Source organism: Talpa occidentalis, unplaced genomic scaffold (assembly GCF_014898055.3).
Source record: "Talpa occidentalis isolate TD23 unplaced genomic scaffold, MPIMG_talOcc4v2.1 talOcc4.10, whole genome shotgun sequence".
In the NCBI taxonomy this organism is placed as follows: Eukaryota; Metazoa; Chordata; class Mammalia; order Eulipotyphla; family Talpidae; genus Talpa; species Talpa occidentalis.
The window spans coordinates 64,729,220-64,852,868 of record NW_023600993.1 but is presented as its reverse complement, the minus strand read 5'-3'; the positions used below and the strand labels follow the sequence as shown (position 1 = coordinate 64,852,868).

The window sequence follows — 123,649 nt, the reverse complement described above, 5'->3', positions numbered from 1 at the left end:
GATGTGCTACCACATCACACCCACTACCAAGGCACACTTATTTTTCCACCATAGTCCACTGTGTCCCCTCTATACTTTGAGCTCCACCCTGCTGCTCCCTCTCTGCTAGACTTAATTCTATAGTCAGACTTCTAAGTTTTGTTACAGGTTTGGCTCTGTCTGACCCTTTGTTTTATTTCTGTGTAGTCCATCTGGTATTTGTCTTTCTCCTTCTCAGTTATTTTGATCAGCATAATTCCCTCCACTTCTATCCACATTGTCACAAGAGTTCATAGCTAAATAGTATTCCATTGTATCTATATACCACCACTGCTTAATCCACACATCTGTCCTTGGCCACTAAGATTGTTTTCATAACTTGGAAACTTTGATAGGGTTGCAGTAAGCAAGGAGTGCACATAGCCCTTTGAATTAGTGTTTTGTATTCTTTGGGTAGGGGTGGAATTGCTAGAACATATAGTTTATCTATATGTTCATGGGCGTTGGGCCAGCCTACCAACAGAGTAGGAGGGTTCCTTTTCCTAGATCCTAGTTGAGATTTGTTGTTTCTGATTTTTTTGACTTGGGTCATTTTCCTAGGTGTGAGATGTTATCTCATTGTGGTTTTGATTTGCATTTCTTGATGCTAAGTGATGATGAGCACTTTTACACGTGTCTGTTGGTCATCTGTATATATTCCTGGGATAAGTATCTTTAATTTTTCTGTCCATTTTGCTTTGGGTTATTTGTTTTATTTTTGTTGATCTGCATGAGTTCTTCGTAGACCTTGGATATTTACCCCTAGTCTGATGTATGATGTCTAAATATTTTTTTGCCATTGCCATTCAGTGAGTGTTTTTTCACTTTAAGTTTTAATTTTGGGAGTTATACTTTTGCTTTTCCACATGTGTACATGTTCCACTCACCCTCCACTAAACCACCTAACATCTGTGCTAACACCCCTCTGCCTACCTCCCACATCTCTCCTTCTACCCACCCTGTTTCCTCTGGTAACCATTATCTTCTTTCACTGAATTCAAGATTTATTCCAACTATATTTTTCCTGTGTTTTTTTTTTGTTATTTATATTCCATAGATGAGTGAAACCATCTAATATCTCTCTTTCACTTTTTGACTTATTTCACTTAACAAATTTACTGTCAGATCCATATATTTTGTTGCAAATGGCAATATTTCATCTTTTTCATGGATGTGTAGTATTCCACTGTGTATGCCACACTTTTTTTTATCCATTTGTCTGTTGAAGGGTACTTAGGTTTGTTCCCCGACTTGACAGTTGTGGACAATGCTGCTATGTAGACAGGTGTACATAAATCTTTTCATATTATATTATTCATTTCATTTGGATAAATACCAAATAGAGGTATTGCTGGATCACATGGAATTTCCATTTTTATTTTCTTGAGAAATCCCCATACATTTTTCTACAGCAGCTGGACCAACTTGCATTTCTACCAATAGTGGATGAGAGTTCCTTTTTCACTGTGATCTTGCCAAGATTTACTGATTCCATTTCTTTTTAAATGGGCCATTCTCACAGGGGTGCACTGATATTTCATTATGGTTTTGATTAGCAACCTTATAATAAGTGATGTTGAGCAAATTTTTATATATATCCAAAGGCCATCTGAATATCTTCTTTAAAAAATGTGTCTATTTAGTTCCTTTGCCCATTTTTTGGATTGGATTGTTTCTGTTGGATTGTATAAAAACTTTGTAAATTTTGGAGATTAGCCCCTTGTCAGATGTGTGATGTACAATATTTTTTCCTATTCTGCAGGTTGCCTTTTTGCTTTTTTGTGATGGTTTCTTTTGAGGAACAAAAGCTTTTTAGGGCCTCCCTGGTGGTGCAAGGGGTTGAGACACAACCTATAAGGCTCTCTGCAGCCACTGTAGCACAAGTTTGATCCCCAGCCATGGAGCTGCCCACGTGGCACAGCAGACCTCTCTTGACTAGCCTGCTGCTCCCCTCTGCAGTGTACTTCAGTCAGTCTGCCTGTTCTTTTCCCCACTCTGTCTCTGGTGAATCCTCTCACCCTCCACGCCTCTGGCCTATACCCAGCTCTTATATACATAAATAAATAAATCTTCAAAAAATCTTTTTAGTTTGATGCAGTAACACTTGTTCATTTTTGCTTTTGTTTCCCTTGCCATTAGGGTTAAGTCCCCAAATACAACTTTGTGGTGGATGTATGTATCTACTATGTTTTCTCTCATATAATTTATGTTTTCAGTTGTATATCTAGGTCTTAACTGCATTTTTAAAAAAGATTTATTTATGCATACAAAAACTGGGGTATAGGCCAGAGGTGTGGGGGGGGTGAGAGGATTCACCAGAGACAGAGCAGGGAACAGAACAGGCAGATTGACTGAAATACACTGCTGAGGGGAGCAGCAGGCAAGTCAGGAGAGGTCTGTTGTGCCATGTGGGTAGCTCCCTGGCTGGGGATTGAACTCATGCTGCAGTGGCTGTGGACAGCTTCCAAGTGCTGTGACTTAATCCCTTGCACCACCCGGGATGCCCCTTAACTGCATTTTGGATTAATTTTCATGTATGGAGTTAAATATGAATCTTGTTCCTTCCTTTTTAAAATTTCATGTGGTTATCCATATTTCCCACACCATTTAGTAAAGATGCTATCCTTTCTCCACTGTATGGTCATAGCTCCTTTCTCAAAGATTAACTGTACATATTTGTGTGGGTTTAGCTCTGGGTTTTTATTCTGTTCCATTGATCTGTGTTTGTTTTTGATCTAGCACTATACTGTTTTGATTACTGCTGCTGTGTAATATAGTTTGAAGTGATACCTCCATTTTTCTTTTTTTCCCCTCAGGATTGCTTTAGCTATTCAGGGTCTTTTGTTCGATATAAATTTCATAATTGTTCTATTTCCTTGAAAAAAGTCATTGGTATTTTGAGTTATTGCATTGAATCTATAAATTGCTGTAGGTAATACAGCAAATTTAATGATGTTTAGTCTTCCAATCCATAACCATGGGATATCTTTCCATTTCTTGTGTTTTATTTCCTTTAAGAGTTTTATAGTTTTCAATATATAGGTCCTTAACCTTCTTCATTAAGCTTACTCCTAGGTATTTCATTCTTTATGGTGTGATGATAAATGGGAATGTATTCCTTATTTTCTTTCTTCTGATACATTCTATAACATTTCTTCCGATACACTGTTTGCATATAGAAATAAAACTGATTTTTGTGTATTGATTTTGTATCCTGCCACTTATTTCTATACGGGTTTTTTGCAGAGTCTTTTGCTTTCTCCAAGTATATTAACATGTCATCTGCATATAGTTGACAGATTCACTTCTTACTAATTTGGGTTCTTTTTGACTTTTTCTTCCCAAATTACTTTGGCTAGGACTTCCAATACTATGTTGAATAATAGCGATGATAGTGGCTATTCTTGTCTTGTTTCTGATCTTGGTGGGAATGCTTTCAGCTTTCGCTATTGAGTATAATGTTGGCTGTGAGTCTGTCATCATTGGCTTTTATAATGTTTAGATAAGTTCCACTTACTCTCATTTTATTGAGTGTTTTTATCATAAATGGACGTTAAATCTTGACAAATGCTTTTTTTAAAATATTTAAATAAATCTTTTTTTATAATAAATTTTATTTTTATATTCCCCATACAATTGCAACCCCTCCATTCTGACCCCAATCCCTCCCCTCCCGCCCCCCACCCCCCAAAAAGTGTCTCTGGTTCATAGTTTTTTGTTGATTTTTGATTTTCACTTTCTTATAGTTATTCATTTTCCTGGTCCCTTATTTAAGTTTTCTAGATTCCTGCTATGAGTGAGACCATCCGGTATTTTTCTTTTTCTTTTTGGCTTATTTCACTGAGCATGATCCCTTCCAGCGCCATCCATGTTGCTGCAAATTGCATGTGTTTATCTTTTTTGAATGCTGAGTAATATTCCATGGTATATATGTACCACATCTTCTTGATCCAGTCATCTATTTTTGGGCATTTGGGTTGTTTCCAAAGCTTAGCTATTGTAAACAGTGCTGCTATAAACATAGGTGTGCAGGTGTTCTTTGGAATTGATGTTTCTGTGTCCTTTGGGTAAATACCTAGGAGTGGAATTGCTGGATCATATGGAAACTCTATGTTTAGTAGGTCAAGAAATCTCCACACAGCTCTCCATAGTGGTTGGACCAGTTTGCACTCCCACCAACAGTGCAGGAGAGTTCCTTTTTCTCCACATCCTCGCCAACATTTGTTGTTGCTAGTTTTTTTAATATGTGCCATTCTCACTGGTGTAAGATGGTATCTCATGGTAGTTTTGATTTGCATTTCCCTGATGACAAGTGATGTTGAACATTTTTTCATATGCCTGTTGGCCATTTGCATTTCCTCTTCAGAGAAGTTTCTTTTTAGCTCTTCTGCCCATTTTTTGACTGGGTTATTTTCTTTGTTGTTGTTGAGTCTCATCAGCTCTTTGCAGATTTTTGTGATCAGTCCTTTATCATTAGTGTTGGGTGCAAAAATGTTCTCCCAGTCAGTGGGGTTTCTCTTTGTTTTTGTTATTGTCTCTTTTGCTGTGCAGAAGCTCTTTAATTTGATGTAGTCCCAGCTGTTTATCTTTGCCTTCACTATCACTGCTTTGGGTGATGTGTCTGTAAAGATGTCTTTGATGTGCAAATCACATAGTGTTTCGCCTATATTTCCTTCTATATATTTTATGGTTTCAGGTCTTATGTCTAGTTTTTTCTGGCATCTATTGAGATTTCTCGTGATCTTTATTGATTAGGTGAATGACATAGATTGACTTGTGTATGTTGAACCAGCCTCGTATCTCTGGGATGAAGCCTACTTGGTTATTGTAGGTGATTCTCTTGCTATGTTGCTGTATTGTTTGCTAGGATTTTGTTGATGATTTCTGCATCTATGTTCATTAGAAATATTGATCTATAATTTTGTTTTGCCTGCCTTTTTTGGTTTTGGGCTCAGAGTAACACTGGTCTCAAAGAATGTGTTTGGGGGTTTTCTTCCCTCTTTGATTTTTTTTTAAGAGTTTGAGCAGGATAGGTATTAGATTTTTTTTGAAGGTTTTGTGGAATTCACCTGAACAGCTATCTGGTCCTGGGATTTTGTTCTCAAGGACAATTTTTTCCCACTCTTTCAATTTCAGCACTTGTGACTGGACTGTTTAAGCTATCTATTTCATCCTGATTCAATCTTGGGAGATTGTATGAGTCTAAAAATTTGCATTTCTTTTAGGTTGTTTGCAGGCTTATTTGCATAGAGACATTTATTATAGGTTCTTGTGATCCTATATATTTCTGCAGTATCTATTGTAATTTCACCTTTTTCATTTCTGATTCTATTAATTTGGGTTTTCTCTCTTCTTTTATTCATAAGCCTAAATATAGTAATCTCAATTTTGTTTATTCTTTCAAATAATCAATTCTTTTTTTATTATTTGTTTTTAACTAAGTTAATGTTGGAGTACCCCCATCAGATATTACCACCACAGTGTTCCATCACCATAGACCATTGTGCTTCCATCCCTCTTTATTCTTCCTTCTCCCTCATCCTCTCCCCACTTGGCGTTTCAGTTCTGTAGTCAGCTACCAAGGGTTTTTCAGCTTGTCTTTAGTTTTAGACTCTTAGTCTAAAACAGTCTTTAGACTGTTAGTTACTTTGTATTCCATATATTAGTCACACCATCTGATATTAATCTTTCTCCTTCTGACTTATTTCACTTAGCATTATCCTTCCAAACTCCATCCAAGATGCCACAAATGGCATGAATTTCTCTCTTTTGATCACTGAGTAGTATTCCATTGTATGTGTGTGTGTGTGCGTGTGTGTATGTGTGTGACATCTTCTCTATACACTCATCTGTTCTGGGACATTTATGTTGTTCCCATAATTTAGCTATAGTAAGTAGTGCTTCAAAAAACATGGGAGTGCAAATTTCCTTTCAAATTAATGTTTTGGAAATTTGGGGGTAGATACCTAGGAGTGGAATTACTGGGTTGAATGGCAGATTCATGTTTAATGCTTTGAGACACTTCCATACTGCTTTCCATAAGGGCTGGACCAGTTTGCATTCCCACCAGTTGTGTAGGAGAGTTCCATTTTTTCCCACATCCTCATAGCACTTATTTCTAGTCTTTTCTATATGGGCCATTCTCTGATGTGTTTGATGCTGTATCCTCATGGACTCCAGCATGACTAGTGTTTTTAAGAGAAAAGCATACATGCTGTGCCTGAGCAAGCACACACACACACACACACACACATGCACACACACACTCACACAGGGGTAGACATGAAGACAGAGAGAGCTATGGGAGTGATGCAAGGCACAGAGTGCCAGGAGTGAAGAGATTAGCCAGGAACAGAACTGCACAAAAGCCTTCAGAGGGAGCATGGCTAAGCCAACACCTTGATTTTGGATTTCTGGCCCCCAGAACATTTGTTGTTTCAAGGCACCTAGACCATAGAACTTTGTTATGGAAGTTCTGAGAAATGAGAACAGAAAGGAACTGAAATCTCCAAACACCAGTGGGTTAGATGTGCCACCTTGGAAACTACTCTCAAGCTCCACATGACCTCTTGACTGCAGCCTCATGAAACCCCAAGGCAGAATTGCCCAGTCGAGGCACTCTTGCATTTCTGTCCCATGAGAGAGACATATATATTGTTATTTTAATCCACTAAATCTTGGGGTAATATTTTATGTAGAAATAGACCTTGAATACCGCAAGAATATTGGAAGACCACTCCTTGAATGAACAAATTCATTTATTTTATAATTTGTGTGCTCTGATCTAGACCTTTGATGATGGTTTGTCCTGAGTCTCCAGCCATGCTCAGAGGGCATAGGTTGAATCACTGAATTAGTGATCAGCAAACATTGTGGTTTGGGAAAGTGACATGACCTTGAATGTTTGTTAGACTGTCCTCCATCCCATGTGGGTGTGATCAACAATTATACATTCATAGCTGATCTTGTCTTATCTATCTCTATTCCTTCTGACTCTCCCCTGAGTTATTTAGAAGCACATCCCAAACATTTTATTTATTAGTATTTCAGCATGTAGCATTATCACACTTAATTAAAGTGGAAATAATTATTTAATATCTTTAAAGATACAATCAATATTTGATATTTCTCCTGATGGGCTTGCAGTTTTTAAAAGCTGTTTATTTCTGTCAGTATCCAAAGAAGGCCATACCATGACATTTGTTTCTGTTTCTCTTTGAATCTTTATCTTTTTAAAGATCCTGTTACCGTGTGTGTGTGTGTGTGTGTGTGTGTGTGTATGTGCGAGCACATGTGTGTGTGTGTGCGCGCATGTGTGTGTGTGTGTGTATGTGTGTGTGAAGAAGCCAGGTCGTTTGACTTGCATATTTACTCAGAGTCTGCAATTTATTGATAGCATTTCATGATATTTTTCAGCTTTTTCCTCTGCCTTTGTGCTTCTTATAGACATACAGATGCTTGATCAGATTCAGATTCTTTTTCTGGTTTTGTTTGAAGGTGTCCTTCAGAAGTGATGATGTATGTTTCATCAGAAAGGTCATAAATTAACCAGAAGTTGTACTTGTGTCCAGATAGCCATGCATGATTATTTCCTGGACTCACTAATGTGTGTGTCAGGAGGACACACTCTTTTTTTAAAATTTTGTTTTATATATTTTTATATCATTTTTCATTTTTGCACAATGTAGCATTTTTATCTTGGTTATAGTCCCTATACAATGCCCACCCCACTTGTTTTGATCCTACTTCCTTCTCCCCACCCCGTAGTATGTCTCTGGTTTATAGTTGCTTGTTGATTTTGATTTTTACTTTATTATAATTAGTCTTTTTCCTGATCCCTTATTTAGGTTTTCTAAATTCCTGCTCTGAGTGAGACCATCCAATATTTTTCTTTTTCTTTCTGCCTTATTTCACTGAGCATGATCCCTTCCTGCTCCATCCATGTTGCTGCAAATGGCATGAGTTTATGGTTTTTGATTGCTGAGTAAAATTCCATTAAATATATGTACCACATCTTCTTGATCCAGTCAGCTATATGGGGGGGGGCATTTGGGCTGTTTCCTTAGCTTAGCTATTGTACATAGTGCTGCGATAAACATAAAGGTGCAGGTGCCCTTTTGATTTAATGTTTCTGTGAGCAGGACACACTCTTGGCTCTCTTCCTAGCTCTCTGGTACCTTCAAATGGCCCTCTGGACACAGGGCCCCACACGTGTGGGTGACAGCAACAAGGGCCTATGAGATCATGATCAATAGGGTTCTGTGTGGTTTTCTCCAGCCATGCTCAGAGTGCAAAACAGGAACCCCTGCATTCCTGTCAAATTCATCATAGATTGAAATACTCGAAACCATCGTTGTTTCAAAAGGGTACAAAACCACAATATAAAGCTTGTGATCATGATTTAACACTGAGATTTTAGCACATCTTTTGGCTGCTGCTTTGTTCTTTCTGTCTGCTGAGGTTACATGTTGTGATGTCACTTCGCTGCCCATTGTGATGGCTTACCTTCCTTCACTACCCTTGCCTTTTGGTAAGACTTGGAAATAATTTCTCTTTCCATCCTTGACCTTGAAATATCTATTGCTATCCTTATAGAGTCATGTCTGATTGAATCTGCCCCAACCCTGCTTCAAGCCATTTTGTCTATAGTAAAATGTGACTGCCAAAAAAAAAAAAAAAAAAAAAAAAAAAAAATGTGACTGCCAAGCCTATGTGGCTTTTGTCAGGTCAATGGGACAAGTGAATGTGATGATGCTTGTCAAGTGCTTTGCCCCAGTAGCGGTTCGATAAATGATCAATGGTCTTATTATACATAAGAAATGAAATGCACTCAAGTGAGAGCTTCCCCTTGGTACATAAGTTTAGCCTGAAAAACATTCAGCAATCATTGCCTCTAAAGAGAACAGTCTCCCTGCATGGCAGGGATTTTGCTCTCAGTCATCCAGAGTCCCCAGGCAGACCACAGACTGTGACAAAATGTGTGGAGATTTGTACAGACTGGAATTTTCACAAATTTACAAAGTCAATAATTCTAGATGAAGTGATTCAGTCTTCACCTGTAGATCATGAAAAGTATCGTGGGGGTCCACAACACCCTCCTAAGCGGCATGTTGTTACCAGAACAAAAAGTAGAAGAAGACATCCACAGTGGGGAAAAATGTCTAAAGATGCTTGCATTAGAAAAAGCACCTGACACTAGAAGCTCATAAGAACATCCCTTCAGTGAATGTGAAACTGAAAGCAGTTAATCATTTAATAAGGATCAAGCCTCTGAGGATGCCACAAGGACTCCCAGCAGAGGAGGGCTTGGTGACACGCGCTTCCATGGGAACCAGCAGTGGGGTGGCACCTAGACTCTCTGGGCCACAAGGCAATTAAGTCCTAGGGCCAGAGCAGTTTCAGTTTCAGATTAAAAACTGAAAATCATTTTTATTAAAAAAAAAAAAAAGGAAATGCACTTAAACGTCTAAACCCATCAAGCGTCTGAGAGCCTAGAATAGAGTGTGAGGATTCAAGTTGCTCTCACCCTTGCGGACGCCTTTGGGAACTTTACCGGTGACTCAGAATATACTAATTCTGAATGAAATACCACATCTCTGGAGGCGCTGGCTGTGGGTTCAGTGTGTGTGTGAAGCTGCAGCCAGCTCTGTGGAGCAGCACCCAACTCCCTGCTGGAGGCCTATGATTCTGGAAGAACAGGGAAGTGAGGCTCAAAGCTTCAGGTTGGGGGAGTTATCAGGGATGGATAGACAGCTTGTTTTTGCAGTCATAACCCCTTTCCTTTCTCTTCCCTCCTTCCCCAGACACCTGGCTTCTGATTTGCTGATTTCTTAGGTCTGTTCTTCCAAAGACTGGTAGGACAATTGAGAGATTCTGGTATTTTGCAAACACGAAACATTCTTCATTTATTAATTTTTCCACTTGACAAAATAACCAGGCTTTCCATAAGGGACAAAATCACCTAATAATGGTATTAGGTGACAAAATCACCTAATAATGGTATTAGCAAGGTAATTCAAGGGGAGAAAATAAAAAAGACACCAGAGTAGGCCTGAGGGTGTTTAGAATGGCCAACAGCTCACCATTCACTAGCACCTGAATCCATGGGTGACAGCATGAGGTCACGGTGAGGTCAGGGTGTAAAGGGAGAGTGCCGTTCTGCCCTCCACATGATGGCTGCCATGGTGGGGCAGCCCGGACACATTGGGAAGGGTCTCAGGAAAATGAAAACCCTCTGCTAGTCCCTGACTCTTCTACCTCCTCCCAAGTTCTGTTGGCCCATTCCCATAAAGAGCAAAATCAAGAGGGGGAAACAATCGCACGTTTTGGGAAGTTCAAAGCAGAGGAATGGGTGACCATGGCTGAGTAGAGGGAGGTAGGTGGGAGGGAGAAGGTGCAGAATGAGCATCCAACAGCCAGGAGGGCAAGAGGTCCCTGCACAGACAGGTCCAGAGAAGTAGACTGGCACACCTAGGGCTCTGGGTGGCAGTGTGGAGCCAGTCAAAGGTCAGGCCCCAGCCGGTCTCCAGATGTCCTCCTGTACTTGCCCAGAAGCCTCATGGCCCCACGCCTCCCCTGCACAACACTGGAGGCTTCTTTTCCAGAGAGTTCTGGGCACAAGCTCCAGTTGGGGGTCCAGGCCTGTCTAATGAAGGCTGATTTCCAGCTCACTCTCTTACTCCCTTCTGCCACCTGTGGGTCGTCAGCAGAGACTGACAGTCCCAGACTTTAGCCCAGTGTTTTTGCCATTGAAAGAATCAGAGAGATTACCAACACGGACCAGACCCACCCTAGGCAACAACTTCGGTTCCCCTCACGACTTTGCAGCTTTGTGCAACGCATAACTAGAGGGCCTTCTGATATGAAAAACAGAAACTAAAGTTTAAAAAACAAACAAACAAATCAAAAAACCAAAGCAGGAAGAGCAACTCAAAACGATTAAACTAAAATGCAAGCTGAACATAGAGGAATCCACACAAAACCCCAACTGGTCACACTTCTGTTCACGACCCCTGGAGCCCTGCTGCTGTCACCCACACCTGCAGGGCCCTGTGTCCAGAGGGCCATCTGGAGGTACCAGAGAGCCAGGACGAGAGCCAAGAGTGTGTCCTCCTGAAATGTGGATTTCCTAGACCAGCAGCATCAGTAGCACCCCAGACTTGTTAGAAATAAATTCCCAGGTTCCACCCCAGGCCCGCCAGAATCCACACGCCTCCAGCATCCTGCACTCAACACACCTGCAGAGGGATGCCGAACCCCATCCTCCCTGCAGTACTCACTCTCTCTTCTTTCTTCAGATCCAACACCTCCTCCTCCATCTTCAGTCAGCAGATGCTGCCTCGCTTCCTACTTCACTAAGAAAAAGCAGAAGCCAGAAGAGAAATTCTGCAGCTCCCTACACTACCGCCCGCCTACCAGCATCTGTGCATCCACCACGAAAGTAAGTCTTCCGTCGCCTCTACCTCAGACATCTCTGCCCCATCTCCTCAGCCCCTGTACTCACAGCCCTGTGGCCTCCCCCTTTCCTATCCTTTTTTTTTTTCACTGCCCTTTGAATCATGCCAACCCATTTACAAAAGCATGCTTTTTTCCCTAAACTTAAGATTTCCCTTCATTTTCTTCCTCTTGCTATGGCACCACATCTTTCCTGTCCTTTGCCACAAAACTCCTTTAAAGTGTAGTCCATACTGCTGACAACTCCACCAGTGACCTCCAGGCTGCTGAATCTCATGGTCAATATTCAGGCCTCCTCTTCTCAGAAGCATCTTTAGCTGTGGGTTCCTGCCTTCTCCACACGTTTCAAAGTGACTTCCAGGAAAACGTCCCCCTGCCTCAGTGACTAATCTGACCCTCCTATGTTGATTCTTTCTCTTCTACACTTCCACTGCTGAAAAAGCTCTGTTGTGCCCCTTCCCTGCCCTGTGCCCTCACTCCCTTGATGAGCTCCATCAAATCTCTTGCTTTCAAATAACATCAATATGTAAATGACACAAGTGACAGGCCCCCAGATGTCCCCCCAAACTTCAGATGCTCAGATTTGCCATCTCAAGTCAGTGTGCTTAACATTGAGCCCTGATCTTCCTGCCTCACCCCTCCACCCACAGCACTTTAATATCTCAGCACCTGGCAACCCCCACTTAACACTGTGCATCTATCTCTGTTCAGGAGACCCCTGGACCCAACCACACCCCGTCTGCTGCCCTGCTGCCCACTGTACCAGGCGGTGCCCACCACATTTCTCTCCTGAATGAGGCTGCTGCTTTCTCTGCTTCTACCCATGCGCCCAGGATGACCCTGTAAGTCATAAATCAGATAATATCCTTCCTTTGCTCAATGTTCTTCAATTAATTCTACTTCACGTAGAATACAAGCCAAACTTCTTACAACAGCCCTCATGGCCTGTATGATTCCTGGAAGGCCTGGTCTCTCTCCTCTCCTGATCACTCTCTCCACTCTCTCCATCCCAGCCATGCCCCTGCCTTTGCTTGAACAGAGAAGGTGCTCCCATATGGGCCTTTGCACTGCCATCCTTCTTTCTGATGCTTTTCTACCAATATCCATTTGACCAACTTCACTTTCTTCAATGTTGGCTCAAACTTTACCGTCTAGTCCTACTGTGATCATCCTGTTTAAAACAGAAGCCTATTCTCTCCACCACCACCAGTCTCCTTTTCCCCCTTTTTTTCTGTGTTCCTTGCTGCCTTGTGACGTAAGAGGAAACTGCTTTACCAACATCTGTTGTTCGTCTCTCCCTGGCTATCGCGTACTCCATAGGTTATGGCTGTTTGTTTTGTTCCGTGAAGGTTTCCAAGTGCCTAGAATAGCGTCTGCTGTTAGGTAAGCTCTTAATGTTTATTGAAAAAAATGAATATCCTTAGAGAGAGAATATACTGAAATCAAGAAATGAAAACAAGATACACACATATGTTAACGTATATTGAGAATAAGAAAAACTCCTAGAAATAAACAGATGAAATACTCAGAAGGAATGGAAAGTAAAGATGAAATCTCTTAGAAAGCAAAGCAGGAAGACAAAAAAAGTGTGAGATAGAAGGAAAAAATTAGGGACAATAGGAGGATTAACATCCAAATAATAGGTGTCCAAGAAAAAGACACAAGGACGTCAGAGGGGAAAAACCATTAATAATTCAATAAAATTTCCTAGAATTTCAAGACACAAGTTACCAATCTCTGTGAGGCCAGCCAAGAACCCGGGGTTCAGCCCACTGTCAAGGGTGGGGGAATACCCTGCAGTTTGCAAGTGATCACATACAGGACATGATATTTCTTGCAAAGAACTAATCACAGTGGCTCTGATGTTCTCAGAGGCAACACCAGAAGAAGACAGTACAGTGACACCTTAACATTTTAGTAAGAAAGGGATTTCCAGTCCACATTTCTATAAACAATTTATGAATTAAGTTTCTGGGCAGAACAGAGACATCTGCCATGCATGCAATCTTAGAACATTTAGCTCAGCTGCAATTTAGCTCAGCTGCAAAGAGCGTGTGTGGCTTCCTTCCTGGTCCTGAAGAGCCTCTGGGGACTCCTTGGGACCCATCAGCAGGACTTTCCTTGTTTGTTGTCCCTATTAGTTCTGATCGGCTGAGCATAATGTCTGTGATAGCTTCCCTACAGCCTCCCTAAGGAAATGGCCTGAAAACCTGGTCTCATCAGTTCCTGGAAGGGTTAACAACATTTATATGATGTGGATGGATGCACGGACATGTGAGCAGCACTGAATCTGGTGAATGATCCTATAAAAGCCAGAAAGTCTGCTGGCATAGAACCAGAAAAATCTTTGCTGGATACTAAACCAGGAATAGGTCATAGGAGGAGGAGTGTACCCAACTCCTCCAAACCTTTGTAAGCTTAAAACTGCTGCTTGGTTTGTCCTTGCTCTGTTGTTCTCTTTTCCCCATGAAGGATGCTGGGCGTGGCTAAGCGTGCGTGTTCACACAGACCTGCACATACACAGACACGACTGGCTGAATACCCGGAGCAGTCAGGCTCAAGTGATACCGTATTGTGATGAGGCGTGAGGTTTTGTACCTGGGTCTGTGCTTGTCATTGTCTGAAGACCACACTCCATTCTTCACCCTTGTGGGGTAAATGGTTTTCAGGCTTTTCTGCCCTCCGACCATTGGGATTGCCCTGCCTGATGGGGCACCTACAGTTGTTACATTGTTGCAAGCTGTCTTGTTTACTTTTGTGGGCCAAGGGAGGAGTAAGGAGTCACCAGGAGAAGCAGAAGTAGGAGAAGAGGCAGGAGAGAGAAAGGAAGAAAGAAAGCCAGAAAAGAGAGAGAGAAGCCCAGAGTGAAAACTTACTGGGGGCCAGGAGGCCTACTGGCCTCCTGGCCCCCAGGAACCCCTGCCTGCCATGTACCTGGTTGCTGCACTACATGTAAAAGCTCAATAAAAGCCTGAGAAAGCCACCGAGGGCTCCAGGACCCTCCTTTACCAGTCTGCTCGGATTATAGAAACCTGCTTAGCGGCCTTCCTGCCACTACAACCCTGGAGGCTGCTCATTCCTGGCAGTGTTACTGGAGTTGCGTGACAGGATCCACAACTTTTTATCATTTTATTCTCAGCACTTAGCATAATGCCTGGCACATTGTAGGTGCACAATAAACATTTACTGCATGAAGGAATCAAAGTTCCTGTCTGCAAGTGGGCGAGAGCATGTCAGAGGTATTTGTGCAGAGAAAGGGACTCATTATGTCCCCAGGTGCTTCCAGGATCTAATGCCAGTGGCTGAGTCCTGTTAATACTGGACTCTGACTGGGAGGGGCAGTGATGCAACCCACCTTCCGTGCCCCCCACAATGGCAACTGATGTGAGGAGGAGGCTGAGAGGCAGCTGGAACGGGGACTGGTTCTCCAGAGAGTGTGATGTGGAAGAAGTGAGATCTGCAGTTAGCATCTCCCTAAGGAACGGGTTTCTGCAGCAGCTATCATGCCCTGGTTCCGCAGCACCCCTGCTCCAAGGCCCTGTTTGCTAACATGTAGCCACAGACTATTTTTGGGTCACAAATACTTTTTCTTTTTTACATATTTTTTTTTTACTTTCATTTATATATATATATATATATATATTTATTTATTTACATCATTGTTCATTTTTAAGCAGTACTTGCAATACTTGCTTCCCCCCATCCTCTCAGGTGTAGTTCCTGTAGTTTCCTTCACCAATGCTCCCTTGCACCATCACCTCAGTCCCCTGTGCTCCTCCCTCCCTGCCGCTGATCCCTCTCCGGCCTCCTCCACTGCAGTATGTCTCTGATTTATAATTGCCTTTTTTTTTTTTTTGCTTTGTTGTGTTTTGTACTTTTTTTTTTTTTTTAAACACTGATGTCTTATGTGGTTCCCCTACACTCCTGCTATAAGTGAAACCATCCAATATTTTTCTTTTTCCTTCTGGCTTATTTCACTGAGTATAATTCCTTCTAGCTCTATCCACGTTGCTGCGAATGCCATGAGTTTATCTTTTTTGATTGCTGAATAATATTCCATTGTGTATATATGCCACATCTTCTTGATCCAGTCATCTATTTTTGGGCAATTGGGTTGTTTCCAGATTTTACCTATTGTAAATAGTGCTGCAATAAACATAGGGGTCCAGGCTCTTTTGAATCAATGTTTTTGTGTCCTTTGGGTAGATCCCTAGGAGTGGAATTGCGAGGTCGTATGGTAGCTCCATTTTTGAGGAAACTCCACACAGCTTTCCATAGTGGCTGGACCAGTTTGCACTCCCACCAGCAAAGTAGGAGAGTTCCTTTTTCTCCACATCCTCGCCACCATTTGTTGTTGCTTGTTTTTTTGATATGTGCCATTCTCACTGGTGAAAGGTGGTATCTCAGTGTAGTTTTGATTTGCATTTCCCTGATTATAAGGGATGTTGAACATTTTTTATATGCCTGTTGGCCATTTGCATTTCCTCTTTGGAGAAATATCTTTTAAGTTCTTCTGCCCATTTCTTGACTGGATTGTTTATTTTGTTTTTGTTGAGTTCTTTGTATATCTTTGTGATCAGTCCCTTATCAGTTGACTGGGGTGCGAAGACTTTTTCCCAATCAGTGTGGTGTCTGTTTTGGTTAATGTCTCTTTTGCTGTGCAGAAGCTTTTTGGTTTGATGTAACCCCAGATGTTTATCTTTTCCTTGATTTTCTTTGCTTTGGGTGATGGGTCTTTAAAGATGTTATTGCAGTGTATGTCTTGTAATGTTTTATCTGTATTTTCTTCTATATATTTTATGTTTTCAGGTCTTATGTCCAGTTCTTTTATCCATTTTGAGTTGATTTTTGTGCATGGTGAAAGCTAGTGGTCTAGTTTCACTTTTTTTGCATGTGGTGGTCCTGATTTCCCAGCACCATTTATTGAATAAACTGTTCATGTTCCATTGCATATTCTTTGCTCCTTTGCCAAAGATCAGTTGTCCATAGAAGTGTGGTTTTATTTCTGGACTCTGTTCGGTTCCATTGGTCTGTGGGTCTGTTTTTGTTCCAATACCAAACTGATTTAATTATTATGACTTTGTAGTATAGCTTGAAGTTTGGAAGTGTGATACCTCCTTTCTCCTTTGTTTTCATCAGTAGGGCTTTGGCTATTAGTGGTTTTTTTGGTTCCATATGAATTTCATCAGTATTTGTTCTATTTCTTTGAAGAATGTCATTGAGATTTTTATTGGAATAGTGTTGAATCTGTATATTGCTTTTGGTAGGATGGCCATTTTAATAATGTTTATTCTTCCAATCCATGAGCAGGGGCTGTCTTTCCATTTCTTTGTGTCTTCCTCAATTTCTTATAACAGTGTTTTATAATTTTCTTTGTATAGGTCTTTCACCTCTTTTGTTAGGTTTATTCCCAAGTATTTGATTTTTTTTTTGGTTTCAATTATAAAAGAGATGGTTTTCTTGATTTATTCTTCAGATTGATTGTTTGTGTAAAGGGAGGCTACTGATTTTTGTGTGTTGATTTTGTATCCTGCTACTTTACTGAACTGGTTGATTATTTTGAGTAGTTTTTCTGTGGAGTTTTTAGGATTCTGTATGTATATTATCATATCATCTGCAAATAGTGATAGTTTGACTTCTTCTTTCCCTATTTGGATTCCTTGTATGTCTTTCTCTTGTCTTATTGCTCTGGCTAGGACCTCCAGTATTATATTGAAAAGCAGTGGTGAGAGAGGACATTTTGCTCCTGATCTTAAAGGAAAGCCTTCAGCTTTTCGCCATTGAGAATAATATTGGTTGTGGGTTTGTCATATATGGCGTTTATCACATTAAGGTATGTGCCCCCTATCCCGATAATTTCAAGGGCTTTCATCATAAATGGATATTGGACTTTGTAGAATGCTTTCTCAGCATCTATTGATACTATCATATGGCTTTTATTTTTCTATCTGTTGTTGTGTTGGATTACACTGATCGATTTTTGTATGTTGAGCCATCCTTGTGCCTCTGGTATGAATCCCTCTTGATCGTGGTGTATTATCCCTTTGATGCATTGTTGGATTTTGTTGGCAAGTATTTTGTTGAGGATTTTTTTTAAAGATTTATTTATTTATTTATTTATACAAGCACTGGGTACAGTCAGAAGTGTGGGAGGGTGAGAGAACCCACCAGAGCCAGAGTGGGGAACAGAACAGGCAGACCAACGAAATACACTGCTGAGGGAAGCAGCGGGTGCGGCAGGAGAGGCCTGCACGCCATGTAGGACCCTCGCCGGCGGCCAGGGATCGAATCGGCGATGTAGAGGCTGCGGGCAGCCTCGCAGCCCAGCGCTCAACCGTTGCACCACCAGGGGAGACCCTTGTTGAGGATTTTTGCATCAGTGTCCATTAGGAGATTGGCCTGTAATTTTCTTTTTTTGTGCTGTCTTTGTTTGGTTTTGGTATTAGTGTAATATTGGCTTCGTAGAACATATTTGTTAGTATTCCTTCTTTTTCAATTTTTTTAAAGAGTTTCTGTAAGATAGGCACTAATCCATTGCTGCACGTTTGGTAGGATTCATTTGTGAAGCCATCTGGACCTGGGCTTTTGTTTTTGGGGAGTGCTTTGATTACTGCCTCAATTTTGCTGCTTGTAATTGGTCTGTAGGTGTTCTATTTCTTTTTTGCCCAGCTTTGGGTGATCATATCATTCTAGGAATTTGTCCATCTCTTCTAGGTTGTTGAATTTGTTTGCATGTTAAGTGTTCATAGTAATCTCTGATTATTCTTTTGCTTTCTACTGAGTCTGTTGTGATTTATCCTCTTTCATTTAGAATCCTATTTATATGTGTTTTCTCCCATTTTTCTTTGTGAGCCTGGCTACAGGTTTGTCTATTTTGTTTATTTTTTTGAAGAACCAGCTCTTGGTTTCATTGATCTTTTGGATTGTGTTTTTAATTTCCATTTCATTTATTTCTGCTTTGATTTTTATTATTTCCTTTCTTCTACTGACTTTAGGATTTTTTGTTCTTTTTCTAGCTCTTGAGATGTGAGATTGTTTCTTTGAGTTCTTTCTTGTTTCTTGGTGTAAGCCTGTATTGCTATGTATTTTCCTCTTATTACTGCTTTTGCTGCATCCCATACATTCTGGAAAGTGGTGTCTTCCTTGTCGTTCAACTCAAAGTTTTTTTTTTTTTAAAGATTTATTTATTTATACAAGCACTGGGTACAGTCAGAAGCACGGGAGGGTGAGAGAATTCACCAGAGCCAGAGTGGGGAACAGAGCAGGCAGACTGACGAAATACACTGCTGAGGGGAGCAGCAGGCGAGACAGGAGAGGTCTGTCGTGCCATGTGGGACCCTCGCTGGCGGCAGGGGATTGAACTGGCACTGCAGAGGCTGCGGGCAGCTTTGCAGCCCAGCGCTCAACTGCTGCGCCACCAGGGGAGGCCCTCAAAGTATTTTTTAATTTCTTCTTTGATCTCATTAGTCCAGTGGTTTTCCAGTGGTGTGGATATCAATCTCCATGAAGTGGGAGGGTTCCTTGTTTTCTTTTCTTTTTTCTTTTTAAAGGAAGCTCTTTTTTTTTTTTTTTAAAGATTTATTTATACAAGCAATGGGTACAGACAGAAGTCGGGAGGGTGAGAGAATTCACCAGAGCACAGAGCAGAACAGGCAGACAGATGAAGTACACTGCTGAGGGGAGCAGTGGGCGGCAGGAGAGGTCTGCGCGCCATGTGGGACCCTTGCTGGCGGCCGGGGATCGACCTGGCGCTGCAGAAGCTGTGGGCAGCTTCACAACCTAGCGCTGAACCGCTGCGCCACCGGGGATTCCCGGGTTCCTTGTTTTCTTTTCATGATTTATTTCTAGCTTGATGTCTTTATGATCGGAGAAGATAGTTGGAATGATTTTGTTCTGATCACTACGTGGCACCAGAGCTCTTTCCTAGTATCTTTCCAGAGCTGTGCTTTTTCCCCCCTGGGTTTTTGGGGAACTGAGTGGGGATGGCGTGGAATGGCTCAACGGTGTGGGGTGCTGCCCTGTGTTGCGTGTCATGGGGATCCCACACCCCAAATTTTGTGCCCCGGGTCTCAGTTCCAAAGCCCTCAGATCCAGGATGTGGGTGGTAGCCCAGTTCAGTGTCCGCAAAAATGGGCGCCTTTTGCACCTCGCTCCCATTCCCGAGCACCTGGCTTTTGATTACTCAGTGAGGGTCATTCACCTCAGTGACGGTTCCCAAGTGTATCCCCACTAACCTAGATTGCCGGCATGGGGATTTGGGCAGCCGTGACCTATGTATACTTTTTGTGCGGACGCGCTTTTCAACACAAGCTTACAGGTTGGCCTTGGGCTATTTGCAGGTCTCTGCAGAGTCCTTATCCTCCCCTAATGGTGCCCAGAGATGTTCACTCACCTCTGTGGCGACTCCTGCATGGTTCTCCACAGTTCCCGTTCATGGAGTGCGATGCCTGCAATAGTTCCTTTCCACACACTGTCCCACTTGATCTGTAGTTTGTTCTTGTTGTTGCTTTTTTTTCTTTCTGTTGGTTGGCGTTTACCAGCTTTGTGGAGGGGGGGGAGGGTAGCAAGGTTCTGAGCTTTCCTTTCTTTTCATCCTCTTTTATGGCAACTTTCCACTTCGGGCAGTTTGCCAGAGTTGCCCGTGTATCTTCCATGTCCTGTTTTTCACAGGGACCTGCTACTTTTCCTATTAACTTTTTTTTTAATGGGAGGACTTACTCCCAGGGTTTCCCCACTGCCATGTTGATCTCCTCTCCCCTGGGTCACAAATACTTTTAAGCTCTAAAGATAAGGACCCCTCTCACCACACAATATCATATACATAGTATTCTGCCACATTTTCCTGGGCTTGCAGCTCCTGAAGCCCACCAGGGCCCTTTCATATTAGGTGGCCAGCTTGTGCCAGACTGCAAGGCCAGAAAATAAGGCCCTTAAAGATGTCCCAGCAAAGTGCTTGGGATGGGGAAAGGACAAGTGTGTGATAAACCTGAACTTTAAACTTGGGTCATTGCCATTGTGAATTCAGCATATGAAGTAATAGACATGAAATTGCTTCCCAAAATTAAAATGTCAATCAGTGGTTTTTTAAGGCTTCTCGCAACCAGGAAGGCAGTGAAGCTTGGAGACAACAAGGTAGACACCCTGTGCCAGTCCCTACTCTGCCACCATCTGGTCATGTGCGCAAGTCGCAGGGCCTCTTCCAGCTCTACTCTCTTACCTCTGCATTGGGTTTGTGGGGAAGAGGTGCTGAGAGCAGGTTGGAAGTGTGACCCCAACTGTCCCTCATTCCAGCAGTGACCTTGGGCAAAGTCACTGGCTTTTCTGTTTGTAAAGTAGTGTTAACAGTGTGCCCATCCCCAGTAGTTGTAAATACCAAGGGTGGTTGCAGTGCCAGTTCTACACAGCTAGCTGCTCCAGTCACCATCACCTGGGTTTTGGAAGGGCTGGGAATAAGGAAAGGATGCATGTGTGCAGTCCTTCAGCTTCCATCCTGATGGAATGTCTTGTAACTATCATGTGAAAACTCCAACCTGCTTAGGTGCTAAGTGACATCTTCTGGACAGAGACCAATGACTCTGCCCAACATAACTACTGCAGACAGAGAGCACAGAACAAAGGAAGATGCATAAGTTGTTACCACAAAACTGTCTTTTACTAACAAGACCAAAGCACCCAAACACTTTTTGTGCACACCAACTTTTCTTTCAAATTTTAAAATGTGCATACATTTATTTTTAAACTTTAGACACACTTTGGAGAAAAAACCAACCCAGCTATTCTTATAAAGCATGTGAGATGTGAGATTTACATTACTACATTGACTTCTGCACACTTGCTCTTGGGAGTTCAGGCCATTTCCCCTCTGCCTGCAGGGACTGCACACTGGAGGAAGGTTACACAGCTGTCTGTGTAACAGATGCTGGGAAGTGGGTTAAATCAAAGAACTGCACATCTCTTAACATCTGGTAGATAAACAGGAAAGTGTCAACACATCTGGCTTAAGAAAAAACTGTAAATAAAATCTTCCACATTTACCCCGCCAGTACCTTTCTTTCAGAATTAGTAGGAATGCCTGACAAGGACTGTATCGGGGGACTCAGGGTAATTCCTGGGCAGCTGCTCCGGCTTCCCTGAGAAACTACAGTTTACACAAAAGATTTCTGCCAAGCCAGGAGGGCAGCCTGAAGGAAGCAGGCAGACATGGTTGTAAGCTGCTGTGTGATTGGAGAAGGTGGCACAGGAATGAATGGTGCTTTCAGATGAGCTGTGGTTATCAGTGGATCTCTCAGCTCGGTCATGATGGCAGGTCCTGCCTTCAGGTAACAGGGTGCTGAGCTGCCCAAGAAGTCCATTAGCAGCGCCAGGAAGTTGGTAAAAATATAACTATAAGGATCTGTATCCAGAGACATCATCAACCTAACTTGAAAGAAAATAGTAAATTAGAAACAAGAGTGTCTGCAAAGAAAAGGCATCATTTAGCAACAGAATGTCACATGTTTAGGGTGTTAGCCCCACAAGTAAGGTTCAGTAATTGCCTAAGCGATGTATACATATGAAGGGGATTTGTCTTCTGCATCGATATTCTTCTTTTTCCTTTGTGAAAGGAGTAGAAACTAGGGATAATAAATATTTAGACAAGTCCCCGAGTGACCTATCTTATGGTACATGGCACATGCCTGGGCTCACAGGGTAAGTACATAGATGCCTCAGATCACTAACCCCACAACCACAAAACGCTTCTTAAAACCTAAGTCTACATGACAGACTTGAGGGTATGCTAATCCAAATAAATGCCCATTTTTAAAAAAATAAAACGTATCAGACAAATAGCACATATCCCTTGGTTGGAACATTTATGTTTCTTATGTGTATAAATGTACACTAGCATTTCTATGCTTAGTACATTTAATCAAATGTGAGATTTTCTTCACCCAAATAGTGGACAAAAAATGACTATATTTACCCAAATTTGTATTTTGATAACTCACCAAATTTTGAAATAAGTTTAATTGCAGGGACATGGGTTCAGCTGAGTTTCTGTTTCTCACCCATTTGAATTATATCCACTGAACTTACAATAAATTGAGCGAGGGCAGTCTGTTTTTATTATATACACCTGGCCTATGCTCTAGAATTGCCAACCTTAGCCATTGCTACTTGCTTTAATTTGTGCTCATAAAAAGGGACACTTGATTGTCACCCCTGAAGTCATGCAATCCGCTCCCCAGAGCAGGAGCTGCCTCCGACTGCAGGAGCCTTTGGAACTTTACACAAAGTAGTAAAACCTCTGCTGAGAATGGGGGCCATAGAACAGCAATGCACCTGCTCTAGCTTCCTAAAACCACTCAGTGTGCACAAAATATAGAGCGGGTAAATGCACAAGGTCCAACCACTGGTGGAAATGTTGACTCCCCAGGCATTTCAGCAAAGCCCTTAATATCCTGCTTTTTTTTTCAGTTTTTGGAATGTCTTCCCCCATGTGCATCTGAGAATATGTGGCAAAATCTGTCACTAGGATTATTACCTTAGAATCTTTCTGACTGATGAGAGGCATCCTTGGTTGGAACTGTCTGTCTTTGTGTGTCAACATGGAAGACACCCACTTTCAATATTATGTACAGAAAAGTGGCTGCCACCAGTGCCATGCAGTCAGCTCTGTTTAGAAAACTTAAACCTACAGACAACAAGCACCAAGAAACATGCAAAAACTACAGAGGCTCTGGATGTGAAGAATTCATATTTTACATTAGAGAGAGGAAAACTGCTACAAAATGGTGATGGGATGGATCTGTCACTCATGCTCTAACTGGAGGGTCTTTGCAACAAGGGACTGTGAACTTGTTTATTCTTCTTGTTCCTCTTTCAGGATTCACAGTTGGTTCTGTGTCAGGCATCAAGTAACTTGGTGACTTTTGGTCCAAATGGGTTCTTAGTCTTTTTGCTCCTTTTTGTCTCTCTGTGAAGAGCCAAGTTCAAACGCTGGAAACCGTGATGTCTCTGGGACCAGGATATCAGACAGAAAGTGAATTGCACCAGCCATGCCTGCAATGTAAAAATAAATGCTTCATGAAATGGTGAGGGAGGTGGTGATCCCAAAGCAGTGGCATTCAGTCTTTCTTTATAGGCCTGTGAGGATTTGGGACAGGGTGCTGAGGATTTAAAATTGGCATCATTAGAAAAAAAAAAGAAATTCTTATATTAGCATCCAGCAGGTTTTCCTCACTCTTATTTTGTAATTTTATCTATTATTTATTTATTTATTTATTTATTTATTTATTTATACAAGCACTGGGTACAGTCAGAAGCACAGGTGGGTGAGAGCATTCACCAGAGCCAGAGTGGGGAGCAGAGCAGGCAGAAGGACCTTAGTACACTGCTGAGGGGAGCAGCAGGCAGCAGGAGTGGTCTGTGCGCCATGTGGGACCCTCCTCTGGTGGCCGGGGAGAAGCTGGGGATCAAACCAGCACTGCAGAGGCTGCGGGCAGCTTCGCACCCAGCGCTCAACCGCTGCACCACCAGGGAGGCCCATCACTCTTATTTTTTTAAAGATTGGTTTTCTGGGCTTTAATCTTGTATCTTCAAACTTGAAGATGATCTCACAGATCTGCTACCAAAAAAGTCACCAAACATTTATACCAAAATTAAAACTAATTGTTCCACAAGTTAATACACAATCTTTTCTAGAAAAAAGCAGAGAGGATACTATTTAATATAGTTGATTAGGCTGGTATTACCCTGATAACAAAACCAGACAAAGACAGTACTAAAGGGGAACACTACAGACCAGTATCTCTCATGAATATATACAGATACAAAAAAAACTCAAAAAGGGCAGATCAACATGGCGGCGAGGAAACACTGCGAGTAAGATCTCCCATTAAAAAAAAGTTAATAGGGAGGAAAAGCGGCAGGTCCCAGTGAGAACTGGGACACGGAAGATAAACGGACGACTCCAGCAAACTACCCAAAGAAGAAAGTTGCCATAAAAGAGGACTAGAATGGAGGAAAGCTCAGAACCCTGATACCCTCCCCCACCCACAAAGTCGGCACTCTCCGACCAACAGGAAGGAGGAAAAAACAAAAAAACTAAAACAACCAACAAGAACAAAATACGCATCAAGCAGGACTGAGAGTGGAAAGGAACTATTTCAGCCACCACACGCTGTGAACTGGAGCTGTGGAGAACCCTACAGGATTTGCCAAGGAGGTGAGCAAACGACTCCAGGCACCATTAGAGAAAAACAAAGACTCCCAGAGACCTACACACAGCCCCAGACCATCTGGTAAGCTTGTGCGGAAAAGCAGCGCGCTTGACAAGGATACGAAGATCACGGCTGCCCAGGTCCCTGCACCTGCAAGGCCCCTTCTGGTCTGCAGTCAGAGCCCAGAGGGGGAGCTGGAACCCACCGCCAGGGCAGACCGGGCACGCAGGAAGTACGTCCCGCATCGCCATTTTAGAACAGGGACATTTCTTCAGTAAAGACTGCCTGAAACCAGCAGAAGGCTCCCGGAGGAGCCAGAGTTGAGCTGGGAAGTTCACCCACGCCAGGCCCCTTCTGGCCTGCAGTCCCAGCCCAGAGGGGGAGTGGGAACCCACCGCCGGGGCAAACCGGGCGCGCAGGAAGTGCGTCCTACATCGCCATTTTAGAACAGGGACATTTCTTCAGTAAAGACTGCCTGAAACCAGCAGAAGGTTCCCAGAGGAGCCAGAGGTGAGCTGGGAAGTTCGCCCACACCAGGCCCCTTCTGGCCTGCAGTCCAAGCCCAGAGGGGGAGCGGAAACCCACTGCCGGGGCAGACTGGGCGTTCAGGGGAGCGTGTCCCCACATTGGCATTTTAGAATAGGGACCTTTCTTCAGTAAAGACTGGTTGAAACTGACAGATGGCTCCTGGAGGAGCCAGAGGGGAGCAGAGAAGTTCACCCAAGATGCCTGCCAGTCCCAGCAACACAGTATCCCAATGCATACGGCAAATTAGAAAACAGACAGTAGGGAGTAGAAGAACCACATGCAACCTAGCAACTCCTCAGGAAAAAAACACACCACAAAAAGAAAACCACCCCCCAGATTGCAATGACAGTAACTTGGAAGAACTTCTGAGCCTTCCATGATTACAGAACTGACAGAAGTCATAAAGGAAAACAATGATAAGGGAAAAATAATCAACGTTCAGAAGAATGAAATTTAGTCCCTAAAGAGGGAAGTAAAAGAAATACAGGAGATCAAAGAATTAATGGAGGCGCTAAAGAACTCTGGGAAAAGCAATGAAAGCAGAATAGATGAAATGGAAGAATGGATAAGTACTCTTGAAGACACAGAAATAAAAAGAACCAAAACAGAAAAGGAAAGAGAAGTATGAAGGAAAAAGACCGAAGAAAGACTTCGGGAACTATCTGACTCCATGAGGAAAGGAAATATAAGAGTTATAGGAATCCCAGAAGGAGAGGAGAGAGATGTAGGAACAGAGAAAATATTCAAGGAGATAACTGAAGAGAACTTCTTAAACGTGAAGAAGGAGCTGAAAATTGATAGATAAGAAGCAAGAAGAACACAAAACTTCCACGACGAAAGGAAAAATACAGCAAGACACGTAATAGTAAAGCTCCCAAGAATCCAGGACAAGGAAAAAATAATGAAGCTGACAAGAGGGAAGAAACAGATAACATTCAAAGGAAAACCAATCAGACTGACATCAGACTTCTCCAAAGAAACACTACGGGCAGGGAGAGAGTGGAGGGACATAGTCAACAGACTCCACGAAAACAGATGCTAACCAAGAATACTCTATCCCGCAAAGCTCTCCTTCCTCTATGAAGTAAGAATAAGGACCTTCCCAGACAAACAGAAACTCTGGAATTTCATTATGACTAAACCCCCACTCCAAAAAATACTACAAGGAGTCCTAAAGCCAGAACCTCAGAGGGATGAATAACAATGAAAGAAGGCCAAAAAAAAAAGTTATTAAAAGAATAAATACATAAAATCAAAGGAAAGACAAACACAATGGCAAATACATATGCTAACATATCAATATTAACTCTAAATGTAAATGGACTAAACTCTTCAATAAAAAGACACAGAGTCGCAGGCTGGATCAAGAAACAAAACTCAACGTTTTGCTGTCTCCAGGAAACACGTTAGCTACAAAAGATAAAAATAGACTCAAAGTTAAAGGATGGAAAACAATCCTACAAGCAAATGGACCAAAAAAGAAAGCAGGAACAGCTATGCTTATATCGAATAAAACAGATTTCAAACTCAAAACAATAAAAAGAGACCCCAACGGCCACTACATTATGATCAAGGGGACAATACTTCAAGAAGAAATAACACTCATTAACATATATTCACCAAACGAAGGAGCACCAAAATATATCAGACAACTATTGTCATCTCTGAAACAGACATCAGAGAAAACACATACGTAGTGGGGGACTTCAACACACCACTATCAACAATGGAGAGATCAACAAGACAAAAAATAAGTAAAGACACTAAAGCTCTAAATAAGGATCTAGAGCGCTTGGGCCTAACAGACATCTATAAAACACTAAACCCCCAAAAAACGGAGTACACATTTTTCTCAAGCGCACGCAGATCATTCCCCAGGACTGATCACATTCTGGGACACAAGACAAACATCAACAGGTACACCAAGATCGAAATCATACCAACCATCTTTTCTGACCATGAAGGCATCAAACTAGAAATAAAACATAAAAAGAAGGCAAGGAACTCTCCTACCTCATGGAGATTGAAAACCACCCTACTGGAAGACCACTGGACTAATAAGGAGATCAAAGAAGAAATTAAAAACTTCTTTGATATAAATGACAAGGAGGACACCAATTTCCTAAATGTATGGGATGCAGCAAAAGCAGTAATAAGAGGAAAATATATAGAAATAGAGGCTCACATCAAGAAACAAGAAAGAACTCAAAGAAACAACCTAATCTCGAAGCTCAAAGATCTAGAAAAAGAACAAGAGAAAAACGCTAAAACCAGTAGAAGAAAAGAAATAATAAAAACCAAAGCAGAAATAAATGAAATTGAAACTAAAAAAACAATCCGAAAGATCAGTGAAACCAAGAGCTGGTTCTTGGAAAAAATCAATAAAATAGACAAAGCCCTAGCCAGGCTCACAAAGGAAAAAAAGGGAGAAAGCGCAAATGAACAGGATCATAAATGAAAGAGGAGAAATCACAATGGACACAGCAGAAATCTAAAGAATAATCAGTAACTACTATGAACAGTTATATGGAAACAAGTTCAACAATCTAGAGGAGATGGACAAATTCCTACACTCTACAATCACCCAAAGCTAGATAAAGAAGAAATAGAACACCTAAACAGACCAAGTACAATTAGCGAAATTTAAATGGTAATAAAAAACCTCCCCAAAAAACAAAAGCCCAGGACCTGATGGATTTACAAATGAATTCTACTAAACATTCAGAGACGAATTAGTGGTTATCCTTCACAAACTCTTCCAAAAAATTGAGAAGGAAGGGACAATACCAAACACGTTCTATGAAGCCAACATTACACTAATACCAAAACCGAACAAGGACACACAAAAAAGGAAAACTACAGGCCAATCTCCCTAATGAACACTGATGCAAAAAACCTCAATAAAATTTTAGCTACCAGAGTCCAACAATGTATCCATAAGATAATTCACCACGACCAAGTAGGATTCATGCCAGGGACACAAGGACGGTTCAGCATCCGAAAATCAATCAACGTTATCCAACACATCAACAAAAAGAAATATAAAAACCATATGAAAATATCAATAGATGCCGAGAAAGCTTTCGACAAAGTGCAACACCCATTCATGATAAAAGCCCTTGAAATTCTTGGGAAACAAGGAACATACTTCAACATCATAAAGGCCATATATAACAAGCCAACAGCCAGTATCATTCTCAATGGTGAAAAGCTGAAAGCATTTCCATTAAGATCTGGAACAAGACAAGGATGTCCACTCTCACCACTGCTTTTCAGTATAATACTGGAAGTCGTAGCCAGAGCAATAAGACAAGAGAAAGTCATACAAGGAATCCAAATAGGAAAAGAAGAAGTCAAACTATCACTATTTGCAGATGATATGATAATATACATAGAGAACCCCAAAAACTCCACAGAAAAACTAATTCAACTCATCAATCAGTTCAGTAATGTGTGGCAGGATACAAAATCAACACGCAAAAGTCAGTAGCCTTCCTATACACAAACAATAAATCTGAAGAAGAAGAAATCAAAAAATCCATCCCTTTTATTATCCAAACAAAAAAAATCAAATACTTGGGAATAAATCTAACAAAAGAGGTAAAGGACCTATACAAAGAAAACTATACAAAACTGTTAAAAGAAATAGAAGAAGACACAAAGAAATGGAAAGACATCCCCTGCTCATGGATTGGAAGAATAAACATTATTAAAATGGCCATCCTACCAAAAGCAATCTACAGATTCAATGCTATTCTAATCAAAATCTCAATGTCATTCTTCAAAGAAATAGAACAATTATTGATGAAATTCATATGGAATCACCAAAAACCCCGAAACAAAGCTCTCCTGAAAAAAAAAAGAAGGGAATGGAGGCATCACACTCCCAGACTTGAACTATAGTACAAAGCCATAGTCATCAAAACTGCTGGTATTGGAACAAGAACAGACACACAGACCAATGGAATCGAATAGAAAATCCAGAAATAAACCCACAGATTTATGGTCAACTAATCTTTGACAAAGGAGCAAAGACTATGCATTGGAGCAAAGAAAGTTTGTTCAATAAATGGTGCTGGGAAAACTGGGTTGCTACATGCAAAAGAATGAAGCTTGACCACTACCTCACACCATACACAAAAACCAACTCAAATGGATTTAGAACTAGACATAAGACCTGAAACCATAAAATACATAAAAGGAAATATAGACGAAACACTATGTGGTATGCACATCAAGGACATCTTTACAGACACATCACCCAAAGGAGTGATAGTAAAGGCAAAGATAAGCAGCTGGGAATACATCAAATTAAAGAGCTTCTGCACAGCAAAAGAGACAATAACCAAAACAAAGAGAAACCTCACCGACTGGGAGAACATTTTTGCACACAACACTAATGATAAAGGACTGATCACAAAAATCTGCAAAGAGCTGATGAGACTCAACACAAACAAAGAAAATAATCCAGTCAAAAAATGGGCAGAAGAGCTAAAAAGAAACTTCTCTGAAGAGGAAATGAAATGGCCAACAGGCATATGAAAAAATGTTCAACATCACTTGTAATCAGGGAAATGCAAATCAAAACTACCATGAGATACCATCTTACACCAGTGAGAATGGCACATATTAAAAAAACTAGCAACAACAGATGTTGGCGAGGATGTGGAGAAAAAGGAACCCTCTTGCACTGTGGTGGGAGTGCAAACTGGTCCAACCACTATGGAGAGGTGTGTGGAGATTTCTGGACCTACTAAACATAGAGCTTCCATATGATCCAGCAATTCCACTCCTAGGTATTTACCCAAACGACACAGAAACATCAATTCCAAAGAGCACCTGCATCCCTATGTTTATAGCAGCACTGTTTACAATAGCTAAGCTTTGGAAACAACCCAAATGCCCAAAAATAGATGACTGGATCAAGCAGATGCAGTACATATACACCATGGAATATTACTCAGCATTCAAAAAAGATAAACACATGCAATTTGCAGCAACAGGGATGGAGCTGGAAGGGATCGTGCTCAGCGAAATTAGCCAGAAAGAAAAAGAAAAATACCAGATGGTCTCACTCTTGGCAGGAATCTAGATAACTTAAATAAGGGACCATAAAAAGAATAACTATAAGAAAGAAAAAATCAAAATCAACAAACAACTGTGAACCAGAGACACACAATGGGGGTGGGGGGCAGAGAGGGGAGGGATTGGGGTCAAAATAAGGGGGTTGCAATTGTATGGGGAATATAAAAATAATTTTTTTTAAAAAAATCATTAATAAATTATTTATTAATCTTGAAAACTAAAAAAAAAAAAAACCCTCAAAATATTAGCTAATACAATTCTGCAATGCATAAAAAGAATTTTCTAACATGACCAAACGAGGTTTATTCCAGAGATGCCAGGTTGAATTAACACTGGAAAATCAACCAATATAATCCACAATATTACTAGGCTAAAATAATAAAGGAAAATAATCACGATCTTATTGATGCCGAAAAAATGTAATGAAATTCACCACCTATTTATTTTTCAAAAAAATTCAATCATTATTATTTCTGAAGTTTATTTTGAATAAGATGTAGCTGGAAATTAAATTATTGCCAATTTAGCCTAACACCATTTAGGCTTTGCACTTTGATTTCTGAGACTTATGTTACAAATTATCCAATTCATACACACCCCCTAACACACCCCTACACATACAAAATATGAGTCTCTGTAAGACCCCAATGACCCCATCCCCACCAGCAGAGGCCTTGAAACCTTCGCAAGACACTGCCAATGCCCACCAAGACTGGCAGAGGCTTTGTGACTTTCTGTGAGACTCCACCAGCACCTGTGCAGACTGGTAAGACCCCATAGCCATGTTGGGGAGCGTGCCAGAGCAACCAGAGCCCTCACAAGACACTGTTAGTCCCTGCCAGGACTGGCAGAGGCCTTGTGACCTTCTGAGGGATCCTGCCAGTGCCTGTCTAGACTTAGAGAGACCTTGCTACTTCCCATGAGATTCCTGACAGCCCCTGCACAGAGAGGTGATACCCTAGACCTATGTCAGAGAGAGAACCAGAGTGGCCAGAGGCCTTACAACCTCCTGTGAGACCTTGCTAGCTGCTTGCTCAGATAGGTGAGACCCCTATCTGAGGCAGGGGCAGGGAAGGAGCCGTGTTGGGGCAGGGGAGGAGCCATGTTCAGAGGAAACCCCACATACAGAAACTGGGTAGGGATATGTATTAGACTGTTGTTGTCATTGTTATTGTCACTGTCAGCTGCCAACAAATGGCAACATGACTCCTCAAGGGAATAGTACAACATAGAATAAATAAATCTCCAGAATCCAATTCATACACATGGAAGTTATGGTCTCCCTATTAAATACAGAATTTAGAATTGTAATGATATATTCAAAGAAATGGAAGAAAACACAGAAAAACAAATGAATGTACTTAGACATAAAAATCAAACAATGGAGACAGAAAAGGAAGCCCTAGATAAGATAAAAGTGGAGTTTCAGGATTTCAAAAGAGAAATACAGGAGATTAAAAATTCAGGAGGAAGTCATGGAAGTAGAACAGACCAAGTGGAACAACGAGTCAGTGTAACTGAAGATGAAAATATACAAAGAACCTGGGTGGAGAAGGAAAGACAGTAATTAAGTAAAATAACAACAATAACAACAACAAAAAACCCAAAGAAACACTCTGAAAACAATCTGATTCTATTAGACAAGGCAACAAAAGAATAATGGGAATACCAATGGGGGAAGAGAGAAAGGAATAGAAAATGCACTTAAAGAAATAATGGAGGGAATCTTCCTGAACCTGGAGAAGGGAGTAAATGTATAAATCCAGGAAGCCAAAAGAACCCCTGCCTACCTACATAAAATGAGATCAATACCAAGATATACAGTAGTGAAATTTATAAGAATTCAGGACAAAGAAAGAATATTGAAGCTGGCAAAGGGGAAGAAGCATGTAACCCATAAAGGTACTCCAATCAGGCTAATCTCAGACCTCTCTGACAAAATACTCTAAAAAGAAAAACTGCCAGCTAAGAATATTATCCTACAAAATCCTCCGTCAGATATGAAGGAAGAATAAAGGCCTTTTGAGACACAGAGGTGCTCAAGGAGTTTGCAAACACTAAACCATCACTCCAAGAAATATTTAAAGGTGCTTACATATTGAAACTGAAAAGAGGAACATACAATAGAACTAAATAGGAAAATAGACTGCCCACACAAGTTAAGAATGAAATGACAACAACAGTCTAACACATATCCCTTTAATGTAAATGGACTTAATTCAACAATGAAAAGATACAGAGTACTAGTTGGATCAGGAAGCAGAATCCAGCCTTCTGTTATCTCTGGAAGACACACCTAAATTCCAAAGACAAACATAGGCTCAAAGTAAATGGTTGGAAAACAATCCTACAAGCAAATGGGACTCTAAAGAAGGCAGGGACAACCATACTTACATAAGACAAAATAGATTACAGTTAAAAAAGATAACAAAGAGGCAGGGAGGGACACTATATAATGATTAAGGTAATGATACATCCAGAAGACAGAAACATAACAATTATTAAAGTATCTGCACCAAATGAAGGAACACCAAAATATATTAGGCCTCTATTATCAACTCTGAAAAGAAACAATGAAAAAAACACATTTGTGGTAGGACACTTACCTACTCTTACCAATGGACAGACCAACTAGTCAGAAAATAAACAGGGATACAATAGCTTTAAATATAAAATTAGACCCTATGGACCTCATAGACATATATAGGGCACTGCACCCCAAAAAGCAGAATAGGCATTTTTCTCAAGTGCACATAGGGCATTCTCCAGAATAGACCACATTCTGGGACAAAACGAATATCAACCAATTTACAAAGACTGAAATCACACCCAGCATCTTCTCAGACCATAAAAGTTTCAAACTAGAAACCAACTATCCAAAGAAAGAAAGGAGGGAGCTCTTCTAATATATGGAGATTGAACAACACACTACTGAAAGACCACTGGGTTAAAGAAGAAATCAAAGAAGAAATTAAGAAATACCTCAAGACAAATGAAAATAAGCACACAATCATCCAAAATTTATGGAATGCAGAAAAAGCAATAAGAAAAAGGAAATACACAGCAGTACAGGCCCACATCAAGAAACAAGAAGAACTTACACAAATAACTTTCCCTTTCAACTTGAGGAATTAGAAAAAGAAGAACAAATAAATTCTAAAGTCAGTAAAACCTCTAGCAAAACTCACCAAAAAATAAGAGTGAAATCTCAAATAAATAGAATAACAAATCAAAAAGGAAAAATCACAACAAACGCTGCAGAAATTTAGATGATAAGGAGAGATTACAATGAACATCTACATGGGAACAAATACAATAACCTAGAAGAGATGCACAATCTTAAAATTATACAATCATCTGGACTGAATAGGAAGCAACAGAAACCCTGAACAAACCAATCACAAGTAGGGAAATTGAAACAGTAATCAAAACACTCTCAACAGTTAGAACCTAGGACCAGATGCCTTCACAAGTGAATTCTACCAAACTTTCAAAGATGAATTAACACCTCTCTTGATTAAACTCTTCCAAAAAAAAAATCAAAAAAGGAATACTTCCAAATATGGAAATATCTTTCATGAAGCTAACATTATTCTAATGCCAAAACAAAGACAACACAATAAAAGAAACTTACAGACCAATCTCCCTAATGAACACAGACACAAAAATCCTCAATAAAATTCCAGCAAATTGAACACAACAATGCATTAGAAGGTCATATACTATGACCAACTGGGATTCATACCAGGAGCACAAGAGGGAAGGAAGGACAATGGTGTATGGTGGTGGAATATGGGTTAGTTGGTGTACTATGGTGGTAATATCTGATGGGGTACCACAATATTACCTCAGTTAAAGAAAAGGGAAAAAAATCCTCTTTGTAGGATTTCTATTTTGTTTTCCTGAATTACATTCTATTTACTTGCCTGTAGCAAAGTACTAAGATGTATTTGCTGATTTCTTATCATTGTTCTTGTTTTTCAAGAACTTTTAATATTCTTTTATTTGTTCTAGCTACTAATATTTCTAATTACTGATACTTTTAAGTATTTAGACTACTTTATATAACTTAAATAATTAAATATGTAAATAATCATCCAGATCCTGTATATACATCAATATTATCTACGCAACATTACCGATGAAATGCAGATGAGTAAACATTATTTCTCCCATCACTGAGTGCAAACATTCTATGTTCTGTTGCATATGCATAATTTACAAGAGATGAAAAAAACACTTGAAAGACATTCTTCACAGGAGTATGCAATAAGCAAAGAGACTCAATGTAATTTTCAGCAACAAACTAATTTGTTCAGTTATCTTACAATGGTGGAACTGTTACCAAGTCAGATGAAACAGAAGAGCATTCCATCCATAGAGACAGGAGGACCAGACCCATGAGCCAAAACACTTAATTGAGTTTTTCTCTCACTCTTACCTTCAAAGAGCGAATAGGGCCTGTCGGGGATGCGGCAACCATGTGCTCCGTAGTCTAGGCACCACTCTGCAAACTAAGAAGAAAGAGGTTTTTTTTAAGAGTGGTGGTTTCACTTGGTGAAAAGACAACAAATAAGTCATGGCAAGGATTTCACCAAGAATCCAAGCAAGAAGTTTCTTGCAACAGAGATTAAGTCAGTGGGTTCAGCTGGCTGAGACCTGGCAAGTTGTGTCATGCTTTACTCTGTTTCCTCACCTGTAAGGTACCAACAGTTGTAGGGAATACTTGTAGGATCCTATGAGCTGGCCACTCATGGGTACTGTGACCTATTTGCTATCTGTAAATCACAGCAGAACATTCCTTGACTACCTACGGGCTATCATATCTTGAGGCAGGCCTGGGAATGCCTAGGCCACCGCTGACCTGATTACGTGACTAAATCCATGGCGGTCTTGGGATAACTGCCTGCGATAACATCAGCACACAAACGTCTCCATGTACCCATCTCTGTTCCTTGTAAACCTTAGTCCCCGGTGCCCTGGACATTGTACCTCATACCACTGTACCTTGCATGATCAACTTTTACTAGCTTGTATGCTTTCAATAAATGGCTTAAAAACTGCTCAGGTAGCAGTCTTGCCTTGCAAACCGGCTCCACGATTGTTGTGTTCCTCATCTACTTCTCCCTGCAAAGCTGCAAAAAAGTTCCTGAGGCAACAAATACAGAAGTAGAAAAATAATGATTCAACAGTCATTCTGGGGCCCTGCCTCCTGTTTCTCCATGCTGAAATTCCAGAACAAATTCCAAACACTTGCTTTGTCCACATTCTGCCTTCTGGGCCTCCCTAACTTGCCTCTGGCATCACTTGACTTCAGCAGGGCCCACCCTTCTCAGCTCCACTCCTGGGGAGCTGCACTGTCATTTCATCTCTCCCCAAGCTCCCCCCACCCCTCTGACTCTCCTGCCTGGACACTTCTGCATCTCCTCATCCCTTCACTCTCCTGCTCCTTTCTTTGAGTTTTTTGAATGACCCTGTCCCTTGGACCTCTTCAGTGAGGTTTTTATAACATTTTAATACATCTCCCTTTTTAGCTTAAGCTAACTTTTGTTTTCATTACATATAAAGAATTGTAAGTAATAAACACAAGGAATATCAAATTCGGCACATATAAAATAAAACATTGTGCTTTACTCTCTGAATCTGCTTCCTACATGTCTGATCTACTTGATTTTCTCAGCAGACTATAGGGAGACACTCAGTAATTTACATTTTCTCCACATTAAAAAAAAAAGAAACCCTACTCAATTCTGTAGTCTTAATATTCTAAGTCCTCTTTGTTATCACAGTCAATACCTTGGTCTATAAATAAACATTTCTTGCATTAATTATTGAACAAGAACTTTGGGAAACTCAATCTCATTGTCTTTTCTAAAGAGTCTGAATTGAACTAAGTGGGGTCCTGCATGAATTTAAGGTTCCCCTTGATCCTAAGGTGTAACCAAGGTTGAGGACTATTGATTAAAAGGAAAGGACTGACTTTCCTGGCATTTGTCTACCCGTCTCACTTGGTCTTTACCAGCTGCTCCTCCACTTGTGTTCCCCAATACCTCCTGCTGATTCAAGAAGCCACTGCTGTCTATGACCACTCTCCCCTCAGGAAAGGCTCCACCTCCCTACACCAGCCCTTCCTGGTCTACCTGAAAGGCTTCATCTTTAAAAATTTAGCTTGTGTCTCACTTTCACAAAATCCTCCCCAGCTCCCCACATTTACTTTATCATCTACTATTATAATTATCATCAAAACCAACTGTGCCCAACTCTCCCACTCTCTCCTGCTCTGCCCTGGCCACATGGATATCGCGTGGTTCCACTGAGAGTCTCACACCTCCAGGCCTTAGTAAACAGTTTCTTTGCTTTGGAACATTTCCCCATCCTCCTCTGCCCCGTGTCCATGCCTACATCACTTTCTGGCCTCCCACTGCCCTCTCTGTGCCCCACAGCACCCTCATCTGGGCGTAGGTGTCATATCAGGCGTGTGTATGTCCCAGACATACTGAGATGGAAGGGGTCTATGTGGATTGAGAAGAGGTTTCATAATATTAACACATACTCACTATACAAAAAATATGCAGACCATATCATCCATGATGTCTTTATCTATAAAGTGTCACTGTAAACTTTTTGGTATATTTTCTTCTAGTCTTTTTTCTGTGTCTTTATAACTATGATTAGCGAAATGTGTATCGTAACAAAACACTAGTAAACATTTCCTGAGTCTTGCTTTGTGCTGTTCATTTTCACATATTTGATTTTTATTAGCATGTTTATTGAGTTTCTACTCATGCCAGGTACTGTTCTGGACACTGGTGTAGAGTAGTGACCTGACGAATAGGATCACAGAATTTACATCCTACAGATGCAATGGTCGGCAGAATCAAGAGGAAATAGGAGTGACAGTGATCTTTTACTTGGGAGACCTCAGAGGCCCTTTCTAAGAATATTACAGTTAAGCTGAGATTGGAATGGCAAGGTGTTGCCCTGCGAATTTTAGGAGAAGAGCATTCTTAGTGGAGGAAACAACAAATAAAAGGTTCAAAGGGAAGAGTGTGGCACATTTCTTCAGAGAGAGTGGGCTGCAGAGTGTCGAGTATTGTGGGCTAGAAGATGGGAGGAGATCAGGAGAAGAGGGTGGGGAAACTGGCAAGCTCTGAGGTGAACAGGGCTCTGTAAACTTGGGGAGTATGATGGAACTACTGGAGGCCTTCAAGAGAGCTATTAGAGATGATGTACATTTTATCTCTATTAATCTTTCTGGAACAAATTTAGGAGGAAGGTCCCATTCCCCCCCACCCATTTTCACAGATGAGGACATTAACACTGAAGAAGAAACATACCCAAGTCAAAAAATCAATAAAGGGCACAGGTGGAGTTCTAATCAGGTCTTGTGTCCTTGGGACCTCATTTCTATGTCTTGGCTCCATTTTACAGATGGGGTCCCATGGCTCAGAGAGGCGAGGCACAGGCTGTGCCAGCAGAAACAGCAGAGCCACAGCCAGGAGACACAGGTAACAAAGTGAAGAGCTGCACTCATGGGCTTTGTGCATGTTCTGGAGGGTTAAGGAGTGTTTGGATAGTGATATGCTTACCTTGCAAGCACGATACAGGTACTTTTTATCCTGGGTGAGATGGTAAAGGGACAGGAAAGAGTAGCCATTTCCAGCAGTTCCATGGCAGATCCCGTAGCCCTTCCGGAGCAAACCTCGCTGCCAAATCACATCACTACACTCCATGGCATCTTTCAAGTATTTTTCCTCCTTAAAAACCTGGGCAATAAAAAAACAAAACCGTATTAACAAGATGTTTTCAATGAGGAATAAGCACAATATTTTCCCTTTTGGTCAGAGAATTGCATATTAGAAAACGAGAAATGGTAGTGGGGTAAAAAACAAACACCACTATGTTTTTGTAAAAAAACAAACACCTTCATACAGAACCTTACAATTTAATGCTATCTCTTTGCTTTGTCTTTTTTCCTAGCTCATGGTTTTATGAAAGTAATTCTATTTTTTAATTTTCTTCATGAATTTTTTAATTTTTTACATCACTGTTCATTTTTAAACAATATTTGCTTCCCCCACTCCCTCAGGTGTAGTCCCCATAGAGTTTCCTTTGACAATGCACCCGTGCACCATTACCTCAGTCCCCTGTGCTCCTCCCTCCCTTCCTCTGATCCCTCTCCCTCCTCCTCCCCTATAGGATGTCTCTGGTTTATAACTGTCCATTTTTGCTTTGTTGTGTTTTGTACTGTTATCATTTTTTACACTGATATCTTATTTGGTTCCCCTATATTCCTGCTATAAGTGAAACCATCTGATATTTTTCTAGAAAAGTAATTCTAAATTGTTAAAACAATTAAAATTAAAGCTTCCAGATCTCTTTGGTAAGATATCTTGTCACAAATAAGCCATCCTATGCTTCCTGAGATATATATCTGAAAAGCTAAAACCTCTGTTCATGTAGAAGGCAACAGAAGGGGAAGTGATGATTCCAAAATTCATCACCTGGGTTAAGAATATTCATGTATCAAGACCCCAGTGACCTGGCACAACCAGGCTAGGGAGCTCTGTCACAGCTCACCTGAGGCAACCTGCACATGCTTCCTGCAGTCCCAGAAGCAGGCACGCCTGGGCTGCAGGATTAAAAGGCACCATCTGCAATGAGTGATTTACACTGACAGTGGCACAGACATAAGAGCTCAGCAAAGAGAAATATGTGGCAGGAGAGAGCTGTCTGTTTTTTCTCTCCAGATCCTTTTAAATTTTCTTCTCTTTCTCCTTACATTTCATTTATTTAATTTCCCTGGTCCATTCCTCATAATTTGTTATTAAAATTCTCTACCTGATCGAATGTTAACTCATTTCATTCTACTACAAATGAGTCTGAGGCGATGAGGTGCTCTCCTCCGGGGTGTCATCTACCTGACTGATTAGTGACCTCCTGGGACCAGGGCCCTGAGAAGGCCTGTGGATGTAAGCAAACAAGAGGCTTGTGTAGGGAGTGGCAGGTGAAAGAGAGTAGCCCCTCCTGCTGATCAGGACCAACTCACTGTCACAAGACTGGTTGTGACAGCCACTGAGATGTGGGTGCTGGGGTCAGACTGCCCAAGTATGATTTCTGCCTTGTCACCTTAAAACTGAAGGCCTTGGATACATCACTTAATCTCATACATTTGAGCTTTTTCTTCTGTGAAGGAGACTATTTCCTTATCTCAGTGACATATTGGAGGATTAAAATGAAATAATGTACAGGAAGCTTATGAACAGTGATTTAGTAGCAGATTCATCTTCTCTATATTGTAGCAATTATACTTAGCCAGAAAATTGATTTAGTTATCCATAATACTTTTCTCAAATAATAAATTTCCCTCCAAAGTGCCATGACAAAAAGTTTGGAGACACATTATAATACGGAAGAATATAAGGTATTGGGTCAGAAGACAGAAGTTGAAATCCTCTTCACAACTACTAATGACAGTTGGGAAGTCACTGTTAACTCCCCTGAACCTGCTGGCTTGATGCTGAGATGACCCAAATATCAAAAATAGAGTAAGTACTTTAAGCAGTTATTAAAATTCTTTAAGGACAAAAAGAAAGTTATATTCATGATCAATGAGTGGTTTGGGACTCTCAAAGAAAGTTTCACAATGGAAAAGAAAAATAGATATTCTAACAATGGAAAAATACCAATAGGTGAAATAAAAAGTTTCTGGGCAGGCTTAATAGCTGACTGGACATTAGTGAATATGACTGCGGATAAATAAAAAACTATCCAATCTGAATTACTGAGAAGAAAAAATATCAAAATATAAACCTCAGGGACCTTTTAGAAAGCAGAGGTCAAATTTTTACCAAATGCAGTGAAAGACATAAAGTTACAAGTTCAAGAGACTTAAGAGGGCCAAGCAGGTAAAGTACAAAGAGAGACACATAAGCATGTGATAAGGTATTAAAACCAAAACTAACAAAATCTTGAAACATTCTTTAGAAAAAAACACACATTACATACAAGGGAATAGAGTAACTTCTTGTGAGAAATAACAGGGTTAGCAAAAAATATCATTAAGGAATGAACAAATTTAAAATAAATGAGAGTGAATTACTGTCACTAAACTTGGACTATAAGAGATGCTAAAGGAAGTTATTCAGGCTGATGAATAATGCTATATAGAGATTGAGAGAATACTGGGGAATAAAAAGGAAAAACACAAGTAAATATCAAGACTATCCTTCATATATTTGTTTTAATTTCTTTAAAAATACATAGGACTATTTAAAAAGCAAAAATTACAATGCTATATTGGGGGTTTTATATAATGTTAAGAAATGGGGTAAATGGAGCTAGATACTTAATATTTTCTTTTCTTACATTTTATGTGGAGTGAAAATGTTAATTCTACGTAGATTGTGAAAAGTTAATGATATATATTGTATTTGGTATGCTGCAGTTATAGATATATATTTAGGAACCACTAAAAAATGTACAAAGTGGTTCAATTAGAGTCAACAGAGAAATTAAAATGGAATTCTATAATATATGTAAATGTTATCTCCTACCTCCCTAAGAAGGCAAGAAAGAGATAGGAAAAAAAATTCCAACCTGTAGCCAATAAAAACAAAATGGAAAATAGCAGAACTAAAATCTAATCATACAAATAATTACATTAAAAATACATGAGGTAAATATTCCAAATTAAAGGCTGAGATTGTTAGACTGGATATAAAGAGACATCCTTTAAATTTAAAGACATTAAAAACTATATAAGCCATGCTGATGGAAATTAAGGGAAATACAAGTAAATGAAAAGATATATCAATATCTGAAGATAAAGTGCTCAATATTAAGGTGTCAATTCTACTAAAACTGATTCAGTGCCATCTCACTCATAATCCCAGTAAGACTCTTTTGTACAAGTGACAAACTGATTCTATGTTTTTAATGGGAATACAATAGACTTGGAATATTTGAAGCAATTTGAAAAAGAACATAGTTGAAGTCAAATTTTGAGGCTTCAAAACTTACAATAAAATTATAGCAATCCAAATAGCATGGAAGTATCAAATAAACAGACCCAAGTAACAGAAAAGCAGAGAAATAAATCCATGTTTATTTCACCTGATTATTGATGAATGCACAAGATCAATCAGTGGAGTAAACGAAAGTCTTTTGAACAAACAATGTGGGAACAATCAGGTATCCCTCTGGTTAAAAGGAAAAACCTCACTGCCTCACATACTGTATACAACTTAATTTGAAATGGATCATGAGTCTATATGTAACATCTAAATCCATGAAGCTCATAGGAGAGTATTATCTGTGTATGCTGGGGTAAGTAAAATTTCCTAGCTATGATACAGATAATTACCATAGAAACACTGATAAAATAGATTTGATCATAATTTACAACTCTCTTCATCAAAAGATTCCATAAAGAATATGGCTAAGCCATCCACAGACTGGAATAAATTGTATGTAAAACAGGTATCTGACAAAAGAACTTGTAATCAAAACTTACAAATAATTCTTAAAACTCAAAAAGACAAAAATAGTATGATTAAATATGAACAGGCCCTCAACAAAGGTGGCTATTCAAATGGGTATAAGCACAAACAAAATTGTTCAACATCATTAATCACCAGGAAGATGCCAATTAAAATGACAATACCCAACAGAAGAAAATGAAAAAAGACTCAACACCAACTGTTGGCAAAGACATGGAGCAACCACAACTATCTTACACAACTGATAGAAAGTAAAAAGGTACAACTGTGTTACTTTTGAAAAAGATCTATTTCTCCTAAAAGCTAAATATATACCTGTCCTCTTATCCAGAAACTCCACCTGAAGGTATTAGCTCCAAAGAGGTAGAAACATTTATATAAAGAGACCTGTACAAGAATGTGCATAGTAGCTTATTCATACTGGTACAAAAACTAGAAATAACTGAAAAATGTGATAGATAAATTATGGTATATTTATATAAAAGTGCCTAAATTTAGGAAGATGTCCGAAAGATGGAAACAAAGTACAGTTTGAAAAAAAAAATTTTTCTCCAGGTGATTCTGACACATACTCCTAGAAAAACAGAAGTTCCGCATGCTGAACAATCAACTTAGAAGTGAGTTTTTGGAACATAACTTATATGGAAATCTTATCTGATGTAACAGTCAACAGCTGGCACCAGGGAGCATTTCTAATGTAGTTCTAGTCTAGAATTTTCATAGGTGGTTTGTGGGTGCCAGAGGGCATGTTGTGGTTGTTTCACACATTTGACACAGAATTAAAAAACTGCACTGTCACCACTCTGGTATGAATTACATAGTGTTTTGGGGCAGCATATTTGCCTTTGTAAATGCGTTTTCATTTGATCAATATTAATTTGTTATAGTGGCTGAATCCACACAAACTGCTAATATCATAGAGTCCAAAATGTGTGGTTAAAGAAAGTACAATTTGCTACCACTATTTGTAATTTACTGTCAGATAATCAACAGATGATTGATGGGGCCTGCCTGGTGGCTCATGGGGTTAAGTCTCAGCACTGTGAAGCTAACCGCAGCTACTGCAGCATGAGTTCGATCCCTGGCCAGGGAGCTAACCCCAAATAGCACACCAGACCTCTCCTGTCTCCCCTGCTGCTCCCCTCAGCTGTCTATTTCAGTCAATCCTCCTGATTCCTACTCTGTCTCTGGTGAATCTTCTCACCACCACCCCTCCACATCTGATGTACACCTGGCTCTTATATGCATAAATAAATAAATCTTTTTAAAAAATCAACAGCTGATTGAAATTACTTTTAAAATAGCTTCCAGTTTTGGAGTCCATAAAGGTGACTTTAGAATATCATTTGCAATTAACATAACTCCGAATATGCCAGAGAATATTGACTTTTTTTTTCAAGACCATATAAAATAACATATAATTCTAAGTTAAAAATATCCATAGAAAGCTGCCTAGTTTTAAAAGAAAACTTCAATAAATGGAGAGTTGCTTAATTTAACAAAAACTTGAGAGACAATATAGTCTAAAGCTTTGCCACCATGCCCCTGCCTCTGCCTTGTCTAAACACAAACTTTATGCTCCATTCACTGACATATACTATTGAAGACACATTTTTACCCTAAATTGTAAAACTACATTATATATGCTCTTTCAAAATTACTACTGATGACTTTCAGACTCAGAAGATTCTGATATTCCTCCTTTGTCACGTTTGAGAATCTTCATGGAAATGGACAAAATAAAGTATTAGTGACTAAGTATAGGATCTTAAGGTTGTTGATTCCATGCTTTCTGGAAGACAAGAATTTCTGTTTTGTGATTAACTGTGTAGGGAAATGTATTTGAATAAAAATTTTGAGCAGAAGCCTTGTAGGGAGCTGCTGGCCTGAGTCACTTCTGTGCTTGCTCTTGGCATCCAACAGTAGTAGACAGAAGGTGGCAACTATCAGCAGGGCAATGGAAATAAAAGTGCCCAGGGTGAGGGGTCAGTGGAAAGACCCCAGAAGCCAAGATTATCAGTCAGCCACTAGTAGTTCTACAAAATGAAAGGGAAAAGTAGTCTGACAAACAGAAGCTTTTACCTTTTTACAGAGGCCTCCACCTATTTTGAATATCAAAGAGTCCTTATTGGTGCTGTTGATAGTGAGCTCAGATGTCAGGGCTGGATATTTAAAGCATTACAGACTTACTTTGAAGTCACTGAAGTTACATTTGCTCTAAAACACTAAAATAGGGGAGGCAGTGTTTTGAACAGATTGTCTTACTTAAAAACTGAGATATTAAGAAGATGAATCATTAAGAAGATGAATCATTAAGTTCTGTTTTCAAAGAGATTTTGCTGTGCTTTGCTCTCATCAAGTATCTAAACTTTCTCAGTTATTTTTTTTGAATGTTCATACCTACCTACCTGATTTTTGGATTACTGGAATGTTTTTGGTAACACTGTCATAAGAATGCTAAAAAATTCTGTTAGCTTAAACCATGAGAGATTATTTAGAATAATTTATTATAATTAATTACAAGGGAAAATAAAACTAACTCAAGGATTAGTTCTATTACTAGTTTGGGGAAGAAATACAACTTTTTCTCCATTAATTCCATCTATTTCTAAAACAATTGGAGACCTTGCCAAGACTAAGCAATCATTGTGGATTTTTAGTTGTATACTTTGATATAGAGTAATAATTTTCAACATCAAATATTACAAATAAAGATGCATTAAATAAAAATAACCAGAATTGCAAAAGAAGCATTGTATGCTTTCAGCTTATAAAATAAAGCTTAGTCCAGAATGGATATCAACAGTATTTTAAAACTGTGCCCAAATAAATCTAAAGTATGCCAGAATTAATCAGTGAAGACACTACCTATTTTCCGATTATATCCCATGTGTTAAATATTTGACACCACATCTGTCATGAATAATTTTAAACTCCAATTTTTAAAAGCTTCTGAATCATCATTATCATCATCTGGCAATAATAGTTTAGTCATGCAAAAAAAAAAAAAAAAAAAAAAGATGCTAAGTCCAGTAAACAAAAAGGTATTTTGGTTATAAAACTGCCTACTGCCTTACTGGATATCCATACTCAGTAGAATAATAATCATTACTATGCAGGGGCCTCCCTGGTGGCACAAGGGGTTAAGCACCGCATTATGAAGCAATCTGCAGCCTCTGCAGCACGAGTTCGATCCCAGTCGGCCAGGAAGCAACCCACATGGCGCAGTAGACCTCTCCTGACTCACTTGCTGCTCCCCTTAGCAGTGTATTTCAGTCAATCTGCCTGTTCTTTTCCCCACTCTGTCCCTGGTGAATCCTCTCACCCCCTGCACCTCTGGCCTGTACCCCAGCTCTTGTATGCATAAATAAATAAATCTTTAAAAAAAATCACTACTATGCAGTCATTAGGTTTTCTTCTATACATGAACACAATCCCTGTTAAAACACAAATACTTCTATCATCAGTTACAGAGTGAAGAGTGAAAAAGAGAACATTTTGTAAAAACATGAATTCTCTAAGGTTTTTAGTTTGTGATAAAATGTGCTTAACAAAATCAAACTGAAAACTTGGTGGTGAAAGCCAGGAATGTGCACACTGGGTGCTCATGACTAGAACCAGTGCACTGACCTTGTGAGCTTGGATCAGCATGTGGATGACACCCGAGGCACCGTGGCACCAGTGGACCAGTCGGTCTGTTTCATTGCTTAGTGATGATGGATAATTCCCAGATCGGAATTTTTTATGGCGTACATAATCAATACTAGGTTTCACCATTTCTGTCAAGGTTTCTTGGTCCACTTTTGCTGCTGGCTTTGGACAATGAAAAGAAAACAAAATCTTTAATTGATTTTTTTTCTCAAGGTGTTTGTTTGTTTGTTTGTTTTTAAAACATCACCATATTGTGGCAGTAGTTACCTGGAGTGGTACATTAATTTTAGTGTAATTAGAATTAATTCTATTGCCTGTTTATTTAAGACTAATACAGACTTCTTTTTTTTGTTTCAATTCTTTTTAATGTTTGCAGGGGAAGTCTGACAGTTATTTCTCGGAGTGCCCTCTTGCTCAGGGGCAGCTGAAGCACAGTAGAAAGACATTCTGCTTTACTGACAGGGCATCCATTTAAATGTAACTCTTACCCAAAAACACCCTCACAGAAATACCTAGAATAATGTTTGCCAAATATCTGGGTCCTTTTGCCCAGTCAAATAAACCTCAGAATGAATCACTGCAGACAGCTTTTTGTTCAAAAGCCTGATCTTCCTCTACTTGGGAAGGGGTTACGTCCTGATAAACCCACCAGAAGTTGAAAACATACTAAGTCAAAGACGCATTTAAGGGGCCTTCCTGGTGGCGCAGCAAGTTGAGCTCCGTGCTATGAAGTTGTCAGCAGCCTCCGCAGTGAGGGCTCAATCCCAGCCGGCCGGGGAGAATCCCACATGGTACGGCAGACCTCTCCTGTCGTGCCCACTGCTCTCCTTAGCAGTGTATTTCTGTCATCTGCCTGTTCTGCTCCCTGTTCTGTCTTTGGTGAATCCTCTCACCCTCCTGGGCCTCTGGTCTATACCCCAGCTCTTGTATTAAAAAAAAAAAAAGACGCATTTAATATACTAACCTACCAAACACTGTGGCTAGGCTCAGCTTAACATACCATTCAAGGGCTGAAAACACATTATTAGCTTATAATCAGGCAAAAATCTACCACAAAGCCTATTTTATAAATAAAGTGTTGACTATTTCAGGCATGGATATTCTGTAGACACCATGGGATGTGGAGTCACAAACTCAGAACACAGGCCACACTGTACACTGCAGAGTATTGGTTGACATGGTTGTCATATGATTATGTTCCCCTTAAGGGTATTATTACTTAAAAAAGAAAAGGGTCATACCTCATTTTAAAACATTTTTCTGAGAAAATGAAAGAGACATACAATTTCTTAGTTGTCTAGACTAGCAGTACCATTTCAAAATGAGATCTGGAGGGACCTCCCTGTTGGCGCAAAGGGTTAAGATGCAGCACTATGAAGCTATCTGCAGCCACTGCAGCATGAGTTTGATCCCTGGCCAGGGAGCTGCCCATATGGCACAGCAGATCTCTCCTGTCTTGCCCGCTGCTCCCCTCAGCAGTGTATTTCAGTCTGCGTGTTCTGTTCCCCACTCTGTCTCTGGTGAATCCTCTCACCCACCACAACTCTGGCCTGTATCCCAGTTCTTGTATGCATAAATAAATAAGTCTTAAAAAAAATAAAATGAGATCTGGAATGCTGTGGTTTTTTTTTTTTTTTCTTTTTTAGAAATGTATGCTGTAAAGAAAATTCATGAATTGGAATACATGCTTATTTTATTTTCTACAATGATAAAGACAACAAATTACCAAAAATGGGGTTTTAGTTCTGTTACAGGCTTCCCCACTATCTGAAAGTACAGTATTCCTATGAAAGTTTTCCTAAGTCAAAGGGCTTAAAGAAACAACTACCATTACTTTATATGGAAAAACTTTTTACTGTTCCTGGACCCCCAAATAATTTACCAAATCATACCAAGTAACATATAAAACCTAAAATCACACTAACATAATATAAAAGCAGCAACGCTATGATATTGCAAATACATAGCCTTTATAAAGTAGTTCCAGGGAAGGAGCTTGGTAGGGTCACTCTAGTGACCTGAGATGCTGCTGTAAAACAAATGCTGAATGCTATTTTATTTTCACCTTTCACCTTTTGTCATAAAAATGGTTTGTGAAAAAAGAAGTACTAGTGTAGGTCTTTCACAAAAGTGGCAAAACATGCACTTTCAAAAAAGTGGAGGTATACTGGTATAATTAAATTTTCTATTTTCCTTTAATAAGCAGCAGCAAGATGCAGTGGATAAAAAAAGTAATCTGAAAAACTTTAAAAAGGATATATAGGCTTCACTGTCAAAAAGATCTAAATTCAAATGCATGATTCTTAACTTAGTAGTTTTGTGATTCTGAGGAAGTTATCAAATGCTCCATAATGGTGATAGTAGAATAAAGAAAGTCTTAATTTAAAAAAGGGTCATGAACAGACTAGGGAAGGGAAGCAAGAGCCATAAGGCTAGAAACAGGCTGAAATAAAATTTGGGGTAGGGATTCTAAATGACTCTAAAGAGTCAGTACTAAACCCAGTAAATGTCACGTGTGATTGAGAGGCAAGAACATAGCCCTAACAATGAAATTAGTTAGCAATTTATAGCACAGCTATACGGGGGCATGTGAACATGAAAGTCTGCCCCAGTCTGGATTCTGGAGGCCCTTTTTGTTGACTCCCTGCAGGTTTTTCCCACTAAGTAGTGACAACTCCAATCACCAGGGGTACATGGACTATAGCAAAATGTGGGTAACAGATGCCTATTTTGGTTTAAAACCACAAAAGGAATGTGCTCTTGGGAAAGCACTTCTGGTTCACAAAACAGAACTTAAGCTTCGTGATTCCAAGTAGGAATCATATTTCTTTCTAGTTTGTTGCTTTGAACTACAGTTTCAGTTGCCAGTTCACATTTGATCTAATATCTCATAATATGTGGCTATGCTGGGATTCCAGAGTGCTCTTACTTACTTACCTGCATTAACATGCAGTATATTCCAGCCATGCCATGTGCTGCTCCGACATACTGTTTCCCGTGCCACTGATACAACAGGGGACAGCGCTCAGTCTTCCTCTCTTCCCTTGATAAAGCCTTGCCTGATTCAATAATAGCACTGACTACCTACAGAGATAAAGAGATGGACTTTGTCTAAAATACTTACAGGTATCCTGTTGTATTCTAATTTTTAAGATGGATAACTTGAAAATCTTCAACCTGTTAGTAGTTAACATTATTTTTATTATATATATTAATAAATACAGGCAGGAAAAAATCAGAAGACCATCTCAAAGTAAAAAAGAGCATTAAGAATTTGCGTCAAGGGGCTTCCCTGGTAGCACAGGGGTTAGTCTCAGCACTATAAAGCTATTGCCAGCCACTGCAGCATGAGTTCGATCACTGGCCAGGGAGCTAACCTACACAGGGCAGCAGACCTCTCCTGTCTTGTCTGTTGCTTCCCTCAGCAGTGTATTTTGGTCAATCCGCCTCTTCTGTTCCCCACTCTGTCTCCAATGAATCCTCTTAGCCCCCACAGCTCTAGCCTATACCCCAGTTCTTGTATGCATAAATAAATAAAAATAAATCTTAAAAAAAAAGAATTTGAGCCAAGAAATAAAAAAATTCTTTGCATGAACAGTTTACTGGTATCTAGATACTGGTAGCCTATAAAAATTGCCCTGGATTTCTTCGTTTCTTTGTAATTGCAATGGTTTACCTAAAAGACTAGCAAGTACATCTTCCAAGAAAAGCAGGAGGAATTGGATATATTTATGAAGTCTAGTAAAATGAGGTCTGTTGTGAAGTGCAGGGTTTTAATTAGGTCAAAATAAAAATATCACTGCTGGAATGACCATGTAGCAAAAACCTTTCCTCATATCTGTTCTCCCCTGTACTTTTGGTAACAGTGCTCCAGCTACAGATAACTGGACACAGTCATTTGAGTAAATTCTAGTAACAGGATGAGCAGAACTGAGATGGGCAACTTCAAGGCCTTGATTTTAAAAAGAAACCTGCTCATTCTCCATGTCATTACCTGTCCCCCAAACTTGGTGCTCAACTAGCTTTGGTGGTACAGATATGGATGTGGTAGAAGTTAGAAGAACCCGGTCCCTAGACATGCTCACCTGGATTGCCAACTAGCTCAGGCAGCTCACGGAAGGAAATAAAATTTTATCTTTTTGATACTGTTTGTGTTTGGTTCTAGTAAAAACAGTTAATACAGACCTAAGAGAAGACCAAATTTTTAAAAAACATTCCTAGAAAAGAAGATAGGTACGATGTATAATTTCATAAGATGTTTAAAGAAATTACTCCAACCAGAAGCAGAGTTCAACTACTAGCAGAATTCAGTGCTAACAGACAGGTTCAGGTACAGAGATGAGAGGTGCCCAGAGCTGTGGATAAGTCCACAGTACCTCTTTAATAGCTGACTCACTCACGGTGCCTGGACCTATCTCCGTGTTCAGGTAAAGTAAGGCATACAGATAGCCTGCCCGGCCGTACAGCAGCTCATCAGGAAGGTCTGAATCTCGGCAGACAATGGTTCTCTGGAGCTGTAAAAGTCTACCCAATAAGAAAAATGCTGTTTAGAGAATGTCTGAAATACCTCTTCCTGGAACAGTAAGTGCAACCTTTCATTTTAGGAATTATCTATTATTTATTTTTAACTTAAAACCAGTAACAAAAAACTTCACTAATATATCGCAGATGTCAAAAAAATAATGAAACTTCTTTCTTTTTAAACTTTCTAACTTCATATCTATTCTAAACTATTTTGAGTAAATACTCATTTTGAAATCCAGAATTAAGAGAAACTGATTTAAAGGTCACAGAAAAATGATGTTAAAATGTAGCCAATGTTGGGGAATTAAGTTGCGTTATTCCATCTTTCCAAAAACATTAAGGAACCTGACCTGTCTGTGCCTGGTATTCTACCAAATCCCTGTCTTTATCAAGCAAGACCATAAACCAATGGGTGCAAAAAAATTTTATACTTCCTAGTTGTTCTGTAGTAAGCGTCTCTAATCAGTTATTCAGAGATTGAACCTACAGGTAACTTAGTTATTGTGGTGGACTTAAAACATTTAAGTAAATTTTCATGCAGGAAGACAACCAAAAATTACTTAGGAAAAATTAAGGTAACTCAAAGAAACACATTTCCCCCAATTAAAGCAAACACATGATTGGACATAGTGGGAGATACGGTCCCACTATTATGCTTAATATTAATAAACAAACCTCTTCACTTATTGGAGAGATCCGTTTACAAACAATGGATAATTAATAAAAAATAAATTTCCTTTTTGAATCTTTCTATAGCAATTCTTTCAACTGAGAATTTGGAGAAAATATTTCCAGTTCTAAAAACTCACTTTGTAATGCATTCCTGGGACTCACAGTCACTTTTGAGTTTATGATACACCACAGCTGCGACGGCAAGGGGCCCAGCATCGCCACAGAGGAAGGTGACCCTGCGGCCACTCAGATTCCGAAGTGTTCGCTTTACGTAATCCAAGGATCGGAGAAGGTAGGTCTGGTCACACGTGACCCGGTATAATTGTAGGTACAAAAGGGCTATGCCTGGAATAATCCCCACCCCAAAAGAAAAATATTACTACCATTTTATTTCAGGACATTATTTTACTTTCAGGATATTATTTTGATTGCATGAAAAACCTTCTTTACATAAACCCTGTTTCTGAAAGGGAAACATCAAACAAATTATATATTATGCATTTCTGAACAAAAAATTTCTAAAAAAAGAACTTAGGGTAAAAAACCCACAAGTTTAAATATATTGTGTTGCTAACTGTTTTGACAATGATTCAATCCTTAGATGAGGGAAGATAAGCCACTTCCCACTTTTAAAATTCATGTAAAGTTTTTATTCACTCTTCTTATTTTAAGTTAACCTGGGTGTTTTTCTTTTTACTTACATATTATCATTTCTTCCTATCTTATCCCATATTAAATGATTTTTCTAGATTTTATGCCCTTTTCTTTCTCATGACTTTTCAATTTTCTTTGACCAACCCATCCAAATGACAAACTAATCGGTGAATCAACTCAATATTTATGGAAAAGCCATGCTGTGCAGTTAGGGTAATAGAGAAGATATAGCTTATCACCTACACAATCTTCCTACTATATAGCACAGACCTGACACTGAAGTGAACCAGAGGTCCCTTCTGAACCTAATATCCTGATCTTTGTCTAAAATCCTACTCTCACTTGGGGCCTCCCCTGGTGGTACAGCGGTTGAGCGCTGGGCGCGGCAGACCTCTCCTGCCATGCCCACTGCTTCCCTCAGCAGTGCATTTCGTCGGTCTGCCTGTTCTGTTCCCCGCTCTGGCGCTGGTGAATTCTCTCACCCTCCCGTGCTTCTGACTGTACCCAGTGCTTGTATAAATAAATAAATCTTTAAAAAAAAAATCCTACTCTCACTTTTTCTATTCTTCATTTTTTGAAGTTCTCTAATTAGGTAACTGCATCTTCCTTTAATTTCCCTATTTAGGGTATTCCACTTACCTTTCAAATACACCTTTATATATCTTTATCTTTATCCATATTTCCAATACTAAAGTAGTTTAAAGTAAATGACAACATGTAAAGTACTTTAAAAAAATGACATTTTGCTCTTAAACACTTCAGTATGAAAATGCAAAATACATTAAGCTTTTCCTACAAAATCAAAACAGCATTATAACTATCAAAATAAATAATTAATGACACTGAGTTGGGGTATTATTTTGGTACAGCTTCATTGGTTTTGAATAACAGTATTATCCATGTCTCATAAATAATGGGAAATATTCCTTATTTTCCTGTTTTCTGCAACAGTTCAGAAGTAGCATTAAGATTTTCTTTCTTTTTATTTGCTGCTTTTTTATTAGTTTTGTTTGCTTTTCCCCAGTTTTACAACATACAGCTGACAAATTATACATATTTAAATTGTACAGTATAATTTGATGTATTTAGATACTGCGAAAACATTACCACAATCAAGCTAATTAACATTTATCAACTCACATAGTAATCTTTTTTTTGTGTGTGGTAAGAACAATTAAAATCTACTCAGCAATCAAAAAAGATAAACTCATGTCATTTCCAGCAACATGGATGGAGCTAGAAGGGCTTATTCTAAGTGAATAAGTCAGAAGGAAAATGATAAATAGCAGATGGTGTCACTTGCATGCAGAATATAGGAAAAAAAAAAAAAAAACAAACAAAGGGTCAAGGACAAACTTTAAAACCAAACCTTGAAAACTGACCATTGATCTTAGGCTTTCAGAAGGGCAAGGGAATGGGGTGAAAAGGGGTTGAGGGGAGAACACATTGGACTATGGTGGAGGACTATGGATGCTTCTGTGGTGGGAGGGCTAGGGTGTGTGGGGTGGGGGGGAAAGCCTATACAGTTAAAACACTAGCAAGGATGAAAAATAATGGCACTTCAATAACAATAAAAAAATCTACTCTCTATACAATGTAGCATCATTAAGAGTCACCATATTGTATATCAGAGCTATAGAACTTGTATTTCTTACAACTGGAGGTTTGTACCCTTTCAACAGCACCTTCCCATTCTCCCTCTCCCCTCCAGCCCTGATAATCACTATACTGCTCTGTTTCTATGAGTTTGACTTTTTAAAAGAACACCCCCCCCATATTTGCATCCTAGGGATAAATTCCACTTGATCATGGTGTATAATCCTTTAAATGTACTGCTGAATTAGTTTTGACAATATTTGGTTGAGGATTTCTGCATCTATACTCACGAGGGATGTTGTCCTATAATTTTTTTTTTTTTCTGATACTGTCTTTGGCATTGGGATTAGAGTAATGCTGGGTTCAAAAAATGAGTTTGGAAGTATTCTCTCAACTTCAATTTTTTAGGAGCGTTTGAAAGAGATCGGTATTAATTCTTCTTTAAATATCTAACAGAATTCACCAAGTAAGGTCATCAGGCTTTTATTTGTTGGGAGGATTTTGATTACTAATTCAATCTCCTTACTCATTAATGGTCTATTGAGATTATCTTATCTATTTCTTCATGGCTCAGTTTTGGTAGGCTATCTAAGAAATGATTCATTTCTTCTAGATTGTCCAATTTGATGACTGGTCTCTTATGATTCTTCATAATTTCTGTGGTATCAGTTGTAATGTATCCTCTTTCAGATATGAGTCTTGCCATGTTTCCTCAACTAATCTATTCAAACATCTTTTTTTTTTGTTGATCTTTCCCACTGTTTTTTCTGGTCTCCATTTACTTTTGTTCTGATCTTAATTATCTCATTCCTTCTATTATCTTTGGGCTCTGTTTGTTCTTGTTTTCCTAGTTCCTTGAGCTGTGAAGTGAAGTTCTTGATGAGATCTCTCTTTTCTCTTACTGTAGATATTTATCACCATATATTTTTCCTTTTAGAACTGTTTTTTATCTTGCTGAAGTCCATGAGTTTTAGCATATTGTTTTTATTTTCAATAGTTTCAAGATATTTTTTTCAATTTTCCTTTTGATTGCTTCATTGAACTTTGCTTGTTCAAGAGCTTCTGGTTTAGTCTTTACATATTTATGAATTTTTCAGTTTCCCTATTATTACTTATTTCTAGTTTCATGCTACTGGGCATATTTTAAAATGGTTCCCTTTCCCATCCCCTTCCTGGAAGCATGAGAGCATTTTCTCCAGCATTCACAATGAAGCCCTTGTAGAACTCCTGGAGGTAAACCTCAAAAAGTGTGACAGCCCTTCTATGCCTAGGTCTCTCTGGAGTATTTAAAGCTCAGATTTGTGTACAATGAGCCTCCAACAATCCATCAATTATAGTTAAATTTCTTATTCCCACACTGGTTCCTGTGGATTTTACTTCTCCTGGGACTTTCCTCCAATAAATTGTACTTTTCTGAATCTTCCTGCTTATCTCTCCAATTTTTGATATAGCCATTTGCCCTGTGAACCATTTCTCTGACAGATCTAAGAAGAGTTTTCATTTTTCAATTTGTTCACTGCTTTTTACTTGTTGTTAGCATGGAATGGTAGTGTTTAAAGCTCCTTATATATCAGACTGGATGGGAAGTGTCTCTTCAACTCATTATTTTTTTATGTTATTGCTGTGCTTTTTTGGGTGTTGTTTAGCTTCCTGTGATTTGGTCTTCACTTCTAAAATGATTTTTTCTTTTCCTCCAATTTCTTTTTTTTTTCTGTCAATTCTTGTTTCATGTCATCTTATTGTCATCTCTCCTAATTCCTTTACTTCTGTTTTGTTAACTTACTGCTTAATTTACAAAATTAATGTTAAAAGTTCTTTAGTATTTCTCCACATTGTAGCAGTATTTTCTTGGTGTGCTTTTTTTTTCCTCTACTGAATATCTTGATTCTTTCACCCCTGATATTACGCATAAAATTGAGTTTTTCCCTTTAATTTGAATTAGTTAATTTTCTTTTAGAAGAAAAGGGTCAGACTGCTTTTCTCAGTGTCTTTAATCTCAGGGCATCTTCTTCTAGCTAAATGTTGAACAATTTACTTAATATAGGGTGACTTTGGGTGCCCGTATTTCTTCTTATTTTCAAATTCTTTCTGGTTTTGGAGAGGGCTTTTATTATTGCTATTTCCCTGCTTCCCTTTACCACTAGCCAGTGCCACCAGGGATGGACCTTCTGTCTTATAAGTTAATTCTTCTTTTTTAAAAGAGTATTTTTATTTTTTAACAAGTCTGTAATATCTGTTCCCTGTATATTCTTCACACCTGTCTTCTCTGCCTTCCTAGTCTTCTTTGTTTTTAGTCCCTATTCAGGGACCCTATTAAGGTCCACTCTTCTGGGAATCATTATTTGTTGACTTGGGAGAAGGTGGGGCAGGATAGATGCTGCCATTCCTGGGTTCACTGGCTTTCCTCACCTGATACCATATGGTGGCTCTCCATATCACCTGGATGATGTTTCTTTCTCATCCACCATTACTGTTTTCTCTTTCTTATGCTTCTCCTAAAGGGATGAGTTATGAATGCCTAAACTATCTATCAGGAGAGCTGCTATTGTATACTTTTAGGAGAAGAAATAGGGAGGCATGGGCCTAAATGGATTCTGTATTACTACCTGAACCCCAGTTAAGCCATTCAAACCACTTGACGGTTCTATCAAGTGACTCTAAAGGATGGCAACGAATGTGGATTTTTAAGAAGTAACTGTTTCTGGAATCTGACCCCAGAATTCCTGATGAAGTCCTTCTGGAGAGGAGGCTGAGTATCTTTGTTCATTATGATTCTTATGTAAAGCCAATTTGGGACCTAATAATCATGGAGTTAAAGCCCTTTTCAATATGAAGAAGAAATGTTATTAAGTAAAGGACTTCTTAGAGGGAAACTTGTGTTACCTGTTAATGCTATGTAATTTTGCCTTTCAAAATATCATTATTTGTATTTTACTACAGGTTAGCCATAATTATCTAAGTTTATATTTAGGATAAATTTCTTTGATCCTGTAAGTGAACTAGCCCCATATCTGCCTGGGTTTTTAAGTTTAAAAATTTAATTCTAATATCACTATGCAAACACTATACTTAGGAAAATAATGAATAAGCAACACAGAAATAAACGTAAATACAAAATTCTCAGGAACATCATATTTAGCTGTGCACTGTAAACCAGATATCAGTTCATAGTTTATATATCACACATGTCCTGGTGTCTATGATGTTCATTCATTAAACTGTAAAAATTTAGCAAGGCTATAAATTTCTATGTAAGTCACCACTGGCAATAATCTTACTGCAGTCTAATTACTGACAACAAGGTCTGTTTTCTATTTCCTTAAGAGTCCCTGAATAGCTATAATAGTGTTCTTGTTGCATGGTGAAGTAATAAAAATGTAAAGATTATTTAAGGCAAACTAACTTTGAAATTTTGTGTCTTGACATGAAATATATTATTGGTTGCTTATTTAATTATAAACATCAAAATATCAATAAATCTTTATATGTACAAATGAGTCAAATGAGCATAAGAAGTAGCTCAAATAGATGCTGTGAAATGGACCAGAACTGGTCATACAACTACAACTGTCAGAGAGAACTAATCAACAAAAACCAAAGAAGCAAAATGACTCTAAGGGAAATTTGCTTTTTTTTTTTTACCTCCCACATTTCAAAAGGACAGGTTTAGGGGAAAAGAAGAAAAGGAAAGGCACTTGAATAGTCTCAGGTGGGCAAGAGAGTTGCCACTGCTGCTTTGCAAAGGGTACATGTTTGTGAAAGGAAAAAAAAAAAAATCAAAACACCTGCATAGTCACAGGCAGGCAAGAGAGCTGCTAAAGTTAACTTTTATTACACATGATAATAAACAGCTATATATTAGGTCAAGTAAAAAAATTTAACATACTGCTTTATATTTTTAATTTTTTATTATAAATTTTATTTTTATATTCCCCATACAATTGCGACCCCCTTATTTTGACCCCAATCCCTCCCTTTCCCGCCTCCCACCCCCCATTGTGTGTCTCTGGTTCAAAGTTGTTTGTTGATTTTGATTTTTACATTCTTACAGTTATTCTTTTTTGGTCCCTTATTTAAGTTTTCTAGATTCCTGCTATGAGTGAGACCATACGGTATTTTTCTTTTTCTTTCTGGCTTATTTCACTGAGCATGATCCCTTCCAGCTCCATCCATGTTGCTGCAAATTACGTGTGTTTATCTTTTTTGAATGCTGAGTAATATTCCATGGTGTATATGTACCACATCTTCTTGATCCAGTCATCTATTTTTGGGCATTTGGGTTGTTTCCAAAGCTTAGCTATTGTAAACAGTGCTGCTATAAACATAGGGGTGCAGGTGCTCTTTGGACTTGATGTTTCTGTGTCGTTAGGGCAAATACCTAGGAGTGGAATTGCTGGATCATATGGAAGCTCTATGTTTAGTAGGTCAAGAAATCTCCACACAGCTCTCCATAGTTGGACCAGTTTGCACTCCCACCAACAGTGCAGGAGAGTTCCTTTTTCTCCACATCCTAGCCAACATTTGTTGTTGCTAGTTTTTTTAATATGTGCCATTCTCACTGGTGTAAGATGGTATCTCATGGTAGTTTTGATTTGCATTTCCTGATTACAAGTGATGTTGAACATTTTTTCATCTGCCTGTTGGCCATTTGCATTTCCTCTTCAGAGAAGTTTCTTTTTTGCTCTTCTGCCCATTGTTTGACAGCGTTATTTTCTTTGTTGTTGTTGAGTCTCATCATCTCTTTGCAGATTTTTGTGATCAGTCCTTTATCATTAGTGTTATGTGCAAAAATGTTCTCCCAGTCGGTGGGGTTTCTCTTTGTTCTGGTTATTGTCTCTTTTGCTGTGAAGAAGCTCTTTAATTTGATGTAGTCCCAGCTGTTTATCTTTACCTTCACTATCCCTGCTTTGGGTGATGTGTCTGTAAAGATGTCTTTGATGTGCATATCACATAGTGTTTCGCCTATAATTCCTTCTATGTATTTTATGGTTTCAGATCTTATGTCTAGTTCTTTAATCCATTTTGAGTTGATTTTTGTGTATGGTGTGAGGTAGTGGTCAAGCTTCATTCTTTTGCATGTAGCAACCCAGTTTTCCCAGCACCATTTATTGAACAAACTTTTTTTGCTCCAATGCATAGTCTTTGCTCCTTTGTCAAAGATTAGTTGACCATATATCTGTGGGTTTATTTCTGGATTTTCTATTCGATTCCATTGATCTGTATGTCTGTTCTTGTTCCAATACCATGCAGTTTTGATGATTATGGCTTTGTAGTATGGTTTGAAGTCTGGGAGTGTGATGCCTCCATTCCCTTCTTTTTTTTTTTCAGGAGAGCTTTAGCTATTCGGGATTTTTTGGTGATTCCATATGAATTTCATCAATAATTGTTCTATTTCTTTGAAGAATGACATTGAAATTTTGATTGGAATAGCATTGAATCTGTATATTGCTTTTGGTAGGATGGCCATTTTAATGTTTATTATTCCAATCCATGAGCAGGGGATGTCTTTCTATTTCTTTGCATCTTCTTCTATTTTATTAACAGTGTTTTATAGTTTTCTTTATATAGGTCCTTTACCTCTTTTGTTAGATTTATTCCCAAGTTTTTGATTTTTTTGTTTCGATAATAAAAGGGATGGATTTTTTGATTTCTTCTTCTTCAGATTTATTGTTTGTGTATAGGAAGGCTACTGACTTTTGCGTGTTGATTTTGTATCCTGCCACATTTTACTGAACTGATTGATGAGTTGAATTACTTTTTCAGTGGAGTTTTTGGGGTTCTCTATGTATATTATCATATCATCTGCAAATAGTGATAGTTTGACTTCTTCTTTTGCTATTTGGATTCCTTTTATGTCTCTCTTGTCTTATTGCTCTGGCTAGGACTTGCAGAATTATATTGAAAAGCAGTGGTGAGGCTGGACATCCTTGCCTTGTTCCTGTCTTTACTTACTTTTTGTGTCGTTGATCTATCCATTGTTGATAGTGGTGTGTTGAAAACATGTATGTGTTTTCTCTGATGTCTGTTTTCAGAGATGACAATAGTTGTCTGATATATTTCGGTGCTCCTTCGTTTGGTGAATATATGTTAATGAGTGTTATTTCTTCTTGAAGTATTGTCCACTTGATCATAATGTAGTGATCGTTGGGGTCGCTTTTTACCTTTTTGAGTTTGAAATCTATTTTACCTGATATAAGTATGCTGTTCCTGCTTTCTTTTTTGGTCCATTTGCTTGTAGGATTGTTTTCCATCCTTTAACTTTGAGTCTATTTCTATCTTTTGTAGCAAAATGTGTTTCCTGGAGACAGCAAAAGGTTGGTTTTTGTTTCTTAATTCAGCCTGCGACTCTGTGTCTTTTTATTAAAGAGTTTAGTCCATTTACATTTAGAGTTAATATTGATATGTTAGCATCTGTATTTGCCATTGTGTTTGTCTTTCCTTTGATTTTATTTATTTATTCTTTTAATAACTCTTTTTTTTTGGCCTTCTTTTGTTTTTATTCGTCCCTCTGGGGTTCTGGTTTTAGGACCCCTGTAGTATTTTTTGGAGTGGGGGTTTAGTCGTAATGAAATTCCAGAGTTTCTGTTTGTCTGGAAAGGTCCTTATTCTTACTTCATAGAGGAAGAAGAGCTTTGTGGGATAGAGTATTCTTGGTTGGCATCTGTTTTCTTGGAGTCTGTTGATTATGTCCCTCCACTCTCTTCTTGCCCGTAGTGTTTCTTCGGAGAAGTCTGATGTCAGCCTGATTGGTTTTCCTTTGAATGTTATCTGTTTCTTCCCTCTTGTCAGCTTCATTATTTTTTCCTTGTCCTGGATTCTTGGGAGCTTTAATATTATGTGTCTTGCTGTATTTTTCCTTTCGTCGTGGAAGTTTGGTGTTCTTCTTGCTTCTTGTATATCAATTTTCAGCTCCTTCTTCACGTTTGGGAATTTCTCTTCAATTATCTCCTTGAATATTTTCTCTGTTCCTACATGCCTCTCCTCTCCTCCTGGGATTCCTATAACTCTTATATTTCCTTTCCTCATGGAGTCAGATAGTTCCTGAAGTCTTTCTTCATTCTTTTTCCTTCGTACTTCTCTTTCCTTTTCTGTTTTGGTTCTTTTTATTTCTGTGTCTTCAAGAGTACTTATTCGTTCTTCCATTTCATCTATTTTGCTTTTATTGCCTTTCCAAGAGTTCTTTAGCACCTCCATTAATTCTCTGATCTCCTGCATTTCTTTTACTTCCCTCTTTAGGGATTCAATTTCATTCTTCTGATCGTTGATTACTTTTCCCTTATCATTGTTTTCCTTTATGACTTTTTTTTTTTAAAGATTTATTTTCATTTATTTATTTATTTATTTATACAAGCACTGGGAACAGTCAGAAGTGCGGGAGGGTGAGAGAATTCACCAGAGCCAGAGCGGGGAGCAAAGAAGGCAGAAGGACCGAAGTACACTGCTGAGGGGAGCAGCGGGCGGCAGGAGAGGTCTGCGCGCCATGTGGGACCCTCCTCCTGTGGCCGGGGAGCAGCCAGGGATCGAACCGGCACTGCAAAGGCTGCGGGCAGCTTCGCAACCCAGCGCTCAACCGCTGCGCCACCGGGGAGGCCTCCTTTATGACTTTTGTCAGTTTTTTTAATCATGGCATTTTTAAATTCTCTTTCTGTAAGGCTCAGAAGTTCTTCCCAGTTACTGTTGTTGCAATCTGGGTGTTGGTTTTCTTTTGGTGGTGTGCTTTTTTCCTGAGGAGTTGCTGGGTTGCGTGTGGTTTTTCTACTCCCTACTGTCTGTTTTCTAATTTGCCATATGCATTGGGACACTGTATTGCTGGTACTGGCCGGCATCTTGGGCGAACTTCCCAGCTCACCTCTGGCTCCTGCAGGAGTCATCTGCCATTTTCAAGCAGGCTTTACTGAAGAAAGGTCCCTGTTCTAAAAAGGCGATGCAGGATGCACTCCCTGCACACCCGATCTGCCCTGGCGGTGGGTTCCTGCTTCCTCTCTGGGCTCGGACTGCAGGCCAGAAGGGGCCTGGTGTGGGTGAACTTCCCAGCTCACCTCTGGCTCCTCCGGGAGCCTTCTCAACATACTGCATTTTGAAGTTCAACTTCAGGCAGAAAATATTTCTTTTTTTAAAATATTTATTTATTTATGCATACAAGAACTGGGGTATAGGCCAGAGGTACAGGGCGGTGAGAGGATTCACCAGAGACAGGGTGGGGAGCAGAATAGGCAGACTGACAGAAGTACACTGCTGATGGGAGATGTAGGCGAGACAGGAGTGGTCTGGTGGCTTGGGATCAAACTTATGCTGCAAAGGCTGTAGATAGCTTCACAGTGCTGTGCTTAACCTCTTGTGCCACCAAGGAGGCCCAGAAAGTATTTCTTTAGAAATAAAATTCTAAAACATCTCATCAACGAGGACAGGTCAGGATTGCAATTAAAATGAAAGAGAATAAACATAGGGGTGCAGGTATCCTTTTGAATTAAATAATTGTATCATTTGGGTAGAGTCCTAGGAGTGGAATTTATGGGTAATATGGTAGCTCCATTTTAGTGGTTTGAGGAACCTCTACACAGCTTTCCATAGTGGATGGACCAGTTTGCATTCCACCAGCAGTGCAGGAGAGTTCCTTTTTATCCACATCCTCGCCAACATTTGCAGTTCCTAGTTTTTTTAATATGTACCATTCTCATTGTGGTTTTGATTTGCATTTCTCTGATATAAGGAACACTGAACATTGTTTCATATACTTGTTGGCCATTTGCATTTCATCTTTGGAGAAGTTTTTTTTTTTTTTTTTTTTTTTGCTCTTCTGTCCACTTTTTGACTGGATTGTTTACTTTGTATTTGTTGAGTCATGTGAGTTTTTTGGAGATCTTTGTGATTAGTCCCTATCAGTTGTATGGAGTGCAAAGATTTTCTCCCAATCAGTACGGTATCTCTATGTTTTGGTTAGTATCTCTTTTGCTGTACAGAAGCTTTTTAGTTTGATGTAATCCCAGCTGTTTATCTTTTCCTACATTTTTTTACAGCACTGTTTATAATAGGTAAGATATGGAAACGACCCAAATGTCCAAAAATAGATGACTGGATCAAGAAGATGTGGTATATATACACAATGCAATACTGTTCAGCAATCAAAAAAGATAAACTCATGTCATTTTCAGCAACATGGGTGGAGCTAGAAGGGATTATGCTCAGTGAAATAAGTCAGAAGGAAAAAGAAAAATATGGCATGGTTTCACTTATAGGAAGAAAATAGTGGAACCAAATAAGGGATGGGGGAAAAATAATAACTCTCCCCCAAATTAACAGGGAACTATAAATCAGAGACATTCTGCAAGAGAGGGAGGGAGAGAGACAAAAAAGGAACAGGTAGCACACAAGGGACTATGGCGATGGTGCACGAGTGAATTGGTGGTGGGAATCCTATAGGGACTACACCTGAGAGGAGAAAGCAAACATCACACAAAAATGAACGATGATGTGTAAAATATATATAAATAAATTATATTAAAAAAATAAAATGAAAGGGAAAAAATCTTCAGAGTTAAGTCTGATAATGTCCTAATCCAAACATAAAGCATATCAGTTACTTATACCCACAGTCTCACCTGTCCAACCAGTGTAAGCAGAGCAATCATGCGGATCAGCCGTTTTCAGTCCTTCTTCCATTTGCTGTAGAAGATCTTTGATTTTGGTCTGAATCTGTCTTGTGAAATTATGAATGATCTGAGGACCAAAAGTAGAAATAAATTTAAACTGCATATAAATAGAACAATGTTATTTTATACACACTTACACACAAAAACACACATACAGCATAAGTTGCTGGAACATAACTTACATAAATTATTTTATCCAACCCATTTCAATGGTTCATTGGTTGGAATCTACCTTGGTACTTATAAAGTTAGTTTTTTAATGATAATAGTAATGACAGACTAAAAGTTAGAATTAGAATCACAAAATATAAGTTGCAAACACCAAAGGGGGAAAAAAGGTTAAAATGGGGAAAAAAAAAGATGAATTTTATTATATATTTTCACTTTGTAAGTTAAAAAAATGTAAGACGGTTTAAATTTAACAAAGAAAAATATTTACAATATGACATTATACATTAAAAAGGCCATAACAACACAGATGTATAACTAAAAATATCAATGTACTATAGAAATAGAAGAAAAAATTAAGTGACAAGCAAGAGTAAAAAATATTCAATCACAGTAGTTCATGAAATGAAATTATGTACATTACTATGGTTTGCCTAGCAGATTAAGAAAGAATGAAAAAAAATATTAAGTTCCAAGGCTGCTAAGAATTAAAAAATATGTATTTTTGACTAAACTCTCAATAAAAAGACACAGAGTTGCAGCCTGGATTAAGAAACAAAACCCAACCTTTGGCTGTCTCCAGGAAACACGTTAGCTACAAAAGATAAAAATAGACTCAAAGTTAAAGGATGGAAAACAATCCTACAAGCGAATGGACCAAAAAGAAAGCAGGAACAGCTATACTTATATCAGATAAAACAGACTTCAAACTCAAAAAAATAAAAAGAGACCCCAATGGTCACAACATTATGATCAAGGGGACAATACTTCAAGAAGAAATAACACTCATTAACATATATTCACCAAACGAAGGAGCACCAAAATATATCAGACAACTGTTGTCCTCTCTGAAAACAGACATCAGAGAAAATACATACGTAGTGGGAGACTTCAACACACCACTATCAACAATGGATAGATCAACAAGACAAAAAATAAGTAAAGAAACTAAAGCTCTAAATAAGGACCTAGAGCATTTGGGCTTAACAGACATCTATAGAACACTAAACCCAAAAAAAACGGAGTACACATTTTTCTCAAGCGCACATGGATCATTCTCCAGGATCGATCACATACTGGGGCACAAGACAAACATCAGCAGATACACCAAGATTGAAATCATACCAACCATCTTTTCTGACCATGAAGGCATCAAACTAGAAATAAACCATAAAAAGAAGGCAAGGAACACTCCTACCTCATGGAGATTAAAAACCACACTACTGGAAGACCACTGGACTAACAAGGAGATCAAAGAAGAAATTAAAAAATTCTTTGAATTGAATGACAAGGAGGACACCAATATCCTAAATGTATGGGATGCAGCAAAAGCAGTGATAAGAGGAAAATATATAGCAATAGAAGCTCACATCAAAAAACAAGAAAGAACTCAAAGAAACAACCTAATCTCGAAGCTCAGAGATCTAGAAAAAGAACAACAAAAAAAAACCCCAAAACCAATAGAAGAAAAGAAATAACAAAAACCAAAGCAGAAATAAATGAAATTGAAACTAAAAAAACAATCCGAAAGATCATGAAACCAAGAGCTGGTTCTTGGAAAAAATCAATAAAATAGACAAACCCCTAGCCAGGCTCACAAAGGAAAAAGGGGAGAAAGCACAAATAAATAGGATCATAAATGAAAGAGGAGAAATCACAACAGACACAGCAGAAATCAAAAGAATAATCAGTAACTACTATGAACAGTTATATGGAAACAAATTCAACAATCTAGAGGAGATGGACAAATTCCTACACTCTACAATCACCCAAAGCTAGATAAAGAAGAAATAGAACACCTAAACAGACCAATTACAATGAGCGAAATTGAAATGGTAATCAAAAACCTCCCCAAAAACAAAAGCCCAGGACCTGATGGATTTACAAATGAATTCTACCAAAGATTCAGAGACGAATTAGTGCCTATCCTTCACAAACTCTTCCAAAAAATTGAGAAGGAAGGGACAATACCAAACAAGTTCTATGAAGACAACATTACACTAATACCAAAACCGAACAAGGACAACACAAAAAAGGAAAACTACAGGCCAATCTCCCTAATGAACACTGATGCAAAAATCCTCAATAAAATTTTAGCTATCAGAATCCAACCATGTATCCATAAGATAATTCACCACGACCAAGTAGGATTCATTCAGGGGACACAAGGATGGTTTAACATCCGAAAATCAATCAACGTTATCCAACACATCAACAAAAAGAAATATAAAAACCATATGATAATATCAATAGATGCTGAGAAAGCTTTTGACAAAGTGCAACACCCATTCATGATGAAAGCCCTTGAAATTCTTGGGATACAAGGAACATACCTCAACATCATAAAGGCCATCTATGACAAGCCAACAGCCAGTATCATTCTCAATGGTGAAAAGCTGAAAGCAATGCCATTAAGATCTGGAACAAGACAAGGATGTCCACTCTCACCACTGCTTTTCAATATAATACTGGAAGTCCTAGCCAGAGCAATAAGACAAGAGAAAGACATCCAAGGAATCCAAATAGGAAAAGAAGAAGTCAAACTATCACTATTTGCAGATGATATGATAATATACATAGAGAACCCTAAAAACTCCACAGAAAAAATTATTCAACTCATCAATCAGTTCAGTAAAGTGGCAGGATACAAAATCAACACGCAAAAGTCAGTAGCCTTCCTATACACAAACAATAAATCTGAAGAAGAAGAAATAAAAAAAAAAACATCCCTTTTAGTATTGAAACAAAAAAAATCAAATATTTGGGAATAAATCTAACAAAAGAGGTAAAGGACCTATACAAAGAAAACTATAAAACACTGTTAAAAGAAATAGAAGAAGACACAAGAAATGGAAAGACATCCTCTGCTCATGGATTGGAAGAATAAACATTATTAAAATGGCTATCCTACCAAAAGCAATATACAGATTCAATGCTATTCCAATCAAAATTTCAATGTCATTCTTCAAAGAAATAGAACAATTATTGATGAAATTCATATGGAATCACAAAAAACCCCAAATAGCCAAAGTTCTACTGAAAAAAAAAGAAGGAAATGGAGGCATCACACTCCCAGACTTCAAACTATACTACAAAGCCATAATCATCAAAACTGCATGGTATTGGAACAAGAACAGACATACAGACCAATGGAATCGAATAGAAAATCCAGAAATAAACCCACAGATTTATGGTCAACTAATCTTTGACAAAGGAGCAAAGACTATGCATTGGAGCAAAAAAAGTTTGTTCAATAAATGGTGCTGGGAAAACTGGGTTGCTACATGCAAAAGAATGAAGCTTGACCACTACCTCACACCATACCCAAAAATCAACTCAAAATGGATTAAAGAACTAGACATAAGACCTGAAACCATAAAATACATAGAAGGAAATATAGGCGAAACACTACGTGATTTGCACATCAAAGACATCTTTACAGACACATCACCCAAAGCAGTGATAGTGAAGGCAAAGATAAACAGCTGGGACTACATCAAATTAAAGAGCTTCTGCACAGCAAAAGAAACAATAACAAAAACAAAGAGAAACCCCACCGACTGGGAGAACATTTTTGTACCCAACACTAATGATAAAGGACTGATCACAAAAATCTGCAAAGAGCTGATGAGACTCAACAACAACAAAGAAAATAATCCAGTCCAAAAATGGGCAGAAGAGCTAAAAAGAAACTTCTCTGAAGAGGAAATGCAAATGGCCAACAGGCATATGAAAAAATGTTCAACATCACGTGTAATCAGGGAAATGCAAATCAAAACTACCATGAGATACCATCTTACACCAGTGAGAATGGCACATATTAAAAAAACTAGCAACAGCAAATGTTGGCGAGGTTGTGGAGAAAAAGGAACTCTTCTACGCTGTTGGTGGGAGTACAAACTGGTCCAACCACTATGGAGAGCTGTGTGGAGATTTCTGGACCTACTAAACATAGAGCTTCCATATGATCCAGCAATTCCACTCCTAGATATTTACCCAAAGGACACAGAAACATCAATTCCAAAGAACACCTGCACCCCTATGTTTATAGCAGCACTGTTTACAATAGGTAAGCTTTGGAAACAGCCCAAATGCCCAAAAATAGATGACTGGATCAAGAAGATGTGGTACATACATACCATGGAATATTACTCAGCATTCAAAAAAGATAAACACATGCAATTTGCAGCACATGGATGGCGCTGGAAGGGATCATGCTCAGCAAAATAAGCCAAAAAGAAAAAGAAAAATACCGGATGGTCTCACTCATAGCAGGAATCTAGAAAACTTAAATAAGGGACCAGGAAAATGAATAACTATAAGAAAGTGAAAATCAAAATCAACAAAAAACTATGAACCAGAGACACTTTTTGGGGGGTGGGGGGGCTGGAGGGGAGGGATTGGGGTCAGAATGGAGGGTTTGCAATTGTATGGGGGAATATAAAAATAAAATTTATTATTTAAAAAAATAAATAAAAATATGTATTTTTCTAAATTGAGGCATCACTGGCTTATAACACTCTATATGACTCAGAGGTACATACCTCTTCGGATATATGTTACCACACCACCAAGGCACCCAGAGTCCTCCACTATAGTTCACTGGGCTCCCTCCATATTTTGCTCCTCAACCCCACCCTTTCTCTCTGTCTCTGGTAGTCTGAACTCTACTGTCAGATTTCTAAGGTTTGCTTTGGTTTAGTTTTGTCTGTTGTTTTGTTTTGTTTCTATTTCATATATAAGTGAAATCGTCCTATTATTTTCTCCTTCTGACTAATTTTGCTTAGCATAATTCTCTCCAGATGCATCCATGTTGTTACATATAGCAAGAGTTCATCTAGTTGTTTTTGTAGATGAGCAGTATGCCATTGTGTATACCACATCTGGATCCATTCATCTGTCATGGCCACTTAGGTTGTTTCCAAACCTTGATTACTATAAATAGTGCTACAATAAACATAGGTATGCACATATCCCTTCAAATTTGTGTTTTTTGTATTTCTTACCTGTATGTCTTCTTTGGAGATGTGGGAATTTAGCTCTGCCCATTTTTTGATTGGGATGTTTGTTCCCTGTTGAGTTGTATGACTTATTTGTAGGTTTTGGATATTAGTCCCTTCTTAGATCATGAATTGCAAATATTTTCTCCCACTTAGGAGGATGTCTTCATTTTTATGATAGCTTTTTCACTGTGCACAAACATTTTATTTTTATACAGTCCTATCTGTTTATTTTTACTTTTGTTTCCCTTGCTGTTGGAGTCAAGGCCCCAAAGACATCATTGAAGATAATATTGCGAAGTATTTTACCTATGTTTTATTCTATGTAGTTCATGGTTTTGGGTCTTATATCCATGCTTTTAATTCATTTTAATTTTTGTGTGTAGTGTAAGAGAGTGGTCTAATTTCATTTTTTCTTTATATGGCTCTCCAGTTTCCCAACACTATTTGTTGAATAGACTTTCCTTTCACCAGTGTATATTCTTGGCTCCTCTGTTTTTGTACATTAACTGTTCATTTAAGTGTGGGTATATTTCTGGACTCTCAATTCTATTTCATTGTTCTATGTGCCTATTTTTATTCCAGTACCATACTGTTTTGACTACAATAACTTTAGAGTATGTTTGAAGTCTGGCAGAGTGATACCTCTGTTCTTTTTTGGTAAACAAGTGTTCTTACTATTAGCAATTTTTCTCAAAAGAAATTCTGTAATATTCTTAAACATGTACTTTGTAGTATTGTTCAGATATTTTTTGCCCCTTTGCTGATTAAAAAAAAATCAAGCTGGTATACCAATTGCCAATAATTAATGTTAACATACTCAATTATAATTGTGGAATTGCTTATTCTCCTTTCCATCTGACAAGGTATTTTCTGCTTTTGTGTATTTTGAACCTCTGATATAAGGCACAGACAAGGTATGCCTTCCAAATGAAAGTGCCTTTGTGGGAAAGGAGAGACTATTTTTGTGTTTCTCCATGGCTAGGGCTTTGAGGGCAAATTTTACTGAAATTTGGAATTTGGAATATAAAAGCAAACTTTAGAAATTAAGTTGCAATTATATGTACCGTGAAAACTCCAGAGTTTTATTTAACCCTGGAGGTATGTATTTAAATTTCAAAAATGGACAAGACCCCAGACCAGGGAGATATCGAATCAGAAAACCAAAGATAATGAGTTTATTTTTATATTCCAAAGACTCAGAGTAAGATGTTTTCAATGAGATTGTCTCAAAAGTGAATTAGATTGTTTCCCCTTTATAAAAAGCACACACAATTTTCTTTCTTTCCTTGCCTACAGTAGACTTTGTATATGTAGAGTATCTGACCTGGCTTTCACTGCCTTACCTTACAGGTCAGGCTCATTCACTGGTTATTCTCTGTCTGGTAAATAACAAGAAATCTCTGATCTGGAAACCCTGTAGATATTTGGGAAAAAACTAACAAATATAAATACTAGGGTGACATAAATAACAAGGCAGCATGAGATGTCCTGTTTTCATCCCCTCCTTTTAACAATAAAAATTTGGTATCCATCAAGGAATAGCAGTGTCTTTGTGAGAGTTATGGTACCAGAGGAGTCTCCTCTCAGAACACTGGTGCAGGGCAACTGCTGCAGTGCAAGAGTCCCTCAGCCTGGTTAGAGGGCATAGGCAGAGCACTGACCTAGGAGTCACCTCCAATCAGAGTCTTTGTGGGGTATGTATAAAGCAGGGAATTCGTACCTTGAACCAAAGGGCTTTTGTGGGAATGTGTGCAGAGCAGTGACATGGGGTCACTTGGGAACAAAGGGCTTTTGTGGGATGTTTGCAGAGCAGTGAGCTGGGAGTACCTTAGAACAAAAGGCTTTCAAGGGCCAGTGCAAAGTAGTGCGCTGGGGGTACTTTGGAACAAAAGACCTTTGTTGAGTTCATGCAGAGCAGTGAGCAGGGGATATCTTGAAACAAAGTTTCTTTGTGGAGTGTGTGCAGAGCAGTGAGGTGGGTGTGACCTGGGAACAAAGGGCTTTTATGGGGGGGGGGGCGTGTGCAGAGCAATGACATGGGGACAGCTTGGAACAAAGGGACATGTGGGAATGTGTATGTACAGAAGTGTGTGTGCACAGCAGTGACCTGGGGTCACCCTGGAACAAAGGGTTTCTGTGGGTGTGTGTACAAAGCAGTGACCTGGGTGCCACCTACAAGAAAGGACCTTTGTGGGAGTCCATGTTTCCAGAATAGAAGTAAAAACACTCCATGGAACAAAAATGATAATGATGATGATGATGATGATAAAATTTAAACACTGTGAGACTGGCTACATTGATTGGGTAGAAGGAACATTCTATTTTAGTGGCAGCACCTCCTAGAAGCCACAAGCTTAGTGTTAAATAGACAATGGTGATGTCTCCTCAGGAAGAAAGGGAGAACAAATTGCCCTGTCCCCCAGCTGTTGAGACTCTACATTCCTTGATACCTAGAGTGCCACAGAAGGGACTCTGTGATGGAATGAGGGCTTTGTGATCTGGGGGGGGGGGTGAGGGCTCCAGGACTAAGGAACTGACTATGGGGAGGGAGCAGAAGGGGAGAGCACATATGATATTTGAGGGTAGTAAAATGCAAGGCTCAGCTGACTATGTCTGGGTTCCATTAGGATCTCCCTCATGAGTCACACAGAAAAGCTAATGATTCCTCTGTACCCCCAGGGCACTGCAGCCAAACTAAAACCCAATCTGGGTCTATTTCATTTCCCCAAGTGTAGAAGAGTATGCCTTGGTAGTAGGGAATCTGAACAGAATGCAGGCCAAGGGTGCACTAGTCTAATACAGGAAGGATAGATATAAGACATATAAAATTAAGAATTCTGCAACAAGTAGAATGGATGAGTATTTTTATCCTGAAGGAAGTTAGTAAAAACTGGATGAAGAAACACTAACTTGAGATAAATGGACCCCCATGTTTACTGCAATGTTATTTACTATAGCCAAGATATAGAAACAATTGTAGTGTCTGTTGAAGAACAGATACACAACTTGTGGTACAGATCCATAGTTGACCTTTTCTATACACATGCTTCTGCAACCATGGATTCAACCAACCCACATCTATAGTTGGTTAAATGTGAGCATTTAGAACCCATGGGTAGAGAAAAAAAATTGTTTAAGTTACAGTTCAAATCTGCATTGTTCAAGGATCAACTGTAGATCACTTTTATTGTTTCTATTTCTCTGCTGACATTTTCTAGTTTTCAGTTGTCTAAGGCTTATTTTATTTTGTTGAAGACAGTTGTAACAGTCATAAAAACCACCTCTGTGGCTTCACCATCTGTCTGACCTGTTTATTTTTTTGCTCTTGAGAGTGTTTCCATTTTTTGGTTTCTGCATATATCAGATAGCTTCATACTTTGTCTGGAATGCTACTCTGTAGGCCGCTCTCTTGCCTGTAGTGAGTTGTGTTTTCTGGTTCTCATTACATCAGGCAGTTTTGTCTGTATCTGCAATGCTATCTGTGGGATGCTCTCCTACCTGAATTGATTTGACAATTCAATTTCTGGGGCAGGAGCTCTGGTTCCACCTCAGATCTTTGTTTTTACACACAAATCTTTCTCCCATAGCTGTTCTTGGCATGGTGCTTATTTCAAAAGTTGGTTAAATACACATTCAGATGAAATTTAAGGACCATTTCTCTAGTTCAGCTCCCTCCCTTATTGTCTTTAGCAGTCATGGTTGTTCAGTCTCCATTTTGGTTGTCTTGAAAATAGACCTCAAAGGCACCACAGCTGCCACTGAATGTACCAAGTAATGGCAGTTAGCTTCAGGATAGAAGGAATATATAACCTCTCTTGGCTTCCTCCTTTCAATCACAAAATAGAAAAATACATACAATTATCTGCTATAGAATTTGGATATAACACAAAATGCAACAACACTCTGGGGTCTGATACTTTTGCACAGTTGCTTTTTATCCAAGTATTATATTCAAGTTTTTATATCCAAGTTTTATACTTGTTTTGTATGGAGTATTCCAATTGTGTCTTATTCCATCACTATCAAAAGTATAAGTTCCTTAAAACTGCTTTTAAAGTAAAAAAAATCCAGTTTATGCATACTTTTTGTGCATCCCAGCTTGATATAACACTATTAATCTCCCTCTTCCTGTCCACATTTTAAAGTCATTGTAATATTTGAGCATTTAGATGAGTACATCCATTTTAAAACCAACCAATTACTCCAAATAGGTTGAAATGTGAATATTACATATATATGTAAAAGATTTGTGTTATGATATGGACATTGAACATGGTTTTACCCCTTAACATTATTTATCACTTGCTCAAGGTTATAATGGGAGGAGGGACAATGGTTTTTATGAACTGACCAAGACATAGCACTAGTTTTCAAAGTTGTATCTTTTGTTAAATGTTATAAAACAACAGGTAAATTGCAATAATTTTTACTTAAGGAATATTTAAGGGAAAAGTTGAACCAGAGATCTAAAGCTAAGAGTAACTTTATGAAAATATTTATAAATATCATTACTTTTATAATAAAATGATAGATATCATAAAATGGTATCATTCATAAAGAATAAAGTACTAATATTTCAATGGTGTCAGAGATGATATAATGAGTACTATATACAAATAGATTTCATTTTCTCAATCTTTGTTTACTAACGATGCTTTATGGATTTGTCATTCCCAGTTTTTTGATGATGTCTTTGTAAATGTTTTCACCTTACCATTGTTAATGAATATACCCAAAAGGATTATTGTCTGATCCTCCATCTAACTACTTAATGATTTTTGACTCCAAATTAGTAAAATGCCTCCCGAGTCTTGTCTTTTGATTTCCAACATTCATCAAAGAGATGCAGAAAAATATGCATGAGAAGAAAAATACTGGAACAGCATTTTTTAAATATCTAGTACAGCAGAGACTGTGAGGTAGAAACTAGCTTACATCCACTTTCCACACCCTTCTTCCTTGTTATCAGTCCTGATTATATTTGAGCAGCAGTGTCTCCAGTCCCCAAAGAGAGACTTGCTCTCCAAACTCCTGTGTGACCAGTAGCAGCCAGTGACACAGTTCTGACCCATGACACCCAAGAGTGAGTCTTTTAAGAGCTCTGGGAAGGTACTTATTTTTCTTGATAAAACAGAAAGACAAAGGTGACACTCCCCCTTTTCTTCCCATCTTCCTGCTATAAAATTGGATGTGAAGTCTGGAGCTACACCAGTCACCTTACAGTATAAAGCAAAAATCAGGAAAGACATAAAACAATTGAAGATCCTGACCTGATTTTGTTGAAATGAATCAACCCAATAGCTGCCTACCTCTGGAATTCTTACAAGGGAAAAAAAAATTCAAATTAAAATACTTTTTTCCCAAAGATTTATTTATTCATGCATACAAGAACTGGGGTATAGACCAGAGGTGCAGGGGGTGAGAGGATTCACTAGAGAGAGTGGGAGCATAACAGGTAGATCTACTGAAATACATTGCTGAGGGGAGCAGCGGGAGAGACAGGAGGTCTGCTTCACCATGTGGGTTGTTCCCTGGCTGATGATAGCTTGATAGCACTGTATTTAACCCCTGTGCCACCAGGGAGGCCCCAAATTAAAATACTTTCAAGCTGAGTTTTAATTGTAGCTGAACTCAGGCTTACAGCTCTTTCATGATTTCCTTATTCCAAAGTATATGCTTTGTTTGTTATAACTGCCACTGGAGTATAGTTTTGTGGCTTGCACTTTAATTCCTTTTAATACCTGCCAAAATTTTATTGTAAAAATAATTTCTTTGCCCTTTCCTTTAAGGTATCTTTCCAAAAACTTCATTTTCTGATTCTCTGATAAGAGACTGCTAATTTGTTTATAATGGAACAAAAGTCTCATGAATAAAGGAAATTTATTATGCTATAATCCTATTTGCATTTATAGAGATTACTGTACCAGGAGAAATTTTTACTGGTTCATCTCATTTATAATTGTATTAAAAAGACAACTAACAATTATTGACTACCTGCCTTTTTCATGATATTTCAATCAATCTTCACATTATCCAATGATTTCTGGTTTCTAGGTAAGAAAACTTACCATTTACGCTAGGTGAAAGGACAAGGAGAGACCTAGTTTTGGGGGCTAGACAAGACTGTCTAATTGTAACATTCCTGGGTTTCTGTGTTATACAGTTATTGTGAAAATCTATGCTTTATTCTGCATTTAACTTTTACCTTCAGATTTTGAAAACACAACTGTCATTCAGTTATACCAAATGAATACCACACACATGTGCTTCAAACAGAGACATAAGGGTAAAGAATTTTGGAAGTTTAATCTCTGACTTTGACACTGAATTTTAATAATTACATTGCAACTAGAAAGAAAAAGTTCTTTCTGCATACTAGACAATTTTCCCAAACAAGGAAATCCAGAAGTGTTGTAAAACAAAGCTATACTGGAGTGAATATTAATCACTGGCTATAAAGCTCGTTGTGAGGTGCCACTGCCCCTCTCCTTCCAAATGATACAAGATGCATGCTTATGACAAGATTGGTTTCTCTTCATTATGCTTTTTGTGATTATAAATCACAGAATAAGGATGACAGAGCTCTCTTGAGAGGGTGGATAGGAGGAGGCGGCGGGAGGAGGTGGTGGAGGAAGAAATTAAGGAGGGAGGTGAGACAAGTGGATATAAAGACATTGAGTGATATTTAAGTAAATCAACTACCACCGTTACGTTTTTGAAAAAAAAAATTAGGAAATTAAATTGCTCTTTAGCTGTGATATTCTTTCTACACATTTTACAAGAATAATTATGGGGAGTAATTTTTTCCTATCTGTCATTTCTGAAAACATGGAACACTTGCACACGTGCCACACTGCTCTGTCTTCACTGTAGGTCTCACAGAAGGCGTAGAGCAGGACAGCACATTCATTAAGTTATGTTCTATGATGCATCTTTTAATTTGGTAACAATTAAGATACACATTTCACAATTACAGGTGATTAGAATAGCTCAACCTAAAAATAACTGTTACTGAAGGTAAAGGTCGATGTTCTTTTTAATCTTGGTATAAACTTAACAATCATAATGTACATTATTAACACATATATTAATGTGTTAATAATGTACATTAATAATGTAACTTATGATGAAATATCCAGCATTACAAATATTTATGTAACTTCTAGACATCTATGAAACAGTTGAGGGAAAAAAATATGGATCATTACTAAATTTTGAATCTAAAGTTAGATTTTATTATTTTTTTTAAAAATAATCAGTTTTCCATGTGCCAGGCACTGCTATTAGAACAAAAGTTGAATAGATTAGATCCCCACCCTCAAGAGTTCCTGGTCTAATGAGACACATTTAAATGTAATAATGGGGCCTCCCCGGTGGCACAGCGGTTGAGTGCTGGGTTGTGAAGCTGCCCGCGGCCTCTGTGGGCTGGTTGCATCCCCGGCTGCTCCCCGGCCACTGGAGGAGGGTCCCACATGGCACGCAGACCTCTCCTGCAGCCCGCCGCTCCCCTCAACAGTGTACTTTGGTCCTTCTGCCTGCTCTGCTCCCCGCTCTGGCTCTGGTGAATTCTCTCACCCTCCCGCGCTTCTGACTGTACCCAGTGCATGTATAAACAAAACAAACAAACAAATAAATAAATAAAAAACATGCCTCTATATAAAAAAAATGTAATAATGATGCCACATACTAGATGGTGAAAAGCAATGTGCAATATTGTATATGTGGGAAATGTGTACGTGTATGTAGACTGATATATGCAAATCAGACACATCTGCAGTCTGAAGCTGCTAGGAAAATGACACATCCTGGAAAATGACCTTCATGACACCCTTGCAGAAGACATTCAGGAATTTACTAGGTTTGTTCTCAATCCTCACTTCTGGAGGCAGGCAATTGTGTAGCCTGTTTGGAAAAGTGAAGAAGAAATGTAAAGGACTTAAAAGACCCTGTCTTAACTAGAAAGTAACATCAGGGGTACTCTATGGGGCTAGAAGCCAGGAAAGCTTGTTCTTCTAACAGAAAAAGTACAGCTGAGCCCGCTTTGCACAGCTGTCTATATAGGAACTTGTATCTTAAACATCATCAGAAGAATGCGCAGACTATATCCGCCTATGGGTACCCTTTCATCCATCACAGTCACTGTCATCCTAACAATCCCATGGCAAAGGTACAATTATTACTCCCATTTTACAGATGACAAACATGAAACACAAGGAGAGAGACAATGTAGTTTGTTGAAAGAGTACCTGGCAGAACTCAAGTCTGAACCTAGGCAGCTATCGTGACTTCAATATTTAAACCAAAAGGCTAAATTTTTTATGGCAGCAGAATGGCCCACAAGGATGTCCAAGCACTATCCTAAAACCTGCTACTCTGAATACTATAGGGTCAATGAGGAAATCAAAGGAAAAATTAAAAGACTAATGAAAATGAAGACATAATTTATCAGAACCTATATCCTTATGATGTGAGGTTAGATGGTTTATTTGAATTCTTTCTTGTTTCTTGATGTGGGCCTGTATTTCCCACTAGCAGCATAAGAGGGTTCCTTTTTCTCCACATCTTCACCAGCATTTGTTGTTGCCAGTTTTTTTAATTCTCACTGGTGTGAGTGGTAGTATTTCCCTGATTATAAGTGATGTTGAACACTTTTTCATATGTCTGTTGGCTATTTGCATTTCCTCTTTGAAGAAGTGTCCTTTTAGCTGTTCCGCCCACGTTTTTGACTGTGTTGCTTGCTTTGTTTTTTTGTTGAGTTTTGTATAAGCTCTATGTAGATCTTTGATATTGGTCCCTTATCAGTTCTATCGCATACAAATATTTATTCCCATTCTGTGGGGTGTCTCTTTGTTTTGGTTACAGTCTCTTTTGTTGTACAGAAGCTTTTTAGTTTGATATAGTCATAGCTGCTTATCTTTTCCTTCATTTTCTTTGTTTCTGGGGAGTAGTCCTCAAGGATGTTTATGAGGTGTATGCCATGGAATGTTTTGCTTATATTTTCTTCCACATATTTTGTGATTTCAGTCAAAAGACTTACCCAAGTCTTTTATCCATTGTGAGCTTGTTTTTGTGCATGGTGTGAGGTAGTAGTCTAGTTTCTATCTTTTGTGTGTGGTGGTCCAGTTTTCCCAGCAAGAGACTCTCCTTGTTCCAGTGCACATTCTTTGCTCCTCTGTCATAGATTTGTATAGATGTGTATGTCACTGACCATATACGAGTGGCTTTATTTCTGGGCTTTTAATTTGATTCCATTGGTCTGTGTGTCTGTTTCTGTTCTAGTACAATGCTGTTTTTATTATTATGCCTTTGCAGTAAAGTTTAAAGTTTGGGAGTGTAATACCTCCATTTACCTTCCTTTTAGTCAGCAGTGCTTTAGCTATATGAGGTTTTTTATAATTCCATATGAATTTTAGCAATATTTGTTCTATTTCTCTGAAGAATGCCATTGATATTTTTATTGGAATTGCACTGAATCTGTAAATTGCTTTGATAGGAAGGCCATTTTGATAATGCTAATTCTTCTGATCCATGAGCAGATAATGTCCTTCCATTTCTTTGTGTCTTTTTTAACAATGCAATTACACTAATTTGAAGGGACATATTCATTCTTATGTTCATTGCAGTACTATTTACAATAACCACATTATGGAAACAACCTAAGTGCCCAAAGACAGATGAGTGAATTAAGGAGATGTGGTATCAATACACAATGGAATACTACTCAGCTACTGGGGGGAAAAAAAAGAAATCTTACGACAACATGGATGGAACTAAATGATATTACACTAAGTAAAATAAGTTAGTAGGAGAAAGACAAATACCAGATGATTTAATTCATATCTGGAATATAGAGAAACTAAACAAAGCAACAGAAAGTCAAAACCAAAGCCAACTCTATATACCTGACTGCAAAATTGGAGCTACAAGTGGGTAAGGGCAGGGGGAGGGGAGCAAAGGGGGAGACTATAGTGGAGGATTATGGATGTTTTGGTGGTGGGTGTGGTGGTGTAACATACAATGTTGTAAACCATTGTTAACGCAATAAAAATAATACAATAAAAAGTACTTTACATACACCAGGGGAGTTTATAAATAAAACAATTTACTACACTCCCAATATGTGCTAGGACCTGGGACACTTCATCTATTTTAATCTTTATAATCCTGTAAAAACATTAGCATCCTCACATTACAATGAAAAAAACTGAAGCTAAGAACCACTTGCCCACATTTTTAAGGACAATTAAAATAGCTTTTGACCTACATTTTATATATGTGATAAGATGCAAAAATTATACTAACAGTATTTATGCAAATATATATAAACCAGTAAGTAATTCTTTCTTAGGAAAGGTTTTAACAAACCTTTTTTTTCTGGGGTTATGAATTTTGGAAAGTAGCCTAATATTCTTTTGTAAGATGCTCTGTGATGATTTACACATATGGGGGGTGGGGCTTGGGTTTCTAACACAACACAGTGCAAACAAAAGTAAATGAAAAATAGTACCCCAACATTACCTCAAAGGGAAAAGGGGGAAAAAAAAAGCTCTATCTTTTGATAGATCCCTGATGAACATCAGGGATCTCAACTTACACAATAATGCTAATGAGGCACTATCCCCACTAAATGGTGGGGTTTTACAGCAATTGTTGTATACTGACTGCACAGATTGAAGAGCAGAGGAAATACTGTAATGTCTGCTCACCTAACCCATATGGCTATGGCAGCCTAAGTTTTTTTGTGAGATCAATGACTCTTGGTATGTGCTTTCCCATGTCTCAGGAATTCAGGTCAAAACCTAAAGCTTAGGGGAGAGATGCTGTTTTGGCCTTGTTGACACGTATTTTAATTAGACCTCTCATATTGAGGTTATATGCTAATGTTGAAAATAAATTATTTGAGTAGATCAGACAATAACATGGTAATAGGAATACTGACCTCCTTTGCAGGCTTGATTTACCTAGTGACTGGATCACTAACTAGGTCACTCAGTGGAGTCAAGTTAGCATAAAAGAAACAGGAAGCTCTTGATGGTGGTAAAATGTCCACCTTCTTACTCTTCTGATGAAATTAGTTCTAAAGAAGGCAACAGTCCAATTAAAATACTCCTAGTTGCTGCAGGATATGCTTTTGCTTTTTGTATGCTTTTGATGTTATGTAGCAGTCTTATTTACCCATTAATTTAACTTGTTTCTGCCTCTCTCCTGGACTGATTAAATAGTTCGGTTTCTAGAGCTGGTTGGCTTTTGAAGAAGAGTACATAGATTATAACACCATAAACCTCCTCACAATGGAAAATGTGTGTGTTTAAACCTAAGCTAAAAAGCTGGTAAACATGAGAATAACTTTTTTTTTTTAAAAGATTTATTTATACAAGAACTGGGGTATAGGTCAGATGCGTGGGAGGGTGAGAGGATTCACCAGAGACAGAGCAGGGAGCAGCACAGGCAGATGGACTGAAGACACTTGCTGAGGGGAGCAGCGGGCAAGACAGGAGAGGTCTGCCCCCACATGTGGGAATCTCCCTGGCTGGCCGGGAATCGAACCTGCACTGCAGAGGCTGCGGACAGCTTCACAGTGTGGCGCTCAACCTGCTGTGCCACCGGGGAGGCCAACATGAGAATAACTTAATGATGGATTTCAGTTTAGCTCGTTTGTAATTGCAGAATTATATTTTTGTTGCTGTTGTATTAGAATGACTTATAAGTATTATCTTATTATTTTCAGCACCAATGCAAAGGGAAATGAAGAATACTTTTTAATTATGTACAGTATGTTTATTTTCCCCAGAGTAATCATAAATATCAAAATATTATTAATATTATTTATAATACCTATAATGTAGCTGATTAATGATTTATAAGAAAGCTGGTTGGACAAGACGTACACAAACAGTGAGAAACTATGGAATACATTATTGTACTTGTGAAATTCTGCTGTCTAACCTGAATTTACATTCCATGGTGATACATGGTAAATGTGTTATTAAAGTAAATGAACACACACATACACACACACACACAGATGGTAGTGGAATATCTATCTTCACAGGTAGTATTTTTAGTAAGTTGAGGAAGATTTATAAAATTAGAGTTACCTAAACCAAATCTGTGTCAAAGAAATGCTGTTTGCTTAGATGTTTAAAAATAGTTCATTCTTTTCAAAATAGGCACATATTTACATAATGTGGTCTTTCCCTGTTTTTCTTATTTCAAATTCAGTATTATATTCTAGATTACGTATCTTAAACACCTACAACTATCCAATTTTGATGTATTAATTTTGTGTCCTAAAAATTAATTGATAATTGGCTATGTATACTCTTTAGGGGATTAATATAACCAAAACAAAGTTTATAACTGCAATAAAGAACCAAGGACAACTGCTAAGTGTTGGTATATTGATAAACTGATGACAAGGGCTCAAAGTATCATAATTTTATTTTATTTTATTTTTTAAAAAGATTTATTTATGCGTACAAGAACTGGGGTAGGGCCTCCCCTGGTGGCGCAGGCAGCTGAGCGCTGTGCTGTGAAGCTGTCCACAGCTTCTGCAGGCCGGTTGGATCCCAGCCAGCTGGCAAGGGTCCCACATAGCGCGGCAGACTTCTCCTGTCGCACCCGCTGCTCCCCTCAGCAGTGTATTTCATCAGTCTGCCTGTTCTGTTCCCCGCTCTGTCTCTGGTGAATCCTCTCACCCACCTACGCATCTGGCCTGGACCCCAGTTCTTGTATAAATAAATCTTTAAAAAAAAAAGAACTGGGGTACAAGCCAGAGGAGCAGGGGGCGGGGGAGGGGTAAGAAGATTCACCAAACACAGACTGGGGAACAGAACAGGCAGACTGAGTGAAATAGACTGCTGAGGGGAGCAGCGGGCAAGACAGGAGAGGTGTGCTGCGCCATGTAGGTTGCTCCCTGGCTGGCTGAATATCGAACTCATGCTGCAGTGGCTGCGATCACTTCATAGTGCTGTCTCAACCCCTTGTGCCACCAGTATCATAATTTTAGATAAAATAACAATAAGGAATCCATAAGGAAAGTGAAAATTTGTGGTCAGACTATATTTATTGATTAAAAGTTCTCAGATAAGTTAGGTTTCACTTTGATGATACAAATAGCTCTAATGTATTATCTAAAATCTATGGGAGAAGCATTTTCTGAAAAAGAAACTCAGTTTGTTACACTCAATTATATTCACGTAAAATGCTCAAAACCTATTCTGGGCCTAGTGGATGCTAGCTGTTCCTACAGAGTATGACCCTCACCCAGGGCCTCCATGAAGTATGTTGCACAGCCCTTATTTCACATTAGCTTATAATATTGTTTACTGGAACAAGATCATGATGACAGGCTCGCTTAATGACAGGGTTACATTCTAAGAAATGCACTGTTAGGTAATTTCATCATCATGTGAATGTCACAGAGTGCACTTATACAGACCTAGATCAACAGCCCACTGTACACCTAGGCTGTATGGTATAATAGCCTATTGGGATCACCAGTGCCTATGAAGGCCATCGTTGACCAACACATCCTTAAATAATGCAATGGTGTATATAATGTTCTGGACAGCTTCGCAGCGTGGCATGGCACTCAACCGCTGCGCCACCTGGGAGGCCCCACAATGATATTATATTAAGCACTTCAATTAGTTTTTCAATTTAACCCTTTACTACAAGTTGATATTTGTTGTTATCCTATGTTAACGGTTACTCTTCTAAGTTCTTACATGTATTAACTAATTTGTCACAATGGATAAGGAAGTACTATTATTACACTAATTGATGTGGAAGAAAACTGAGGTTTCCATGTGGCTAACTAACTTGCCCAACATTGACAGCTAATAAGTGGCAGAAAAGTAGGAGTCAAACAGGTGTATCCAAGTCCCCAAGTGGTCTACTCCCAATTTATTTACAACAGATGGGAAATACTAGTTTGTACTGTTTTGTTAGCCATAACACCATAACCTCCCCATTACTATTCTATGGCAATGTCTTTCTATATCAGGAATTGAAAATAGGTTGGAGATTATGTTCATATTGAACGGAAATTCAACGTAACTGTAGAGCTCTTCTAGCATAACAGGGACGTGGATCCTATGGCCTGGAGATTGTGTTAAAATGCAGATTCTGATTCATTTGACCCAGGGTGGAATCTGCATTGCTAAGACTCTTTCAAGAAATTCTGATGCGCTGGGTCTATAAATCTCACTCTGCAGAAAAGATTGCATTGTCTCCTGCACCCCAACTTCAGTCCATTCCAAATGAAGAAAAAGAATCCTATCTCTTTGGATGGTTGAGAAGTGCCTGTATGCTTTCTGTTTTTGTGAGATATTATGCTGTTAAACAAACTTTAAATTGAACAGATATTTTAAACAAAAATATGGAAAATTAAATTATGAAATAAAGCATTTCCAACAACTCAAGATTATGCTAAATTATAGATACCAAGTCAGAAATTTATCTTCATTTTTCTGTACTAAAGATTTTAAAATCCTTAGGATCCATCAAGTCTTTCTGAATTGACTCCTATCTACCTTTTCAGGGTCATTATCACCTAATACATTCAAGCTCTGTCTTCTCCTGTCAAGTTTTACTCCTTGCTATTCTCTTAATGTCTACTTCTTAACTCCTTGCAAATCCCCATGTAATCTCTCAAGGGCCACATAAATGTCACTTTATCTGAAAAGCCTTCACTGGTGCCTGCTGGGGTGAAAAATTTTTTCTTTATACTTCTAAGTTCTTGGCTCAGATTACAGGGGGAAAGTTCTCCTTCCCCTGTAATAAAAAAGATGGATTAACAAGAGAAAACAAACAGAATTTTAATAACCTTATACCTCAATAAATGTATATTTACATGTACCTGGAGATTTAGGGGTATCTACTTAAACCTTAGTCTGTACTTTGCTCAGCTGAACAATGCTGGAAACACAAAATAGATAAGGGAAACTGACAGAGTTGCTATGAGAACCTGGACATGGATCTACATGATCAATAGGGGGTGTAGGGGAAGAAAAGTATCAGGCTTTTCTGCCCTCTTGCCATTAGGATTGATGATGGATCCCGCGGTCCTGAATGCATGCCTGATGGCGGGGCACCTGGAGTAGGGTGTGGGCATATGCAGGTGGGTTCACCTGCGCTAGTACTAGGCTTATTAAGGGCGATGTCACGGGGAAGCCAGGAGAGCGAAAGAGAGAACCAGCAGAGAAGCAGAAGCAACGAGAGAGAGAGAAGGCTGGAGAGTCCAGAAAGAGTGAAAATTCATCAGGGGCTAGAAGGCCTGCCAGCCGCCTGGCCCTTCGGCACCCCTGCCTGCCGTGTACCTGGTAAACTCAATAAAAGTCTGCAAAAGCCACTAAGGGCTGCAGGACTCTTTACCCTGTCTGCTCCAATCATAGAGATCCTGCTCTGTGACCATCCTGCCTCTACAGGGGGGTTTGGAGAGTTCCCAAGAATTTGGAAACAAGGCAAACAGAACCAGGCATGACATCTGTTTGGAAGCCCATCCCTACTCCATCCCCACCCCCTCACCTGATGTCTTAACAAAGAGCAACTGGCAAAGATCTACTCATCCAGGCATTAAAACGCCAGTGAAAATAGGTTATAAAATAGAGCCCCAAATCCTTCTGCCCACAGACATACATATTCTGTCTCGCCCCCTGCTCCCTTGCAGGGTATTTCAATAAATTCATCTTTTCTGTTTTCCACTCAGTCTTTGGTGAATTCTTTCACTCCCACACCTATAGGGCTTACCCCTTATTGCATCCCTACAGGAGATACTCAGGAAAAGAGTACCTCCCAACATGGCTGAAGGCACATCTTAAATACCATTTACAGCTAAAAAAAGATATTGGCAGTGGACGGCCATTTACAACCACGAAAAGCGTGGTACAGAAGGGTATGGTCTATTGTGCAGACTGAAGTTGGGCCTTCTCCATTTCTCTGGAGATTTTTGTCCAACTTCTTTTCCTCGGACAGGGGGACATCTTTACAAATGGAGACTTCCTTTGTAACTGCAAATGTTTCTTACAGAAGTGTAAGTGCTACTGTTTTCAGACATTCTGCCTGTTTACATTTTCTTAAAAACAACCAGCTCAAAAGAACCCTCATAAGAAAGAGGCATATTTTGAGGTGGCATATTGTATTATCCTTCCTACAATGGGCATCAATACACTTTCTTCTTTCTTATGTGCCCCTGTCATTCTTTCCATAGTCTCACTTGTTACAACACTCAACACATGGTACTAAAGAGTGCATTACCAGCAAGTTCCATTGTCCTGATATTACAACAAACACTACTCTGCCAACTAGTAAGCTATGGCTCTGCCTTCCCCAACAAATTCAAGAACTCAACACTTGTCTGCATGGCTCCAACAGTTATGACAGTTATGTTGTTGTATGACCCCTCCCCAGAATGTGAACTGGACTTGTCTTGCTTCTAATGAATACAATATGGCAAAAGTGATGCATGTCTCTTGTAAGATTACATCATAAAACGACTAAGATTCCATCTTGGCTACTTTTAAACAGTCTTTGACCATTTGTTCTAGGGGGAGCCAACTGACATATTCACATGCAGTCTAAGAAGAGGCCCTTGTGGTTGGAGACTCGAGAGCCTGGAGGGTGAATCTCGAGCTCCAACTTCGGATGCCTGCAGCGTCCTGAGACACTGAACCAAAACTACTCAGTCCACCTGCAGCTAGTCTGATACTAACATGGGGTGCACTCAAGGACCCGGACCAACGCCAGGCCTAAGGGAGTACCGGCCAGAGGAAGCCACACCCAGGTGGTGGGCGATGGGGGCGCTCACGGGCCCCCCCAGAGTCAGTAAACCCGCACACTGTCGCCGAGCACAGAGAAGATCGTCCATTCACCCGCCTACGCCGGGCGGGACGCGCCTACCAAGTGGGCTAAGACCACAGGTCCCCGGCCCTGGGCGCTTCCCCGGCACAAGCGGCGGGCGACCGAGCGCCTCCAGGCACGCCGACCTGAGCCCCCGCAGGGCGCCGGCCACCACCTCCGCGCGCGGCGGGGCGAGTGGCGTCAAGCGGCGCGGTGACGTCGGCGCGCGGCGGGCGGGGCCAGTAGACGCTACCACCGCCGCCTCCCCCCGCCCGGCGCGGCCCGCGGCCCCCGGCCCGGCGACGCCGGCCCCGACTCACCTTCCCGTCGTTGTGAAACGGGAGGCCGGGCTGGTCGGTGGGGGGCGGGGGCCGCGCGCAGCCCGTGTCCTCAGCCGCGGCGGCGACCAGCCCGGCGGAGGCGGCGGCCTCGTAGTCCAGGAAAGGGTTGGAGAACGCGCGCTCCTCCATTTCTGCCTCCCCGCCCAGATGCAACTTGAGCCTCTTAGACATGGTCTCGCCCATCTCCGCCGCGCGCCTTCCGCCGGGGCCGCGTACGGCGCGCGCGCGGGACCAACCTCCGCGAGCGCCACGACCCGCGCGGCGCCCGGGCCTGCGCGCCGGGGCCCCTCCGGACCCCTCAGGAGCGCGGCGGCGCCTCAGGGCGCGCGGGAGCCTCTCCGCCGGGCCCGCCTCGCCGCGGGCGGCCCGCACATCTGGCCGCACAGGCGTTTCCCGCGGGGCCCCGCCCGGCCCGACGCCGTCCGCAGCCTCGCCCGGGGCGGGAGGGCTCGGTCGGACCCGCGGCGCCAGCGGTCAGAGCCCGCGCCGCCGTCCGCACCGGGGGCGGGTCCGCAGGGCCCCCGCACCGCGGGACCGAGCCCAGCCCCCGCGCCGACCCTCCCCGATTTCCTCGGGGAAGCGCCGGCCGTTGGGGACCCGCAGAGGAGGCTTGCGGTCACCCCCGGCGGCGGCGGTCGGCCGACCCGGGCGCGCGTCTCCCCGGACGCGCCGGCTGCTTCTGCATCTCGCCGCCGAGGTGCCGGCTGTCGGCCAGCGGAGGCCGTTTGGTAATAAGGAAAAAAATCTCTTATAAAGAAAAGAATTTCAAACAGACTAAAACACTGCAAGGACAGCGTCTCTGGGGGGACGGGAACAGCCCCTCCTATTCATCTCCAGTGGGAGGGGGTGTCTGGAGGAGGAGCCACCGCCTGGTGGTTGTGTGTGTGTTTTCATTTTCTTTTTCTGTTTTATTTTCAGGCCCTTTGTTTTGATTAAACGGGCATCTTTGGTAAAAGGAAATAACGTGAAAACAATCATTAAATATTTAACTGACCGGAAAGATCCCTCCAATATTACTCTAATTGCCCCGGGGTCATAATGTATAATAAAGGGACACGAGCAAATCCATCTTTGCATTTATATCATCACAATCATATCACTGCAAGTTTAACTTCAGTCTTTATTGGGTCTTTCTGTTCTTGTTTCTTTGGTTATTTGGAAGCGAAGCGATGTGGTGATTTCACCTTGAGGAAAATGTCATTTCAGATTTGTGGGTTTTATTTCCCCCATTTAAACATTAAATGCTAGATGATGACAAATAGATGAAAAAAGATTTCGCCGCTCTCTGAATTTCAAGCTGGTGGGTGAGAAAGGTAAGGGTTCAGCATGATGTGGATACGTTTTTTTTGGAACCAAGCAAGGTATACATTATTAATTTGACACAAAATGTGTCACATAATAATAATGTGTCATTATTAATTGACACACAATGTCAATCACTCCTGCCTTTAAGCCCTGGCTTTCTACTACTGCCCTGACCCAGTGTCTCCCCCAACTCCAGGAAGGCCATGAGAAACACCTCCTAGTGAAAGGATGACAGAGAAAGAACTGTGTAGGAGAAAGTCATAGTAAAGTGGTTACTCAGCATGACTGTCCCCAGAGTTCAAGGACACAGGGCTGATGGAACAGGATGCCTGTTCCACTTTGCTGTTTCATTCTCTTGTCTCTGGGTCCATCTTTCTCCCATCAGTGAAATAAATTCTTCCTTGCTCCAGTTTTCATGCCTACCCCCAATAGAAAATACAATCCACTAAATACTGATGCTCACCTGCTGTAGGAACAATCCTCTGCCACCCAGAGATTTCACTAGACATAATAACCACCGCAGGCTGCCCTAAACCCGGGTTACTTAAACTTCAAGACCACAGGCGGGTCCACATCCACTGCTAACTGAAAAATAGAAACCCAATTAAGCCTAGTGAACTTTTGACCTCTGATTACCCCTTGTGTAAGGTGAAAATAATTTTCTCATTCTTCAAATTTGGTAGTTACCTGTGGACAACTGTTGGCAAATAAAGAAATTTGTCCTAAAGACAACCAATATTTTAAAGACTGAAAAATAGAAACCCAATTTGAGGACGTGGCTTTTTTTTTTAAAGATTTATTTATTTATTTATACAAGAATTGGGTACAGTCAGAGGCACGGGAGGGTGAGAGAATTTACCAGAGCCAGAGCAGAACAGGCAGACTGATGAAGTACACTGCTGAGGGGAGCAGTGGGCAGCAGGACAGGTCTGCGTGCCATGTGGGACCCTCGCCCGGTGGCTGGGGATTGAACTGGTGCTGCAGAGGCTGCGGGCAGCTTCGCAACCCAGCGCTCAACTGCTGTGCCACCGGGGAGGCCCTGAGGACATGGCTTGTTTTCTTTTCTTTTTCTTTTTTTAAAGATTTATTTTTTATTTATGCAAGAGCAGGGGTACAGGCCAGATGTATGGGAGGGTGAAAGGATTCACCAGAGAGAGTGGGGAACAGAACAGGCAGACTGACGAAATACACTGCTAAGGGGAGCAGTGGGCGAGACAGGAGACGTCTGCCACGCCATGTGGGGCCCTCGCCCGTCCAGCCGGGATTGAACTGGCACTGCAGAGGCTGCACACAGCTTCACAGCTTCGCAGCACTCAACCGCTTGCGCCACCAGGGGAGGCCCCATGGCTTGTTTTCTAAAGGCTGTCTGATCTGCAGGTCCTCTGCCCTCCCTGGAGATTTTATTTACATTATTGTACAGAGAAATGACAGGTCTTTCTTCACCCTCCTGTTTCCAGAGGCTTTTTAATGCAGAAAGGAGGGAATCCATTCTACTCCCACTTAAGTGACCACCTGCCTTTGGTGCCCACACTAGTAGCATAAAGACTTGACCAGTGCATTGAAATTAAATCTTTTTACTTACCTTATGCCAAAAAGCAAATTCTTAGGGTATCAGTCTCAACGTGTGTATCTAAGTGGGAGAAGGTAGTGCCATTATTAACTATATCCCCATCCAAACAAGCCCATAGGGTGGTAAAGTCAATTCACAACTGACTTTCTCATACCTGTCAAAAGAATCTGATTAGAGAGAGGAAAGTTTTGTTTACCTCTTGAAAGAATCTGGGCATTCTAAAAAGGCCCAGGGAGTGAGACTTCCTCCTGTAGGAGGTAGTTTTCCTGTGAAGTGAGGTATCATGGCTGAGAAATTTACAGGTGCATGCATGTTGCCAGTTGGTCAGGTGAAGGAGCATCTATATGAGGGTCTGAGATTTTGTTTGTGATCTTTATTAACAAATATTTCTCTTTTTATTATATCTATTCTTCATATGTGAGTCATCTGACAGGCTTTAGGTTCACCCTTGTTCCTTAGTCACTGGTGAATCCTATGGTCCCCTGTGCTTGCCAAAGTTGCCCAGATCTCCATTATGAACTTTCCCTGGATGGTACAAGGGAATACAAGGAGGCAAATGACCAGACTGCTCATCCTATACTGCAATTCCTTACTGAGATTGCCCAACATTTTGTTCATCCATGAGGATCGAGGTTATTGGCTTGAGCCCAGATGGATGGGGGAGAGGTACCTTTTTCTCTGTTGATAGACAAAATGACTCCTTTCGGTTGCAAGTCACACACATACACTACCTGTGGCAGATAGCCCTGATTTAATACAAATAGAAACCCTTAAGCCACCAATTTTTCCAGGATGATCATGGACACTTTTGGGTGGCTAAAACTTTCTATTTTCCCTTGAGAATAATTTAATATGTTAACATAAAACCATATGCTAATTCATTTTAAATTTAAAAATGTGGATCCTTACAAGACCAAAATAACCTACAGGCCATGAAGTTGGGTTTTCCTTTAAAAAAAACCTTTTTTTTTAGGCAAATGTGTATCACAACGGTTCAACAAGTAAGGCAAATGATGTGAGTTTGAAAGCTGCAGTTTGAAATATACCACATGGAACCTGTGAGAGGTGATTGGGCAAAAGCGGTAGTCATTGTAATTAACAATCAGGTAACAACGTGACAGGTTAGTCCGCAGCACCAAAATTGTCCATTTTAAGATTCTCTTTTCTCACTACTCAGGGGTCGCCTATCTCCCTGTGTTTTCTATGAAATCCATCACAGAATGAGAACTTTTTGAACCTCCAACAACAGCAGTACAGCTTCATCCTCAAATCTTCCATGTCAAATCATGTACTGTCTTGGGGTTGTCTTTGTGGATGTGAAGGTTTACCATAGATCTGCTGCAATGATCTTTAATGTAAAATCTGTTGTAAGCTAGCTAAGCATTTGCAGCTGTCACAGCAGCAATGGTAAAGTGGTCTATCCAACTGGTACACGAATCATACTCATGAGACCATCTCCTGCAAGACGGGTTCATTTGGACAGCTGAAGTCGAGGTGCAAGAGGCACCCTACTGCATTATTTGCCTTTTTCAGAAGAATTCTCTCATTAGTATAGTGGGATTTTCCAGAGGCAACATGATATGGGATGTCATAGGAGATTAAATACAGAAGCAGATGTAATGAATTCAGCTCAGGTGGGGAAAGATTTGGAAGAATATAAAACAATGCCATTGTTCTTATAACATTTTGGTTTTGAAAAGTTATTTTTTATAAAAATTTGTCTATGTGTTGTCAACCTGTAGCATGTAATATAGTAAAAAAATGTGTTGTGAACCCATAGCATGTAATTTATGCTGACATGTTGATAAATTAATACATGTTTTTAAATTTTCTAGTTTTAATTTCTGATTGGTACATATTAATAGATAGCACCCATACAAATTTTTTGATGTCTTCAATTTTTTTAAATGTAAGGGATTCCTGGCCTCCTGGTGGCACAGCGGGTTGAGTGCAGCGCTGTGAAGCTGTCCGCAGCCTCTTCAGTGCAGGTTTGATTCCCGGTCGGCCAGGGAGAAACTCGCATGGAGCGGCAGACCTTTCCTGCCTCGCCCGCTGCTCCCTTCAGCAGTGTCTTCGGTCCGTCTGCCTGTTCTGCTCCCTGCTCTGTCTCTGGTGAATTCTCTCACCTTCTCGTGCCTCTGACTGTACCCCAGTTCTTGTATAAATAAATAAAACTTAAAAAAAAAGTAAGGGATTCTGAGACCAAAGATTTGAGAACTATTGCCTTCAGTCAGCTATTTCATCAGGCAGATAATAGCATTTCAGAAACATGGAAATTTCAAATCAGCCCAGTGTATAGATGAGTCCTGCAAAGTGTGCCTGTGAAGAGACCAGCACCTCCCTCTCCTGTATATGTTTCCTGTTGTCTTTTTTACTAGGTCTTCCTGGGACAACTCTTATATTTTTTATGTCATTTGTATAATTTCCTGCCTTGTGGAACTTGATTTATTATTGGAAAGTGATGGACAAAAGAAGGCCAGGTGTCTATTCACAGTCATAAAAAGTGAGTTCTGAGGGCCTGATGCAAATTTTGTGTCTAGTTATGGATGCTTCAGCAGACAAAGTGTGCACCAAAATTCAGAATGTGGACTGGATGCTGGTGCGTACAGGATAGCCATGGGAACCTGCAGTAGTTTAGATGTAACCAAATGGGTGCACTCAGCACCCATTCTCAGGGGCATTGCCCCTGCTTGTTGTGGTCAGCACCTCTTCTTCATAGGACTTGTGAGGATCACCTAAGTGGCTCTTGCCAGAGGAGGGCATGTTTATCCTGGACAGTCTGAGTCAAAACAGGTAATTGTATACTTATCTATTCTCTGTTTCTTCATAGGATCAAAATCTACCATCACTGCCCAAAATATTTTGTTTGATTTCTAAATCTCCATAGGAACCAGTGGGAGGATTTAACTTAATGTAAATTAACAGAGAGATAAGAAAGCATAAAGGAATCAGAAATTGGTTAGATTACAGGAGCAAGAGGCACAAGCCCTGTAGGACTAGCTCTGCAGGAGCCACCTCACACGAGTTCCCACGGGTGAATGGGACCTAGGGGTGGCATGGAACTGAACTGAAAAGATTGTGTTTATGAAATACATGTAACTACAGTTCCTAGGAGGGACTTAGTTCCTAGGAGGGACTTAGAGGCTGTGGTAATGTCACCACCCTCACTCCAGTCTCCAGTCTCGGGGGTGGGGCCTATCTGGCAGTAGTGTTCCATCTCATGTCAAGATCATTTTGAGTGCCCTGAACTATGAGGCATTGAGATTTACTCAGATGGGAAATCAGAGGTAGTAGTTCAGCAAGGATCTAACTGCTGGGTTTCAGCCATCTCTGGAAAGGTCTGGGTTCTTGCAGGCAGGCCCCAAACCAGTCTTCTCTTTGTCCTCTGTGAGCCAGGCATAACCATCTGGTCCAGGAACAAAGCCTCAGCTGTTTGTAGACATGATGTGATTTTGGGAACAAAGTGGGTTGGGTCTGGCCTTTATCCCCAGCTCAACCCTTTGTGGGTGGGAGAAAAAGAGAAAACCACCACATTGCCTCCCCCCTCCTTACTGCAGACTGCAGCAAGGCGCAGCTCATCAGGATGGCAGACAGAGTGGCTTCCTGGGAGTAGACCTACTTGTGAACATTGCAGACACACAGTGAAGACTCATTACTATTTGGGAGAGGTGTGGTTTGCAGGTAATGGATGAGTGTAGTAAGCATTCCTACCCTTCCTGTGACTGTATTCATAAACTGGGATGATTTGCCTTTCCCAGTACAGAGCACAATTGCAGAGTTAAGATATTTCAGGAAAAAATAGAGTATTTTCTGCTAACAGGGTAACTTTTCTACTCAGATGACTGCTTTGCCTCCATCTAGATAATTATTTCCTTAGCTCTTGTCCATACAAAGAAATAAGCCTCTTCTGATATAGCCTGAAATTCATTTGGGGCAGCCTCTGCCCTGGAGGAAGAGTTGAGTAATTAACACCTGACTTCTTTAGCAGATAATGGTGCAGAAACATCTCCCTTCTGCTCTCTATACTGTATAATTCCATAGATATGAAATTTCCAGAATAGGATAATCTACAAAGAGAGAAAGTAGATTAGTAGTTTGGGGCTGAGAGAAGGGGAGATTGGGATGTGATGGTTAGGCAGTATGGGACTTCGTTTTGTGGTGATGAAAATGCTCTAAAATTGATAGTGGTGATAGTTGCACAGCTCTATGATATACTAAAAACCACAAAACCATTAAGTTGTACACTTTGAATGACTGCATTATATGATATATGAATTAGATCTCAATAAAGCTGTTACACATAAAAACCATTGAAAGGTTGATGGCCAATACCTAGATAGAGTGCTATGACCCATCTTCCAACATTTCAGGTGGAAGAAAGGAAGGTTATAATTGGCTCTGTGTGACATAGAGACACTCAGGCATCTGGGTTCCATGTTGGGAAACTGATTTATTAGTGATTATTGGCCAAAAAGAAGGTTTTGGAAGTTGGCATTGCATGTTATCACTTGGAAATGCTCTCCTTTGGCACCACGAGACATAGGATGTGACCAGAGGAAGAGAGGGAGAAGGATAAAGAGAAAAATTCAGAAAGGATCTGACACCTCCCCAGGTCCTTCTCAGAATTCCCCGTGTTTCTCTCCAGTGCTAAGGAATGGTGAAGCTGGGAAGTGCCTCTTGGATGGGGTGCCCCAAGCCCTGACAGCTCATATAAAAGCCTGTTCTCATCTCTTCTCTTTGGAACACTCAACTCCTGCAGAGTACAAACCAGATGCCCCAGGTCCTACAGAACTTGAACAACTGACTGTCCTGGGTTCTAGGAAAGCAACCTGATGAGAGATTAGGTTACAAAATTGGAGTTGATACACTAGTTTGGGGTGATTCAAATTACATATGTAAATAGTGGCCCTGCAAAATATCATTTGCCCTGGGCCCTACATACCCTAGCTTCAGAGATGTTAGCGGAGAAGGAGGGACAGCATATTTACCCCTAGGACTCTGTTAGAATCAATATATAGGGTCACGTTAAGCTGATGTTTAATGTGGGTGCCAATATATAGTGGGGAATGGATATTCTTTTCAATAAATGCTGTTAGAAAACTGTATGCAAACGAATGGAATTGGAATAGTGTTGAATCTATATATTGCTTTTGGTAGGATGGCTATTTTAATAATGTTAATTCTTCCAATCCATGAGCAGGGGATGTCTTTCCATTTCTTTGTGTCTTTTTCTATTTCTTTTAACAGTGTTTTATAATTTTCTTTGTATAGGTCTTTCACCTCTTTTGTTAGGTTTATTCCCAAGTATTTGATTTTTTTGTTTCAATTATAAAAGGGATGGTTTTCTTGATTTCTTCTTCAGATTAATTGTTTGTGTATAGGAAGACTACTGATTTTTGTGTGTTGATTTTGTATCCTGCTACTTTACTGAACTGGTTGATTATTTTGAGTATTTTTTCTGTGGAGTTTTTAGGATTCTCTATGTATATTATCATATTGTCTGCAAATAGTGATAGTTTTACTTTTTCTTTCCCTATTTGGATTTCTTGTATGTCTTTCTCTTGTCTTACTGCCTTGGCTAGGACCTCCAGTATTATATTGAAGAGCATGGTAAGATAGGATATCCTTGTCATGTTCCTGATCTTAAAGGAAAGGCCTTCAGCTTTTTGCCATTGAGAATAATATTGGCTATGGGTTTGTCATATATGGCTTTTATCATGTTAAGGTATGTTCCTTCTATCCCAAGAATTTCAAGGGCCTTCATCATAAGTGGATGTTGGACTTTGTCAAATGCTTTCTCAACATATATTGACATCATCATATGGTTTTTCTTTTTTTTGTTGTTGTTGTGTTGGATTACACTGATCGATTTTTGTATGTTGAACCATCCTTGTGCCCCTGGGATAAATCCCACTTGACCATGGTGTATTATCCCTTGATGCATTGTTGGATTCTGTTGGCAAGGGTTTTGTTGAGGATTTTGCATCAGTGTCCATTAGAGAAATTGGCCTGTAATTTTCTTTTTTTGTGCTGTCTTTGTTTGGTTTTGCTATTAGTGTAATGTTGGCTTCGTAGAACATACTTGGTAGTATTCCTTCTTTTTCAATTTTTTGAAAGCATTTGTGTAGAATAAGCACTAATTCATTGCTGTATGTTTGGTAGAATTCATTTGTGAAGCCATCTGGGCCTGGGCTTTTATTTTTGGGGAGTGCTTTGATTACTGTTTCAATTTCACTGATGTAGTTGGGCTGTTTAGGTGTTCCATTTCTTCTTTATCTAGCTTTGGATGATTGCATAGTTCGGAATTTGTCTATCTCTTCTAGATTGTTGAATTTGTTTTGCAAACGTATCGAATTGAACCTACACCACACACACAAACCAACTCAAAATTGACTAAAGACCTACACAGAAGGCCCAAAACTGTAAAACTACTCAGAGAAAACAGAGAGAAAATACATCATAACATGGGTCTTGGAAGTGATTTCACTGAAAGCACAAGCAACTAAAACCAAAATAAACAGGTAGGAGTACATCAGTCTGAAAAGTTTTTGCACAGTAAAGGAATCAACAGAGCAAAAAGATAAAAGGGGAGATATTTGTAAACCATGTATCTGATAATGGGTTAATCTCCAAAATGTATAAAGAACTTCTACAATTCAGCAATAAGAAAAGCTAATAACCTGGTTAAAAAGGGGTTAAAGACTTGAATGAAACACTCAAATTCATAGAATCAAAAAATATTAGGGACTGTGGGAAAAGGAGAGTCCCTATAATTTGTTTTTGTTAGCACATATATGTTATCCACATATATCATGAACACCATAGTTCAGTGTTGTAGAAGAAAATCAGCAGCTTCGGGCACAGAAGGATCCTGCAGAAACCCTTTAGCCATAAACAAAGCAATTTGACTGTAAATATGTCCTATAACCTGCCCCAACACCCACCCCAAAAATGTACCACACCATTATTCTAAGCCCTTCTCCCCACCTGCCACACACACCCTCTTCTGGCACCACCAGCAGGGAATAAACGATGGAAAGCTTGACTGGACTCACATGTCCTTGAAAAGGACAATCTTGAAGATATATTTTTTGACCTAGTTCTTGCATTTCTTACACATAGATGGCATATGACCACAGAAATCACGATCTCCTAAATGTGTACAATGTACTTCCTACACTTATCTGGGTGTTAGAAGATTACTAGATACTTGCTTCTAAGACAAAATCTTTGCTATATAATAATTAGGTGATTTTTCTATTGTACTCAGCCACTTTTTATAATGTATATAAAATGTAACCTAGCTCAGAAGCGGGGTGCACAGCTGAACAGAACTCTCTCTGATTTTGCACCCTGGATTGGCCCTCATCTTTGACTCTGAAAATAAAGTTCATTTACTAACCGTTGTTTCATTACAATGTTAATTATTATTTCAGTTGACAGTGTTAATTTTCAGTTTAAACATGTGTCATCTATAAAAATTAACAAAATTCAAAGAGAAATTTAAACTCCACCTTTCCTGCAATGGGTAGCAGTTGAAATCTCAGCCTATTCTTTTGGTTTTCAGTTGTTTCAGTTTTCAGTGGTCTCCCCCATGGATGTGTAGTTTAGCAAATCAACCAGGACTTTAGTGCTGAGTTTACATTAGATTTTGGGGATTATCCCTTCTGTTGCTTCCTCTTTTTCAGGATTTCTTTCTTAATTTTCTGTCTGCTTTGCCAGCCCATAATTTTGTATTCTGAAATTTCAAACCACTAAGATTGAAGCTTCCAAATTCCTGCTATGAGTGAGACCATCAGGTATTTTCTTTTTCTTTCTGGATTATTTCACTGAGCATGATCCCTTCCAGCTCCATCTATGTTGCTGCAAATGGCATGAGTTTATCTCTTTTGATTGCTGAGTAATATTCCATTGTGTAGATGTACCACAACTTCTTAATCCAGTCATCTATTTTTTGGCATTTGGGTTGTTTCCATAGCTTACCTATTTTAAATAGTGCTGCAATAAACATAGGTGTGCAGGAAAAAGACTACTTATAATAAAGTGAAAATCAAAATCAATATATGGGGCGGGGGGGGGCAGGGAGAAGGGAGTAGGATCAAAACCAGGGTGGTGGGAATTTTATGGGGACTATAACCAAGATGAAAATGCATACATTGTACAAAAATGAAAAATGATGTACAAAATAGATTAAAAAAACTTAAAATAATATTAAAGCTTCCATGATTGGGGAGAATCTTCAGACCCAAAGCTGCATAATTATAAATCTTACCAAAGGAGTGCTCCACTCTACCAGTGTCTTCCTGCTTCTGGACATACTCCAGTGTCTACACAGTGCTCTCTTTTTAACTTTTTCATTTAGATTTTATAATTGTTATCTTCAGAAAGGTTTGATCTCCTGCAAGATAGTTTGACTATATTGTTCTTCTAGCACAGAAGCTAGAACTCGTGTGTGTGCGTGTGTGTGGTGTGTGTGTGTGTGTGTGTGTGTGTATACCCAACAATAAATTATAAATATTTACCATTGTCATTAAGTATTTTCTATAACATGATTTCATTGACTACATAGCTTGCCACTGGGTGATCTTCTCGAACTTATCAATCCATTAGATATTTAGTTGTATATGTTTATTTTTATAAATAATGAATAACAAGAAGATATTAATGGGCACTGGGTGACACCAAATTGATTGTGTGGCAGCACCACTCACTGCACTTAGTAGGTGGGACCATTCCCGCTGCATCACTGGAAGCAGAGTCTGCCAGCTTGCACTGTGTCTGGTACATGCTAGGGCAGCAGTAGGAGCCTCTGTTGTCCTATCAGGGAAAAGAATACAAGTGAAAGTGTGAGTTGAAAGCCTGGAAGAAAATAATATCATGCCCTTATTTGTCCAAATCAGGTTGCTGCTGCTGTAGGAAGTGTGGATACCATATATCACCAAACTCATTGGCTCCATCTTTTTTTACTTGTGCCCAGGTACTTTGAAGTCTGAATCGTTCTCTCCTTCTGTGCCCCTCCTAACTCCTTCTTTCTTCAATGTTCATAATACAAAGTTCCAGGAGTTAGTGTGGGTCTATAAGAGCCTGGATACATAGTGTGGCCCTTTGATAACATAGCATTTGCAAAGGCTTGCTTAGGTAATGGGAAATATTCCTTATTGCTGAGTTAATATAGGAACTCTTTTGGACAAAGCATGGATGAGAAGAGAAATAATCTTCACAAAAATGATATAATTATGGTTTCTTCAATGACCTGGATAGATCATTGAATCTTAAAAAGATTCTTATTTGAAGCCAAAAAGAAAAAGAAAAATACCGGATGGTCTCACTCATAGCAGGGATCTAGAAAACTTAAATAAGGGACCAGGAAAATGAATAACTATAAGAAAGTGAAAATCAAAATCAACAAAAACTATGAACCAGAGACACTTTTTGGGGGTGGGGGGCGGGAGGGGAGGGATTGGGGTCAGAATGGGGGGATTGCAATTGTATGGGGAATATAAAAATAAAATTTATTAATTAAAAAAAAAATAAACTAGGGTGGAGAATTATCAGTGCTTTGGTAGTGTGTTAAGGTAACACATCTAAAGAGTTGTGAACCTGTACCTCTAAATCATATACACTGTTGTAAACCAATGTTACCTCAATAAACAATACTGCAATTTAAAACCGAGATTGTTCTTCTAAAATCATTGTCTGTTAGGTCCTCAAAAAAAAAAAAAAAAAAAGATTCTTATTTGCTTGATACAACTTTGGATACAATGAGACTTAGAATTATGTTTACTTTCCTTTGTTACTTCCCAGGGTAATATCTTGACTCTATGAACATTCTGTAAAATGTTTTGACTGGTTTAGCAGTGAAGAGAGCAAAGTCAAATGCATAGACTTAGAGCCTGTGAAACTATGCAAAATCTGCTGCCTGCAGGTAAAGCCAGCTTTTCCAAACCCCATTAATTACCAAGGAGCTGGATTAAGAAGACTTAGACAATGGGTACTCAGCCTTGGGATCTCCACAGTGAGTTGAGAGAGGAAAAAAAAAGAGGATAAACCCTGATATTGCCTTCCTCTGAACTTAGTATTGGCATGACTTTAGGTCAAAACACCTGAGTATCAACATAGATAGTACCAACATAACTTTAGGTCAAAATAACTTAGAACCAGAATCCCCCTCATCACACATAATTACATCAGTTGTAATTGTTGGTGATTGGCTGTTCCTACCTCTATAAACTAAATTGAAACTAGTGATGTAATGGTTCTTACAGAGTAAAATCTGTTAGACTGCTCCTGGTTTTGAGTTCTCACTTTGATTAACTAATAAACGCTTGTCTAACTACCATTGAGATCTTTATTATGGTTAATAACTAGCATTCTATTTTTTGAATGCTGAGTAATATTCCATTGTGTATATGTACCACATATTCTTGATCCAGTCAACTGTTTTTGGGCATTTGGGTTGTTTCCAAAGCTTAGCTATTGTAAATAGTGCTGCTATAAACATAGGGGTGCAGGTGCTCTTTGGAATTAATGTTTCTGTGTCCTTTGGGTAAATACCTAGGAGTGGAATTGCTGGATCATATGGAAGCTCTATCTTTAGTAGATTGAGGAACCTCCACACAGCTTTCCATAGTGGCTGGACCAGTTTTCACACCCACCAGCAGTGCAGGAGAGCTCCTTTTTCTCCACATCCTCGCCAACATTTGTTGTTGCTAGTTTTTTTAATATGTGCCATTCTCACTGGTGTGAGATGGTATCTCATTGTAGTTTTAATTTGCATTTCCCTGATTGCAAGTGATGTTGAACATTTTTCTTAAGCCTGTTGGCCATTTGTATTTCCTCTTTGGAGAAGTGTCTTTTTAGTTCTTCTGCCCGTTTTTTTGACTGGATTATTTTCTTTGTTTTTGTTGAGTCTCAGCAGCAACATGGATGGAGCTGGAAGGGATCATGCTCAGCGAAATAACCCAGAAAGAAAAAGAAATATACTGGATGGTCTCACTCATAGCAGAAATCTAGAAACCTAAATAAGGGACCAGGAAAAAGAATAACTATAGGAAAGAAAAAATCAAATTCAACAAACAACTATGAACCAGAGACACACTATGAGGGGTGGGGGGTGGGGAAAGAAGGGATTGGGGTCAAAATAAGGGGGTTGCAATTGTATGGGGAATATAAAAATAAAAGAAATAAAATAAATGGCAAAAAACCCCACTAGAATTCTAGACATAGTGCTAAAAAATAAGATAATGAAATACTATCTATAGCCAAACAAATATAAAGAGAGAAAGAAAGGAAGGGAAAGGGATCAAAATAAAGAAGAAAGTAGAAGAAAAGTAATGGAAGGGAGGAAGAAGTGAGAGAAAGAAGGAGAAAGGAAAAAAGACAAAAGAAGAATAGAGTGAGGGAATGAAAGAGGAGGATGTGTCTTGCAAGGGTTTCTTAATCTCTTAGTTTCTTCTTTTAGGTGAGGCCAGGTGGGGTTCCATAAACAAAATCCTTGCTGTGATCTCTTTTCAAGTGTGTATTAATATTATATTCCTACTATTGACTAATTCTAAAATGTTAATCCTACTATATACATGATTTTATCTTCTATCTCTCCATCTGTCAGGGAAAGAATTGGCAAGAGTAGGGGTGACTCATATGATGTTAACTTCTAGTTTTATATTGTTTCCCTGGCAATATGAATATCATGGACATTATATCTGTTTGGGAAGAAAGTTCTCTATGTTCTTTTATTATTATTTTTAGTCAACTATACATATTCAGAATTGATATCATCAGTGTAGTCTTTAGTTCTTAAAAAGAAATTGAGGATTAACTATGATTATTTCCATCTGCACTAGTCTTTGTCAAAAGTGAGATTCCTTCTCCTAGAACTGTTTACAAAAGCAAAGATTTTGAGACAGCTTAACACAACCAACCTGATTACTAAATCAACATGCAAAAAAAAAGTTATAGATTGCCTGTTAGGGATCTCATTAATGTAAAGTTTATTGTTACTACCACCGAAGGGATATCCATGGATATTTTAGGTTCACAAAATTTTCAACATTTTATTGACAAATAAGGACATGATACCTGCCATATAATCAGTGCTAACAACAAAGGCCAGACTAAAATGTACTTTCTGACAAGGACTTATTTAAATATAAAAAATATTTTCCCTTAAAATTTAAAAAGTCTCTTACAAAATCAACATAGTTAAGATGACCATCCTACCCAAAGCAATATACAGATTCAAAACAATCCCTATCAAAATCTCAATGGCATTCTTCAAAGAAATTGAACAAACATTACTGAAATTCATATGGAACCACCAAAGATCCCAGATAGCCAAAATATACTGGCAAAAAAGAAAAAAAATGCTGTTATTACACCTCCAGGCTTCAAACTATACTATAAAGCTGTAATAATTAAAACAGCATGGTACTGTGACAAAAACAGACACAGAGACCAGTGGATTAGAATTGAGACCCCAGAAATAAAATCTCACTGTGCAGGACAATTAATATATGACAAAGGAGTGAAGGAAATGCATTGGAGCAAGGAAATCATCTTCAATAAATGGTGTTAGGAAAATTGGACAGCCACATATGAACTAGATCTAGTGAACCAGATCACTATCTCATACCATCAAAAATCAACTCAAAATGTATAAAGACTTGGATATAAGACCTGACACATTAAAATACATAGAAGAAAATATAGTCAAAACACTCCATGACATAAACTTCAGTGATGTCTTTAGGGATTCATCACTGTCATCAAGGAAAACAAAAATGAATATAAACAATTGGGACTATGTCTAATTCAAATTTACAAGTTTCTGCACAGCAAAAGAAATGATAACTAAGATAAAAGATACCTCATTGAATGAGAAAAAATATTCATATGCCATCTATCTGACAGGGGTTGATATCAAAAACACACAAAAACTCATACAACTCAACAAAAAGAAAACAAATAACCCTATAAAAAAAGGAACAGAACTAAACAGACCCAGTTCTCAAAAAATGGGCATACATATGGCCACAATCACATAAAAATTTTTAGTCAGTTTTTATCATTAGGGAACTGTAAATCAAAACCGCAATGAGATACCACCTTACTCCATGTCAAAAAGACCCAAAACAAGTACTGTTGAGGGTTTGGAGAAAAAGGAGCTCCTTTACACAGGTGGTAGGAAGGTAGATTGGTCCATCACCTGTGGAAAGCAGTGTAGATGTTTCTCAAAAGACTAAAAACGGATCTGCCATATGACACAAGAAAACTAATTTGAAAGGCAACCTGCACAACTTTGTGATAACAGCACTATTTACAATAGCCAAATATGAAAACAACCTAAGTCCCCCAAAACAGATGGGTGGATCAAGAAGATGTGAGACACACACACATTCACACACACAGGGATACTATTCAGTGATCAAAAATGATAAAGTCATGTTATTTGCAACAACATGGATGGCGCTGGAAGGGATTATGCTAAGTGAAATAATCCAGAAAAAGAAAGATAAATGCTGAATAGTGTTACTTATAGGTAGAACATAGAAAAACCAAAGGGTAAGAAAAAAAAAAAAACAACACACCAAACCTTTAAAAACAAACCTTGAAGTCTGACCATAGATCTGTGGCTTTCAGATTGGGGAGGTCAGGGTGAAAATTTAGAAGGGGGGAAGGGGCAGGGACCATAATAGACTTTGGTGGAGGGTTATGGGTGCTTTAGTGGTGGGAGTGCTATAGTGACTACACTTGAAGGGGAAGTCCTATACTCTCAAAACACTAGCAAGGCTGTAAAACAATGGTACTTCAATAGCAATATATAAATTAAATTAAAAAATACTTATATATAATGAGACATTCTGAGAGGGAGGGAGAGAAAAAAGGGATCAAAATAGGGGAGAGAAGAGCACAAGGGACTATGGCGATGGTTCACGGTTCACGAATGAATTGCTAGTGGGAATTTTATGGGGAATACACAATGATGTTAAAGATATAAATAAAAAAATAAATTAATAAAAACATTTAAATACACAGAAAGATTCGGTAATACATTTCATGTTTATCAGTGATAGACATGTTTTTGAAGACTCAACGCCTATGGTAAGGGAAATAAAACAAAAATAAATAATTGGGATAACCTCAAATTATTTTATATAGCAAAAGAAAATACAAGTAGATTAAGAGACATTTATTCAATAGGAGAAAATAGTCATACATTACACAATGGACAAGTTTAGTATCCAAGATATATGAAAAACTTAATTTAACTATAACTCCCACCATTCCCCCACAACCTAATTAATAAATGGACAGCAGATCTGAGCAGACAATTCACCAAAAAGTATATATAGAAAGCCAATATTTCATGGAAAGATGTTCATCACCAGTTTTTTTTTTTTTTTTTGTGGGACCCTCGCCAGTGGCCGGGGATCGAACTGGCGCTGCAGAGGCTGTGGGCAGCCTCTCAACCCAGCGCTCAGCCGCTGCCCCACCAGGGGAGGCCCCATAACCAGTTTTAATAAGGGAGACACTGGTCAAAACCACAAGGAAATATCATCTCACTGTAAAGATGAGAATGGCACGTATTAAAAAGACCTCCAACAATAAGTACTGGAGGGCCTACCTCCCTTGGCAGTGCAGGGGGTTAAGATGCAGCACTATTAGGCTATCTGTAGCCATTGCAGTACAAGTTTGGTCCCTGGCCAGGGAAATGACCCACATGGCGCAGCAGACCTCTCCTCACTCACCTGCTGCTCCCCTCAGCAGTGTATTTCAGTAGATCTGCCTGTTCTGCTCCCCACTCTGTCTTTGGTGAATTCTCTCACACACACCCCTCCCCATCTCTGGCCTGCATCTCAGTTCTTGTATGCATAAATAAATCTTTAAAAAAAAAAAGGACAAGTGCTGGAGAGGATGTGGAGACAGATGAACCCCATTAGACTAATTGTGGGTATGTAAACTGGCTCAGCCATTTTGGAAAGAGATCTGGATTTCCCTTTAAAAATTAAAAATGGGGACTCCCTGGTGGTGCAGTGAGTTGAGCACAGTGCTGTCAAGCTGTCAAGCTGTCCATAGAACAGCCTCTGCAGCATGGGTTCGATTCCTGGCCGGCCAGGGAGATGCCCACATGGTGCGGCAGACCTCTCCTGCCTTGCCCGCTGTTCCCCTCAGCAGTGTCTTTGGTCCGTCTGCCCGTTCTGTCTCTGGTGAATTCTCTCACCCTCCCACGTCTCTGTCCTATACCCTAGTTCTTGTATAAATAAAAATATAAATCCTTAAAAAAATAAAAATTAAAAATGGAAATATATGACTCAGCAATCCCACTTTTCGAATTCTATCTGAAGAACATACATCAACTCAGAAAGTTATTTGCCTTAAAAATATTGCAGCATTATTTAATTAATGAGAACATGGAAAAAGCCTAAATGCCCACTGACAGAGGGCTGGATTTAGAAAATGTGGTATGTCCATACACTGGAATAGTACTCAGCCATAATAAGGAAATACAAAATGCTATTATTACAACAAAAATCTTCAGATTCCTACAACTTGTCCAGAGGTATAGGTGTGGGTTGTTATGTTAATGAGAGGAAAATTTTTTTTAATTTACTTTATTTTATTCTGACCACAATCTCTTTTATCCTTTTAACTCTTTTACCATCCCCTCCCTCTTAACTTCAGAAAACTCACTTTATTAGTGTCCATTAGTTTTTTTTTTTAAAGATTTATTTATTTAAGCATACAAGAGCTGGGGTACAGGCCAGAGATGTGGGGGGTGAGAGGATTCACCAGAGACAGAGTGGGGAACATAACAGGCAGACTGAATGAGATACACTGCTGAGGGAATAGCAGGCAAGACAGGAGAGGTGTGCTGTGCCATGTGGGCTGCTCTCTGGCCGGCTGGGATTGAAGTCATGCTGCAGAGGCTTCGGATTGCTTCACAGTGCAGAGCTTAACCCCTTGTGCCACCAGAAAAGCCCCTGTCCATTATTATTTTTTTTTTATAATAAATTTTATTTTTATATTCCCCATACAATTTCAATCCCCCCATTTTGACCCCAATCCCTCCCCTCCCTCCACCCCCCCCCCAAAAGTGTCTCTGTTTCATAGATTTTTGTTTTTAATAAGTATTTTGCTTTGTTGAATTGTCTACTATGTAAACGTCCAATATTTGTCTTTGTAATTCTGACTTGCTTTACTACTTTCTTTACAGCACTGGTCAACACTGTCACCAGGAGGCTGTGTCGGGGACACCAATATTACAGCTCTTTGTGAGCTATTGGTGTGAATACATAGCCAATAGCTCTTTGAGACACCACCTGAGGCTGACAGTGCTCTTTGCAGGTGATTTAAGAGGCACAGCCGGGCAGGTGCAGCGGCTCAATCTCTGTGTTGGTCTATGGAGGTCTATAGGTCTGCAGAGCTCTTGGTGTCTGTGGAGGTCTGCTGAATCCCATGGAGGGTGTCTCCTCAATGTTCTTTTGGAGGCCATCTGCTGAATCCATTTCTCTTTTCAGGCTGGCTGCTGAGTCCTCTCTTTGGAGGCCTGCTGCTAAGTGAACCCCAAGCTGGGCTCCTCCCCTGCTTGCATCCTCTTCAGTGTCCCTATACACAACCCACTTGAGGTCAGGGTAGGCTCTGGATTAGTGGGCTCTAGGAAGTCACAGCTGGAGCTGGCCTAAGTGGGGCTAGGGGCATACTGCAGCCAGTACCCCTCAACAGAACTTGTTGTGACAATGATGGCAGGGGAAAGGTGTGCTCTGCGGCAGCACTATGTCATGGCTCCCAGCAGTTGCAGGGCAGATGGCCACTGGAACCCCACCATGTTGGCCCAGCATGCAGTGGGCCTCTGTGCTGGCAGCTCCAGGGAGCCACAGCACTTGAGCTTCCCTAGAGGGGGCCAACACTCCTCCCCATGACCCAGCACCAAGAGTTTTGGGGTTTAGGGTTGCCCCAAGGCTGGTCTGCTCTGGGGTGGGGAAACTTTGCTGCTGCAGACTGGTGGGGCTGTAGGTACTGAGGGGGGTGAGGGATGTTGTTGCCTTCTATAGCTACCAGCCGCTTTTAGCATGGCCTGAGCTCTGAGCTGCTGGAGTCCCAGCCAAGATGCTCACACTGGGGCCAGCAGACCATGAAATGCCTGCTGCTGCTGCTTTCACAGTGGCATGTGTTGGCAACCTGCACACACTGAGGGCATGGCTGCCACTCAGTCTCAGGTGCTGTCACTAAGACAGAGGTCCTAGTAAAGCCATTCACTTCCCACAGACTGTAGGTGCCACAGGTTCCCTGCTACAGTAACATTAGTTTTCAATGCAGTAAATGATTCATAAATAAAAGATCCCACCTCTTCAGGTGCATGCTATGATACCACACCCCTGACCAAGGCTCCCCTTGTCTTCCACCACAGTCCAGTAGACTCCTTTTTTCTTTTTCACCCTTTCCATTCCTCCCTGGTAACCTCAGTTTTACAGACAGATTTCTAGGGTTTGTTATTTTTTGGTGTTGTCTGACTCTTTTGTTTCTCTATATTCCACGTAGAAGTGAAACCATCTATTACTGGTCTTTCTCCTGGCTAACTTCACTTAGCATAATCCCTGACAGTTCCATCCATGTCAAGAGAATATTTTCATATATTAACATTTGAAGGCTTTATCCTTTCACTTTTCACTAAGAGTATAAAGTTAAGCTATACACAATGAGAAGATATTTGTAGCACTTTAAGCTGACAAGGAGCGTATCTTTATATCTATTCTGTATCTATATATTTATTTTATACTGAAGGAAAATCAGTACAATGGAAAATAGCTTGAATCTTTTCAGGAGAAAACCATCAAATGCAGAGTATAATTAATTTATTAGACAGCTGGCTTGAATTTTTAAAAAACAGTCATTTATGAAAAAGAAGAAAAGAGGAAAGCTCTTAACTAAAAGAAACTAACATCAATCAGCTTCAATGTGTGAACGTAATTGGATGAAGGGTGTGGAAGAAATTTAAATGACATCTATGAACTAATTGGGGAATTTAAATATGGTTTTTCTCTTAGATGAGTGTATTGAATTATTTTTGTAAATATGAGAATTGATTGTGGCCGTGTAGGAGAATGTCATTCTTTAAAACAATTAAATTATGGTAATATTGCTTTCTAACTTCATATAGGTTTCAGGTGTACAGTCATTTAAATAAGTATCTGTATATACTTATGTTCACCACCAGAATTCTAACTTTCATCCATAATCATATGTTTGACTCTTTTTACTTGATTTACCCACCCCCTTTCCTTCTGGTAAGTACTATTTTGTTCTTTCAGTCTAAAAGTTTCTTTTTGTTTCATTTAGTTCATTAACTTGTTTTGTTTCTCTCTGTACCACATATAAGTGAAATCATGGAGTATATGTCTTTCTCTGTCTGAATTATTTCATTTTGCATAATATACTCTAGGCCCATCCATCTTGTTAAAGTGGCAGGATTTCATCTTTTTATGAGCGATATCCCATTGTGTTTGTATACCTCACCTTCTTTATCCAATTATCTGTTAATGGACACTTAGGTTGTTTATAACCACCACCGGCTATTGTCAATAACAGTTGCAGTGAACAGGGTGGTGATTGTAATTCTTTCATTTTAATGTACCTGTGTTATTGGATAAATACCCAGTAATGGGAGAATGTCATTCTTAGTAGAAGCATGCTGAAGAACTTAGGAGTGAAGTAGCACATTGTTTGCAAATTGCTTTCAAATTATTTGTCATTCTATATACATGTTTATACATATATATAAATAGATTCATGTATATAGCTAATTAAAATGTGGCAAAATATTAATAGCAGATGAAGTTAGATCACTGTTATGTAGACGTTTGATGCTATCTAGAAATATTTAAATGTTGAGCACTACTGGGAAACACAATGAGTCCCATAGTTCTTGTGAGAACAAAGTAAAGAAAACAAAAGCTACATAACAGATTATCTCTGCGACACTTCCCACTTCCCAGACTAGCACTTGCCCTGGGGCTTTGGCTCCGCTCCATACATCTCCAGTGTAAACTCCAGTACTTTCTGCAGAAACTCAGTCCCTAATGGTAGCAGTTGCCTATGGAGCCCAACACCACATGAAGTCTAGACTCACCACATTTCAACCAGCAGAGTTTTTATCAATGGTGTCTAAAATAAATGCTCAGATTCATCATTTGCACATGGTACTTGGTCTGAGGCCCCTCAGTTTTCATCACAGATGGTCATGTAATGGGGACATACCTATGTGAATAGCTCCATACATGGCTTGGTCTTCAAGATTCAAGTGAGATTTCCCAGATGGAGGGTGAGAGATTCTGTGGTTTGCAAATAGAGAGTTAGCAGCAGAAGGATTCAGTAACTTGTGCTTGACCTCTTTAACCTTCTTGCACTGGAATTTTTGTTGTAATAAACTTTAAACATGAGTATAAACTTTAAACATGTAATAAACTTTAAACATGAGTCAGGTGAGTCCTGCCAGCAAAAACCTTAACTAGTGAATGGCGATGGGCTCCTTGAAACAGAAGGGATAAGAGGAGATGTTTCTTAGAAAAGATTATTTCCATTGTTTTCAAAGAAGCAAAGAGACTCCCCTTTGCATAGACATTTTCTTTAGAAAATTTGTAATGTTTTTCTATTCCTGTGAGTTGTAAGCAATTTTTTAAAGCTGGATAAGCTTTTTTCCAGTTTTATAACCAAGGAATATTTTTCTTAAGGGCTGGCAATCATCTGTTTGAAACATAACCATCAAAGAAGCTTCCATGGGAAAGTTGGAATCTAATTTAAGTGAGGACCTAATATGTAGGTGAATATAGGATGAAACATGTGTGACAAATGGTCTTGTTAAGTCCTTACTTGGGGACAAATTATCTTGAGAACAAGTATGTAAAGAGTGTATCTGCATGGTTATGTAAGAGGTTGAGATTTCTTTCTGACTTTGCAGTCTCTTTTGTGGAGTGTCTCTGATGTGGATCACATTCTTTAAGAGGAAAAGTGAGAAACAGCCTCAGAGCCAACTTGATGGTAGAGGTAGAGCTTTCCAGACTCCACTCCCTGGAGAGCAGATGGAAAAAGGGGAGGAACTGACACTTTTGGGCAGTTGAGCTGCTGGGGGCTTTTGGGCAATTAAATTGCTGAGACTTTTGGCAGTTAAACTGCTGGACTTCTGGCAATTAAACTGCTGGCATGTTGTCAGTTTCTTTGTCTGAGGCTTGAACAGTTAAAACACTGTGAGGAGGAGTGTTTATGGAGAAGCTTCCATCTTGCCATATATGCTATCAGTTTGGACCTATGTTTCTCCACAGCAGATGTTACCTGGGGTAGGACAGATGGCATCTGGTCATGTGCCAACCTATAAATACTCTCTTTTCTCATGTTGGATAAATTAATTCTGTTATTCCTGTTTCACTCCATGTGTCCATATTTGTGTCATATCCTACAGTTGTAAGCATGTGGGTGAGTACTCATGAACAGGGTCAAACCCAGTTCCCTGGGTTTTTCCTGTTTTAGTCTTAGGTTTATGGAGTAGTTTCTTGGGTTGGCAGGAGATTTTGTTGTTTCTATCTATTTCCCCATCACTGGAAATGCTCTGTATCTTGATATAGGTGTTTGAGTACAAACATGTAAATATTCTTCAAGTTTTGTGTACCTTACCATATATGGATGGAATCTCTGTTATTTGTGGGGCACCATTGAGAGGACCAATATATGTATTGTGGGTGTCCCATAGAAGGAGAAAATATTTGAAAGAGTGATGGGTGAAACTTCCCAAATTTAATGGAAGACCATTTCACATCCAAGAAGTTTAATGAACTCCAAATAAGAGGAATTCAGAGACCTACATCAAGATACATTGACAGAAATAAGTTCTTCTTTATCAGTAATTACCTTAAATGCAAAAAGATTAAAATCTGCAATCAAAAGGCAGAGATTAATAGAATGGGTAAATATATATACAATTCAACAATATGCAGTCTACAAGAAACTCACATGATATGCAAAGACACAAACAGATTGAAAGTGAAAAAATGGAAAATGGTATCCCACACAAATAATGACCAGAAGTAAGGTTGGTACTAGGGTGTCTACACTAGTACTAGACAGAGTAGATTTTAAATTAAAAAGATTATAAGATATAATAAAAAACACTATATATAAATAAAATGTTAAATTCCACAAGAAGATATGATCATAAGCAGTTAAAATAGATCATCAAAATATTTGAAGCAAAAATTGACAGAATTGAAAAGAATTATAGACTGCTATACAATAATAGTTGAATACTTTAATACTCCACTCACAATAAGAGAGAAAATAATTAGACAGATATGAATAAGAAAGTTGAGGACTTGAACAAGACAATTAGCCGGCTAGATCTAATAGCTATATACACACAGAACTATCTGTCCAACAACAACACCACTAACATACTCTCTCAACTGCACCTGGGGCATTTTCCAGGATGGACTTTATGTTAGGACAAGAGTTTAGTATCAGTAGTTTTTTTTTTTTTTTTTTTTAAGATTTATTTATTTATTTATTTATTTACAAGCACTGGGTACAGTCAGAAGTGTGGGAGGGTGAGAGAATTCACGAGAGTCAGAGCAGGGAGCAGAGCAGTAGGACCGAAGTGCACTGCTGAGAGGAGCAGCAGGCGGCAGGAGAGGTCTGCGCGCCATGTGGGACCCTTCTCCTGTGGCCAGGGATCAAACCAGTGCTGCAGAGGCTGTGGGTAGCTTTGCAACCCAGCGCTCAACCGCTGCGCCACCAGGGGGGCCCTAGTATCAGTAGATTTTTAAAAGATGTATATCATAAAAAGTATGTGCTCCAACCGCAAAATGATGCAATTACAAATCAATAACAGAAGGAAAACTGAAAAATTCACAGAATTGTGGAAAGTAGTTAGGACACTTTTAAACAATTAATGGATCAAAGAAGAAAACACAGAAGTTAGAAAATACTTACATACTTAGAGGTGAATGAAAATGAAGACACAGCATAGCAAAATTTATTGAACACAGAGAAAACAGTGTCAAGGATAAAATTTACAGTTATAATCACTTAGATTGAAAGTTGACAATCTACCTTTACTTATTAAGGTAGTAGGGAAAAAAAGAACAAGCTAAACCTGTGGCTAGCAGAAAGAAGAAAATAAAACAGATACGAACAGAGAAATGAGAGGGAACAGAAAAGCAATATAGGAAATTAACAAAAACTAAAAGTGGTTTTTCAAAAAGACACACAAAATTGACAAATCTTTAGCTAAATGGACTATCAAAACAAACAGAAAACTCATATTAATTAAAATTAGTATGGAAGTGGAGAAAGTACTACAAATTCTCCAGAAATAAAAATTTCATTAAGAGTATAATCAACAATTACACACAAAAAATTTAGATAATTTGAAGAAATGGACAAATTACTAGAAACACAAAACAAACTAGGACTAACTTTAAAAAATAGAAAATCTGAATAGACCTATAAATAGTAAAGAAATTGAATTAGTAATGGGAAATCTGCTCAAGATAAGACCTGAACCTGATGACTTCTCTACTAAATATTTATCAAGAACACCAGTCCTCCAAGTCTTCCAAAAATTGAAGTGGAGAAAACACTCCCTAACTTACTACATGAGGCTTGCAATACTGTGATACCAAATCAGTACAGAGAACCTACAAGAAAAGAAATATACAGACCAATATCCTTTATAAATGTTGATGAAAAAATTCCTAACAAAATGTTAGCATACAGAATTTAGCAGTATATTAAAGGAGTTATTTGCCATGATCTGGTAGGATTTGTTACTGAAATGCAAAGATAGTCCAACATATGACCATCAATTACTGTAATACACACATCTAAAGAATAAAGAAAAAAACTACATGATCATTTCAATTGATGCATTTGACAAAAAATCATTTCAGAAAATTCAACACCCTTTTATGATAAAAACTCCCAGTACTAGGAATAAAAAGGAAACGGTTTCAACATAATAAAACCATATATGAAAACCCCATAGTTAACATCATACTCAATGGTGACTGACTGAAAGCTTTTCCTCTAGGATCAGGAACAAAGCAGGGATGCCTGTTTTCATCACTTCTATTCAACCCTTTCATGCAATTCTTAACCAGAGCAAATGGACAAGAAAAAGAAATCAAAGGCAAAGGAGGAAATAAAATTATTGTTGTTTGATGTGTAGAAAATCATAAAGATTTTGCCCAACCCCCCTGTTAATACGAATAAAAAAGTAAGTAAAATAGCATGATACAAAGTCAACACACACACACACATACACACACGTAGGTATTGCATTTCTACATGAACAATGAATAATCTGACAATAAAATTTCAAAACTTCAATTACAATAGCATCAAAAAGAAGAAAATATATAAGAATTAACATAAGTAAGGAAGTTAAAAACTCCTACTATGGAAACTGCAAAACAATACTGAAAGAAACTAAAGAGGACGTAAATAAGTGAAAACATATCCCATTTTCATGATTGGAAGACAATATTGTTAAGGTATCAATATTTCTAAATAATCTGTGAAATTTATATAATACCTATCTAAACTCCTATGACTTTTTTTGAGTGTACAAATAGAAAAAAAATCTATCCTAGAATGTCAAGGCACCTTGAATAACCAATATTATCTTGAAAAAGAACAAAGCTGAAGACTCACACATCTGACTCTACAAACTGCTACAAAGCTACAGTAATGAATGGTTGGTATTGGCATAAGGACAGATTTATAGGAAGAGAAATAAACTCGCATATATAGCCAAGTGATTTTCAACAAGGTGCCAAGACTAATTAGTGGGCAATAGTAAAATGTCATAAAGCTTTCACTCTTACATTTAGGTTACAAATCCATCCTGAGTTAATTTTTGTTATGGTGCTAAGTAAAGTTTCAACATTTTTTTCTTTTTGCATGAAGATATCTAGTTTCTCCATTATTATTTGTTGAAAAGACTATGTTATTGCCCACCTTCCCTTGCAGAGGCTCCAGATGGGCCTATATTGCAAAACTATTGCTAATATTTAGAGATTGGTTTCATTTAAAAATATATATATAAACTTTGTTTATGGTTTTACCCCAATGTCTACACTCAATGTCACATGGATGCTTTACCTTATAAGTGTCCATGTGCATGTTTTCCTGGAAACAGAAATTACAGGAGAGCAGAAGCACTAGAAGAGGAAGACCATGGTGGGAGCAGACTTGGAGGTGTCTCCACACTCCTGTTTTGTTGTGAGGAAGTTGAACATATAGGAGACTGTCAGGCAGGGGTGTCCAACTGCAGGTTGTCTACTCTAACTTGCACCTCTTTTAGAATAATGGTGAAATGTTCTGTATGGCAGGTAGCATAAAGTTAGGAAAATCATCATTAAGGGAATCCTCTTTGATAATGAATGAGGATCCTCTATGAAATCCATGCTTGGAGAATTATTAAGAGTAGCAAAATAACATGGCCTACCCTCAATCCAGATTGTTTGTCTTGGAAAAATTCCTTCTTCATCTTGTGTTATGCTATGTATATCAAATCCAGAGGAAAATAATATTTTTCATTTTATTCTCAGGACTGACTTTATTGGCTCAAACTCAGTGGTGGATCTAGAACAGATGTACTGTTGGGCCCTTAGTCACCAGCTTCATGCTGTCTGTCTTTAACCCTTGTACCCTAGCTTAAGTTATAGGTGATAATATATAGATGGCCACCTGACATTTGTTTTAGCAGGACAGTTTTGGATGAAGGAAACCCCACTAACTACTGTTTCACATTTCCAGAAGCTTGAAGTTTTGTAAGTAAATTCTTTTCTTGGTCGCTGGTCTAAGAAAGGACAAAAGAGCAAAAAGGAATGAATCTCCCTTTCTTCGGTAACAAAAAAGGCAATTATTGGAATTCCAGGCTTTCCTTCTGCTATCATTTTTGTTTTTTCTGGTGAAGCAAGAGGAGATGTGTTTGGAACCATAAACTTTCTTGTGATGACCCGAAAGTGTTTTAGCATGCCTAGATGTCTGCTTATGGTTATGGCCTGGGATTTTCTGCCAACACTGATGGAACTAAAATCTGCCACCCGTGTGTGCCAAATGCCTGCTTTTGTCCCCACTGGTACCCTGTGGATGGTGTACACTCTATTTGAACAGCAAAGCTGGTCTGAACAAAAAGAAAAATCAGAGCATGCCAGCTTGGTCTCCAGGTCACCATTCACACACCTGATGGCACTCTGCTCAGCTGCTACATGGGCTGAGCATGACGCTCTATTCCCCTGGGAAAGATCTTGTGTGTTGAATTGTGAAGAGTACAGTTAGAAATTTTCATACAACACCTAGCTAATACAGTAATAGAGTCATATGTGTCTCAATCATCAGGGAAAGCCCAGTGTGGTTTTCTTAGCTTGTCAAGTGCTCACCACTCTGTTTATTCCATTGCTGTGGTCATGCTTTCTGCCACGACTACATGCTTGTCTGAGAAATTTTGATTCACATTGGTTGAGGAAGTGCTTTCAAATGATGTTTGTTGTAGGTGCCTCCAAGGTGTAAATGCCACTTGAAAAGCATGTTAAATGTTATTTTCATGGTACCTTTAATGAATTACTAGAGTAACAATCTGGTATAAAATCAGAAATAGGATTGCTAGAAGATATTTTGCTTTTGGGAGGGAGTCTCATCTATCATACAACCAGTGAGGAAGTTGAAGTGATGGTAACTGGAAGAAGCTACTGGAATAGGTCCTGACTGCAGGATATTTTAAGGGAAGATCTTGGAGAAGCACCTGAGCACTTTTGACCAATTCAGGGAGGACTCTTTCTTCTAGTTGAGCAACCCTGGCTTAAAAGCAACCCTGGCTTAAAAATCACATCTCCTCACCCTACTGTGAGTCTGGTCTACTAAGTGAGCATAACCTTTGCCAGGCACGACCCCAGACCCTCTGAATGTTCTTAGACCAGGGACCTTCCTCCAATTTCTCCTTTCTTTCATACTGCCATAAAAGAGTTTAAAAAATTTCTTCCATACCTTTAAGTTGACATCAAATGTTTATCAATTTAGGTCTAAATATTTGCAAAAAAGTAATTTCCTATGAATCACAAATAGACATTACTCTTTGGATGGATATCAAATACTGAGATCTACTCTTTGATCCATGAGTTAAATAAGTGTGCTGCTAATTTCCCAATTGTATGAATTTTTTTGTTGTTTATTTTTAACTAAATTTCAAAGAGTGGTATCAGTTTTTTGAATTTGTTGATATTTGTTTTCTTTTTATATAGCTGTTTGTCTTGAATGTTACAAATTGATTGTGAAAAAAGTGTATTTTCAGGCAAATACATAGAGACAAAATGTCAAGGGTTGGCGTCAAGAGTAGAGAATGAACTATACTACTAATGTGTATAGCATTTCTTTAGGGCTCATAGAAATGTTCTGAATAGTTTTGTGCATGTACTAAAAATTTCTGAATTGTACACTTAAAAAGGATAAATTTTATGGTATGTGAATCTATCATTGTTTCTTAAAAAAATTTAGGATGTATAAACAGAAACAAATTAAAAAAATGTTTCTTCAGTTATTGATGAAAATATGTTAATTATGTTTCAAATCTTTTATAGCTGTCTAATTTCATGACTCCTTGATTTATCAAATATGTGTAAATTCATAATTACCAAGACATATGCCAAAGAAAGTTACTGTTGGAGAATATTAATGAATCAACTTATTTTGAAAACTAGTATATTGAAGAGGGCTACACATGGAAAGAATAATATATTGAATCTACCTTTCTTCTGTGATTTAACCAATGAGTAACCAGATAGAAGAGGGGAGTTTCTTTTTATACATGTACTTTAGCTAACAAGTGGAGAAGGAAAGAAAAAGCAGAAGACAGAGAACTATGAAATATGACACTTTAGGGATTCAATCAGAACAATTCATACCATCGTAAATGCAAAAGGAAAAAAAAAGACAAGCAGATTTCAAGAAAAGAATAATAGGGAGGGCATTGCATACATTTAAAAGCACTGATCTGAACTGATCTGAATATAAAGATTTTAATTGAATCTTAATTCAATACCTCCAAAAAAATGTATGATATTTATGGCATCATTGCACATTTGAACCCTGGCTTTCTTACTAAACCATTTCTGGATGAAACGACATAATGATTAAGATTTGCTTTAAAATGGTATGGAAGAGTGTTATGTGGGTTATGAAATAGGATGGGCCATGAAATGATAATTGTTGTAGTTGAGTGATGGTTCTATGGGGTTCACTATAGTATTTTCTCTATTTGATATATATTTAGACTTTTGAAAACACTTCTTTAAAAAATCAGAAAACAGGGCATCCCCTGGTGGTGCAGCGGTTGAGCGCTGGGCTGCGAAGCTGATCGCAGCCTCTGCAGCACCTGTTCCATCACCAGCCTCTGGCGAGGATCCCACATGGTGTGACACTCCTGTCCTTCTGCTCCTGCTGCTCCCCTCAACAGTATGTTTCAGTCAGTCTGCCTGTTCTGTTCCCCGCTCTGGCTCTGGTGAATTCTCTCACCCTTCCACTCTTCTGACTATACCCAGTGCTTGTATAAATAAATAAATAAACAAACAAACAAATAAATAAATAAATCTTTAAAAAAAATAAAAAATCAGAAAACATTTTTACCTAAGAGTGTTACTACTCCTCTCCAATCTGATTTGATATAAACTTAGGGCATCTCTTTATTATAAAAAGAAAGATAAAATTTACACACATATACATCATTGATGTGAATCACAGAACATATTCATGTGATAATACCCTGGAAGGGCTCTGAGTCATCTAGAGCTCGCCAGGCAAATGACGTCTATACTTACTCAGATTTTCTAAATAATGACTAAGGATGACATTCTTGGAATTGAACTTGGCTCTAGATCTTAGGCCATAGTCTGGGTCAGATGTTGTGGGCAGGTGCCTCTAAAATCCTGCCCTGTCTGCTCTTCATGGCCCTGCCTCTCTCTCTTCCCAGCAAGACCAGGTGGCGGTGAGGCCTGAAAAGAAAGCTTTCATTGACTTTACCCATTAAGTTCAACCAGTTTCTGAACTTTGAAAGGGTAAGCCTCGGGGTAGGGACAGCGTGTTTTGAGCATGAGCATGTTGGAATTCAGCAGTCAATCTCTCTCCCCTATCCCCATCTCTCTGCCATTTTCACACATCTCTAAAGTTCTCATGATAGTCTACACAGCTGTCATGATGATTTATAAATTTTAAAAAGATGCCACTTTAAGAATCTCCTTCCCATTTTCTACTACTGACTTAAACAGAATCAACTCAGTTTGCTGGTTCTGGTCTACACTTCCACATCTGACAGGACCCTGGCCTTTGAGGGACAACTCCTGTTGACTCACCAGGAACCATCATCAGGGGTTAGAGCGATGGGAGGCATTTGGGAAATCAGAGGCTTGGCTTTCCCTGGGAGTGACAGAAGGGAAGGAGGAAGGCTCCTTGGCTTTGTGTTTGTGATCAGATTCAATACTTCCATCTCCATCATGGAAAAGTTGCTTTCCTGAGTAGAGAGGTGCCAGATGCAAGGATACTTGGGAACTGTTTGAGGCTGTCACTGACATCTCCCACCTGGGCCCTGCTGCAAATGTCTGGGGGAGAGAGAACCACCATGCACATCTGAGGACAATCTCTTTTTTCAACCTGAAGAATAAAAGAGAATAAAAGAATAAAAGAGCCATAATTGGCAACTGAGTCACCTAGAAGATACAAGTTTACCCAGATACCACAAATCTTCTATGTGATATAGACTTATTGAAGTCAATAAACGCATTTAAAATATATCTTACAGAGCTGAAACTTAAATTTCAGACTGCTCTATTCTAGGGTTGCCAGATTTAGTATGAAAAATATAAGCAATTAAATTTGAATTTCATATAAACAATGTATTTTTTAGTGTAACTATGTCTTATGCAGTATTTGGGACATACTTATATAAAAATGTGTTTTGTTTATCTGATATTTAAATTTAACTGGGTGCCTGTATTCTACCTGGTAACCCTACTCCATGCATACCTTTTGAATTAAATCATGACTGAGTGACAGAAGAGACAGTAAATGAGTGATAACACCAGTTTTTACATTGATGGACATGGCTGGGATATACTCTTGGTTACGAAGAAGGAAGAGCAAGCTGAATTTTTCTTAAAATTAAAAAATAAGTTTTCAGGGCCTGGTGGTGCAGGGGGTTGAGTACAGTACTGTGAGGCTCTCTGTGGCCTTTGTGGTGCAAGTTCGATCCCCGGCCGGCTGTGGAGCAACCCACATGGCGCACAGACCTCTCCTGTCTCGCCCACTGCTCCCCTCAGCAGTGTGTTTCGGTACATCTGCCTGTTCTGCCCCCCGCTCTCTCTGGTGTATCTTCTCACTCCCTCCTACCCCCGACTCTGTCCTGTACACCACTTTAAAAAAAAAAATTAAAAGTAAGTTTTCAAACTGATCAATTGCATCTCCATTTTACAAATGATGCCATTGTGCATAATTTTACCATTTTTTTTTCATTCAAGGAAACACCATGAATAATGTGCATAAAGTAAGGGGTTCCCAGGAATTTGAAGAATCACGTTGGTACTGAGCATGCTGTCAAGTTCTACTGAACTGCTGTGAAATCTGCCCTGGTGCACACAGAAGAGAAATGGTAGTGCTGCAAGGCTTGGGTGCACATTTGTGAGTGTGCGTAAGCTCCCCTGGACACCACCTGGTTAGTGAAATTTCAAGATTCCCCTTGAGAGGAGGTGACTTCCGTTCAGCGTGCCGACTGGGTGTGGCCATGATGAAGTACAGCAGAGACCATCACAGAATGCTGAACCCAGTAGGTGAAAGAGGAAGGTTGCTCACAGGACCATGGTGGGCTCAGACTTCTCTGACTTCTAGGAGCCTAGGTCCAGCGTGTCTCACACCTTTCAGACTCACTTTTCATAATTAGTTATATCTTCCCACCAAATTAAGTTCTCACCCTGAATCTCCATTTAGGTGTATGGTCCCCTATTTACCTGAACACATGGTTTCATAAAACACTGGGCATATGCCAGGGTATTCCCTGTGCCATGTCAAAGGTCAGCCTTGGGTAGACCCTCTGCTGTCCCTGGAACCAGCCACTCTTCATGTCCTGGGAGCCAACTTCAGGACAGTTGTTCACCCTGATTCCATTTTCACTTTTAACTGAACTCCTTATTTCAACTGTTCTTATGTTTCCTGAATATATTATGCCACTTTATGCTGCACATATTTTTCACATTTGCTTTCCCTTTCCCCTACTTCATTTCCACCCAGTTTATTTTAATCCAGCCTTTAAAAACCAAATACAGCCATCAGGTCCTCTGAGAAGCCATCCTTGGTTATCTTTTACAATGATGTCTGGTTGCCTGTCTGTGTGCCCAGCTCACCTGAGCACGGACAACAGTCTAGCCCAGTGTGCTAAAATCACTGGTGTGTTTGTCAGTGTCTCCTTCTAGACTATAAATCCCAGGAAGACAGGGATCTTCATGATATAGCAAGAAAATTACATATTCCTCCCTGCCTTGGAGAGAGAGACACACTGTCTTCCCCCTCTAAGTTTAACAAACCTTGATTTATAGGTTTAACTAACATCTTGCTTTTTCCTTGCATTCCAAAGACAAAGGACCTTGCTGCAGAGAAACTTCAAAACAAACCTGAGGATGGAACCTTGAAAAAATTACATCAGAATTGTTGACCACCGGACGCTCATGTTGCAAGGACAGGTGTGTCGGCCCTAACCCATTCCTACTTTTTCATTCCCTTGATGCTAGTTGAATACATACCCCTACTCTCTGCTAGTGAGTGGGGTGGTCATCTTTTAGACTCTAGTCTGTCACCCTCCTTATTTGTCTACAAATAAAACTGATTTTTTATTGCAAAAAGTCTCGGGAACCGAGACTGGAAATTCTGGTATCATATATTTTTTCTTTATATATCTTGGAGGTTCTTAAAGGGCACTATAAACTTCACATGCCTCAAGTGGAAATCTCCTTCTTTCCCTTCAAATCTGGGCTTCCATTGTTTCTTTCAGTGGAAGATCATGCCATCCATCTGTAGCTCCAGTAGTCACCCCTGACCCAAGGGCCTCCACCTGTTTTCAAATACATCATTCATTTCTTATTCTAGCTTGAAGGTCAGCACTGATCTTTCCACATCTCCTCACCTCTCGTGTCTCCACTTAGTCTGAACGAGTGGTTTTCAGCTGTGGGTAATTTTGCCCCCTCCCCCACCAAGGGACACTGGCAATATCTGGACACATTTTTGGTTCCAGCACTTGGCATCTAGTAACTAGAAGCCAGGATGCTTCTGCACAATGCACAGGACAGCCACAAACATGTTAGTGGTGCTGCAGTTGTTGCCTGTGACTTAGTGCAGTCACTCATTTCTGTATCTGGTCTTGCCACATCTTTAGCCTTTCTTCATTTAATTTGATCATACCACTACCCTACTTAAAATCCTATTCGTCTCCCAATGCTTTTAGGATAAACCACAAAATTCTTAGAACATTCACTAGTCCTACATGGTGTGTCCTCTGCAAAGGTCACTTGTAACCTCAGGGACTTCTGTGCACATGTTGACTAACTACCAGCCCTTTACGGTCCTTGAAATCAGGGGATCCTTCCCTCCTAGGTCCTTGACACTTCTGTTCCCTTTGCCTGGAAGTCTCTCCCCTTTCCCTTACTCCACTTCACCTAACTGTTCCAACTAACACACTGCCTTTTCTTTCTGCCACAGTTGTGATCATGATTAATGAGCTGTGTTGTGGAACTGGTTGTTGAAAATCTGACTCTCCTGCTGATACATGAGCTCCAAAATCTTCATGCCATCTCCAGAGTCTACTGTGACACTTGCACTTAGTAGGCCTGCAGGTGAATATAGTGAGTGATAAAACCTTTGATACTTCCTGAGTACAGCAGCTGACATGAGCAGACACTTAGTAAATATGTAGTGAATGGCTTTTGAATCAAATACCATAGGCTTAAAGGTGTGTGTGTGTGTTTTTGTGTGTGTGTGTGTGTAGTGGGTAGCAATGGGTATTCAGGGTAGTGATTCAGGTCAAAGTGCTTATGCTCTTCTGAAAGGTGTTTCTTCAATTTTCTTCAATTTCAAGTTTATTTATACTGACAAGTAAAAGTGCTAAAACCACTTTCTCACTAGCAGGTTGCAACTCGTGATCCTCTAGGCTCTGACTTCAGAGAGTAAATTTAGGCACTCTGACTCATAGAAATAATTCTTTTTCTCATCCACACTTCACTTCTCTATACCGCTTATGTTGGCTTTTTTGGGTAATCTTATTCTTAAGTATTAGGTGAATCCAACACAAGGACCAAATCTTGTGTAACAGAGAAGCCCTCAAAGGATAGCAGCTAAGAAGTCACGTGGGAGTTACATGCCAATGAACTCCAGTGGGCAAATAACACAGGCGAGGAGGGAACAGCCCTCATAGAGCTAAGGGGATAGTGTCTGAGGATTCAAGTCCAATCCCAAGTGTCCTGAGGCTACTTTAAAAATGTGAGATCAAGAAAATAAGCATTGCTTCAGTAAAGACTGCTTGAAACTGGCAGAAGACTCCCAGAGGAGTCAGAGCTGAGCTGGGAAGTTTGTCCAAGCCAGGCCACCACAGCCATGGCAGATCAAGTGTGCGGGAGAGTGTGCCTTTCTCTGAATCACCATTTTAGAATAGGGACCTTTCTTCAATAAAGAATGCTTGAAACCAGCAGAAGGCTCCTGAAGGAGCCAGAGGTGAGCTGGGAGGTTTGCCCACGCCAGGCCCCTTCAGGCCAGCAGTCCGAACCCAGAGGGGGAGCAGGCACCCACATCCAGGGCAGACCGGGTGCGTGGAAGAGTGGGATGAAAAACAATGGAAGAAGGCCAAAAAAAAAAGTTATTAAAAGAATAAATAAATAAAATCAAAGGAAAGGCAAACACAATGGCAAATAGAGATGCTAGCATATCAATATTAACTCTAAATGTAAATGGAGTAAACTCTTCAATAAAAAGACACAGAGTAGCAGGCTGAATTAAGAAACAAAACCCAACCTTTTGCTGTCACCAGGAAACACATTTACCTACAAAAGATAAAAATAGACTCAAAGTTAAAGGATGGAAAACAATCCTACAAGCAAATGGACCAAAAAAGAAAGAAGCAACAGCTATACTTATATCAGATAAAATAGATTTCAAACTCAAAAAGGTAAAAAGAGACCCCAACGGTCACTACATTATGATCAAGGGGACAATACTTCAAGAAGAAATAACACTCATTAACATATACTCACCAAATGAAGGAGCACCAAAATATATCAGACAACTATTGTCATCTCTGAAAACAGACATCAGAGAAAACACATATGTAGTGGGAGACATCAACACACCACTATCAACAATGGATAGATCAACGAGACAAAAAGTAAGTAAAGACACTAAAGCTCTAAATAAGGATCTAGAGTGCTTGGGCTTAACAGACATCTGTAAAACACTAAACCCAAAAAAAATCTGAGTACACATTTTTCTCAAGCGCACACGGATCATTCCCCAGGACTGATCACATTCTGGGACACAAGACAAACATCAACAGATACACCAAGATTGAAATCATACCAACCATCTTTTCTGACCATGAAGGCATCAAACTAGAAATAAACCATAAAAAGAAGGCAAGGAACTCTCCTACCTCATGGAGATTGAAACCCACACTACTGGAAGACCACTGGACTAATGAGGAGATCAAAAAAGAAATTAAAAATTCTTTGAATTGAATGACAAGGAGGACACCAATATCCTAAATGTATGGGATGCAGCAAAAGCAGTAATAAAAGGAAAATATATAGCAATAGAGGCTCACATCAAGAAACAAGAAAGAACTCAAAGAAACAACCTAATCTCAAAGCTCAAAGAACTAGAAAAAGAACAACAACAACAAAAAAAAAACCCAAAACCAGAAGAAAAGAAATAATAAAAACCAAAGCAGAAATAAATGAAATTGAAACTAAAAAAACAATCCAAAAGATCAATGAAACCAAGAGCTGGTTCTTTGAAAAAATAAATAAATTGATAAACCCCTAACCAGGCTCACAAAGGAAAAAAGGGAGAAAGCACATATAAACAGGATCACAAATGAAAGACGAGAAATCACAACAGACACAGCAGAAATCAAAAGAATAATCAGAAACTACTATGAACAGTTACATGGAAATAAGTTCAACAATCTAGAGGAGATGGACAAATTCCTACAACTCTACAATCACCCAAAGCTAGATAAAGAAGAAATAGAACACCTAAACAGACCAATTACAATGAGCGAAATTGAAATGGTAATCAAAAACCTCCCCAAAAACAAAAGCCCAGGACCTGATGGATTTACAAATGAATTCTACCAAACATTCAGAGATGAGTTAGTGCCTATCCTTCACAAACTCTTCCAAAAAATTGAGAAGGAAGGGACAATACCAAACACTTTCTAAGAAGCCAACATTACACTAATACCAAAACCGAACAAGGACAACACAAAAAAGAAAATTACAGGCCAATCTCCCTAATGAACACTGATGCAAAAATCCTCAATAAAATTTTAGCTATCAAAATCCAACAATGTATGCATAAGATAATTCACCACCACCAAGTAAGATTCATTCCAGGGACACAAGGATGGTTCCAAAAATCAATCAACGTTATCCAACACATCAACAAAAAGAAATATTAAAACCATATGATAATATCAAGAGATGCCAAGAAAGCTTTCAACAAAATGCAACACCCATTCATGATAAAAGCCCTTGAAATTCTTGAGATACAAGCAACATACCTCAACATCATAAAGGCCATATATGACAAGCCAACGGTCAGTATCATTCTCAATGGTGAAAAGCTGAAAGCATTTCCATTAAGATCTGGAACAAGACAAGGATGTCCACTCTCACCACTGCTTTCAATATAATACTGGAAGTCCTAGCCAGAGCAATAAGACAAGAGAAAGACATACAAGGAATCCAAATAGGAAAAGAAGGAGTCCAACTATCACTATTTGCAGATAATATGATAAGATACATAGAGAACCCCAAAAACTCCACAGAAAAACTAATTCAACTCATCAACCAGTTCAGTAAAGTGGCAGGATACAAAATCAACACGCAAAAGTCAGTAGCCTTCCTATACACAAACAATAAATCTGAAGAAGAAGAAATCAAAAAAACCATCCCTTTTATTATTGAAACAAAAAAAAAATCAAATATTTGGGAATAAATCTAACAAAAGAGGTAAAGGACCTATACAAAGAAAACTATAAACACTGTTAAAAGAAATAGAAGAAGACACAAAGAAATGGAAAGACATCCCCTGCTCATGGATTGGAAGAATAAACATTATTAAAATGGCCATCCTACCAAAAGCAATCTACAGATTCAATGCTATTCCAATCAAAATTTCAATGTCATTCTTCAAAGAAATAGAACAATTATTGATGAAATTCATATGGAATCACAAAAAACCCCGAATTGCCAAAGCTCTCCTGAAAAAAAAAAGAAGTGAATGGAGGCATCACACTCCCAGACTTCAAACTATACTACAAAGCCATAATCATCAAAACCGCATGGTATTGGAACAAGAACAGACATACAGACCAATGGAATCGAATAGAAAATCCAGAAATAAACCCACAGATTTATGGTCAACTAATCTTTGACAAAGGAGCAAAGACTATGCATTGGAGCAAAGAAAGTTTGTTCAATAAATGGTCCTGGGAAAACTGGGTTGCTACATGCAAAAGAATGAAGCTTGACCACTACCTCACACCATACACAAAAATCAACTCAAAATGGATTAAAGAACTAGACATAAGACCT

The 123,649-nt window shown here is 39.2% G+C and overlaps 1 protein-coding gene across 1 annotated transcript; it reads right to left on the bottom strand.

The window, feature by feature from the left end:
• Positions 1 to 23,195: 23,195 nt before the first annotated feature.
• Positions 23,196 to 85,111, bottom strand: LANCL2 (LanC like glutathione S-transferase 2). The gene is made up of 9 exons (XM_037493523.2): positions 84,869 to 85,111; positions 62,485 to 62,602; positions 50,773 to 50,980; positions 49,816 to 49,963; positions 48,377 to 48,523; positions 45,419 to 45,601; positions 37,877 to 38,053; positions 34,729 to 34,801; positions 23,196 to 23,514 (listed from the first exon to the last, which is right to left on the bottom strand). The coding sequence occupies exons 1-9, from the start codon at positions 85,070 to 85,072 to the stop codon at positions 23,402 to 23,404; spliced, it is 1,371 nt and encodes a 456-aa protein (XP_037349420.1). The 5' UTR covers positions 85,073 to 85,111; the 3' UTR covers positions 23,196 to 23,401.
• Positions 85,112 to 123,649: the final 38,538 nt, after the last annotated feature.

Coding starts and splice junctions, on each gene's coding strand:
- LANCL2 (XM_037493523.2), bottom strand. CDS start 85,072: ATGGGCGAGACCATGTCTAAGAGGCTCAAGTTGCATCTGGGCGGGGAG. Junction 49,964..50,772: donor TCCCAGGAATGCATTACAAA/GTGAGTTTTTAG, acceptor CTTATTGGGTAG/ACTTTTACAGCTCCAGAGAA. Junction 45,602..48,376: donor TATACTGCATGTTAATGCAG/GTAAGTAAGTAA, acceptor CATTGTCCAAAG/CCAGCAGCAAAAGTGGACCA.